General features: G+C 38.5%; 2 protein-coding genes across 3 annotated transcripts; one reads left to right on the top strand and one right to left on the bottom strand.

Moving 5' to 3' along the window:
• Positions 1 to 54,158: 54,158 nt before the first annotated feature.
• GALC (galactosylceramidase) lies at positions 54,159 to 85,146 on the bottom strand. Of its 2 annotated transcripts, none has more exons than XM_079308338.1 (17): positions 84,880 to 85,146; positions 83,960 to 84,028; positions 82,218 to 82,281; positions 80,248 to 80,361; positions 78,755 to 78,894; positions 76,600 to 76,638; positions 71,269 to 71,399; positions 68,916 to 69,071; positions 66,856 to 66,980; positions 65,567 to 65,694; positions 65,029 to 65,118; positions 63,695 to 63,784; positions 63,209 to 63,353; positions 62,636 to 62,816; positions 60,217 to 60,380; positions 58,531 to 58,607; positions 54,159 to 56,786 (listed from the first exon to the last, which is right to left on the bottom strand). In XM_079308338.1, exons 1-17 carry the CDS (start codon positions 85,045 to 85,047, stop codon positions 56,643 to 56,645), a joined length of 2,025 nt encoding a protein of 674 aa, XP_079164464.1. In that variant the 5' UTR covers positions 85,048 to 85,146; the 3' UTR covers positions 54,159 to 56,642. The 2 variants fall into 2 exon arrangements, with proteins under 2 accessions (XP_079164464.1, XP_079164465.1); XM_079308339.1 differs by lacking the exon at positions 71,269 to 71,399 and adding an exon at positions 73,350 to 73,477 and having other exon boundaries at positions 84,880 to 85,145.
• Positions 85,147 to 89,014: 3,868 nt separating this feature from the next.
• On the top strand, positions 89,015 to 96,017 carry GPR65 (G protein-coupled receptor 65). The gene is made up of 3 exons (XM_079307893.1): positions 89,015 to 89,113; positions 90,757 to 90,852; positions 93,672 to 96,017. Exon 3 carries the CDS (start codon positions 93,775 to 93,777, stop codon positions 94,828 to 94,830), a length of 1,056 nt encoding a protein of 351 aa, XP_079164019.1. The 5' UTR covers positions 89,015 to 89,113; positions 90,757 to 90,852; positions 93,672 to 93,774; the 3' UTR covers positions 94,831 to 96,017.
• The last annotated feature ends 46,135 nt before the right edge of the window (positions 96,018 to 142,152 follow it).

The following is a 142,152-nucleotide window of genomic DNA, read 5'->3' on the forward strand; positions in this document are numbered from 1 at the left end:
GTGATAGATTTCTGAATATCACTGAATTATTCATAACTATTAAACACTAACTGCAGCAGAAATACACAGGAAAAAAATACAACCATGTCTGCCACCAAAAATTTTTAGTTTGAGAAATAGTTGATTATTGTAAAGTTAATCATGGAGGAAAAAAAGGGTGTATCAAGAAAATTTCCTTTTATCTTTTTCTTTTTTGATTTCTATTGACAGGCATGACAGGATCATCAGGTGCTCAGATAAGCAAAAAGCACATCAGAAAGAGCCAAGTTTAAAAATAAAAACATATTATTTTCACTGCAGCCATCAGCCTACAGCTATTACAAATGAGTAATTTATAAGTGTGCAATTTACAGAATGTGTATGGAAGCGCATTTAATGCTGATACAAAGACAGCTTGGATGTGTAATGAGGTTTTTATAGCATATTGTGCTAGGTTTAATGCAGGCATGTAGGTACAGCTTCCTCAGCAATCACTAAGGGTTGGTTGAGGGTGCTTTCTTTCTTTCTTTAAAGCCTGAAAAATGTGCTTTTAAATAGATATCTAGAAAAAATTTACATAATTATTTCAAATCTGTCAATGTCTGTTCTTTGGACACGATCACTCTGTAATGTGTGGAGGCTACATTAGTTATGAGAGGTTTTTTTCAAACTGTCACAACACCACCAAGATGAGAAAACTAATCCTGTGCTTAATGCATGACTGGATCCTTCTGGAAAATAATGAGAGGCATCCTAGGGAGAAAGGACTACTTACCATAAAATACATTCTCAGTATATTTCTCCTCCTTTTTTTTTTTTTTTAAGCACATTTGCATGAAAAGATCTCTGGCTAGGGACACACTTTGGATTCCCCCCTCCCCTTTGGTATTTTAACATCCTCTTGTGGTGACAAGTGTCCAAATTCTGTCAACACCTACAACTTTAACCTTTCAAATACACCCCCTGGTTTCCTTGAAGCAATCTCCTGAATGCAGCCCAGCACATGGGCACTGTTTGCAGGAGCAGGGCCCAGATAATCATTTCCAGATGAAGTGTGCTGCATAGATAGTGGCAGAACTAGCCCAGCTAGAAGAATGGAATTTCAATGAATGCAGCCCAAGGTTATGCCCCTCAACTATTTCTGTGCCTTAAGCACAGGACAATTTTCACCAGTAAATCCCAGGAGAAGCTGATGCTACACAGTCTCAAAGGGAACCTGTGAGAGACAAGAGCAGTGGTCTCAAAGGGGTGCAGACCCTGAAGGATTGCTTCCTTAGGATGCTGCTGACCAAGATGGCAAAGCAGAGATTATTTGTGTTCTGTGGTATGAGCTGTGACTCCAGTCTTTATTGAAGAGTTCATTTTCAGCTGAATCCACAGGCTAAATTTGGTTATCATGTTCTTGCCCCCAAAGATGGCTGCAGTTACTGGATCAAATCAGCTTTTCTAGTACTCTTTTGCCTGATGACAATACTGGAGAATTGATGAGGCACATTAAAGATTTAGAGTATATTTTATCTTTATTCAGAACTGACTTCTGTGGGAAATCATATCTGTTTACAGAGAGTTGTTTTCACCTATGTCTGAGCAAAAATTCTATACACAGACTGAATTTTCCCATGTGCTGGTGCATTTTATCATCATTTTATCATATTTATAGTTGAAAGTCCCAGAGTATTGTCAGAAGACATCCCTATCTGAGGTGTTCACAACCAGTAAGGAAGCCTACCCCAGGTTACCAAGCCCCACAGAAATCTAGGGGAAAAACATAAGGAAAAAGAGTCAGGTCTACCTTACTGGCAGGAAGAGACGAAATTTGAGGAGACTGTTGTGTGCTTCTGAGGGATAGTTCTGATTTGGAATTTCATCACCAGAAAAAGTAGCCATTTTTGGCCCTAAAACCTACACATCTGAAGTCCAGATTATGCTCCAGGTCAGTCCAGGCTTGGAGCAAGTAACATGAAACTTAGCAGTTTAATTGCAGTGCAGTGCATGCAGAACTCCAGTGTGCCTTCTGATTCCCAGTCTACCATTCAGTGTTAACAGAATTCAAAAGCATAAACTAAAATTCATCATAAGGCACTGAGTTTCTTCCATTTCTGGGTTTAATTGGGATTTTTATATACAGTTTCCAGATAAAGTCATAAGTCGGGCCAATATTTCCCAACTAAGCTTTACCCAAAGGTCCCAGAACCTGAAACTTTAAATAGACCCAAACCTGTTGTTCAAGTTTCCTATGCAATATGGAACAAGGTGAATTTCCACTCTGTGTCTTGGGGCTTTGCTGAGGATCCTTCTCAACCTGTTTCTTTCATGCACATGCCTTCCTTATTTTGCTGTAGCTTGCACCAATCTAAATAAATGGCAATAAATACCGAGATTATTTTATGAACAATTAGAAATCATCACCTTCCTCCATGTTCTGTGTTCATGAGTGACAGGTGACATTCAGCTGGGTTTCACTCATAGTTGCTGCCCATTGCACTCACCGCTTGCCAGAGAAACCTGAGAAATAAAGAGAAGCAAAAGTATGAAAGAGAATAAATTTTGATACTAAAACTAAGTAAACATGACGTGTAATTTATCAAAAGCATAAATACAAGCAATGCCAACATGTCTTTTGCCTCTAAAATAATATATTTTACCGGAGGGATATTTCAGATTTTTCACTTAGTGCCAAGGTAAGTTTAATACCTTTCTAATCTACAACATATGGGTCATATGATATTGCACATTATTTGCATCACCAATAAAACAGCCCATTAATCAAGCATGCCACTACTACCGCCAACAGTATAAAATGGAAAATGTGCTTAATATTTCAAATGGAATTATTTGCTTGAAATTCTCTTTTTGGTGTAACAAACATCTGCTAATTTTAACACTGGTTAAGCATACCAAAAATTATTCTAAATTTCTATTCATTTGAAGTCTTCATTGGAAATAAAAAACAGTCTGTGAATACATTTTTCCCCAAATTATCTGATGTGGTTTTATTTATTATTTTCATCAGCATAACTGTGCAAGTTTATAATAGAGTCATTGGGAAATAACTAATCTGTATTATTTGTATAATTATGATATTTCACCCAAGCTTGGTCTTTCTGTAGTAAAGATGCAAATTCTGCCAGAAATACAAATCAAATTTATGTACAAACAGATAATTTTCTTTATAAAATCTCACACATTATAATGGAAGATTTGTGTGAGGCAGGAAATTATGAGTACTGTTCAGAATTCTCAGTTCAGCCTTTGGCTTGTAGCAGTTTCAGATTTTGAAAAAAGGCATAAAAAATAGATACAGAATTTACCAGTATTTTAAAATAAAAGACATTAAGTTAGGAATACAGAAATGCCTTTTCTCCTAAACAGAAAAAGACAGGAGATCTGAATTCTGTTGTTATTGTTACTGTGCTGGAGAATAATTATTTAATAATTATTTTCCATACATTTACATTAATCTCTCTGGCCAACATCAGGACATAGATAAATATGAGTCTTGTTAGTCTCCATCCAGAAAATAAAGCCTGTCCCTTTTTCTACCAGATTTCATCTCCAGCACTCAAATAGGGTCTGAATAATAATCCCCTGAAGTGTAGGGCTGGCTTTGAGCATAGCTATTAAGCTCTCTTTAAAACAATGAGAAATTGAGGCCATGAGTAAGAATTCTCCAACCAAGAATAGTTTGCCAAATTAAAGCTATAGTTATCTTCATCACAGGTATTGGTTGTCAGTCATGAAAGTATATCCAAAGAAACTTGGTTTCTAAGCATGGAAGAAGGGCTGTGTTTGTGAATAACCATATTCAGCATTTTCATTTGCACAACTCACTTTTAGCCTCCTGAAAAACAAATACAAAAGTACCTTTCTACTTAGGGTTCTGTGAGACAAAAGCATTCACAACAAACTATCAGGACCTACAACGAAAGGTGCTGTAAAATCAGAGAGTGTTACTGCTTTTTATTAGAAAGCACATTCCATTTAAATTCCCCAGAACTTTCCCATTAAAATTATTATTCAAAACAAAACAAAACAAAACAAAACAAAAAACCACTCAACACTATTCCCATTAAGGAAGGTCAATCTGCTTCCAGCTAAAATGAGAACTGACCTTGACTTTTATTCAGCACTCACAGGCATTTTTAAATTTTAGAAAAATTTAATAAAAGTTTTTGGTTTTATTTCAGTCAGATATAACCAAAATGAGGGCCTCTTCTACAAATGCTTACATGTGTGCTCAGGTTTAGGAGGGTTTCCAGTGAAACAAGTTGATTGTACAAATTTAGGCAAGTGCATTCCCGTTTGTGAACTCAGAGTCTATGAAACTATTTGTTACCATTTCTCTGAATCTTTGATCCAAACCTGCTAATAGTAACAAGCTCCAGCTGACTTTAAAGTAAACTAATTCTCAGTAGTGTTATTAATTGTCTTCCTGCTGAAAAATACTCCTAATCTCCCCAGATATTTTAATTTCATAAGAATTCATGAAAAATAATATTTTCCAAAATATCACAACAGGTAAATTAAGCCAGCTAAGAGAAGATGTAAGACTAAAAGGGGGTGAAATTTACACTAGGTGTCTGCCCAATGCAAATTTTCATTAGGTGTCATGCTGTCCAGTTATTGTGAAATAATAAAATACATCCAAAGGGTGCTATATATTTTTACCTCTGGGTTCTGATGACATGCACAAGCTGTTAGAGTAATATTGTCACTAGCAGCTCCTGATAAAATATAGCTTTATTTAATACAGCTGGGTGCAGTTCACTCTCTCTATACTGTAAATATAAACCAGAATATCACATGAGAGCAACTAAATTGTATAACTGCTCATGCAAACCTGTACAATACCCTTAACAGCCCCTCATAAATCTGGAATGTTTTGCTGTTCCTTTCTCTTCTCTAGCATCCAAACCTCAGTGTATTTCTTTTCAAATATTTTATTTAGTTGTACAGTTCTTTTTCTCCACTGCTGTCAGTCAAGGTAGTGATGGGGTGAAGGTGAAGTATCAGTCACTGTGCACAGCAGGAAATCAAAACCTGCAGAAAATACTTGCCATCAGCAAGAGGTAGAGTTCAGCTGCCTACTTGACAAATGCTTTTTAGCCCTAAATAAGGCAAAAAGAACAAGCACAATGTTTCAGAAAAGCAGTCTGTGGTAGACTGGATTTAAAAAGAAAGTGTGGGAGGCCAGCACTCTCGAGTAAAAACATTTAAAGTTTTGCTATTGTTTCTAAATAGCAGTAAAACACATAATAAAATCCCCACTCTGTAGAAAAAAATTAAAATTTCCCCACTGGTTGATGGCACTTCTGATAAAATTAATTGGGTTTTTCTTCACATTAGAAAATGGCAGTCTATCAAATCATTCCAGAAAAATATCAATTTCCTTGAACTTTGACCAAACCATGTAGAACAGTATAATGAGACAAGGCAAGGTAAAGGCTGCTAACAACAGCATTTTCTCCCTGCATAAGTAAATTATGCCATCTCTGTTTTCTCCAGAGCAATGTCTTTTGTGGCATTTTTGCTTTTCTGTCCACTCAGGTACCCCACATCCAGCAGAGGACACTAAGACCTTGCTTCCCCTGGCACTGGAATGGCTGTGGGGTGGTGAGGACTCCAGGAGAGCTGAGAGAGGGGCAGGGTTTAATTCCTCCCAGCTGTACAGTTCAGCCACCAGACATTTGCAGTGCTCTGCTTTCCTGAGGGATTTGTGCTCTCTGGCTCCCACAGGTGCCAGGGATGCTGGTGCTTTGCTGGAAGGACCCAGTAACTGCAGTTTCCTCAGTGGTAGATGAGTTAGCTGGTGGTTCACACCTGGGCTGGAAAATTGTGTCCCAAAAATTGTCTCCAGGACTCTGAATGTAGCCTTTTGTTCTATCTTTAGTTCTGTTTAATCATTCCAGCACTATTCATATGGATCATCCATGGTCTACTCCAGGGAGTGTTCCCTGTGGAAAAAAATCAATAAGAATGAAACTTTATCACTTTTCTTTTTTTTTTTCAGTTTTCTGGCTCATCCTTTTGTCCATTTGTCTCTTGCTTTGATCCTGATATTACCCAACTGTACTTAGACATATTTTTAATAATCCCTCCAGGTGCTGCTCCTCTCTTGACAGAGAATACTCAAATTTTCTTGTGAGATACAGTCAGAAAAATATCTTAAATACAGAAATTATAACAGTAGTGGAGGAAAAAACATCTATAGGTAGGTCTGTCTCTAATTACTTCACTATAACCTACTGCTTTCTCCACATCCTTCCAGAATCTTCAGGTTCAAGAAAGATACTATTTTCCTCTTCTCTATCTGTTATATTTTCAGAGGTATTAAAAACTTATCCTACAGTATCATAAAACACTTCTGAAACTATTGCATCTAACTTCACCTGTTTACAATTGGTAATTACTAACAGATAATAAACAAGCAAACAAAAATAAACAAACTAAACAACACCTCAAAAAAAACAACCTAAAAAATAAAAAAAATAAAAAAAAAAAAAAAACACCACCAAACCAACAACCAAAATAATTCCTCCTGTCAGCTGTGTCATCACTTTGTCAGAGTTTCCAGCACGAGGATCTATATTTCACCACAATTTTGTAGAACTGTAGAAAATAGACCTAGAAGATCATAAGACCCTGTAATATACCCTCATGTCAAGATCAACCATACTGAAATCTTCCATCACCTTTTCTTTGACTTCCTTAAATTGCAGTTGTACAGATTTCCTGTCACCTGAAATAAGACAATCCCAGTTCACCTTCTTTATTTTTTCCTTTTTTCTCTCTAGAAGAAAATTCACAGGTTTCTGCCTTGAGTGAAGGGATACAATACCAGTTTTGGTACTCCTATTCATCTGAAGAGTTGAAATGGCTCTTAAGAAATTGCTTTTCTTGTAACATTGGAAAGGCTTTTGCTTAACCGAAAAACTTGTTTATCCAGAGCAATTCTCCTTTTACTACCACCCAGAAGAAAGAAGCCTGAATTTAAGCTATGTTGTTTTGAGAAGTATTTCAGTATTTTGATTGTACTCGAAACCTACTCATAAAATCTCTTGATCTCATAACCCTGATCACCATATGATCTGCACTTATGCATCCTATCAAGACACCATGAGCCTGTCTCTCATCTCTCTCTGTGCAAAAGATATTTACACAGCACCCTTTTCAACTGTACCATTTCCTTATTCATTTTGGGCTCTATTCCAAAAATGTCCCTTAGTATTGCTGTTTTTGGGGAAGGAAAGAGGAGAAGTTGAATAATGCTGTTCATGGATTCCTTCCAGTCTGAGACATTGCTAGCCTTTGCTTACTGCCCCTTGCCCTCCATTCTGTTGTGATAAATTCTCCCAAAAACATTCTGTATGTGTTTTCCTAAATCTAGATTCCTTTCTATTCTCAGCATGGCTCTGTGAAACATTACTCCTTTATTTTCAGCCGTTATCATTTGTCTTCATCTCTTATATTTCATTTGTTAAATATGTTTATTCTGTTAAGAGGGATGGATCTCCTCAACTGCATACAAGATAAATCTGCCTGTTCTCCTACAGATGTGTCACATTCTGCCACCCTCATCATCCTCCTACTCAGTAACAGTAGTTGTCTGGGACCTTGGAGAGAAGCTCCCCAATGGAGGAGAAAATAATTACATGAAGTCTAAAGACTCTTAAACTTAGTCATAAACTGAGCTTGTTTATGCACAGTTGTTAAATGAATGAGTCAGGGCATAAAGCTGCTTGTGAATCTCAGCCTAGACTACTGTCTGGCACCAAGGGAGCATTTCTTTCTCTGTGCTTGGCCTTTCAGGGGTTTGTCTGTCTGTCTGTTTGTTTGTCTGATTTCTGACACACCCTCTGTCTGAACCTGCTCAGCCCCAAACCTTGCCTCATTAAATATCTTCATAGCTAATGGTGGGAAAGAGGTAACAATGGCAGACTTTGCAGAAACAAGAGGGAGACAGCAAGGGAGTTAATTACAACAAAGAAACACAAAAAACAAAATCACAAGAAAACAATAACAACAAAAACCAAGCAAACAAAGTAAAGTATCATTTCAGTCGCTGGACAATGTAAGTTTGGTGAGCTGCTGACAGCAGCTCTGCTCTGTGCCAGAATACTTACAGCTCTCTCCTTGTTTGTTAGCTCTGTCTTTGGCTTTCCTGTGCCAGTTCAGATCCATTAAGGCCATATATTTTAACAATGATGATTTTATGATCAAATATACAATGCATGAATTCATGGTGGTCAAACCCAAATGTACTCTCAAAATGCTAACGCTTAGGGAAATAGTCCAGAGGGGAGTTTTGTCATAATATTTATTATAGTAATACCACAGATTCTGTTAGCAAAACCACTGCTGTGTCAGCAAGTTCTGGAAAAAATAATAAAAGGAACTATAAATAAAATACATAAATTTAATTAAAGATTAAATCTTTGGGAGAAACCCCCCTTAAAAGAGACTAAAAGTTTTGTGATTTTATCTTTGTGATATATCTTGTTTTTGTCAGTTGACTTGGTTTTTTCAGCTGCCTTAAAAAGTCACTGGATATGAAGTTATTAATCTAATAAGTAACCTAACACCACTACAGTAATTGTCCAAAAACACACACAGAGGCAACCAAGTGAAAAATTGAATCTCCTGTACTTTTGGTTGTTTCTTTAAAGTGGACTTTTTTTTCTCTTTCAAAAGAAAGATTACCTGTTATTCTTGATATACTTGAAAAAGTATAACATTTAATAAACAAACCAGAAACATTTGAATATATATATTATTGTTTTAACATAAGCGCTTATAATTTTGAGATGTTCCCCACCTTCCTGGGCTGCCTTGTTTCAGTATCAGCTTATGTTTTGAGGTAATTCCATTATTTCCTGCAAGTTCCTGTGAAAGGAACCCTGCTTGCTACAGAGACAAGTTACTATAAATTATCAAAGCTGTCCTTACACATATCCTTAAATAACATTGTAGAACTTGCAGGTCCATGACATAAAACTTTAGGATACTGAGACCCAATTTGAGCTGCTTGCTTTTCAGAAGACAGCCTGCACCTCAGGCAGGTGAATATATGGAATATCTGGTGTTTCAGAGCAGCATGTTCTAGGAATCCAAGGTGGCTACAGATTAGATTTCTCATCTCAGGCAGGTGACATATAGTGTCCTTCAGAGATGCCACTCTATGCACTGTAGAAGACACAGGAGAGCAAAAGTAGCCCAAATTTTCAGTTAAAAATGAAGGAAAAAAGACCTTTTTAGAGGAGCTTCCTTTCAGCACCTTTGTTCCTAATTTGTCTCAAATGGAGAGAGTCATCTAGCATGGTGACTGGGACAAGGGCTAAAGCTTAGACACACAGGTGGAACCATGAGGTGTGTGAAAAATCTCACAGGTGTGAAAAAAGGCCATCAACTTCAGGGGCATTAGAAAACCTGATAGATACAGACAACAAATATATTATAGAAATGCAGAATCTCTGATGGGCATCCAATTGTGTAGAATAGTTTAAAATGTCTGGGAGATTAATCCCAGCTATGAAGCTTGGGCAAGTGAATCTCAATTTTATAATTCTAAATAAAAGACCAATGAGCTCCTGAAAGGTTTAACTTGTTAAGTTTTGTGGGTTTATATACCAGAAATAAATAGAAGACTTTAACATGGGAGGGCTTATAGTTTTATTAATGGGATAATAAAACAGCAAAATGAGTAATGTAATAATGTTAGTTTGAAGTATGCACAGACAAAGTAATAAAATTGTTTAAGTAGCCAATGCCCTTAAAAGATATTAGTGCAATCAGATTTTTGAGATCATAGACTTTGAGGCAGAAGGTCAAGATTTTATGCTAATGCATAATTTTAATTTAAAAGTTAAATCTACCAACTGAGAGATAAAATAATGTGTCTTCAGTATATTATCAAAAGCATAATCTTATATTGCTAAGAAAAAGTATTGGTCTTATGTGTCTTTAGGAGCCAACTGCAGGTCTGCAGGGCAACGAAGGAGCTGAGCAGTTTTCCCAAAATAAATCTTCTGATTCCTATATTTCATTTCCCTAGGTCCTGTTGAATCAATTTTAATATTATAAGGAACCAGAAAGTTCAAATAATTTTCTCAACAGAATGGGAAATTCCATCTTCTCTCTCCTCATGAAGTACTCATTACTTCCTCTAAATATGTAATAATGCAAATTGTAATGCTTAAAGATGTATGCAAGTGTTTAATAGATGTGTTTCTCATTGTTTTCTGTTTTCAGCATTGATCCTGTTGTCATTTGACAAGAGAGCCTTGCAGTTTGTGTCCAGATGCTGATCACTGCACTATGGCCAAGAGCAGCAGTGTCTGAGCTTGCCTTAAATTAGTCAGTGCAGGAGCTAGCAGCAGTTTACCAGTGAAAATGTGGAATTCAGCACTAGCAAACAGCCCAGTCACTTGCTCTGCATGAATGTTTCCCATGTAAGATTTAGGCTGTCACAGTTTTTGGTGTTGGAGCTAGTTAGCTGAAAACGAATCACTGCAGCTGTGCTGTACCAGCATTACTAGACACCTGTCCTGTTAAGAGGAAGTCCCTCTCATCCTTTAACAAGTACAGAAATTGCATTAGTTCTGTGAAGAACTTCCACTTAGGGAAAAAAGATCCTCTGAAGTCCTACTGTGGTAATTTAGGGAGGTATGAGAAAAATATCCCCTGTCAAAATCTGCAGCAGGGGATGGTGGTTTCTCTCTCTTCCAATTCATCCCCTTCCTTGGCACTCCCACAGACTGCACTCCCACCTACACAGACCTGGCAATGACAGTCACTGCCCATGCCTGCTGTGCATAACCTGCCCCCTGCCCTGCTCTCCCACCGGCCTCTCCACACCTGCCACTGCCTCCAGCCACCTCTCAGGGAGCACTAAGGATCAGGCAAACATGGATCCTTCTGGCCAGGGAAAGTGGCATTAGTTTTACAACTATCAAGTCACATATCTTTGCTATCACTCTGATGTATAAACATGTCATCCTTCCTGAGAAGAATATGTCGAGCACTGACCCTTTCACACTTTCCCTGACAATGGCTTGACCTTCCACTGTCTTTGCTATGATATTCAATCCAGAAATATCCTCAACAGAGAAAACACTCATCTTTGTGTCTAGCAAGGCTTTGCACAGCACCAGCATGTGTCCCTGTACGTTTTGCTGAGCCTGGGCATGACAGTACCACTCACACCTGGGAAGAGGCAGCACCAGCAGCCAGGCTGACCACTGCAGAAAAGCAACTGAGCTCAGCCAAAGCTGAGGAGCTCTAGGGATTCTTAATATCATTAACACTTTGATTAGATGCTCTAAAGGCAGGCTGCAGCTGAAGCAGATATTTGAAAAACAATTTAGGCTTACAGACCTGAATTGCTTTCAACAACTCTATTATATGCCTAGACATAAACTTTAAAAGAAAAAACAACCTCAAAATCCTTTGATTTCTTAGTACCCACTTCTCTGGGTTTTGCTGTTTTCTGCTGACAGTCAGGAATACCAACACTTACCATAGACTATGGACAAAAATATTACTATATAGGCCATCATAAGACCATGTATTCCCCTACTCACTGAGGGATTCTGACAGATGCTTGTCCAGTCAAGGTCTCTAAGAATATGTGCACTACAACTTTAGGCAATCCATTCCAGTGCTTCATTACCTCTACTCTTTTGTTTTGGGTTTTTTTTTTAACCTGATTGCTAACCTGGATTGGCCTTGATGAAGTTTAGTACTTCTTCCAGGTGTACTGAAGCATATAGCCTTTTGGAACTGATTTGATTTGACTTCTTTATCAGCAAAAACAAAATACCTGATGAGCTTGTCAAAAGAAGCAAATGCTTTTACATTTCCAATTAATCGAATCTTTGGGGGGGAAAAAACCCTGTTTCAGTAGCATATAGGAGGCTTTAAATTATCTCTGAAAAAGCCATTGCACATTTTACAGTAACAAAGCAGAAAGGCTAGTTGCCCACAACTGATTTATCTTTCTGTTTCTAGTCAAATTAGCTGCTGAAAAAATGTAGATGTGGGTGGTTATGAAAAGGAGTTGAAATAAGCACAATAAGCACAATATTTTTAAAATGTTGAAACTCACACAGTGGATTGAATAGCAAATTTCTATTGTGTAGCAAGACAAGTTGAGGAAACTCAGCTAAGATCTGTTAAAGTTAGGAAATACCCCTCTACTGTGATTAAATGGCATCAGGGATGCATCATGCTATCAGACACAGGATTGATTCCACTCACTACAATTAAACATTTACCTTTCATTCCACCCTCATCATTAATATAGCTCTCTGCCATGCTGAAATGGCAAGGTTATAAACACACAGTGACAGAACATCGTGAGACACTTGTATCCATCAAAGAAATAGCACAGAAATCAATAGCATAGAGGAGGATGATCCTGGGAATTCTATGAGTGGATGTGAAAAATAGATATCTGCAGGTATGCCAACATCCTTGTGTCTGTTGTGTGACAGATTGCTTCAGCACAGCTGAAGTGTTCATTTTATTGCTTTTTCTCCTATAGCTATAATATAAACAACTCTCTGGAGACCTTGTATTGTTTCACTTAAATATTTGGCTTTGTATCTATTGGAAAATACATTTCCTACCTTCTCATACTCCTGAAGTCACATGGTTTTCATAACTGAGTAATGTGTTTGTTCTGCAGGAGATACAAACACTTTCATATCAAAATCATTGATACTAATCAAATATCCTAATTGCCCAGGGAGGAAAAAGCATAAGATAATTCATTTGAGAAAGCAAACTAAATACTTGTGACTTATGTAATTCCTAAAACAAAAATATAATTAAAGACTGAAGCAACAAGAAATTGCCATTGAACTTTTGTACAGTCAGAGCACAATAATCCTGTCATTAGCCAGAATTTAATTCTTGCTATTACTAAAATGTATAATAATAAAAATACCTTGTATATTATGAAATACCAGTTTGACCCAAAGCATTGAAGTTCTTCATTTAAAAGAAATATAAAAAAAATAAAGAGTCTGAGACCAAGAATCACACCCCCAGCCCTGAGCTCTGCCATGCACCACAAAAGAACCACTCAAAGGTAGATGGGCAAACAAAGCATGCTAAGCATGACTAACTGAATATGAGAGAAGAGATAAGGGCCAGCCTGGTGAGCAAGGACAAGAATTAGACTAGCTGCTAAATCCACAAAGCAGACACCATTTGGGGGTTTTATTTCCACACTGCTCTGTTGCAAAGCTTATTTATTTAAAACATTTGTGTAACTCCCCAGCCCCTTCATGTGAACAGTTTTGGAAAAGGATTCTTACTACTGAACTACGGTGAGAACAGGAAAACCTAAGCAAAATACTTTTTAAAATGTCAATCACAAGAGGGTAGTAAATATGCTTGTACCAATAAGACTGCCATTAATTTTAATGAGATCTTCTCATGTGGAACATTTACAGGTTTCAGCCTAATGGCTAAAGTGTAGCAGGTACCACTGTAGGTAATAATAATAAATTTTTTCTTTATTATTGTTGCACCATAAAGTAATTATTGGTGCATTTGCTGTGGAAGCAATAGCTCTGGAGTTTACTTTATCCAAAATATGTTTGAGTCAAGCTGGCTCCCTGGACAGGTGTAGCTACCCACATCAACTACAGGAGCTGAATCTTGCAATTCAGTTTCCAACATCCAGAATTTTGGACAGCTTTGACTCCTCTGCTCCAATGATCCTTTTTCAATCAGGTGAACTGGGAATAAGGCTAATAGTTTTACCATTGGATCATTCAGTCATACTATATGTCATCTGTAATTATTTTTTCTGTGAACTAATATAATTTCAGAATTGCTCAAGGGAGAGGAATGGTGAAAGAAGTTCTGTGTTCATTGAAGAGTTCAAGAGCTAAGAGAGTTGTATTGATGCTTTGAAACAGAGCAAACCCCTAAAAGCAAAAAATTGTCTGCCCTTGTCTTCTGACCCTTCAAACAAAATAACACATAACTGGTAATCAAACAGACTGACCCAGATCTCCTTTTGCGTGGAGACCAAAATGTATTTGAGGCTTTACTTCATCAAAAAGATACTGTATTTTCACCCAAGCCTGACTACAACCTTGCTTGGTAAATCTTGAGCTAAATCCTAATGCTAGACATATCTGAGAAGTTATGGATTTTCTGATAGGCAGAGAGGCATGAACTTGAATGCATCAAAGTTCTCTGGTAAGTAAAATTTCTTCTATGAACTTAACTTTTGTTTCTGTGTGATAAAAGGAGGGTCTTGTAAGCAGCTACAGCATCTTGTGAGAACAGCAGTGTCCAGAGAGGTCAGGAAACAGGTAGCTGTGGGCTGAGGAAGCAAGGGGAGCCTTGCAATGCTTGGAAGTCCAAGGTGACAGAGTCCCATTAACTCTTTTCTTCATTTTCTTCTTCCTGTTAGGAACAGAGCGAGCTGATGACATTGACCATCTCCACAATCACTGCTTTACAATCAAAGTTTTACAGAGAGTTATGCTGGATATTAGAGACAGAAATAGGATATTCCTGTATCTGTATTGAACTGTGTTTTTAATATTATTTCACCTGCAACGTCTGCTCATTGGCATGAAGGATTAAACAGAAAGCTGTTTTATTTCACCACAGTCTGTTTAAATGTTTGAACAAGCTTAATTCACCTCTGTGCTTGGTTGCACTTTCATAGCCTTTTCCCATCCTCTTGTCAGCTCTCTGAAAGGTCCCTCTCAGACTGGCCAACCTGAATGCAGTCAAATCATATGGGGAAAAAATCAAAAACCAAAAGCTTAAAAAATAAAAGACTTTTCCATCATGCAATTGTGATTTAAATTTGCATGTATCCAAATATTTCCTTTGGTAAAGCTTTCACAGTCCCCTGTGCAAGGAAGCAATCAGCTGTTAAAAGCAGATAAATGAAAGAATGGAAAATTATAACGCATTCCACCTGCATATTGGCTTTAACACAAACATCAATCATTTTCCAAGGTAATTAGTATTGTGCTGGCCTGCAGGGACCAGGCAAATGAAAAGGGTAAGATTCAATGCTCTATGCAACATGCATAATAAACACATGCACATCCACACATATGCATGCATCCATAGCAAAGGGGTTTTCACAGATAAAGACCTTGCCATAAAAGCTCCATGTGAATGTGATAAATCTCTTAAGACAAATTTAAGAACTAAAGAGCCACATACTGATCACATTTATACAGAAGCAAGAACAGAAAAACACCACTGATGTCCACACCACTTCTCAAAGTTCACAGAAGTAAATGAAATATGAATCTGGCTTAAAGTCCTTGCCAAGTTCTCAGGCAACAATACTTTCTTGATTAAGCAAGGCTATGAAGTACAAGAAGCCATTGTCCAAGCAACTGGCAGCAGATTGATTAATAATAGCACTAGTAGACAACTGAGACAAGCTAAAAGTTATTAAATTCATTAAGCTAAATTCTGTTGCAGCTTGAAATCACTAAGAGTCTTGCCACTGATTACTGTTTAGGCAAGCTTGTCATTATTTCCCATAAAAAAGGCAATAAAGCAGTGGCTCCAAAAAAAACATTGTAAACCAAAATTGGACAGAACCCTAGGAAACACACAAGTTATGAAACCATTTCATTTTAGAAGCTGAGGATGGATAACAACTCTAATGGCAATCAGAGTAAAAAGGCTTTTGCTACAATTCATCACATAACTTTAATCCAAACACACTATTAGGTAATATAGTAATACACTCATAACTGATGGGTTTTGTCTTTGAAATATTTTTGTTTGTTTTCAGCACACACTCATGCACACAAAAGCCAAACGAGCAAGACATTGATCTCACAGTCACATTAGGAAGTTCTAGTGTACTTTCTGAGTCTGTGCACAAAGGAAAAATAAAACAACTTTCCTATGGTAATTGATATTAAAAAGCTGAAAAAGGGTGTGCAAGCCATCATGTAACCAATTAAGAGGATGTCAGATAAATATTTTAAAGAGTCTCTACAATTTTAATTTCTTTTCTCCCTCCATTCTTTTCCTAATTGAAGTCACAAATGCTTCCTGACCTTAAAATCTGAAAGCATCTTGGTGACTCAATGCAGGGGATCACACACTTGTGATTATTATTGTCACAGCATTGTCAGTCAGCTTGTGTCCTATGGAATTCAGATGAGAGATGAACCTGGTCATTGAGAAACTTGCCTACAACCAGCACAAGCAGCATTTACAGCTGCAGAGCAAAACACACGTCATGCTTGTTGGAACCCAGAAGCCTGGGAGTTTTGAACTTTCTGTGCTTTCTGACACTGACCCCCAGGAAAACACTGCTTTTGACTTGAGGCCTTGGAGAAGGCTTCCAAATTTGAATGATGGAGTTAAAACCATGGGTGCGTAGTTAGAAGTGTGTGATTTCACATGGTGAAAGTCTTTAAATTTGAGGTTTTTAGAATATAATCATAGGTATGGAACATGATGGAGGTTCTTGGGTGTTGTCTCTTTCTGTCTTCTTCTTCCTTCTTCTTCTTACTTTCAGGTGGTAGTTTTAGGTTAGATAATACTGCACTGCAAATCACAAGTGTTTGGTTATTGGGTCAAAAGTATAAATAATATGTGTTAGGTCTTTATTGGACTGCTTAGCTTTAAAAAACCTTGTAACTAGCTGAATTCACCTCCATTTTGCTCACTTTTGCCTGATAGCTAAAAGTGTTGCATACCTTTCTGTACTATAAACAAAATTTAATAAACAACTGAGCCCAAACCCAAGACAATTTGTATCCTTCATGTTTTTAATCCTATGTCTAAGTAAAAACAAAAACAAAAACAAAAAAAAACAAAAAAAAAAAAAACAAAAAAAAAAAAAACAAAAAAAAAAAAAAAGAATGAAGACAAGCCACTAATTAAGTGGTACAGTTAACCCATTACAATGCTTAATATAATATGCTCTGGAGAAAAAAGCCAAAACAGAGGACAGATTTCTCACCTTCCTGCAATGCTGAAATGAGGAAAATTGGTCCTTCAGCTATTGTTCTGGGATAATACAGAGACTAAACTGGGGAGTCACTGCTATGCTGTAGATGCCCTTTTCAGATATAATGGACAGAAAACATATTGCCCAGACCAGGAGGCAGAGCTGGTGTTGTGATCTGAATAAATCCCCTGTGGGCATACCTTAGCCAGCTCTCAGCAGCCCAGCTCAGGTGTGGAAAGCAGTATTGCTCTATTCTGTGGCCTGGTAGTGTGTCTAGACTAACAAACAGGCTGACAAAACTGGGAAAAAAGCTTTTTGAAGTGATCAAACTGCATTTGATATTGAAGGGAGTTCCTCAGGAATAGCTCTAGATCTGCACATCTCTGTGACTGGAAGTAAGAAGTGGGGAAAGTGGCACAAAATCATCCTGTTCCCTTGCAGCACAGCAGTTCTGGAAGCAGCTCTCCATGACCAGGGCTACACCTCATGATCCACATGTGGTATTTTCAGCGTCCAGCACAGGAACCAGAGAGTGGGGCAGAGGAGAAGCTGACTGGGACTGGAATGTGCATGAGGGAGAAGATCCTAGAAAAGACTGGGTGAGGAGATCAGCATGAGTGAGGACGAGAGTGGAAGAGAAACTAGGTATTTAACCTGGATTTCTTGTATATATTAGGTGATTGACGATGTCAAGACAAGAAGCTTGTGGGAAGGGTGGAAGCTGCACAAGGAGTTTGCAGTCTGGGACTGAGAAATGTCACTGGGGAGAGTGCAACAGTAGGCCACAAGCAGAGAGACAGCAACTGGATGAGGAGGTAGGGAAAAAGATCAGAGGGAATGTCTAAAAAAGAGCCTGGTTATAGAAACAGAACAGGGAAAATGTGAGTTATGATCACACACATTGCTGTTCTTCCAGTATTTCCTCACATGGGAGCCAACAACTTTGTAATTTATGCATCCTCTTAACCCCCTTGGAGGTCTAGTGAAAAATAAATTTTGCAGAAATGAGGTCAGCTTTGCACTCCTTCCAGGCCTTAGGCTGTTTCTACTTTATTCTTTCCCCCATCTGTGGATGGCCCAGAAAAAAAGGACACCTATCCAAGAGTGGAGAATAGTGTCCAGCCTTTGCTGCTGAGCTTGGTCATCTTGCAAAGAAACTGATGACTAATTCAGTAATTCTAAGAGATGTCAAACAGAGAAGTATATCTGTTCAGAAGTAGCAGCAGTGTTTCTCACTTTAAATTCAGGCACTGGTAATAAAGAGACTGTGTGTGGAGGATTTTTGTTTGTATTCTTCTCTTTTGCTTTTATGTTTCTGTTCTTGAAGAAATCTTTGGAAAAAAGCATTTTATTCAGATGTCATACAGCTGACAGCCTGCTGCTGCTATCAGGAGATACATCTTATTTCAGCTGAGCTGATTTGACAGACACTTGTAAAGTTTCTCTGCTTTATGTCCCAGCTCCAGGAGACATGCTTACAGAAACAGAGCATTCTATCTATTCCACTTGTGACTAACATTATTATTATTTGTTTCTTATCCCAAACAATCAATACTTGGCAGTCTGTCCTGAGACACACTGCTTACAGTTCTTTCTCCTGTTTTCTAGATAAGCTTTTCCCTGTTATTAACTTCATTTTCCTGCACATAAAGCTGGCTGGGGAGGCTCTTTGGGGCATGGCTGTCAAAATGATTTTTCAATAGAACACTTTATTTCTGCAAAACTTTTTGCTGGGAAAATGGAGTGAGTGGCCAGCACTTAATTTGCTTCAAGGGACAGAGCAGATCATAGAATATGTCACATCATAGCTCAGGGTTCAGACATCATTATGTGGTGTCCTATGGTAGGAGATGGCAAGGAGGCAACAAGAAAAAAGCAAGAACAGAGGAGCCTGCAGATTATATTTCTGTGAGACTCTTCTGCATCCTATAAACATGTTTAAGATGTAAATTTAATTGAAGTGAGACTTCAGCACCTTAAGAGATTTTTGGGACAAACAAAAGGAATCTGTAGTCTGACTTCAAGCCATTTACCATATTTAAACAGCAGCAATATCATGCCAGTAAACCCTGATATATCCAAGGTGTGACAGCCCAAAATGCAGGCCTGGTCACATGATTTTAAGTGAAATCTGGGCTTTGTTCTGTTTAAATATTCTTTCTGAAGAAAAAACTTCCAGTTAAATTTTCAACCTGTTTTATGATTAAACTGGGTTCTGAACTTTTTCCTGCAGGGCAAATATGAATTTGCACATCTGAATTGAATCTAAAACCTGTTATGATCCTCATGGTCTCACCCTCCAAAACCCTGTAAGAACATGTCCTGTGTTGCAGGATTTCAAATGGAGCCAAGGCAGGCAAACCCTAAAACCCTTCACTGCAGGCTCACATCTGCTGATTGTTTTCTGACAGTAGTGAAAGTCATGAAAGAGAATTACTGACCATCTCCAGGACTTCAGAGCTATTTGGTTATCAAGCCTCTAATTTCCACCAGTTTAACAGAGCCAAAAGAGACTCAGTAAACATGCACAGAGACAAGCAGACAAAAGCCCCTCTACACAGCCAGCCAAGCTCCATGGGAATGGCACATTCTTTTGTCCATGGCAGAAAATCAAAGGAGATCATCCTGGTTGTTTCCAGTCTCCTTGTTACAACTACCAACTTTTCTTATGAGGGAGGCATTTTTGTACATGTTGCATAGGCACAGCGAGTATTCAAGTCCCTTTATGCTAGGTCACACCAATCCTTTCGTCCTCTGAGCTTTCATCCCTAAAGGAGATTCTGTCAAGCTCAGGCACAAAACACAATTTCAAGGAATTTTGAACAACTGTTTCTCTATTCTTTTCCTGAGCTGTTGCTCTATTTAACTCACAAGCACATTTTAAATAAATGATCAAAAAAGTTGCAGTTCTGTTTCCAAAGCACTAAAGAAAGCAATAAGTGGCTTTGGGACTTCTGGTCATCTGCTCTTGGTACATTATGGAAATCTAGATGAAGGTGTCCTGGAGGGTATTTTCTAAGGCTAAGACACTAGAGTATTCTCTTGACACAGAACTGAGGAAGGAAAAAGAGAACAAAGCAATGCTGGATCTGCAAGGCAGAACTGCAGATTGAAACAGCTCCCTCAGCATTACAGTGCCCACCTCTTGATCCTTCTCTTGGCATGCCCTTTTGTGCCATTTCCAAGCAGAGAGTCACATACACTTTCTAGTTTTAGGAAGTGTATGGCACTAGCAACAAAACCATAGTTCAGATGACTGGGCAATCACAGTGCAGCAAGACAATCACTGGCCAGATTTACCCAAGAGGTCAACTGCAGAGCAGCTGCCCTGCTCACACAGACACACAGACACAGGGACAGACACACACACATAAACATGCACACTCTGCATTCCCAATGGGACACAGGAGGTAGTGGCCTCATGCACTATTGCACCCAGCTTAGGCTAAATGTAAAGACAAACTTGACTGGCACAAAAAACAGGATTAGAACTGAGAAAGAAGGTGCCTGAAGCCACAATATACAGGGCATCTGAAGCCACAATATACAGATGGAAAAATGCTGCTGAATCTACAGTTTCCCAAAACATAGGTTTTGCTGCAGTAGAAAGAATGAGAAAAGATTTGTTACAGTATTGTCATCTACCCTTTGTTTCACAGCTACTCTGTCTGCCAACCAGAAGACTTTTATTTGCCTTTTGAATCTGAACTCAGCATTTCTGTTGGTATTACTATTAGCTTTAATGTAGAAGGGCTTTTTTCTACAGTACTGTATCTACCTAATTTGTTCCTCAAAAATAAATTCTATGCAAGAATAAGATCTCTGTGGGCATGGTGTGTAAGAGGTCTTGTCAAACTTGTGGCAGAAGCTGAAAGTGCTATCAGGCAAGGAATGCTGGAAGAGATGTTATCTGGTCTCATTACTAAGGCTGTTCAAATCAAGGCTGCTGTCAGAGCCCTTCTCTGCCTGCCATGGATTTGCCACTCCAGCCTATGAAAGGGAAAGAGACACACTGGCCAACAAGTCATCACTCACCATGACCTCTCCTCTTGTCCTTGAGAAAACAAACCTTGAGTTTTTTAAATCACACACACATATTAACATGTACTTTGACCAAAATTTCAGTGTGTCTCCACTGTGAACTGCTTCTTCTGTGAAAAGGGGATAATAATAAGACTTCATATTGCAGGATTATTTATAAATCATAGAACCATAGAGTGATTTGGGTTGGAAGGGCCCTTAAAGATTATCTAGTTCCAACCCTCCTGGCACCAAATCAGGTTGCTCAGACTCCAGTTAACTTGGCCTTGATCACTGCCAGGGGTGGGACATTCATATCTTCTCTGGGCAACCAGTTCTTGTGCCTCATCACCCTCACAGACAGAATTTCTTCCTGATAACATTCGCTTTTTAATCTAAACCCACACTCTTTCAGGTTGAAACCATTACCCTATGTCCTCTCATTACATGGACCTGTAAAAAATCTCTCTCCATCTTTCTTGTTAACTCCCTTCTGGAAGGCCACATTTAGGTCATGGATGAACAAACCCAATTCTCTCAGCCTTGGCTTACAGGAGAGGTGCTCCATCTCTCTGATCACCTCCAGACTCGCTCCAACAGGTCCATGTCCTTCCTGTGCTGAGGACCTTAGTGCTGGATGCAGGACTCCAGGTGGGGTCTCACCAGGGCAGAGTGGAGGAGCAGAATCACCTCCCTTGCCCTCCTGCCCACACTGCAGCCCAGGACACATTTGGCTTTCTGGGCTGGGAGTGCCCATGGCTGGGTCATGTCCAGCCTCCCACCCACCTGCACCCCCAAGTCACCCCCTTCTCAAAAGGGCTGCTCTGATCTGTGCATCCCCAGCCTGTGCTGATACCAGGGATTGCCCAAGGTCAGGCAGGACTATCTCTCAGTGAAACTGTGCTGATTGTCTTGAATCATGACCTCATCCTCCTTGTGCCTTAGCACAGCTACCAGGAGGATCTGTTCCATGATTTTCCCAGGCACAGAGATGAGACTAACCAGTTTTAGGTTCTCGGGAAAATAATTAATTAATTAATCCTCCTTTAGAAGTAAATTTAAGATTATCTATGAAAAGAATGGTTAATTCTAAAAGATGCTGCAATCAAAAAGAAAACAAAAAATAGTTATTCCACCAGTAGAACTGGTGGAGCAACATTTGGACAAAATTCAGGATTATGCAGAAAATGACACATAATGCTATAATAAAGACAGAAAAGTACACTTCCACACAATCAAAAAGCATATTGTACTCTTTATACATAAAAAAGGTGCCATCTGGAATGTCCTTTTTCTGACTCCAAAATTTTAAATCAGTACTTGTATACGAGAACCCTCTATAGCTTGCCAAAAGCCAAATTAAGGAGATTTTTTTTTAAAGTATAATAAGAGTTTAAACATGCAGAAAATAAAAACGTCCATGATAGTACTACACAGTGGAGAAAGACCTGGAGTTTGTGAAGAAGATGATCCAAATGGTAAGCTCACAAACAGCTCCACAGCTAAATCAATCCTACTACCTCTTGTAATGATAATCCATCTCCATATACCATACCCAAAACTTAACCTATTATTATCAATAGAATACTTTGCATTGACTTCAGAAGACCAGCTTTTAAAGCAGTGAAATAAGTTAAAAATTAGAAAAAGGTGTTTTAATTGAAGAAATCTTTTCTGCCAACAAGATCTACCAAGACAGAGATCTCTAAAACTGTAGTGCTGCTTCATGGATGCTCTTGAACAAGTCACAGGAATCTTATTCCACAGAGCCATCATTGCCCTGTAATTTAAAAGCAAGTGAATATCAGCACTTAATCAGATCAGAATGTGTTCCTCAGAAGACATGCACATTAAGACAACAATACATTATAAATCCATTTAGTAGAGCACCCTTCAGGATGATTTGCTCACTTTCAGAGAACACTGTCTTGACAAGAACCTTTAGAATAGCACTTATAGCTCTATTACATGACATGGATTTTCAACTAGAGTCAGCAGAAATATCATTTAAAAGTACTTTACACTACTTCATTATTGACGTGATGCCCTGGCTACATTATTCCCTCAGATAGCCATTGTCATTAGTGGAACTGCTCTGACATTCTTAGATATAACACTCAAGAACAGTTATCCTCTAATTCAGTAACTTATAGAGCAATACACCTCTTCTACAAGAGATGGGAAGGAAGAAATAGAAAATAATTTCCTCCTACTTCAATCATTTTGTTGCTTTGGTTAGCCATAGAGATGCCTTGCTTGGGAAGTTTCTGTAAAGTTAGAAAGTTGGATTTATCTCCACAGACTGTGGGTGGGTAGCACCCCCTGAATCTATTAACACAGATTCTTCACACAGCTACAAGACTCTCATTCCTTGTGTTTCACTCACTGAAAGTGTCCAATCAGTGTTTAAACAGCAAACATTTCTGACTAGATTTAGAAAACCTGTCTTCTTCTCACCTTCACTCATGCAAAATACACTGTTCATGAAGGCAAAGGGCTTTTCATCTACAACAAAATAGGCATTAAAATTGAAATTAGGTCCTTAATTTGGAATTCAGATAATTAAAACACATATCAGGTGTCTAGGAATATCTGAACAGATGGAAACAAAAAAATCTACATTTCAGAATTGTACCCTATTTTGTCAGGACCATACTAGTCAAATTTACTGAGGAAAAAAAAAGCAGTGAAGGGGGTAGAAGGCCCTTACACATATAATGCAGCCATCAAAACTGTACCTGGCATATGAACACAGGCACAGATGCTTTCTATACTAAATAGGGGAAAATTTAGGAGTTCTAATTTCTCTAAATTTCTAGCAGGCAGTCTCTTCTAGATTTGACAATCTGTTGCATTTTTGCAAATGGAAAGTGAGAATTGTACACCAAGTATCTCCAGGAGGTTTCAAACATCCTTACTGCCACATAATGGTAACAGTGAACTTCCTCAGTGCCTTCCAAATAAGTGCACTTATTTGTCAGCCTGGTCCTCAAAGCACAAGTTTATCCTGCCAGGAAATAAAGAAAAGAAAAAAGGAATAGTTGGTAGGCAAGCTGTGTCTTCACCATGCTTCAGAAGAAAAAAAGCAGGGAGAAAGAGCTCCTTCCCAAACAACACATATAATAAATAATATGATAAAATAAAGTGTTTTGATACAGCTTGGTATGTGCAGCTGTGTTCAATATTCTGAACCACTGCAGATCACAACTAAAATGGCTGGCAGGTGAAGATCCTAAATATCAGAGAGAAACCATCAGTTAGCCATAAAAAATGAATAAAAACTCATAGCCTGAGCTACATCTTAACCAGCAAGGCTTCGTATGAGCCACAAAGGAATATGGGATATTATGGGATCTTTTGAGAAAAAATTATCCCTCTTCCCAAAGCAATCTTTCAATCACTACCTAAGGTTGATTTGGATAAAATGATGGTATAAACACTGACACCTTCAGAATGGTGCCAACAGTAGGTCAACTGTCATAAGAAAACTATTATTACACACAGGGAGACAAAAGCATTAACTCTTAAAGGAAACAGCTTGTGAAGATAGATTACAGCACAAAGATAACACTGAATTCACTAATTTGCTGATAGAAATCTGTTCTAGAAAGAAAGTTTACCTTTTAGCAAGACCTTCAACATTTTTTGACCCACCATGCTTTGTGCACTCATACATGCATATTCATCAGCCCTGGAACTAAGTGTTTGTAGCACCTTTAGCTCCAGGAGTTCAGTAAATGGAGAATATGCTTGGCTGGCAGCAAAGTGGGGTCACAGAGAGTCCATACACACACATGTAAATGTAAGCCATGCATCAGTCAGGATGACCACTGCTAACCCAAGGCTTTGTCTTAGTGCCTGTATCAGTCATGACCCCATCAAACCACACTGCTGTTAACAGAACTGCTTCAACTGTGATGCTGAAATGCCTTCAGTATCAGCATCTCCATCATGTGTTTGCTTTAAATTAAGACTGCCTGTTGTTTAAATGTAGGTATTAGCCTTGAAATAGAAATTACTGACTAAAATTTGATGGTCAGCTATAAATCAGATTTGATGATCCTGGCCTTAAAAACTTACTAATTTTTAACAAAAATTAAGTTTAATCAAACTGACTTCTCTCTTATGGTGCTGCATTAAGACCAATTCTCAGATTCTGTTATGCAAAATACTTCAACACAATCTTACGGAGAGATTATGTTAATGGGCAGGAATAGAAATGTCCTTCATTTTAAAAATTTTGTTCACCTTATAAAATATATCTCTCTCCCAACTTAAGCCTCAGTATTCATAAATCATGTACTATATACATGAAAGTGTAAAGGAAAAACAATGTGCTACATTAAATTTCCCAGATGCTTACAGCTTACTGGACAATGTATAATGACTGTTCCTACCTGATGATATCACAGGCAGAGAAAGGGCACTTCTCAAGTCATGCAAATCTCTCATACTGTTCATGGATTTACTAAATAACACAAGGTTCCCAAAATCTCTTATCTGTGAAGTCAAAAATAGCATATTGCTTAAATTTACATCAGAATCACAGAATGAGAGAATCAGCTGAGCTGGAAGAGCCCCTCAAGGATCACAGAGTCCAACTCCTGGCCCTGCACAGGACCATCCCCCAGAGTTACACCATGTGTCCAAGAGCATTGTCCAAATGCTTCTGGAACTCTGTCAGGTTGGTGCTGTGACCACTTCCTTGGGGACCCTGTTCCAGTGCCCAACCAGCTCTGGGTGCAGAACCTTCTTCTAATATCCAGCCTAAATCTCCCCTGACACACTTCAGGCCATTCCTCTGGGTCCTGTCACAGCTCACCACAGAGAAGAGATCAGTGTCTGTCTGTCCTCTTTCCCTCATGAGGGCTGCATTCTGTGTTAGAGCAGAAATAAAAGGCCAAAAGTTTTTCAAGAACAGTTTATAGAAGACAGTGAAAATATCTCTCAACATATTGCCCTTTTCCCCACTCATCTTTCTCTCTGCATAGTTGCATCTTACTCAATTACATGCACTTGCTGTCTCATCACCAGTTTTCCATGTCAACTATAACTCAGCTTTTCTCTCTGCTCTGTCTCATGGTATACAACCTAGGTTGAAACAGGAAATCAATAAATTCTGTGCTTCTATCAGACTTTCAAATCCACAGTACTTAGGTGAATTTTAATTGGCTAACCACAGAATGCACAAAAATCCATTAACGTGTGCATAGGCCTTCTGGATACAATGCTTCATCTAATCAGTTTTTAGCAACCCCAATGACAGCTGTGGTGATAGCCACTGTGTAGTGAAAGAGCATTAACAGCATTTTACATTTATATTTTTACTGCACCAGAGAATTTTTTAATTTAATTTCTATTCTCATTATATGAGGTCTGATTGAAAATAACAAACCTAAAAGGAAAGTGATCTCATTTAACTGTAGTGCTTGGTTACACTTCATTTTTAGAGGTTGCTTTCACTTCATTTTATATAACTGATTGGGGGGGGGTTAATGACAAATAGTAAGAGGGTTGCATTTAAAATCCTAGTCAGTAACCTGATATGTCGCACTACCAGAAAGTGCAAACAGTGAATGAATTATGGGCTTCATTTATCTTTCTCTTTTTATCAGCTGTATGTTACATTAAGAAACTCACTTATTCTGAGTGCTGTTGGCTCAAGTCCTTTTGGAGCTGGCATATGTTACACTGCAGCCACTGATCGTTGTGTACTGCTGCAGCACTGTGACAGGGGCATGAACAGCAAATGAATAAATGCCTCTGGGAAAGGAAGGCCAGAATATCCACCAGTTTAAGACTAAAAGCAATAGTTTTTATCACTGAAGACTTATGAAAAAGAGTCCAAGAGCATAATGACAAGCAGCCTGGTCATTAGAGACCACACAGTACTGTCATTTGGAAAAAAAAAAAAAGACATAAATCTCAACATCCATGTAAAGCAGGTAAAATTGTCTTCATTTTGAAGACAATTTAAGATATAGAGGTTAAATAAATCAAGTAAGGTGATGTAGCAAGTCAGTGGCAGAGCCAAGAACAGAATGCCAGATTCCTTACTCTACACCTAGTGCCCTTAACACTGGGACAAGGGCCTAAGATAATAAGAGGCTCCAACCTGATAGGAATTAAAACATTCCATATGTTCTACTTGCAAGTAGGGTTTGCAGTGTGCAATTCAGTACAAGAAGAGGTGGTTCACGTTGATCCCTGCTCCTGCTCCACAGCTATTGCAGAGGTCATGACCACTTGTTTCCTCTTTTCATTTTTCAGCCTAATAATTATCTCTTTAGAGATTATTAAATATGGCTGTATTATACATTTCAAAATGTGGAAAACTCATGGTTTTTTCACTGGGACATTGTACAGTCAAACAACAAAGATGTTTTCTTCATGTAACCTGTACTACTATTATACAGCCAACCAATATCACTCAGTCTTCCTATCTCATAAGGCAGAAGAATCACATAAAAAGAATTAGTACTAACAATATATTAGTGGAAGGGGAGAAGAAGCAGCAGCAAATGGATTGAAAAGCCTACATCACTCACCCTTTGTGAGAAGTGAGATGAAAAAATATGAGCAATAAAGGATAACTGAACAGATGGGTTATTATCTTCATTGAAATACGACATTTCCTCAGGTGAATGGCTTTATTGGTTGATCAAGATTGGCACTTTGCCCTCAACAGTAGCCATTCCTGAGTGCTCAATTTATTAGCAAAAGAAAAGAAGATGTAATACACATAGTCACTGAGAATTCTCACTGACATGTGATGATAGTTCATCTCTCTGAGTCAAGGGAGGAACACACTCTTGAAATTTTTCCAGCACATTTCATTTTGAAAATATGCCCTCCAAACTAATTTTAAGTCCAAGTTCAAATTAAAGTCATCAACAGACTCAGAAGTTGATATAAACAGATTTTAATGTAAACAAAGCATCAAAATCTAAACAGGATAGATGCAGAGAAAATCATGAAAGGTCTTGATCAACCAGTAATCCAGAAGGAAGAAACGTACCATATATGTGTCACACATCCACAGCATGAGTTTCACAGGAGAATCCTCCAAAATAATTTTATTTTCAATATCAGCCTCAGTTCTCCTTGACAGGATAGATGAGAGGCAAAGACAACTTGTTGTTGGACAAAATAACCATGAGCCAGAAGTGTGCCCCTGTGGCCAGTGATATCCTGGGATGCTTTAGGAAAAGTGTGGCTGGGTAAGGGAAGTGATTCTGCCCCTGTGCTCTGCACTGGTGAGGACACATCATCTGAAGTGCTGTGTCCAGTTCTGGGCTCCTCAGTGCCAGAACAAGGATCCACAGGAGAAGGTCCAGCAGAAGGGCACAAACATGATTAAGGGACTGGAGTTTCTCCCTTATGAGAAGTGGCTGAGAGAGCTGGGCCTGCTCAGATTGAGAGATGACTGAGAGGGAGCCTTGGGAATGTTTACAAATATCTTAAAGGGAGATGTCAGCAGATGGGTCAGACTCCTTCCAGTGGTGCCCAGTGACAGGACAAGGGGCAAGGGGCACAAACAGGGGTACAGGAACTCCTGTCTAAATATGAGGAAAAACAACTTTAGTGTGTGGGTGATTGAGCACTGGGACAATGGAGGTGTAGAAGACATCACAGGTGACCTCACCCTTGGTAACTCAGTTGGTTAGTACAACTTAGTACAACTCAATCAGTTGTACTAATTACCAAAGAAGAGGAACAGGCTTGCCATTAATGGGTCAGAGCTGTGATTAATAAAGATCAGTGAGATAAAAGGGGTGGGCTGGCTGGTCAGGGGCATACTGGAGGAAGAGGACCTTGAGAAGGTGGATGAGCCCTGAGGAAGAAGGAGCAATCCAGAGAGACACAAAGAAGAATGAAACAAGGAAGAGAGAGTTGCTGCTATGTAAGCTCTGCTATGGGATCAGTCAGGGTGTGATGGAGTCAGAGCTGCTGCTGGTCCCTGCAGTCTCAGCTGAGCTGGTGAAAGCTGTGTTCAGAGCCTGCAAACCAACACCTGCAGTCACAGTCCAGCAGAAAACAGCCAGCAGCCAGTCTGCAGTTGGACCCTGCAGTAGGAGCTTGCTGTAGTCAGAGTCAGAATGGCTAATCTGTAAAGAATAATAAACTGGGATCCTTTTCCTGAGAAAAGGAGGTGAATGTTGAATGAAAGTCTGTGTCTCCCTAAGGAGAGGTCTGTTACAACAGGACAGGGAGCCCAGAGAGGCTGTGGAGTCTCCTGCCATGGACACATTCAAATCCTGTGGCTCCTGCTCTAGGTGAACCTGCTCTAGCACGTGGGTTGGAGTGGATGAGCTCCAGAGGTCGCTTCCAATCCTGACCATCCTGTGATTATGTGAAGGTCTGGAAATGAAAAACTGTTTCAATTTAAAAATGCAAAAACCAATACCAGATTGGGGAAACTATTCTTAAACATTACCTCATACCCAGAAAACAGACTGCTCCCAATGGATACTTTTGCCCTAATATTTTTCAAGAGTCTGGATGTGGATTGGAAGCCTAGGTGGTGAGCTTTTTGATTTTTTAACCTAACTAAGGAGTAATTTCAATCATTTCTTATTTCTCCACATTGCAGAAAACTTCAGTAGCAATGTCTGAAGCAATTTTACCTCCTTAATGATGTCTACACTATAACAGTATCCCAGGGACAAACCTATCTCTTCCCACTGACTTATTAAGGGTGTAGAGGAGTGTAGGTCATGTTTCATCAAGACATCTTGGGTAGCATAGCTTTTTTTCTTATTTGTGGTCACAGTAAGAGTAAGGTTTTGGAGCTGTTAAATTGGATTTTAAATGCTTTGACAGATATTACATTTTAAATGGGATTAACCTCTCTCTTCAACCTCCAAAGTCTGAACAAATTATTAAATATATCCTGCAATGATATCAACAACAAAGAGTTAGAATCCACTAGGTGAAAATTTCAGTGCTGTAGCCTTAGGAAATGCACAGGTAGACAGGGAGCAGAGAAGAAAAATAGCATGCATAATTATGAAATTAATTGATAGACTCAACCAGAAACAAAATTGCCATGCTACCCTAAGAAGATGCAGTGATACACAGCAAGCTCTGATGCGCCAGGTGCAGCATGGGAAAACCAGAAGAGTGATATTTCTTCAAGAGAAGAAGCCCCAGGGAAGAAATCAGCTTCTTCTCTTGTGTCAGAAACACAGACAGTCTGACAGAAAATTAATCTTTCCTATGCATCTAATTTTTCTCTCTTGCGACGGTAGAAGGAAACTCTTTGGAGGCAGCCAATATTTAAGATTGGTCAGAGATTTCTTCTATGGTCAAACAATCAGAGTTTTAAAAGGAATTTTCCTTGTACACCAAGAGAAGATGTGAGGTTTTAATTATTTTAGGAGGGATGAGGATTTGCATTCTACATTTTGTTGTTGTTTCTTTTTTTTGATGGAAAATCATGTACTTCCTCAGAACATCCAGTTGTTCCTAGGATAAGTCAGCTCCATGGATTTGTGCAAACTTCAGGGTTTAGTTCAATGTCCTGAGGATCAAGCTACTGGCTACTTTGTCAAAAATTGGTCATTCCCTGCTCTGTGGAGGTCTGACCCAAACTTCACATCAAAAATCTTCTTGAGATAAAGTTGTTCAAAGCACATATTTTTATGAACTTCAGTTTTTCACCAAGTTAATTTTAAGAAAAGATGTTTTGATGGAAACTTCTTGCTCAGTCTTTTCATGAACCAAAATTCTTAATTTTTAATAGCTGCAAGATAAATCTCTGCCCTCACCAATATCCATGTTTCTGCCAAATTATTTCCAGGCACATCAGAACAAAGCAGAGCAAAGGCTGTCACTGCCTTGAAAATCCGTATCCGTGACTTAAGTTCTTCTTGCTGTTGCTGTTAGAGACAAATGATCTCAAGAGCTGTATTTCTTTAAAGCAGGGTGAAATTATCTTCTTTAAAATAACAGAACAGAATAACTTTTAAGGAAAATAAATCCTGAACACAACCTCTGTGTCACCTCCTCTAGCATCTTCCAATTTTTGTTCCTTTGAGCTTCCCAAGTTTTGCCCTCTCTTTCCTATTCCTGCTTGAAAAATTGCTGTGTTTTTCACACCCTTATGCATTTAGCCTCACAAGAAAAATATGTTTATCTCTGTTTTAAAAATGGCTAGCAGGCTGGCCAAAAAAAAAAAAAGAAAAAAGAAGCAAAAAAAAAATCCCCAAACAAACCAAAAACCACAAACAAACAGTAACATAAAGCTAGAATTTCTGACATATCCAAGCAACACAACATCTTTCACAGCTAGGTTGGTTAGCAACCTCTCTCCTCAGCAAACCCATGGCCACAGGCACAAACTCACAGATGCTGCATGGCCTCTCCACTGGCTGTCTCTGAAGATCAAAAAGCATCCCAGCCCACAGACCTGACTGTCACCCCACCCTCCTTCAGGCAGGAAGCAGAAAAGGAGGGAGGGAAAACAGAGTGACCCTGATCCAACAGACTGCAGCAATGGCAGGACTCCTCTAAGCACAAGGACATTTGTCACACCTGCCTGCCCGTGCCAGGCTCCCTAGACCTGCCACTTCAAATCTATCCAGTGTATCCCAGATCTGTAAACAGGTTATTCTGCAGCACCTTTGGCTCTTGGCTTGAGGAACAGGCTTTGGGGTGGATCAGCTAGGTGTGAGGCATCAACACACATAACAGAGCACCTGGGAGTCTGCTTGCAAACTACTCTTCCAGCCAAGAATGTTTCACATTTTTTTCTAGCACTCAGAAAATAAAATAACTTGCAAGTAGTGAGATAATAGAGTTACTCCACTAGCTCAAAGTGGTAGGAATCAAGCCATGCATATGATTTTCAAAACAGTTACGTAGCTTTTAAAGAAATAAGACAAAATCAAACATTAACTAGTCAACAAAGGTAATAGAAAATGAATACAATTATTTCACACTGTTTCAGAAACCTTTTATCAGAAATTCATCTAATAGATTCCTGTCAGCAGACTACCACATGATAGGTGTTATATATTCAAATCAATGTCTGAGGGAAAAAAATCTTAATTTTCAAATCTTTTAAATTGCAAAATTGACTGTTTCATGTTCAGGCTTCACAGTATTGTCTTCTGTGAGGAGAGTAGCATTAGCTGCTAAAATGCTAGGCTTTGAAAATATCTGTAGTTGATATAAATAGGGATGAAAGAAAATTTTCTCATGAAAGAAAAAGGTCATCAAATTGAAAGAAAAACAAATGGTATCGCAGAGTCATGACTGACTGCACAATTTTAAAATTCAGTTCCAGTATGGGAATAAAAATTACCAGTAAAGAGTCCTAAGATATTCATATGTAGGTATTTGTTTTTACACATGATTTAACAAATTTTTAAAGCAGCAATCCTTAGGGGAAAAAAACTGCAAGTGGAAAAAGGTCCTCACTTGTAAAATAAATTGTTCATTGTGTATTGTTTCTTCAGATGAAATTTCCATTTTGAATAACTGATTTCATTCTTTCTCACTTTTCCACATTCTTTTTATTCCTTTCCTGAGGAAAAAAAAATTTCTTCCCTTCACACAAGAAAATATGTAAAGTCAAGATTGTTTACTACCTGATGTACCAATATGAAAATGAAACAAAGGAATGTATTTTTAAAACAATAAATTTCCAGTATGTTTACCCCTTGCATAAACAAACAGAACTGGATTTTGCAAGAAATATTAAAGTTAATTTAAATTGCAAATATGACCTTATTAAAGTGGCTTTGCAGAGAGCTATAAACAAACTGTATGTGAGCTGGTAATGTAGCCAAAATAACACATTCTCAACTAGCATTATAATTAAAGCAAAAAAAATATTGTTTTCACAGTTCTGAAAATTTCAGACGGGGAGGAGGAGTTGGGAAAATGTTATAAAGAAATCTTAAGTTTGGGGGGAAAAAGTGTTCCAGTTAGATTTCTCTTTAAGGAATTCTTGTGACATTTATTCTTTCAAACTCAAAACAAATTCTGATGAACAGCTTGAAAATGAAATGTTATTAAGTACTTATTAATTTAATGTGTTTTGAATACTTTTCTCCTACAACCACTACATTGATTCTTAATGTTTGAGGCACAGCCATTAAGATTTACTGCATCTTCTGTGAGAATAAAAATGGAGCAATTAAGACTGTGCTTGTATCTGAAATGGATGTGGAGAGCTAATAAATTTCAGAATTAATAGCCAACAGATAGGCCAGGTTGCTTTCTAGGTTTATGGGAAATCTATACCTGAAAGTCTATTTAAAACAGTGTAATGTTAGCAAGCAAATTGTTTCCTCTTACTTACAAAAATAATACAGCTTGCAGAAGACCAAAAAATCAGATGGAGCAGAGGTGAAACTCAGCAGGATATTTCTACCAAAAGACTAACATGATTGTGCCTCTTTGGTACAACTTGCATGGCTCTAGGTAAGGGTAAAGGAGCACCAGCTCTCTGTGTGCAGGTGGTTTTTGATCACAAAGGTGTCTGTACTCATGTTCATGTCAGAAGGGTTTGTTTGTGCATTTATTTCACTGAAGTTGGTCTGAGGTAAATAAATGAAATGCAATTAAGTTAGTTACTCATCTGTACTGCCAAGAGTACACCCTCATTTGGACTCAGTATATCCAAACACAAAATAGTCAGGGACATTTTTACTGATGAAAAAAGAGTAGACCAATACTAAAATGGACAGTGATCTTCTAAGGCTATTTTAGGCAGAGATACAAAGCAGAGGTTCTCTTCTTTCAGTGTCTGTGTGGGAATTGTCGGGGGTTTGTAAGAATGGGTTTGATTATCAGCTGCTTTCCAGTTTAAGTGGAGCATACAGGGAGGGAACAGCAGTGGACAGAGTCAAGGTGCTGTTTCTCATGCTTCACAACCACTAAACCTCCTAAAACCCTACAACAAGGAGAGGCACACATTTCTTCAGTATCTAGAGCTGTGCCTGAAAAGCACCACAAAATCTCTGTGGCAAAAGCATCACAGTAATTCTCTGCAGGGCTTTCCTTCATATCAGGGTGGTGCCTAGTGGAGTATGTGTGGCTACTCATGTCTGTTTCTGGGCTTTGAGGCATTTTCTGGATCTTCAGGGAAGAGTTACATGAGATTTTCCCCTTTCCCTGCCTCTGCTCAGAATAAAAATATCAGGATCCATTTGTTTTCTGCACCAGCACAGACTGATTCCAAATGCAAAACAGGAAAAGATGAATCAGAAAAAGATAAGCAAACTGTTGTAAATCTTGGAAAAAGCTAGCAAAGCTGTGCAGATTCTGGATTACGCTTGTGGCAGATCTGTCTGTTTGCAAAGGAATTCCCAAAATTAATTTTTTTACATGCTGCAGGACTCTGCATTACAGTAACCAAACTTGTTTGCATGGATCATTCTTTTTGCAGTATTGTTCCTTTTGCTAAAAACATCCTGGCTTCAGGCATCAGCTCTATTTTCCACCAAACTGAAAAATGAGCCATTTCCCTCCCAAAATAAAGAGGCAGAACAGAGGAGGGAAGCAGTTGTGCTAAAAGCTATAGGGTTGGAAAGATGTTACTGTATGTAAAGGGTTTTTTCCCCATGATCCTTCATGGTTTAAGCTTCAAATGCCCCATCAGCTATATGCAAATCCTGTAAAGCTGGGTTTTTAAGATTCTCTGGGTATGATGAATGCCCATCTGCTTTCCCCAGTCCCTGTGCACAGAACTCGGATCTGCTCCAGCCGAGCCTGGAGCCTGATCCCTCAGTGAGAGGCTCCAGTTGAATCACAAGCTGCAGAGCACTGCCCTGTAGTCAATCTCAGCCTCCAGCTCCACTGAGCTATTTTTCAGTACCCTTCAGGGATGCTCTCTTTTGCCTCACTGATGACTGTGCTATGACAAGTTGGCCTAAAGGTGTGGGCAACTGTGCTGCACCAAGCTTTTGGTTACTTGCAGCATAAAACCAATAGCAATCACAGTTTGTTGAGCTGCATAATCTACATAACAGCCTAGCAAGATCAAACACAGTTTCTGAGGGCTAACACTGAGTTCAAAAATTTGACTACCCACTGTGTGATAAAGGAGCTGAGACTCCTGCCTAGTTCCTGATACTTTAAATTCTTGCTGGATATTCTTCTTCATCTCAAAAAGAGTCTTCAGCTCCTGCTGGATTCTGAACAAATACAGCATCCTTTTTAGATCAAGAATAAAGCAAAAAGAATTATAATTTAGAACAGACACCCCTCTTCCCCCAATCCTTTGACTGAGAAAGGAGAGAGCAGCAGACATAGACCAGTGCCAGACATGCTGGAATGTGATCCATATGGGGATAGATCCAGGGACTGGAACAGAGAGGAAGTGAAATGTGAGCCAAATCCTGAGCTAAGGAAGTGCTACCTACATCTGTATCATTCTTGTGAGGGAAATGCAGCCTAAGAGATTATTTTCCAGACAGCAGATGGAATAATTGTTATGGAAGATACTGTGTTTTAGGGATGAAATTACTAAAAGGAGGCATCACACATCTTTAGTTCCCTTTCTTTCACAGCTTTTGTTGCTAAAGATTACCAATTGAATGTGAAGTAGCCCCAACCAGGACCACTAAATACACAACCAAAATTAATTCCAGCTTTTTGAATGAAAAACAAAAAGATTCAAAATCAGGATTGCAGATATGGCACATGTGACTACATGAATCAGCAGGTAGTCTGTCACAGAGAAGGTCCTCAAAGACTTAAACTGATATATCAGTGTTGTCCAGACAGCTCTGATCACAAGTCTTGTAAGCAGTATGAAGTAGACCACCATATCAGTGCAAATATCTGAATCCTAGTTCATTTTTCCAATCAAGTTCATCTCATTTGAGATTGGGGATCTTCACATGGGGAAAAGGGAAGATAGATGTTCCTGAGCTGGTAACTTCCATTGATTGTTTCCATTTATCAGTGTGAAACACAGTCAAACAGCAACAAAATATTTCCTTTTCATGGTTTTCCTACAGCTGAAAAATTACTCCTCCTTCCAAGTAGGATGTCCAACAGATTAAAAAACAGTATAAAGTTTCCTTCAGTAACAGATAAGGTTCATGTTGCTAACTGTTAGAGCAGAGAGCTCAACTGCTTTCTGACCTTTCACAGACCACCAGGGGTACAGGTGACATGATTAAGGTTGGGCCATATGATGGTTATCAGTGAGATCATGAAGAGGGAAGGAGAGAGATGCTAAAGGCAAGCACTCAGAGGTGAGAGAATCCTGAATGGTGATTTCATGTGCAGGCTAACATTTTGTCCCCTCCTGTATCAGTCTCATGATGGAGTCCCAGATCCAAAGTCCTCCCTCTGCTGTGCCCTTGAACACACAGATAGTTCATAGGTGGAATCACACTATGTAGTTGTGACTGGGGCACGTTTCATGAGAATACCAAGTAGGTGAGTAATCAGATACTTGAAAGAAATACAAGCCAATGGAGAATGCTCAGAGAGATTCAGAATTGCAGTTTAAAGCCATAATTACTTGTGCCCTGGGCATGGAAAATGAATTATTGCCTTCCTCTTGCAGCAATCTTTTATACATATTAGAAGATCAAACAGCCACACATTAATTTTTTTTCTCACAACCCATGTTTCTCTAGGCTTTTGATTATTCTAATTTCTTTTCAATTACATTCACATATTTCTTTGCAAACATACAATTTACACTAATAATAAGCAGCAGATCTCTTACCTCTTCAATTAGGACTGGGATGACCAAACACTCCAAAATGAAGAAAGAGAACAGCTCTCAAAAAAGACTGAATTTGCTACTTAGACTACAGATTTTAAGGGTAGGAACTGTTTCTACTGTCAATAGATATAATGATACATAAAAAACCTTTCTGGATTTTTATCTTGAACTATTACATTTTAAAAATCATCTGAAGGAGAGAGAACCACATGAGAACTCTCTGAGTAAGAAACAAGCTATGAGATATTTTACTTGGAGCCATAGAGGAATAGAATAGAATAGAATAGAATAGAATAGAATAGAATAGAATAGAATAGAATAGAATAGAATAGAATAGAATAGAATAGAATAGAATAGAATAGAATAGAATAGAATAGAATAGAATAGAATAGAATAGAATAGAATAGAATAGAATAGAATAGAATAGAATAGAATAGAATAGAATAGAATAGGTTTCAGTTGGAAGGGACCTCAGATTATAATAGAATGTTTCATTTGGAAGCTACCTACAATAATTATCTAGTCCAACTCTCTAACCAATTCAGGGCTGATAAAAAGTTAAGGTAAATTATTAAGGGTATTGTCAAAATGCCTCTTAAATATTGTCAGGCTTAAGGCTCCAAACTCCCGAATTATGGGACCAATGGTACCCACACTTCAGACAGATGATACAAGATCTGTCTGCAACAAGATGCAACCCCCTAAAGCACTTGATGTGTTCACAGCCCTGTGTGTGTGCTCGCCACTCTGGAAGTGAGTCCATTGCCTGAATCCAAAGTGGCACATGCCTGGCATACAGATGTCCCTGAAGATACATTTAAACCCTATCTTTAACTTATAAAAGCTGTTACCATCTCCACTGTTGTACAGCTTTCCAGACAAGGCACTGAACTGGCTCTCAGGCAAGATGAGTGAAACCAGATTCATGGTTTGCCCTGCTGCATACTAACACTACTTCTGAGACAAAAACACTGTGAGCACTATCAAAACAAACACCTCTGAGCACTTCTCATACTGTGTGCTGTCTGTCCTACAAGCTTCTTTGTACTTGCAGGGATCTGGAAACACTGTGTTACCTCTCTAGTGCTTCCCTTCTCTCTGTAGATCCAATAATAATAGTAATTCACTGTGGTCACGTACAAGAACACAGGCTAAAAAACCTCCGAACATTAATCTCTGCAGAGAAGTAATTTTTCTTTATATTATAAACTGAACTATATTTTTTATTCTTATTAAGTTACAAATCTTCTACATACTCCTTTCCTATTCTCTGACCTCCTTCATGCTGTCCCTATACCAGACTGAGACCAGAAGCAAAGGAGAAGGAAAAAATCAAATTTCTAAAATGAACTCAAAGTGCATTGTACTGCTGCAAAGCATATTTTGCAGAGAGCACTGAAAGCAATTTGAAGCACAGGCAAAAAAAAAAAACCCTCCTAAATCATGGCAATGAAATGCAAATATTCATCACTGGGAGATTATATACATGACATGCCAAAAATGAGCTGAAAAATTATGTTCAGAAGCAGCCTCACAATATCTCTGACCTTTTCTCTATTACTGCATTAGATAATTATCAGACCAGGAAAGCCATCAAGTTACACAGAAAGGAGGCAATGCAGTGCTCACAGCTCTTTGCTTGTTACTTCATTGGGTTGTCTGAATTCAGTCAGCTATTATTCAGCAAACAGAAGTCACTATTCACAGGCTAAAGGATAATATTCTGCTAGTCTATAGGCCACAACAAGTGAAAATATCAGCAGAAAGGACATATATCTTTACTGTAAAATTGATTACCTGTTCTTAATAGAGCTGGGAATACATTGAAGGCACAGTACACATATCCTGTATAGCAGGTAGCATGTCATGCAGATTGCTGTGGAAACACGTTGTTTGCATGGAAATTCTTACAAAGTCCAAGGGATCACTTGCAAAAATCAACAACAGTTAAATCCTCACATCTCAACAGCTGAATTAAGCATGAATCCCCCAATACAACCTTTTGATGTCACAGAAAGGATGCACACCTGTAAAAGGGAGAGAAACACAGGCCACTAAGGAGATTTACTTTTGTTTGAGGCCCCCAATTACCAGGAAAAAGTTCTGATATCTTGTGACTAGCCAAGCAAAATGTGGTATTTTGGGCTAAGAAAGGTGGTGGAAGGCTGATGGTTGTTGACTTAGACAAGTACTAAATATAAGGCAAATAGTTACTGTTTGATTAATAAAGCAAGAGCTCAGGCCCTGAAATAAAACCGAGCTGTCACATGCTCATTTTGTGGAGAAAAACTGAGTCAATTATAGCTTCAGGGGGCTGGGGGGCTCAGTGAGGAGTAAGACACCAGGACAGACAGACCCAGAGGGCTGTCTGGCAATGAACCCACAGAGGCAGCTCGGATTTGATGGTCAGCAGGAGGGTGAGTTGGCATGATGTTTCTTTTCACAAGCAGTATGTGAAAAAGGTTAGTACTGAGCACTGTTTTAATAGAGGGAGAGCTAGCAGGTGTGGATTTGACATTTCTAAGTATAAAGCTGGGAAGAGGAGCTTTCTTTGGGACAGCCAGTGGGAATTTCAGGCAGTGAGAGCTTAAACATTTCACAAGCCCATCGGGCAAATATTTGAAAGAAAAATGACACAATAAAAATGGCATTTTATAGCCTCAGCTAATGAGCAGGCTTCAGTACCTACTGCTCTAACATAATTGAAAAGCAGAACATTACTTAACCTATTTCTCATCAAAGTAGGTGTTTTATCCTCAAGTTTAATCTCTCTCCCTCACTTTTTCCACTTGTGATCAGACAAGAGTATTTCCCCCTTTGCAAGGCTGCTGAATTCTGTCTTCTGTAAAAAGCAGGACTATTGAATGGAATAACTCTGGGATTTACTTCTGTTCCTTGTTTTGATGGGTAAATAGCAAGTCCCAGTGACTTTACTGTCTCTTCTGTGTTAATATAAAACACACACACTGCTTTTATAAGAACTATCAAAAGTTTTTTTAAAAATATTTTTCCTACCAGTTTTGCAATAGTCCTATTTAGAATGTAAATAGATAAATAGCAGAATAGACAAGCTAAAGGAGACAAAATGCAAGGCATCAGTCTGATGAAATATGGTTGTTACAGCTTGACAAGGACTAAGGTGCTGTTCATCCCAAATCTCTCAAATCCATGAGTTGTGGATGCTCAATCTATGCATTTAATTAATCCTAAACATATCTCCTGAATCAAATTTGATCAAGTTTTTCAAAGCTCTCAAGATTTCTCTATCACTCTGATAATACAAAGTAGAATAGCAACTGCTGCTCACTTGCAATAAAGGGGAGGCAAAAAACACTATTGAGAAAAAGAACCTTGAGGCAGAAATCCTGAAAATTAAGAAAGCTTCATTAGAGAACCAGACCCTACCTCTTCAATTATGACTGTTCTAGAACCACTAGAACCCTGCTCATCCCTTCCTTAGCCTATTTCTTGAAGGAAATGTCCAACCAAACCAGAAAACCTACTCTTAATGTTCCAATCATTGACAGGGGTGGAAAAAAATTAGAGAAAATACTATTCTATTTCTTCTTGATAAAAACCCTTTCATTTCTTCCCTCAGATAGATATGAAAAAGGGGAGAAATCTGATTCTGCAGGGCACCCTTACAGTCCTGACTAAATAATAGACTCAAAGGTTCTATAGCAAAAGGACAAGAAGGATAAAGTTGGACATTATTTTTCTCCCTTTATGCTGACTCACCTGCTCTGCCATGGAGAGGAAGTGAGATTGTTTCACTCTAAAGTGGGTGAGTAGTTTCTGTACTTGGGAATGAAGCATCACAAAGAACTTGGTGCATATCAAACTTGTAATCCCAGTACTCTGTATGAGAGGCCCTGCTCACCACACCCATTGCTGGAGCACAGCCACACCACAGAGATAACAATGAAGAAGAGTGTGTCCCCAAGATCAAGAATCAGGGCAGGCAAACAGAGCACAGTGAACATTATTACAGGCTACAGGACTCAGAGCCTGAGTGCTGCAAAGCCTGACACTGACTAATCAAGTCCTACAGATCATGAGGACTTATCTAATATCAAATCTGACAGGCAGTTATTGAGGAGGTGCATCCTAACATCTCTGTCTGCCTTTGGCTGGCACATAGGCCAGTGAGAGAAATCTCCCACTCAGTGGCCTGCAGCATCCTGGGTTTCCTTCAGAGGCTTCCTGACCAAATCCTGGCCAGCTAATGAACACTGAAGACCTGAGGGTGCCCAAGTGATGGTGCTCTAGGCATGTTCTGAGAAAGCCAAACCTGTTTTCTCACTCAGAATGGCTCAACCAGCTGACACAGGAGAAACTGTACTTGTGCTGCACTTTACAAGGAAAGCCATTCCTTCAGTGTCTAAGGAAAAATGGCACTCCTGTAAATACACCTTGTTATTCTGGAGAGCTGGTTTTGGTGATTAGTGCTCAAAGAACCCAACCATTTCAGTGAGCTAGTGCATTCCAGAAAGCACAGTGCCCCAAAGAACCCATTCCTACAAAAAACAAGAGCAAGAGGAGGAAACACAGTCATATCTGCAGAAATTAAGCAAAAGGAATTTTCTTAAGTGTTGTGCAGAAAGTCTGTGGCCAAGACTTTGAAACCTGTCAGTCCAACAGCTAAGACACAAGATGCTGCTTCCTTTGCAAGCCCAGTCCTGACAAACCTTTGGCTTGATTTTGAGTCTTTCATTTCACTTCACTTTCACTGCTAAAAGTAGTATTGATCTCCCAGGAGGAAGAAAATATTTCTTTGCCTCTCTGAGGTGCCATGGCAATTAAGATGGGTATAACTTTTTAGGAAGCTACAGAAATGGAAGGCACTTAGAAGTTCAAAGCAATATTATTATATAGCTCAGAAAATGACACAATATGCTGACAGAAATTATGCAGTATACTGCTTAATAAACTTACAGCCAGCATAATAAAAATTCTGTCAGTAATAAACTCCTTTCCCAGTTGACTGCAGTCTTGTGCTGCTAGAAATTATCACCTCCTTGCAGGTCCTATAGCATTCCACCTTCATACTCACTAAAATGGCACCCCAATGGCATTGGCAGCCATATTATTTATTATCTACAGTAATGAAAAATACAAATAATTGACCTTGGAATTCTTTGGCTTACTGCTAAATTGACCCATTAAAAAAGTAATAATATTTTATGCACACTTAGGTGAATGTGTTTCCATCTAAGTGAGTATGCCATCAAGATGTGGATCTGCCTGTATTTAATATCTTGGAAGTAACCTTTATTCCCTTTTACGTTTCTCTTCCTTGCTGCCCCAGATGTAACTTACACTATGTCTTATTGCAGAATCACCTGGGCAATCTATTCTTGTGTCCCTGCCTGGCCTATAAAGTAACCAACACACAACAGAAGGCTTAAAAACATTATCAAAGAACAATAAAACATAAGCTGATATTTATTTTACTTTTAGCACAATGCAAGCTTTTCCTATTATTTTAAAAATAGTCATAAATTATGTATTTGTGTACATGGGTGATTTGGGAGAAAAAACATGTTGCCCCACATGCCAGTGGCCAGTAATATCCATGAGACAATTTTGAAAGGCCTCTGATTTACTTCCTGTTACTCACAAATGATCTGGACATTGATTATCTGATCAAAAGCATCATCTTGTCCACTCGACTGTCAGCACTTTCTAAATGGAGAACAACACAATCTGAGAGTAATTTGTAAACAACAGAGCGAAAGCTGTTCACGTAAACAGATCAATGGGCAAATGCATAAAGAGAATGGGGCCTCCTGACAGATTACTCATAAAAACAAGTTATTAGAATTCATTAAATAAGCATTACCAGTTTACCAGCTTTAACTATCACACCACAGCAGATGATGGATTTCAGAAGACACGGCCCAGTGGTCTGAGCAGAGTGTATTTGAAGTATTTGAATGCCCCTGAACCAGTGGTTTCAATCCAGGCATAAGGCATAACATTTTGTCCCTTTATGGATGATAAGCCACATATTGGGTGTTTACTGAATGTAGATAAGACTTAGAAAGCAGTCTCTCCTGCTGGGATAATAACAATCACATATTAGCTTTACATTAAAGGAAAAGAATTAATCAACAGTGTCCTTGGCCAATCTTCTCAAGTCCAGCACGAGCATGCTATGCGTGACTCACAGCTTTCTGCTCATTGCAAAGCTGCTTATTTTACACATACCACACACTTCTATTTCTATGTAGTCCCTTGCATTGTAACACTGCTCTGAAAGCTTAGTGCAGACCACAGAAGATACAGGTTCTGACTTTCCAGTAGTAACATCACTAATGGAGACAGTTTGCTATTGCCATCCAAATCAAAACATAAGCCATAAACCAAATTCCACTGAATTCTAAAATATATCCCACAGTCAAAACAAGGGACACCCAGAAATTATGGGCTGGGGTGCAGTGGATTTCTGCCACCACAGTTGGAGTCTCTGTAGTCTCTACAAATAACTTCTATTTCAAAGGCTGTTGGTGCTGTGTGATTTTCAGAGAGACTACAGCAGGGTATGATAGTAGAGTGCTTATCACATCCATGGGTGGGGCATCCAGATTTAGGAGAAAGCTGCTGTCTGCACCATTAGATTCATATTCAGTGGGGCAAGCAGTGCTGACCCTATCTGTAAGTACCAAAGCTGAGTGCCAGAGTATGCCTGGCCAAACTGTGTAAGTGGGGTCTGCAATTCATCACAGGTACCAACTGTGCAGCCAGAAAGATGCTATCACCAATGCTAGAGCCATAAATCTTTACCTGAATCCTACAAAAAGGTTTAAGCATCATCCTGATGAGATCCTTCATTTTTGCCTTTGCTATGAGAGAGCACTCATGACTTGAAACTGATTCAGAGAGAAATTATTGTGTGAAATGCACAGATTCTAAGACCAGCCTGGTTCCTTCTTGCACTAAAATTTGCTTATGAATCCTTTAAAAAAGCACGCGCACACACCCACCCACCACACACACACACAAAAAGAGAGAGAGAGAACTGAGCAAGTCATTTGGCAACAGATGTAATGAAGAGACAAGTGTTTTTCCAACCAGTAGGGTCTCAAGAACAATACTGATGCATTGTAGTGTGGGAAACATCTAAATTTTTTTGATATATGTACAGTGCTGTTACGTCATGTGTGATGACCAAATGCCACAAGGCCTTCTCAGAAATGTAGCATAGACCTAACAAACTCATAAATAATACAACATTTCTTTGACATTTATTGACTTCCCAGGGGCTCATGGAATATGAAAGACTATAGTTTTAAGCAGTGTTGCCCTGTGTAGTTGAAAGGCAAAAGATGGAAGGACTTTGTCTGCATGTAGTCTGAGATGCAGAGAGAATATGAGAAGCTGAAAGTGGAAGAGAAGAGCCTACTGAGCTTGTTCTGAAGCCAGAGATAACATGGCTTTAGATCTCTGACATAGAGAGCAGAGAGCCCATAAGTTAAACCTCATGTGTCAGTGTAAGCTAGGGTTGATATTTAATATTCATATCCCATAAAACAAGAATTTAAGGTTGACCACAATTCATGATGCCTTCTCATGTCAGAGTGACAGATTTCTCCTTTGTCCAGTCTATTAAGATATGGATACTGCCATAACCATTCAGTGCAGAACCAGGAAAAAGAACTGCTAGACATCCCTCCCCAGGCCCTCATCCACATCAGACAGGGGTAAATGGAAACATATTTTGCTATTATTCAGTTATTTAGTCTTTCTACAAGATGTTTCTTCCAACTGTGGCTTATAAGGTACTCAGTTAGGAAAAGAAGGAATGTACTGAGGAGGATTCTGTGAAGCAAAACTGTCTTTATTGGTGATAGCTGATCCAATATTGTGCTATTGGCTTTAAATGTATTGTTGCTGTAAGCAACACACTGAATTGCAAAACTATAACTGCAAATAGTTTATATGTCTGTTTATGTACACAAGAGCAACAAAGCAGAATGCAAAGATGTTGGAATAGCTCACTCTAATTCAGCTATCATGTTTGCAGAGCTTGATTTACTGTTTTTAATAGGATGTCTTCTCTATGCTGGAGCTGTCTTAAGCATCATTAAAATACTAAAATTTGTTGCCAGCTAAGAACATACATATGTTTTTACAACAGCTCATCTCAAATATCATAACTCATCTGACAACAATTGTAAACTAGCATAAGATGAGGCTGAGTCCTGAGTCAAGCCTCATGCATCCCCCTAAAATAGCAATCAGCCTCAACATTATGGAAAAACAGACTGTCAGTTTAATTTCCAGGACTAAAGCACGGAGAACAAGGGTCCAGATTCAGACCCATCAACTCGCCTGCCAGGCTGTGTGTTGCTCTGGTGTGAGTTCTTTTTTCCTCTATCCAAAAAATCCTGCTCTGCTCTGGAATGGTAATATGTACTTTTAAAAATGGTATTATGAAGGGCTGCCCATGTTTACCATGAAATACTCATGGTAAGTCATGCCTGAAGCCACTTGTTTTGGTGCTTTTGGTTGAACCTAAGACAGGGAGATGTGCCAGATGCACCCAATGGGTTCAACAAAGAACCACACTGAAAGAAGTTCCTCTTTTTGAGTTCTTATGCTCCTCAAGTATAAGAAAATCTGGGAAAGTTGTTAGACCTTTTATCTCACTTTTGCACATTTTTTTTATGGGCTAGTGAGGCTTCTCAGTCTGAATTCTTCACCAAGTGATTGTAAGGACAGATCACACAAATGAAGCCTAACCAGAAATCATGGAAGTGATCTGCAGAAGGGCTCACTACCCTCAGCTCCTGCTGAAGGTCACCCCTGTCTTTACTCCCCCGAGTTAGCTCCATTCCCTCACTTAAAACATCCTACACTAGCAGAGGGCTCTCCTCAGCCAGCTACACCCAGGAGCCCTGCCTCACTCCCTTGCTGCAGGGGCTGACACAAGCCCTGCTCTTGGCGTGTTGTTTTCCACATTAGAGCCCTCAGAAGCCCGTGCTCTGCTGAGTGTTGTGTACAGCTCTCTGAGGCACTGGCACCTGTTCTCTCACTAGAACTCCTCCTCACTGCTCTGTGCTCTGCCCTACAGCACAGGGCAGCCCGAGCACCCGCCAGCACTGTGCCCAAAGAGCTGGATTTGCATTCCCGGGGGGAACCCAGCAACAGCAGCTCGCACCAGCAACTGGCAACAACAGATTTACAGCAGCATCTTCCTTCTCTCTCAGGAGCTAAAGGCTCTGTCTTGAAAAATTCACCCACTAAATAATGCAGAAGGAGCTTTTGAAAATTACTCAAACCATTGCTAACAGGCTGCCAAGTTGCATGCCTGCACTGGTTATACAAAGCACAGTCATCCTGGTGCTAGCCTGCTGAGACAGGGCCCTTTTACTCACCTGCTCCAAGATACTTGCAAATAGCCACTGTCCTCAACAGGCCACACCATATCTTGGGATCTCTCTTTCAGTTTCTTTCACATCCTTCACTTACCCAAGCATGTTTTTGGTAAGGCAATTTGCCTTCATAGCACTGTGGGTGAAAGGGAAAAGCTGTCAAAGTTCAGTAACCACATTTCTTTCTCACTTTTGCACAAGAGACTAAAGTTATAGCAAAGAAAAGCAAAATGAAAAACTGAGATGTTCCTGAAGATCTCTTTTCTGTCAGAGCAAACAAGGGAAAGAGCCACAATCCAGAAGCACAGAGCACCTAAAGGCCTGTAAAAATCATCAGCACTCAGAGGAATTTCATAAAGAAAACAGACAAAAAATACACAGACAGTATTAAGACTATAAACCAATAATCAAAATTTATATAATTTTGAAAGAAAGACATTACCTCTCATTAGACAGAGGGGCATGATACTCCCACAGAAAACTCTTCTCCCACAGAAACCTGCATGAAATACTGGCCTTAGGAGCCACATAAGACAAACAAGCACAAGTTCCTTGCCTTGTCCATTCTCCCCACCCCACAAATGATAGATCTACCCTTTGAAGATGCAAACTTCATGGATGCCTTACAAAAAAGTAGGACTAAAGAACAGTCCTCACTTCAGTTTCACGCATCCTCTAGGTATTGCAATAATATCTGTCAAAATCAGAAACATTTCTCACTTTGTTTTAAAGAAGACAAGGCACAGCGATACTTTTTCCTGTCAGGATCTTGTATCTTTTTTTTAATTTACACAAAAAGCTTCTGCTTCCTAGTCCCTGCATGGATTCAGGTAGGCTCTTTTTAGGATAAAGCAAAAGAAAACCAGGGAGCCCATAATTAAGGATTTCCTAGAGTAAAGTGTTGTTGGCAAGGCTGAGCTGAGATAGCCCATACTGATGTGCAGAATTGTGCTGCCTGACCGTGGGGGTCTGTGAGGGACAGGGAAGGACATCACCTCAGAAAGCCTGGGGCTTAATCCAGAGTGAAAGCAAATAGCTGGCTATTAACTTACAGCACATAAAGCTTTTGAAAACCTGGCATGAGGGAGTGAATTGCTTTCCCGGTAATCACTGCTCATTTACCTCTCCCATATTTCAGATTATGATGTTCTGAGACACTTGGTAATGGACAAACACATCCTCCTTTTCTGCTTTCACACTGTTGACCTCTTTCTTTTCATAAGCTTCTTGATCACCCCAAAGTCAGCCAGTTCTAATTTCAGATGTGATCTTTGTGTCCCCCCCTTCACATATTCACAGGGCTGCTGCCTTTCCTCGTCTGCAGACCCCTTTGAGCAAAGATCTTCCTTGCCCAAGTCTAAGCTGGATGACAATTCCTCTCACTACAAATATGCTGCTTCATTCTCAGTGTCTCCATCCCTTGCAGCTGCCCAAACTATCAATTTCATATTTTAAAACTTCAGAAGAAAACATGAGCCCCACACCTCAGAAAACCTCAGACTGCTGGGAAATAACCCTTTTGCAGCTGTACGCTGTAAAAAGCTCCTGCACAGCATTCTCCTTTGCTCCAGTCTGGGGTTTCAGCCTGTGATCCCACCTGTGCAGGAGCACAGCTCTGCCAGCCAGTCTGAGCACACACAGCTGCACACAGCTCACAGAGACCTGCTGGCAGTGGGGCTGTGGCATGTTGGAAGCTTTTAGGATACAGGCTGCAGCAGTGAAGAGCAAACTCATTGTACTCTAAAAATAATCACTGCAGATCCTTTCTTAGCTTGAACACGAGTTAAAAATTACCAAGACTCACACAAAAGCTGTGCCACTGGCAGAAACTAGAAATTGGCCTTGTCTTCATTCAATGTTTTTGATCCAGACAAACCACTGTAGGTAGTAGATGCTTTACAAAGGGTTTGGGTGTTTATAGGTTAATCTGCCTTAAGGAGATGCAAAATTATTTAAGGAGGAATTAGTATTCCTTGTAAGGGAAGCCTTGAGTTTTGTGCACAGAAGGCTGCTCATAGTCTCAACCTTATCTTTCTTCTCAAGTAAAGCTGCCTTCATTCCTTGTTTTTCATGGCTCAGGGAAGCTGGCCCCGAAGCCAGCACGACAGCTATTTTCTTAGCCGTGCTTCCACTGCCATCTAGTGCCTAGCACGGACTGCAAGGGCCTCTTTTGCTGTACGAACTTGTCACAAAAGATAAAAAAGTCCTAAGGTTCATGTCAAGCCTCAATTTTTCACTCGGAAACCAATCTTTGTGATACCACTATAGATTTTTTTTTCTTCTGAGAACAGATCAGACTTGCTGTAATGAGGTTGGGTTTTTTTGCAGCCTGAAGTATGAGCTACCCCTCCTGACTGTCTGGGCTGAGTGGTTATTTCAAATACCGTGTCAGTCACACTCAGTGAACTGGAATAGCATTGCTGTTTATCTGGTTTTGGTTAGGACTGAGAGACTTTTCACTTTGGGTCTCCAGAGAAGTAGCTATAGTCACACAGTCATGTCAGCAGTGCTCATTAGCTCCAGGAAAACAACTGAGGAAAGGTGACTGCAGATAGAAAAGGGGACTTGGTCTTGTTTTTCTCTCATACCATTCTGCTCTTTTGCTGGGTACAACTTACATAAATTTTTTTTCAGTTAAAAAAAAAAAGAGAGAGCCTGGACATGAGAGCATATTATGGACTCAGGCTTTTACAAATGCAATAACACTCCTTCTACTTTTTTAAGTCATGTTACATACACAGGGACTGATCCAACTCTGAGAAGACACTATGTAAGCTTTACATCATTCCACTATGTGTTTCTACATTGAACAAAGCCATTTCCAGCCTATCCTACTCATCTCCATTTTACTGGCTCCACTAGAAAGGCAACTCTGTGAAGTTCCATTGCCTTTTCCAGATCTCCTTGCAGACAGTGGGCAGCTGAAAATGACGTTATGTTTCACCTCACTGACTCCAGCACTCTTTCCTGGATTTTTCTACTGTGAGGCTGTCGGACTGTGAACCCACAGGATTCCAATGTACACAGAATCAATGGAGTCTTTTCCAAAACGTTGTGAAAAGACCCCCACTCATAGTGTGTCTATCATTAGAGGCAGAGCATTATCCCTCTTCTATGCAACATAAAGAATAAAAAAAGGCAGCATGATCAGTGGCAGATTCAAATGAAAATAAAGTCATCCCTTCTAGCCCCCCACCACCTCTAAGGCAGAGCTGTGGTACACCCACAGTGACTTTTTCTCAGGACAGTCATTTCCTCACAATTTCAACAGGAGATGACACTGAGCTTTTAATCAATATTGTCCCATTAATCCATTAAGTCTTTGTAGGAAGGAAGATAAAGCAGCAGCCCTGTTTCAGGTCTACCAAGTAATGGTGCTCAGTGCCATGGTGTCCTTGTGTGTTTCCTCATGAGGAAACTGAGGCGTGTGAAGTGAATCCAGGAACAAAATTAGGATGTACTCCAGGCCTCCATCTGACACTCATTTAAAGCTCTGGTAACTGTAGTGAATTTAAAAGTTATTTAAAAATCCAGGAATATACACAGTGCTCCATAATCACTTAGAACCAGACGAGTACATTTTGAAAACTCAGTACGTGTTAATATGCAAATTCATTATATTCTGATTTCAGAGCACCATCCCAACAGAGAGAAACTTAAACAGAGTCTCTAGAGCATCAGAATAATGCAGCATGCAACACACATTTCTCTTATTTGCAGTAGAGGACACTGGTAATGTTTGCATGGTGCTGAGGTCCTTGCAGATTAAAGTAGGATGTGGCCCACCATCTTTTGAAGTGGTAGAAATGGGGAGAAAAAGACATTTCAGTTACAAAATGCAAGGCTAAAAGATCAAAGGACAGAAAACACAACCACACTTAGAATCAGCATATTATTGTAGAGGAAACTAACTACTTTTTCAAAGAAACTGCCTTCTGAAATGACTTAGAACAGATTACTAACCCCAGCAGAAGCCTTCAAAGGCATCTGAGAATGCAGTATATGCTCATCAGGGAGGTTGCTGAACACAGAATTACTGTAATCAGGTTTTGATGTAATAAAAGCAACCAAGCACCCTTTTTGCATCAGGCTTCTTGAATAAAAAAAATAAAAAAAAAAAAAATTAAAAACAACAAAGAAACATGGTTCAAAGGAAAAGAAAGAAAGAAAATCCTCCAGACTATTATATTTCAGTGGCTGATTGTACAATAAAAGTGATCAAAAGCCTGCCTGACTTCCAGGAGGTTGAGTTCCACACAGAAGGTTCAGGAGATTAGCATCTATCATTCCCAAGTCACCATGTCACACACAAGAAAAACACCTACCTTCAACCACTGAGGATGTTACCCAGGCAGCCACCCTATATGGCACTGGAGAGGGTGGAAGAAAGGAAAAATACAGGTAAGGTGGCTTGTATCTTGGTGGCTAAAACACCACAAGGAATTTTAGGTGCCTACATGGCCCTTCTGATGCCTCCTTGTAGAGCTTGTATAGATAACTTTATTTATAAAAATCAAGTGAAGTGATGATATTCAGATTCAGCACAAGAATAATATAATTAGCTGCAATGCAGAGGTAAAAAGATTCAATTGTTCAAGAGATGAAGATTGTTGCATTTTCATGTGGCTAAGTATTTGTTTGAGAAGGGTGACAGATATCTCTTAAGTACTCACAGTTTTAAATTGCAAACAGGAAAGGAGAATTAAATCAATGTATGTACTGAATATTTTTACATATGAGGAGGCTGGAATTTTTGTTGTGAAGATCTACTAGAACTAATTTTTAAAAAAAAAAATACTATTATATTTGAAATGAGTCTCCCACATGAAGTAACACCATAAGAGAAACTCCCATTGGCTTGGGAAAGTGAGTGTTCACATTTGATATATCTGATATATGAAAGCATTTATCTAATCAAAGTATTTTGCCCCTCAAGGTAGAATCACAGGTGTTTCATGAAGGACTCAATCCTTCCCACAAGTAAATACTAGAGCTCAATAAATACAAGATTCATTCTGCAGTATCAACCTTGCATTTATCATAAATTGGGAAGAAAAATTGAGTGATCTCCCTGCATCCTTTACACAGATCATAAACAAAAGCAATAATGCCATTTCTTTCAAAATCCATAGAATAGCAACCTACAAAAGAGAAGTGGAAGCTCTCTCACCTTTTGGAATAAGCACTCCACTAAGGCAGACCCTAAAAAATGTGTCGTCTATCTAGCAAGGAGATGAGCTGCATGATCAACAGGGTATTCTCAGCCTCCTCCTTCTGGTACAGGCTTGCCCTGCTGCACTGAGCATGTTTCATACAATTCAGGAAAACTATTTAGGAGAAAGTACCAGCTGAGCTACAAGAAAAAAAGAATTTAGCTGAACCATTAAACAGCAATCTTAGACTGAACAGGAAATAGGCAGCTTATGCCAGAGACGTTGTGCATCCCAGTGAAGCTTTATGGATCTCTGCACCGAGCCATTTGTGTGCACCTCTGTGCAGCACAAAACCTGCCTGATCTCTTGCCAGTAAACACTACTATTTATTGCTCCCACTACAAGAGCAATCACATCAGAAGGGAATATGGACATCCTTAACAGGATTTGCATTGCCAGCTGCTCTTTTCAATGACTCTGTTAAAACTATATAATCAAGCTAAGAGACTACAGTCACTCCTGTGTGATCTCAAATTGGCCAATGTACACAAAACCCCAAAAGCTTGGAAGGGGGATGGCAGTAACACAGTAATATTTGCCCCTTCCATAAAGTTCTACTGCTATGCTCACAGGGAAGGAATCTTCTGTAACCAGGAGCAGGACTGGTTCACACATCAGTCATGTGCCTTTCAGCTGCATGACCTGTTCTTATGTTTTCTAACCTTTTCTGATTCTACTGTTTTTGGGAAACAGCAATGCCTATAATTAGCTAAACAGCATTTTCTTTTTAGCAACAATGAAGTCTTGTATTCTCTACAGGTATTGTAACTGAATCATTGTCCATGGAAAACAGTAAGGAAGATGGCTGTATTTTCCAGCAGACACTGAACAAAGGAAGCCAAATCCAGATTGTTCCTTAGCTTTTCCCTGTACTATTTGGGAACACGTGCAGTTTAAGGGTTTTTTTGTTGGTGATGCTGTTTTGGGTTTTTAATAGTCATTTTGGCAATACCTCCTCTGTTACAGACCATGAAGGATTCCCAGACCATGGCTGCATAACATTAGAATAATATTACACACTAGGTTCAGTTTCCTCTTACATACCCTCAAGTTAACTTTGTACAGAGCCACCTTCTACTACAGTACTGTCTTTGAAATGCATCTGTGAACACAGTAAAACCAAAAATTACTCTTTTCCTGCACTAAGTGAAGTCAAACTCAGTCAGGTATACTTGATACCAACAGAAAAGGCATTTAAAAATTAAAAAGTCAACACTCCAACAAATGCTTTTAGGATACTTTAATCTCTGCTTTCCAGAGACATGTCTAGGTTTAGCCTGGAGTACACAAAAGTAAGAGTCAGGTTTAATGCAATCATTGCAAAGTTACCAGGAGCCCCTGACAAAACTGATGCTGGGTTGTGTGTCTGTTTCTAACCTTATTCAAACATAATTCCTTGAGGGGAAAAACACAGTTTCACAGTTGTTTGTCTTAGCCACTATGAAAACCTCAGAGAAGTATCTTGGCACACAGCAAAAGCTTGGCAACACTGCTGCAGCACACATTTTCCTCTACTCAATTACTAGTGGGTGTTTTGGGCTTTTTTTAGAACACAAGTTCTAGAAACACAACCCTTATTGTTTCAGCAACACTTGAGCATAAATGGAAGGAGCACAGCAAGAGGAATTTGCTCATGCTGACTTTTTAATGCACACTACTCTCAGAATTTTAAAAAAAGCTACCTGATGATTCCACTACCAACCTAGGAAGTCTTCAAAACTAGAGGGTTTTTACAACCTGCCTGTCTGCCACTCCTGTGGCAGGAATGTAGTATTTACAAAGGATTTTAAAACAAACAAAAACAAACAAACAAACTAAATCACAAAATGAACAAAAAGACCAAAACATCAAAGAGAGGGTAATAAAGTCTCCAAGCACTGTCCTTTGGCCATACTGCTGAAATCATCAGTTTTCATCCCAAAAAAAGACATAATTATGATGGTTAATTTCATAACACCCACTCCCCTCCAGAAAATGGACTCTGGATAGAAACTTCAAATAAACCAATGAAAATTTAATAAGTGAAAACAAACAACGTGCTGCTACAGTTTAGTAAAATTGATTCTGTAAGGCAAAAGCACGCCACTACCACTCCAAATCATATCTGGAAGTAGAAATTTATTTTTGCTACAGAGACACAAGGAGGCAGCTGCAAAAGGAGCCTAAAGTGTCTCCTGTAATTTTAAAGCAAAGGAGTCCTAGTGTTTTGCAGGAGCTTGAAAATCCCAAGAACTGCTCCTATCTAACCTCAAAGGTGGGGTGGCAGAGAAGGGACAGAACTGATTTTGATGCAGTGTTTGTGTAGGTGGTAGCACACACCTGGCTAGTGGAAGGCAATAACTCCAAGGTAAGCCATATCTCCTGGCAATATGGACTGGAAAACATAAATACCTTTATGCAATTTCTCCGTTCTTTGTAAAATCAAACCCTAAAGTTTAGCTCAAAAATATAAAAATAGTGTGTTTGAAGATAGATTTAGCAGGATATTCAAAATAAAGAAGCCTTTAAACCATAGAAGTGCCTCCTTATAACACTGTCAGTTTCCTAACTTAGAAACTGACTTTCAGCTAAATCTCACAAGACCTTAGTACCCAGCAGCTTTGCATCATTGGTTTGCAAACACAATTTAATTCCCTTCATTAAATTAAAAAATAAAAAAAATCCAAACCAAAAAACCAGAAAGAAGCAAAATATATATTGAGTGCTGTAAGAAAATCATTTTGTCAATAGCATAAGTCCTAATGCATATGGATTTTGAGATATTTTTAATGAGGACTGGTTTGCTATATTCTTCCCATCCAATTAAGTTAATGCCAAGCACATTTATCAGAAATTACAATGGAAAAATTATCAGCTTTCTTGCTGGAGAAAACCAAGACCATTTTACAGAAGCATTCTGTACAAATAAAGCATTTTTTAAGTGTTTTATTTGTCCATTTGGAATGATTAGCATTTATAATCAACAACATAAATCCACCCCTCAGTGAAAAACCTGACAGCTTGTTATTGCCAAACATATTACAGTCTAGTGAAGGGTGAAGAATTACAGACATATAAAGATGAATAACATTATGTCACTATTAAATCACTTACTCTGTTCATAACACTTTAATCCTCAAACATTGTAAATTAAGATTAGGAAAAAAAAAAAATCAACATTTCCAGTGATAAAATACATTGTGTCTAGTACACAATACAACAATATAGTTTATTACATTAGTGCATTAGAAGGTTAAAAAAATGGACAGCTCCTTTGGAATAACTGCATCATTACTGATCCTTCTCTGCTTGCAGCCACAGAAGCTACCAGGAAGTCTCCAAGAAGCATCCAACTAGGAAAATCCATCACAGCTGAAATAAATTTATTCTGAGATTATTATACTCATATTACTTGAATATGAGGATCTAAAATTAGATTCCTTCGCATGTGGAGTGACCAGTGACATTCCTTAGGAAATTAATGAACAGATCTGGATCCATACTTGAAAATGACATGTGCAAGGATTGACTGACATAGATTTGCCTTTCATTTTTCACCCACTTAAGTAAACAGTTACTTAACATTTGGAAGCCTTCTACTAGAGTTTTAAAGTTTAGTGGTTTAAACCCTTTTTCAAGGTTACTGGCATGTATGAAATTTCCAAGTATGAATAAACAGTATCAATTAACAGCTAAAAGACACAACATTTCTACTTACTAGAGACAGAATTTTAAGAAGTCTTCTCCAAAAATGAAAATGGAAGATCAACTTTATAAAATTTTTCCAGGAATGATCTGTATAACATTCACTTTACATTAGATGACAACTTCAGAGACTGAAGTTAACAACTACTGGAATCAGGGGATCAGAAGAAAATCTCTATAAATCAAAGTACACTGCAAATCTTTTTCTCCAGATGCTGCCTGCTACAAATGGCCTCATACAGCTACTAGAGCCCTATCAAGTATGTGGAATGACTTGCTTGTCAATTAAACAGGATGTGAATACAAAAAGTAGATGGACACAGGAGGCACATTTCATTATGGGAATAGACATCATTCAAACTGACCAGCAACAAACAAGAAAAACTCTGGAGCCAATTGAACTGCAAACGTATGTGAGGAAAAACCCATTCAGTACCTCATATTCTCAGTTAATTGCCTTTTTAATAACACAGTAACTTGGAGAAAAAAAAAAAAAAATGAAACAACGGCTAAACAGAATCCCTCCATTCCCAAGGATCTGAATTATCCTCTGAACTTCACTCCATGATAGGTAGGAAAAGTTCAAAACCAGACACTCTTGAGTCATTACCACTGCTTGGCACACTAAACAATTCCCTCTGTGTCCACCTATTGTCACTTACCTTATGATCAGATTGCAAACTCTTAAAGGCAAAGACTGGTTTTTTTGGGTTTTTTTTTAATTTCTTTTATACCAGGAAGTGATAGTATCCATATCTCCTCTGTGCCACAGTAATATAATAAACTAAGTATCATTGTTAGGCTTTAATTATTTTCTACTCAAAGCTCAAAATCCATCGAGAGAGAGAGGTTTGCCCAAGTTTCTAGGAACAAAAGGCCAGTTTCCACATGTGGAGTGACATGAAAATATCCACTATGCAATGTTTCTAGTCTTTGCACTATGAAAAAAAACCCAAAATATTATCAACAAACTGTAAGGTATTTTTTTCATGCATTTCAACCCTTTCAGTGGAAAGAGGTAGATTAGAAATAAGTCACATCCTGCACTCCCTGATCCTTAATAAGGCACATTTCCATTCCACTGAAAATAGGACATATTTTAGGGCTGGCAACAAAAGTTGAAAGAAGTAATCAAATGCACTTGGAGTACTGTAATGTCTAGTCACAGACTAGCAAAAAAACAGACAAAACATCTTTTTTTTTACTATAGGAAATCTAGGTACTTTATCCAAATGAAATTTGAGAACAACAGACCTACAAAAGTATGGGGGCCCACTGGCTCATAAGGCTTACTGGCATTTAATTCTTTCTTTCACAGTGAAAGCAATGGACATAATAGTGGAAGTGTTAAAAAATGCAGCTTAAGATGCATCTGTCTTCTGTTAACTTCAAAAGTTATCTTAGAAGTGAGCTGGTAAGTTAAGATGTTGTTATTGAAAGATATTTAAATCCAAGAATTTGTTTTCATGACTACCTTGAACTAATATTTATCCCCAAAAACTGAAGGGCAAAATCCCACAGCAATAGGGGACAAAGCTACAATCATGTTGATATCTACTCGAGTAAACCTTTTAACAAATAACACGGACTGCATCCAGACTCTTTGCCAAGAGATCAATCACAGTTTAGCACTCAGCTTTCCTCCAAGTTTGACTTGGCCCTTATTCAAAGTAACATGAGAACCAGGATCTCCAAATGCCAAAGCCACCTCAGTAAGCTTCAACATGGAAGTTGTCAAACTGTGCAAACTCGAACGAGCGAGTTCCGAGAGCAGCCCAGCCGTTGCCCGGTTTAGAAATGGTGACATTCTCCCAGAGTGGATAACCATTTAACAGTCCCGAGGCAGAGTTGCCCTGCCAAAAAAAAGGAAAATGTTAGCTTTGTAAAATCCAGGGTCTGTGTAGACACTGAGCCTGCTCACATGGGAGACAAGACAAAGCAGAAGGATGTCAAGTCGACTTTCAACTCCATTTCACTATTTGACATACTGAGATGCATCTAAACATTGCATAGAATCCTCTGGTGTCTCAGCTCTGTGTAATAGATCTAATCCCTTTACAGTGAATACATTAAAGGCTTCTCTTCCTCTACTCACAGCTTTGCTAACTCAGTGTAGAACCTGAAGGGTAAACTGGTTTTCCACTTCCTTGTATCAGACTCTTTCAAAACAGTCCAACTTTAAGGTGATATGATATACTTGGCACTGATTCTGCAGAATTAGGCAGAAGTCAAAAGTAAAGAAATATGTAATTTAGTCATTAGACCAAAAGAAAGAGGAGACAGCAGAGCTTTCAAGTATCACTCAAGCCACTTCAACACATAGAAATTAAAAGCAGCTTCAAGAAAAAATACTATTTATCTTTTGTGTGTTCCACTAAACAGTATTTATAAAAAAGTACTTCAGTCTGCTTGTATTTCTTAATCTGAAAGGCAATTACAGACACAGGTTAAAGCAAAGAATGTCTTTTAAAGAGTCAGTGTGAGAATTATTTGAAGATGGCTCTGTACTTCGATCATTACATCATTACTTCAAAGGCATACTAGGTACAAAATAACACTGCAGATGAAGTTTGAAGCAGTAATTTTAAAATTACCAACTGCTTTGAGTTTTAAGTGATTACTTTTCATCCTCAGTAACGCAGTATCTTGGTCCATTTTACAGGTGGCAAGCACTGTCATAAATGCAGGTGTACTAAACCCAAAACTAAATGACATCTATTTCAGTGAATGTCTTAGGTGCAAGTGTCCCTTGTCTCCAAATGCGACAGTATAAGATACAAAACCCTGCTTCTAATAGTCAGTGGCATTTTAGCATGAGTGACTGAGTGCATAATTTAAGAGTTACCTTCAGTAGTAAATTTCCTCAGCTAGGATTGAAGCTTCCCCACATTTCAAGCCAGTTGCAGTTGCAAATGTTATGTTAGACAAAGGGACTAGACATTCAGAAGAGGAGCTTAAAGCCTTTTAGGTACTTGCACCAACATCACACCCATCAAAGCACACAGGGATATTTAAAGCACAGTTTGGTGCTACTTTCCTCCCCAAGTCACTATGATCAAAAAGCATGGAGCAGAAAGGAAGGAAAAAAATGTGGACAGGCTTCTCATTAACTGCAGCCCATTTATACAGCAGCACAATGTCTGTGCTCTTCCACCACAGCAGAGAAGGAACTGAGCTTATCTGAGTTTCCCAGTCCTTTACTAGCTCCACATACAAGGCCTTAGCCTGCAAGAGGAACAGGTGTGAGACAGATTTGTAACACAGGATACCTTAGTATTTTACTGATTGTATTAAGAACAAGAACCCAGGCCATTATCTTTCTGTCAGATTAAATAAGGGACTTGCCTCTCTATCTCCAACTTTCAATTCAGCTTTCCAGTTATTATCTTCTACACATTCTCAAGATCTCTTTTAAAATATATGCAGCAGAACTCAATATGGTATTTTAATATTGGTTTAATGTAACAGATATTGCTTATGTTTTTGATTGGGTAAAGTAATGCAAGTACACCATCAATAGAATAGCACAATTTTGTCTACACCATTTAAGACTGTAAGTTTCATAACTGGTTTTCTGCTTTTTGCCTCTGTCCTTACCTGAATGTTGAGAGTAAGTGTGTGCCATGCATTATCCCGGACACCAGCAAGTCCTTTCATTAATATTTCTTGTCCAGCTGAAAAACATGCTTAAGTTAGCAAAGTGTTACTTCAGCCCTTTGCTGAAACTGATAAATACCAAGCCAGCAAAAGGATTATAATATCTATTTTTCGGAAGTGTTCAGGACTGACATTGTACCAATTTCAGTTTCAGCACAGAAGGTTTAATATGCAAACCTGGACTCTGCATTATCAGTACATTCTCCTGTTTTGCCAAAATTGTTTTCTCACTGAAATCCTCAATGCTCTTGGCAATTTGGCATGAGATGACGATTCCCTCTATGGAGAGTACAGGTACACAGACAGTAGCTATCACTCTTCTGTATCTTCTGTAGATCTTCTTGTTTATGTATTGTTTGCAAATATTTTAAATCACAGGGTTTGAGTTGCCACACTATCATGTTGCTTAGTTTTACCCAAAATTTAAGCTAAGCAAAAATGGGGTGTGAATGACACCTGGAGGGAAGACAAAGACTTGAAAAAAATCAAGTGCTACAAGTCTTCATTTATTCAGTAGACAGTTTTTGCTGCAAGATAATTTAACATTCAGGCTCCCTTCTAGAAAAATTAAAAGATGACTGAAAATAACTATACAGAAAAAATTATCATATTGTATAACAAGAGTCTCAGTCTGAAATAATGGTGTGGTTGATCAAAATCCACTCATTTAATCTAGGAAAAATTATTTCTGACAGCCTAAGTAACTAATCAGGTAATGTTGCTAGGTCTTATTACAAATAAAAAATTAAGTCAATCCTAAACATAAATATGTATTTCCATATAGCTGAAACTTAAGTTTTTATGTAATTACACATTGAAGAATTTCCCTAGGCAGCACTAGTATGTTAGGAGAAGCTATGGAAAACCTTCCTTATTCTACCTGTCCATGGTAAAAGTGGAAAGGAACACAAAGACACAAAAAATACATCTTACCAGATATACTGTAGATTTAGAAGCTGCATTTGACTCATCAAAAACTATTGAAAATTTTAATTTATACTCATGAAGTGATAGGAAATGCATTTAAACAACAAAATATGCCACTGTTTCAAAGCAAATTGAAAAGTACTTTTATCTACTGATGAAGTATTATTGTACACTCTTCCATGTGCCTGTCAAGTGTTCTACAGATGAACACACGACTGTTAGCATCACAAATAGAACATGTGCTCACTCTACTGAGCTACACCAACAGAAGGATGCATAATTTGAAGAAACAGGAGGCCACTTATGATCATCACTTAAGCCAGATGTAAGTACAGTGACTTGAACTGCTCTCTAAGAAAAGCCATTTCATGTCAATCAGGACTTTTTTTATGTGCAGTTTAAGAATACAGATCAATTTTTTCTGTAATTAATACAGTATCAGAGTATTTATGAAAAGCAAAATAGTTCATATTTGCTAGTGTAAAACAGACTTTGTCAATGGAAAAACAAAAACTCCAGAAAGCTGGGCCTGAGAAATGAGGCAACCAGTAGCTTTCAGATGCTTTACTCACATATAAGAAGTGGCTATCACTAGTAATGACAAATGAACTATAAAATCTGAATGCTACCCATTTTTATCAAAGTTATCAAAATGACATTTCCATATTCAATCATCCACTTTTGCAAAGAGCTGCTTACCTAGGTCACCAGTGACTCTGTAGCTGCCATCTGCAAAAACCCAGAAGAAAACCCCTTTGGTACGTCGCACATATATCCCACCATTGTCAACTCTTCCTGCAATGAACACGCCTCCATCTCGAGGCTTTTCTATGTAGATGTCACAAGTGACTGTCATGTTTACCCTGTAAGAGAAGTTTAGTGTTTTAACAAGGAAGGAATCCATCTTTTTGAGTAGGCAGTATTAGAAATCATTTGATTTCCTGAGATTATACTGCAGCTCAACAGTAAAGCATTGTGTTATGCATGCAATGAGAGCTATAAAGAAGAATAAAGCAAAGTAATAACACAACCATCAAATAGCACCTAGAAAATTTACACAATTTTCTCCTCCCTAGAGTTGCACTACAAGGCTTTTAAACACAAAAATTCCTTCTCTCTATTAATGGATCTACATCCTACATCTGAAAGCACTTGTAATACAGATACACTCACAAGGTCACTTAATAAATAAGTTATTTATTTATAAAATAATTATTTACAGTATGTGAAAAGGCTCTCTGTGACAGCAGTTCAGCTGACAAATGAATTAGATAATATCTATTCTATCAACTTTTCTTCTCACCTATAACATATTATATTAGTAAGAACCTGAGTTTTCATTCTAATGTAATGCTCTTGATTTTTGAATATACAGTCCTTACACAAACAAGATTACTTTCCTGCCTCCCCATTTATCAAAAAAGAGACTTCCCCACATTTTCCATAAGCCATTATAAAGAGGCTCAAAGCAATGCAGAAATATTTACATGGGAATGCTTTCAGAATATTCCTAGGTTCAATAAAACCATGAGAGAAAAACACTAACATCCAGGATAAGAGAGCAAAAAGCTTTCACATGCACCAGTTTAAAATCCAAACTAAAACCAACTAAACAATCCTGAAATTGAATCATGATAAACTGCCATTGACAACTGAAATAAAGTATCATCCCACAGCAAAGTTTAATTCAAGATTGGCTCAGAATTTCAATAGCAGGTGCTCACTGTTGAAAATATCTGCCAGGGAAAAGTTGAGTCTTAAACTGAGGATGAAGCAAACAAACTTCAGGCCTGAAATGAAGGACTAGCATTATGAAGAGTTACAGACCAGTAAAACCTGAATAATCAACTGAATATTCAGGAAGCAGCCTTGGTTTTGAAAGCAAGACAAAGACTCAGAAAGAAATGGAACCAAAATAAAATAATATAAAGTTTTTAGGAATCTCAGTACAGTAATTTAAGAATTTGTCCTATGTAGCTGTTATAGGAATCACTGAATATGATTTACTCAATGAGGGAAAATTGATTATAGGGGGAATATGAGATTTTTGCTAACAGAGGGTTAGCAAAAGGAAACATCAGACAACTGAAGAACAACTTCCAAGTACAACAGGGTGTTATTCTTCCAGGCTTTGGATCAAAGTGATTCAATCACACCTCCAGGCCTGAAATTAGAAGTGTGAAGTATGTTCCAAAAAAGCATTTGCCAGATCAATGATCTAATTAAAGAGAAAAAACAGCATGGCTATTTTAAAGAATGTATCAAAAGATTTTAGGTTAGGCTTCTAAGCAGAAGAGAGTTTTAAGCATAAAGTGTATTATTACTATTAAAAGTATAATTAGTTAACAGGCTCTTTCCCAAATGCTTATTGATTTTAAATAAACATTATTCTAAAATATGCTGCTTGATTCTGAATTACCATCATTGTAGCTCCTAGCAATTTTTTAGCCCCTAGAAAGAACTGCAATTGTAACCATACTTTTATCAAAACAGTAAACCTCAGTTACTTTCACCCAAAAATAAAAATGGTTGTAGCATTGTAGCAAGTAACATTGGCATTAAATCCACACAATTCTACAAATGGTCAGAAGATGGCAGTCTGTAACAAATACAACTGAATTATAAATGAAATAGTCTGAGACTTATGAGACTGATCAAACTGCTAACAAATAATTCAAAATTACATAATGCAAAATTAATCCTTTACTTGGTCCAATTTAAGAAATAAGACTCAGAGCACACATTGGTGCTTCTAGTATGCCAACTCAGATCCATTAGTGTAAAAAATTAGCTTAAACAAATATGCCCAGCAGGACATAAGTGAAAAAAGACACATTTTAAGACAGTGCAGCATTAGGCTAAACAACCAAGAAATGTGGTGGACTCCCCATCCTTTAAGAGTCATTTAGACAGACACAGTTGACCTTCGGCCCTGAGAAGGGCTCAATGACTTTTAGAAGTGCCTGAATCATCATTCCTACATGTCTACAGAGAATCTGAAGGCAAAATCAAAAGCCCTCTGTCCAAGAGAAATGAGGCTTGAGACAGATTAACTGATCAGTACTCGCACTGGTGAGGACATTTCCCCAAATGCCACTACAAAATAGTATTTACATACCACTTAAAATTTCCTATGACACTGATGGTCTGGTCTGCATCAGAAACCCAAGTGATGGGCCGCTGAACCACCACCTGGCGGAGTGTGAACACATGATCTCCTGGGTCAGAAGCATTTACAAAGTATTCAAATACACCTGTCTGATCTGCAAAATTTGGGGCTTCACTGAAAGGTGGATTACCTGTTCAGAAAATAAAATACACATCAACTCTAAAACATTATTTTTTTTCTTCGGTGTATTTGTTTTCAGAAATTTCCCCTGAAAATTTTCTCCAGATTTTTGACTTACTATATCAATGTAGTCCCCAAAATGGAAGTTTTGAAGCAGACACCGGTTTTGCAAACACACGAACATCAGGTAAGACATTAAATTAAATACATCTCATTGCAAATGTAAGGTGTACAATCATACAGGTGTAAGTTGTTGGAAAAACAGGTATAAATAAACAAAAACAAAACAGATTTTCAGGCCACCTCATGTAGAGGATACAAATAACATAACTTACTGCCTTCCTACCTTACAATTATATCTGTGTGTGAATTAAGTTTTTAGATAAAAGAATTCAGGCTTACGTATATTGAAATCGTCTCTGTAATTTGAAGGAAAGGGTTGCGGAGGAGGCGGCTCTGGGAATTCACATTTCCATCCTGTCTTGAGTGTGGTTAAAGTGTAGACTTCATCCACATTTAGATCTAAAGAAAATCTTCCTCTCCATACCTGGAATTGAAGAAAGTTCAAGCTGCAAAAGTTAACAACTAAATGACAAAATACCCAAGTTCCTGAAGCAAAGAAGATCCTCTGAAGTCCTGATTTAAAGCAAAAATCCAATCTTCTTGCCTCAGCATTTAAATATCTCTGGGCTACTTTTAAAACTCCTTTTCCTCCAACTCTTTATCACCTCCAGGTAAGCTTGCATATAACCAGTAAAACTGCAGTCAAACAGCCTTAAAACATGCCCTAAGTAAGCATCTTAAGCATGAAAGTTGAGGAGTTTCACCAAAGAGGGAAGACACACCTGAAACTGTAGAAGGACTGTAATTAAAACTGATAAACCTTACCTTTACAGGATGGAGTTGCTGGAAAAGAATGGATTTTCCAGATTCAAAATCAAGTCTAGAATACCACACTTGGAGGGTTTCCACCATACGCTACAACAGAACACACCACACAATTTAAAACACAACAATAGCAAAATAATCAACCTTGAATATTTATTTTGAGAAATACTAGTCCTCTATGTTTGTCTAATTTTGGTTATTTTAAAGCTGTTGATCACATTAGAGGCCACAACTCTACTCCTGTAATTATTACATATGCCTTACATTTTTATAGATCATACATCAATAAGATATTGTCCTAACATGCCCTAATGTTGCTTACAAATACAGAAAGCACTGCAAACACAGACAGAATCTTTAGATTCTCTATCACCAATAATACATCTTAGATACAAGCTCTCTTCTGAGAAGTAACCAGACTGAAATATTATCCTGCTAATTTCACTTTTATGAGGCCTTCAGTCTAGTTGCTAGTTCTTTGATTTTAATTTTTGAGCAAAGTATTTTGCTTACATATCTCCAGCCTTGTGCAATACTACAGTATATCAACTATATTAGTTATCAGATTTTAATCACACCTAACCCCTATAATTTCTTTCAGTTACTGGCATCAACAAAGCAAGTGACCTAGAATTTGGTTTCAATAATCCACCTGATACTTCCTCAAAAGGGAGCTGACAAGCAACTGCTTTTCCTAAGTGAACCATTTTATTGCCAAAAGTATCATCCAAATTATCTCCTCCTAAAGGGAATTACTGCTGCCAAAAAAAATCAAAATAAAATTTCAAGTAAGTAACTGTCAACTTCTGAGAAGGAATCATCCCAATCACCTAACAATGACTCCCTCCTACACTGTGAAAGTTTTGTTCATGTTTCAGAGGGAAATTTACTTTAGCAAGATTAAAAAGAGAATAAACTAATCAACAACTGGGAGATAATCAGAATATCTCTTCACAGGATGCAACACAAAATGTACACTATAAATCAACTACAGCTATTCCCCTGAAAATGAACTGATAGCTAGAAAGGCTATGGCTGTGCTGGCCCAACAAACTATATCAGCGTATCAGAGCACCCAGACTTGGAAAAAAATCTAAAGAAAAATTTAGTTGAAATTTCTTCTTCAATATACAGAAAATTAGACTGGGAGGCAGCAAATCTACAATTTTACTTATGAGATTGCCATGACAGTCATGGTAAAACAGAACCAGAATGCTTAAAACTTTGCCAGGTGTGGAATGTCTTGCTAACCTGTGATACTGACTTCCATGTATTTGATTATGAATGGCAATTCAGTTCACAAGGCTGATCAAATGTATTCAAGATCTACTTACAAATGACCCTGTGAGGTAGAAAGTTGCTCTCTGAGGTTCGACACTGAAATTTGGCAATGGAGGCCTGATACATTGAGAGTGATTATGACTCTGAAGAAAAAAAAATAAATGTATCAGAAGAGACACGTTACTGGAATGCAACACATGGCAACATTAATGAAAAACCTACAGCATAGAATTGAAAGAATAATAATTTATTTCATTGTTATCTTAATAGCTGCAATTACAGTAGTTTAATGATTTTATTTTGAATGCAGATTTTAAGAAAGCACACAATATAACTTCCTCTGAGTGTGTTATCCAATTAAAGCTATTGTGCAATAAAAAGATATAGATGGCATATGTATTGGCCTCCAGGAAGTCTCAACTAGGTATTTAAAGCTTAGATAGAAAAAACGATCTCCAGTGAACTCACTAATAAAGCTACAAGTATCAAAGAACAGTCACAGATATAGAACTACAGAAATCAAGACAAGTTCTTTATAACAAAACATTTCCTGCAACTTTTCTAGTCCACTGGAATTGCTGATGCACATACCATAGTTTCAATGATGATGGTAAGGTTCCCTAGGCCATCTGTCAGAGCTACAAAACTGCCACCTCCTTCCAAGTGTCCATCCACTTGCAAGTATGACCAGCCTGGCTGAGTAAATTGTGTGGTGTGTGCTGAGACAAAAATCAGAATACAATAATTAAGACTTATTAAAAATTGTACCATTTGTAGGCTTAATTAAATTTTTCTCTCATGCATGCTGACAAAACTGAAATCTGATTTGGGGAAGAAAGTAATAGAACTTCCAAAACAAAATTTACCTACATAAGAGGAAAGCAAAATTAAAAATCAACACTGTGGCAGTTAAAATGACAGCAATTATTTAGACATTAAGTACAAACTACATAAGGTAACTATGTCCATTCAGTTTGAATATTCATCACAGTTCAGATTTTCCCAAATCTTTTTTTTTTCTTCAAAAAAGAAGAACTTTACTTCAAATAAAGTAAACATCTGAGGCAGAGAAAGCACAAATGGGCAACTCCATGAGGAATAACTAAATAAGTAGAGTTTTCAGAAAGTAAGTGAAACTATCAAAGAAGAGTATGATCCAGATCATGAAAATACTGAGCAACATGGAAACAGGAATAACTGCTCAGCTGTTCTGTTCATGGGAGACTGTGGCCATTTTTCTTTAAATGCTTTTGCATATATAGGTAACCAGCAGAAGCACAAAAATTAAAGCATTTGTTTTATTCCTCCATCATGGCACTGCATAGTTGCTCTATAGAATTGCAGCAAAGACAGTAAAATATTACAAGACTAGAGTAGCCAGTGAATCCAAGCCATGGACACTAGATGAACATGCTTCACTTTCCCCAAGCTCGAGGAAATGCTGATTTACACAAGCCAAGAATGTCAAGCAGGAAAAGAATAGAGGTTCTTTGTTCCATTTTTGTAAATTGAGAAGTACCAAATGGAATCGATTGATACCCAAAGATAAAAAATAGAAAAGGGAAAGGAAACAGGAAAGCACATTAACCTTTTATGGGCACTTGAGATCAAAATATTTTAGTAGTAACAACTATAAAGGCTTATTCATTTCTGATACAGCTAAAGGTCAAGTATAAACATTTCCCTTACTATTATATCTTTCTGCTTTCTATTGAAATGAGATTATTTTCTTCTTTCTTAATGTATTCACAAAACTTTCCACAAATCTACCTCAATTCACTACAAAAGATAACACACATAAAACCACTAAATAAATAAAGGTCTCAAAAAATACAGTGATATTGTGTCAGAGCACCAACTTGCAACTGCAAAATTTTCACCTGTAATCCAAATGGGAGATTCAACTTTATAGTGGCCACTCCACGGCTCCTTTGCTGTCATTAATCCACATCGACCAAATGGCAACTCCTCATAATAACTAGCCACCAGGTTCCATGCAATTGTTCTGGAAGAAAAACAGGTGTTTTCTCCATTCATGTGGATAGTATTAGATTAACTTAGTACAAGAATCCATTCCTCTTTTTTCTCCAGCATACAAGGAAAACAGTTTTGGGGATGGAAGGATTATGCTTCTAGCTAAAGGAAAAATAAAACCTACAGGAGAGGAAAATCAAGAAAATCAGCTTCCAGTGTTGAGAACTTTTTCCAAAACTGGTGGTAAATTCTCTGGCTATAGCACCACAAAAAGTTTTACATTAAAAGAAACGTGTTGAGGGTAAAGACTCAATTTTTTGGGGGCTTTTCCCTGTTCTGAAGAGAAAAAAATGTTGTTAGCAAAGTCTACAGCTTTTCACTGGGTGTTGTTTGGTTGAGGTTTTTGTGATTGCTTGGTTATTTCTGTGCATGTGGTAGTTGTTTTGAGTGGATTTTTTTAGTGAAGCAGTTAAGTACCACCCAAAAAAAGAAAAGGATCTTATCTTTATCCATATAAGTAACAAACCAGCCATACTCCAGGAGTTGTTGCTCTATCCTGACAAAGATAAACACTTCATACACTTTGATTTGGGCTTCACTGAAACTGCTTTGCATGGACTTTAAACCTCTGGGCCTTAAGTATGGAAATACAGCTTAACAGAGTAGTTAAGCAGAAGGCAAAAGCTGTCAATCTCTTTTGCTATTGCATACAGGTGAGTACAAAGACCTCATTCTAAAGTCACTTCCACAGACTTATCACACTATACATACATACAGAAGATATCCCGCAATTCTACAGAATTGTGACCATAAAATACACAACTCTTGAATTGTAAACTCAACTTGCTCACATCAAACTTATTCTGTTGATTTCAAACTTAGAAAGAAAAGTAGGAAACTCAACTTCAGGAAGTTGAAAGGAAAACAAACAGTAGAAAGATAAGCTGCCTTTCGTCAGAAACATATTGTTTTCAGTATAGAAGCCAAGATAATTTCACTGTTGGACATGTGGACTTGTAAAAATAGAAAAACAATTAGAAAAGAAAGACCTCAAATTAAGATATTAAAGTATATGAGGATTAAGAAGTAATCAGAATGACCAGGAATTCATATAGGAAATATTAATCTGTTTGAAAATTTCAGCTTGCAGAGAAGACAAAAGAAACCAGGTGACTGAAGAAATTTTCCTTTACAAGTATCAGTGATTTTTCCTGCACTCCACTTGAAGCAACAGACAAGAAGATTTCTCTTTATTTTTCCAGAATGAAGTTCCAAAAAATCTGTAAGCTTTGAAGAATTTTGCTTACATTTTGATGCCTACATTTTCTTTAATCAAACTTTTTCTTTCAGATTACCAGCTGCTGCACCAGAAACATCAAACTATATTTTCTATTATTTTCTAAAACTGAGTTATGTAATATTTCCCAGTAAAGAGAACATTTTTTTTTTACAGTTTTCAGTTTGGAAAGAAAATGTGCAGAAAACAATTTATCAAAAGACTACAGCATGTTCAAGAATGGATTCTGAGGAAGAAGTTGTATGGAAAAACTAGATAATTATGTCCATAATAATCTGTTTAATTGAAGACAATCTAATAAAGACTTTATAAAAAATATGATAAATTAGTTTTGTTATTTTTCTCCAATGTTTTTCACTGTTAGCTCTTCTTAAGAACATTCTCTTTTTAATAATTATCATTAGTCTCAAAGGCTCTAAAATGAACTGAATACATCACTGAGTGCTGAATAAATCACTGAGAAACAAGAATACATTGAAATTTGTGGGACTTCTACTCCAGAAAGAGGTCAGAACAGTAGACTTCCTATCTCACCACATTAGAATTCAGACCACATTGGGGTGACTTTCAGTTTACCTGTTTTCTCACCAGAGCAAAGGTGTTACACAGTACTTTAAATAATTCTTACACCCCAAGTTGTGAAAGCCAGCAACAGTGCTCAGCACTTACGAGGTCATGTTTCCATTCACGTAGTTTTGGTTCAGGATCCGAGCCCAGCAGCCTGCACCAACATCATTATTGAAAGTACTGTAATCTTCTGATGACCACAGTTTCTTCCCAGTTAATATGGCATTTTGCACTGTTTTTGTCCCAGGGTAATGAGCCCTACACAGTATTTTGAGAAAGAAAGAGAAAATCAAAGTTTGGAAGTACATATAGCAGGAATGATTGACTTCCTTCAAACTGAAAATGAAGAATAAAATTTCTTTGGAATACCATAAGTGGAATACAAGAAAATTGAACAAGAGGGAGCTGTAACATTCCAGAGCTTATTGTATTTACATCAGTTTATTACTTTTGCTACATGATAGCATATAGATAAACTTAGTTTTACATATACCATACAATTTTCACAGCTTGCTAAAGCAAATCTCTGTCCTGAAATTGAGCTTGAAGATGGACATATTACCATAATATGATGAATAGAAAAAATACATGCTAACTCATACTATCTTAAACAAAACCATAAATAATATAAAAACAACCATAAGATATGGAACTAGGCATTATGCTAAGAATTTAGCAGCATGAATGCAGGTGTCTTAGGATTGTCATGTCTTAGAATTAAACATAAACTTGACTGATTTTGTACATCTTTTTTAATAAACTCGGGTTTCAAAAAGCATTGGACTACTGAAGTTACAGAGGTATAAAGTGATAATAGTTGAAACATATGTTTGCTAATTTTCTTTTCAAGATCTTCTTTAGTGTGAGGAGAGATCCTTTCTCCCAATGGAGAATTTGATTATACTCAATCACAACACTGACCCGCTGTGCAAGGTTTGCTGACTGAAATAAAACCTTGCAGACCACTTGCAGAAAACAGGGTTGTGATTTCCCTCACTTAGCAAATTATTGAACACACTTAATACCTACATTAAAATGAAACTATTTCCTTTACTATTAGCCTGCAACTTGAAAAATTGATACATTTGAGGTAACAATACGAGAAACACCAGTTTTTCTGGGCTAAGAGTTGGGGGGTTTTTTCATTACTTTCCCTGTAGTGGACAGTTTTGTAGTCCTTCATACGTACCTTCACTAATGGTAATGTAACAGATACTAGGAATTTTAGCTAGATTCTAGTCTGCTGTACAGATTACTGTATATTTCCCCTTTGGCTTGGAAACCTAAGTGTTGCCTAAGTACCAAGCAAAAGGTTTTTGTAATGGCATAAAGTGCATAGCTTGCAAAAACAAAGCAGAGAAGAAATAATTTGTCTTTCTACACTCCTGAAAAGGTGTTCCTTGGGTGTTAATATCCCTGCCCAATAAAAGCTGAAATACACAAGACAGTATTTAATTTTCCAGTTAAGATTGAATCAGAGTAGGGATGTAAAACTTACACTTACAAAAAGTTAAGCAAATACAGCTTACTTAAACAGCATATAAACTGCTGAGCTTCATCCAGACATTATCCAAGACTCCACCTATGAAAAACTGCCAAGATACTGTTCATGTTCAATATGGGGGGTGGGATTGATTGCAAGGGTAGATGCCACTGACTGCTTATCTGTATTTACAGAAAAATCCTTTATTTCTGCACCTCCTATGGTTCAGATAAGTAAAGATGAATGGAAAAGACTCAAATTTAAATGAAGCAAAGAACTGACTGAAGCATGTGATTGGGTCAGGCAAGTTTATGGTATTTAGTAAGTAAAATTTAGAGCTACTGTAAAAAGAAAAGTTAACGAACATTTCATACACACATTTCATTCAGCCATCGAATGAGTAATCAATCTCAAATTTAGTCTACTAGTAAAATATTACTATGAGAAAACCCAGAACTAGTAAAACAAGTCAACTGGTTGCATGTTTTCCAAACACAAATTCGTCACCAAAACAAAATGGGAACTAAGAATCAAGCCATTGTAACTCAAAGAAAAATCACAGCCCAAATTCATTTCTGGATCACGAACATTTCAGTAACAAACCAGTGGAAACTACAAGGCTGTGCACTTAGTTGTAAAGCTAAAGCTCTTCTTGCACACCAGTTAGAGTAACCAAAACCCTCAGAATCAATAGTGTTGTCCAAAAAACTTCCAATCCATCAAAAGTGCAACCACACCCAACAAGAATCTTCGACATGATACAAGAATCCTGATTCAATTAAAGGTTGAGGCTGTTCCTGGGACAAGAGTTCTGTGATTTGATGTGGGTTAGTAAGAAAATTTTATAGTATCAATCCTTTTCTTGCAGGTAAGAGTACAGAGAGTTAAAGCTTTGGCTGTGTTAGTTATAAATAAGATGAAGACAAAATATAAACAAACCACCAAGAAAGAAGAACAGAGAGAACCCCCTACCCAATCACATCGACCACTCCATGGAGCTCAGAGTCAATCATCATGACAAAGGAAATGGGCTCCCACAGTCTATCGCTGGCTATGATCCTCACCTGCTCCAGACCATGCTTATCCAATGTGTACCTCAACAGCTTGGGAGAAAAAAGGAGAGCAAAGAACAAAGACAAGGAACAAATAAAAAAAATGTTTTTCAAATTGTCAAAACTTTATACTGGGAAAGGCAGCATCTTCTTCAGCACTAGCTTCAATTCATGTTTTTGCAACTTGGATAACTGTTACACCAAACAAAACGTACAAGATTGTCAAGCACAAAGTGACCTCAAAAGACACCTTCTTCTATCATACTGAATTCCATAATACATGATAAAAAGAAAACTTTAAAATGTTTTGTTCTTTTACAGACAAGATAAAGCATATCACATTACATGCAAGATACTCTATTTGCAGATTAGCCACTTAGATGTTACAGTGCAGATGGTTAAACGACAAGACACGTACGTACTTTCTGAACCTGAGCATCTGAAGGACAGACATCTAAATACTATTATCTTCCACCAGGTCAGCAGAACTCACTGGGATAGTTACTAACTTAAAGTCAGCATCAGTTGAGAAACATGGTGCTCTCATTTTGTACTAACCGTAATTTCATGATAGATAACAAAACCACTACTCAAGAAAACCTAACTCTTCATTTTTTATGATCAGTGGGGGGTGGGGGATTTGGGGAAAACTCTGACATTCAAGAATAAGCTCTGATGAAAACAACTTCCATTTTAGAGAATAACTAAAACATCTCTGTGGTTCTAAAGACACAAACAAAAACAAGTACCCCCATCCTTGATTCTGTCAAGCTCTTAAAGAAACAATATCCGTACACAGTCAGTTAATTCATTCTTCACGCTGTATTGTTAGGGAAATCATTACTAAAACATTTCCTAATGCATCTGCTAAGCTGCAAGTCTTGCCTAATCTAAGAAAGCTTTTTAAAGTTTGTTTTAAACCAAATGAGTTACTCAATGCTGACATTATAATTGGTATTTCTCAGGTAGCCACTTCCAGGTCACTGGTGTTTGCAAGTTCAACACATACAAAAGCAGTTTCTTTATAAAAATCCTTCTTAACTGACTTGCTATAACCCTTGAACCATGCATTCATTTAAACTATGATGAACATACCATACTTCCATACATACAGAGGATAAATGGCATATGATTGATGACAAGAATATTCTAATCACGGAAAGGTTAACAACAGAGATAAACAAGTTAACAAATGCAACACAAGTGAGCAATTTGTATCTGTACGGCAATTTCCACTGGAAACATGCAGGTTTTTTAAAACTATGCATAATTTTGAGAAACCAGAGGTTACAAAAAGAGCAAGAGGAGCAGAATGTTGCCAGAAGCAAGGCAGTAAAAATGTGCATTACGGAACAAGAGTGAAGGCAAACAATTGAGTTGACATTTGCTGAGACACCAACAGAAGCTGCTGCAGCCAACAGCTGCCAAAACTGAGATAGGCTGTATTAGTTCATAAACACTGGGTGCTTGTTTTTACTTCTATGTTACTGTCAGTGCGTGCATTTCTAGTGTTATCTGTTATGAGATACAAGCAAGTAACAGAAACTTTTAGCTCTAGGATATGACTAGAAAAATCTCAGCTGCAGCCACAAAAAGTCCCAGGGTGATAAGTTCCATTCTGAAAGTTCAAGTTCACCCGAAATGAAAACCAGTTGCAGACCAAGAATTCAATCCTAAGGTTTTCTGACTTGGAACATGCACATGCAGATTAGTTAGATGTTTCCTATCTTTAGCTAGTGCTATGAAGCCTAAAACACAGTTCCTAAATGGACACTTGAAAGAAATGATGGAAGAGTGATAAGGTCAGCTTACACATGTACTAAACTGAAAGAAGAGAAAGACGAGAAAGAATAATCCACCACCACTGTACACAATGACGGAAAAAATGGAAACAGCTAGCAAGTATGAAATAAGAATAAATTACTCTTGAAAATGGAGATGAAGACTTACAGATAGGAAGCAACAGCAGTGTTTAAAATGCCTCCCTTCTCCCACACTTACCCGACTACCTCAATAGCATCATTAAGATAGGGATCAACTATCATCTCTTTGGAGATGTTCCAATCTCCATCCGCAGCGATGATGCCAACGTTCCACAGACCCAGTCTATCCAAAAAATGTCGAAGTACCTTAGTAACAGATAACACCACTTAAAGTACAGCCTTCATCAATAAGGCAACATGAAATTTAAGACTGAAAACAAGAACTTTGGAAGGAGTCAATGGAAGCCTCTATTTACAGACAAGAATGAATAAGAAAAGTTCTCACTTCTCAAACAAGAGATATGGTGGCAACTAAGACAAAGTTAATAGTAAGTATTTTTAAAATTGAAGGGTTATCATTGACATTGTAGGCATTACACAAAAAATGGGCTTATCACTTGGATAACTTTTGACACCACATGTGCATACATATACTCCACTGGACACTTTCAACACACTGACTCCTGGCATGTATGTAATTCATTACACAAAAGTAATGGATTTATCACAAAGTCAGTCATGTTAAGCTAATCTAAAAACAACAGCTGGCTGAAATGTGGAAGTGGATATAGCTCCTCAAGTGACCAGATGCAAAAGTTTACCTGATCCTCCAAAAAAGTACACTGAAAAAACAGGCATTGAAGTATTAAAACAGAAAAGACCTATCCATGCAGCTCCCTGCAAGAATAGAAATCTCTGCCAAACACCTGTTCTGTTCAAGTGAAGACAAACATTTTTTCCACTGTCGACTTCACTGAAAAAAAATCCTTGATGTTTTAAGTGTTTGATATTTAAATTTATCCACTACTTGGTTCTCATGTTTCACTTTCACGGAAAGCAATGAATAAACCTAGAATTGCATATTTACAATAAAACTGAGGGCAACCAGTTTTGAATTCAAACATACCAGCAGAAAAGACAGAGTTCCTATTCTGTCTTTCCATCTTCTCTTTGCTATTGCACTGTTAAAGATGATAAACAGCTCATGTTTGTCTGTGGAACTCCTTAGGTAAAATCTATCCACGCAAAATATACTCAGCCTTAATAATTAAGAATGAACCACACTTAGAGAGGGCTGGTACTACCTGAAAACTCAAATTAGAAATTAAAAAAAAAAAGGAAAAAATTTTAAAATACATTTTCAGCAGCTTGCACATACATCTGAATCTGGTAAAGTCAATAGTCCAGAGTCTAAAATGCTTTGTTCAATTTTTGATACAAAAGAATGATGCACTGCGTGCATGCATAAAAAAGATTTTGCAACTTGATTCAAAGATCAGTAGGCATGAACCCTTAAATAATTTCTTCTAATAGCCCTCTGGCAATGTGAAGAAGAACAGGGAGCATCTCTACTTTTCATGTAGTCAAATAAGGACAGAAATCAAAGTCTAAGTGTTTATGACAATCAAAGCCTAGATCTAAAACTAATTAAGACATAAAACGTATGAAGAAGAAAAATAGCAATGAAGTTCTGTTCACCTTTGAAACACAAAGTCTACCAAAAGAAAAATTCATAATACTAGAAGGTCCTTGCAATTTAAAGCATTCTAGCTACCTAGATACTCAGAAAAATTGCCTAACCACAGAGCTCAGAAGAACAAAATGAATAGTTGCAGAATTTCCATGCTGAAAGAGAAGTATCAAGGGCATAGAACTGTATGCACCCAAAATGCACTCCACAATAACATATGCTGAACAGCTCCCTCACATTCAGCATTTATATAACTGAAAGAACAGGTTCTTTGAAAGAACAAGAATTTAGAAGATCTCAACTTTTTCTTCTTTCTTTTTTCTGCTTAAGAAAAATAACTAGTGCCTTAGTGGATGAAGTATCTAGAATAACATCTTACAAGTAAAAATTTAGCCAGATAACTAAGAGCTTATCTGTGATGTATTTAACAGGAATTACAGAAAATGTTTGGTGTGCAGAGGTACATTTCAGTACATTGACTTCTTGTGAAATGGCAGACTGCAAATACAATTATCATGCTGATGAGAGAAGTGGTGCCAACTGACACTGTAAGAGAAAGAATGGTAAAATATGTGCTTAATTAAATCCTCTTATCAGTTAAAATACAGTAGAAGGAAGGCCAAAACTTCTCAGTAAATATTTGGGTGATTTTAGGATCAAATTTTAAACTAAATATTCAGCTCTAAAAGCCAAATGCTCAGTCCTAATTCAACAGTATTCAAAAAGCTATCAAGTGAAATGTTGCCCCTAGACTCAACAGTTTGCTCTCCATATTCTTTCTCTCCACATGAGGAAGCCAAGACAAGCAGACAAAAAAGCCTCAAGGTAACTTGAGCACAGATTTGGGATTGTTCAGCCTGAAGAGAAGGTTTTGGAGTTACCTAACTGCTGCCTCCCAGTACCTGAAGGGACCCTACAAGAAAAGATGGAGAGGGACTTTTTACAAAAGTGTGCAGTGATAGAACAAGGGGGAATGGACAGGAATGCCCTGTCCCTGGAAGTGTTCAAGGCTAGGCTGGATGAGATTTTAAGCAGCATAGTCTAACAGAAGGTGTCTCTGACATTGCAGAAAAATTGGAATTTGATGATCTTTAAGACCCTTCCAACCCAAGCCTTCTTTGATTCTCTGAGTTGTTAGCTTTTAAGAAGAGGTAATGCCATTGTGTCTCAGCCTCAAAGCAACAACAAGGAAAGGAAAAAAGCAGGAGCTTGTGCTTAAGATTTCACTGCAAGACAATATAAAAAACAGAAGTGAGTTTTCAAAGCAGGGCAGCGAAGGCTGCAGAAACATTCAGTAGTGAGAAGTATTAGAGCTATCTCAAGGTTGGTTATGTGAAATGCTGTGTTCCTCCAGCTTTTCAGAACAAAAGCTACTGAATTTTGCAAAGTTAAAAACACAGAGCCTTTACTGTGGTTTAATAGCAATATTTAAGCGTAGTGTAATCACAGAATGTAGCTACAGAATTTTAAGCAACTCTGGATCTTGGATTTCCAGCTATATCCAAGTTAATACAAAGATGATTTAAGTTTGTATGATAACAGCATCAACTGAAGCTTCCATTAAAATTTAGAAGTCCTAACATTTGGCATACACTGAAATGCCCAAAGTTCAAAATAATAGTTTCAGACACACAAAATAAACAATTTAGATATTCTAGATACATGTTATTTTTTCATGCATGCAACTACAAGAAACGGAGTTCAGTAAGTGTTCTACACAAATTCCTACACAAATTCAGAAAAGCTAATTGTGAACAGCATGACAAACACTTCACAGAAATAAGAAAAGAACACATACCTTAATGTATTTGCTACTAAATGCCCTTTCATTCCATATCTAAAAAGAGAAAGTAAAATCAATTTAGAAAAATCAGGATATGTCAATGGAGAATTAAAGATTTCATTTATATACATGTAAGATTTAGAATCTATTAATCAACTCCACAGTTTCCGTGTGCCAGATGGAAGTGCTGGTAGGTTTTGTTATCGGCTCTTCTGGGGAAAATTCTCCATGAAAGTTCATAGTAGCCGCTTGTTTATCTTTCTCTGAGGTCCCTGATTGCATTCTCGCTGACAAGAGTGCTAGAGCTGCTTGAGCTCTACAATGGCAGCAGTGTTACCTTACCAGTGGCCCTACAGTTTGCTAGGAATCATTGAGAAACACGTGGCTTCAAGGTGTGGCCTAATGAATGGGCCCCTGTTGCAATACACGGACATAGGAGAGCAAGAATAACTCACATATTGAACTAATCGATGCAGCTCACTGCTCTTTCTAATTTACACAGCACTACATCCAAGCTCGAACACAAAAGAGATCCAGCATACTTTAAGTAAACAGATACAAAATGAGCTAATTTCTAAATTTTCCATCTTTTATGGAAAGAGTTTAAGCTAAACATAGCTCAAAATTCAAAAGCAGGAACACTGGTCTTCCTTTCTACCAAATCCCTTGGCCTACAACACACATATAAAACTTGTTTCTTTCTTTTCTTTTCTAATCACAACATGAACACTATGACTCACCAATAAAGGTGAGATTTAGATTATCCAGTGATGTACAAGACGTTTCCTGCAGATAGGGTAAGTACAATTGATTTTGAGATTTCTACATCTTTCTATAAATGCTAACATGAAACTTCAGAAATGAGCCAATCAAAACATTACTTACAGAAAGGCTCATCTCATCATAATGCAAATAGTGATATACAGAACATGTACTTGCAGCAAAAAGTGTGGTAAAGGCTAACCATGTGCAACCATAATAGCATTGAAATTGTTTTGACACGTTCTGAGCCTTCACAGACCTCTCACTGATTCCCTGTATTTCAGATTATACCCACAAAGAAATGAGACAATATGCAATATCACCATATAGCCTGGATAAGCAGAAATTTGCTTTTCTTAGAAGCAGAGAATTTAGAAAGCTAACCAATATGAAGCAACAACACTGAAGTCAACACTACTTGAATACATGAAGTGCAGAACTTACTTTCTACTCCAAGAAAACACGGCAGAGAAAAACAGTACTCCCTGTCCCCACAACTGAATTGCTGAAGTATCACTATGTTACCCACAGTGCAAAATAGACCCAACTGAAACAAGCCAGCAACATCAAAGGGGATGCATTCCCGAGGAGATATATGTGAGATACACCTCCCCACATTGCAGTAAAAAGGCCAAACTTCTGAGGGATGGGAACCACAGTTTTAGAAGCTTTGTTCTGGACTGCTGAAGTGATTTTTAGCTTTTCCGCAGTTAAACTTCTCATATTAAAACATTTAAGAGTCCAAAGTAAGTGTCCAGTTAGTATAGGATTAATTTTAGAGGAATCCGAGACACACTTTCTTGCCCAAATAGTGAACTTGAAGGTCTTTTAAGATTCATTGCTTCTCTCTCTCTCATCTCCAATTTGACATTTTTTCTCAGACATTCAGTCACTACTTCCATATATTGCTCTATTGGACAACATAGTAGTTGTACAGTGAAACTTTTAACTACTATAAATAATGCAGTAAAAATGGAAAAAGTTGTAAAGGATTGCTCCTCTGCAAAACAACAACCATATTTTATGCTAAGTCATGTTAGCTGACCTTCAAACTGTGTTAACTGATGCTTGTTATTATCTGGTAACTGCTGAAATGCAAGCAGAACAAACAAAGCAGAAAAGGAAAAAGACCTCTCAAATTCTTTGGTAACTTTGTTTTAGAACTGGGAAGGTAGGAACCATTTGACACTTGTTCTGCTTTAACAGACATCATTTCAGGAAGACTGTAAACTAACACAACTACTGCCTCTCCCCTGCAACAGTACAAGCCAATACTGCAATTACAAAAAAAAAAAAATTGTCTTGCCATCCTCCTCTAGTTGTCAACAAAGAGAGGCAAGAACAAGATTTTAGGAATGAAGACAGATAAAATATACATAAAATGAGCAGGAGATTTTGCTTTACTGACCCCAATATAATCAATGTCCAAATCATGATACTGTTTTGCTCCTAATATCCAAGAAACAATATAGTAAGCAGTGATATCTGGGTAGTCATAGGGCCAATTTTCACCATTCCCTATCCATCCTGGAAATGCCCAAGGTAATCCTGGAAAGAGATAAGAAAAACAAATGAATAAGGTAAATGGTTGGTCTACATTACTCAATAAGCTCCTAGAGTAAGATGTAATTTGCTCTACCTACAATGAAGGAACAGATATGCACTTGAAATCTGCTCGATTCCAGTGAAGACAATGAAACACAATGTATCAAACTGCAGAGTATGGTCCAACACAAATTATGATCCAGCTACTAATAGCTGGGCTTTTTTTTAATGAGCTAGGAAGCATTCATTACTAAAGAGCAACTGACTACATACAATATGTTTTATGGTACTAGCTCTAACAGGTTTGAAAATGCAAAGACTTTAGGATAAAAATTTACAAAGCTGAAGGGTCAATACAGAACATGAAAAGCTGTTTAACTCCTGAATATGAATTTCAGAAGACATGATGATCTGATCATAACAGAGGAAGGAATATTAGGATAATGAAAAAGCATTTCCAAGTCTCAGTTGCTCACTGGATCTTGTAGTAAGTAAGAAAAACAAATTAATCTGACCAGATGCTACTAAGTGTCCAGCCAACTTGTATACCATACCATAGGCTAATTTAGAGGTAAACCCTCCTTCCTTTCTGGAGAGCTTGTTGTGAGGGAAGAGGGATATTATTAACAATTACAATTAGTCATAAATAGTAGGCTTAACAGAACCTGACTGGCAAATCCTGTACCAAGCCTTGCTTCATGGCTGGATATGGTAAAGCCCCCTGGAAGTGGGGGAATTAGAAAGCTTTTAACTGACAGATTTCTTACCTTGTTTTGAGTAAAATACATTTTGCATTTTCAAAATACAAAAACATAACCTAGGATTCCACATTTATATTGTCACAGCATACACACAACTCACAATCAAAACAGGAAGAAACAACTACACATGTAGGACAAATCAGAAGAGCAGAATCACTATAGTGGAGAAAGGGTGTGTGATTGGTTTGTAACAAGAACATTTAATCAAATACACTGTGTGTATAAGATTTATGTATTTATACTTGCTGCAACTTTACTTTATCCCTCTCAACTTTTTTTATACAATTATTCCAAAATTCATCTCTTGTGATAAATCAACCATGTTCATTGCTGTAATACACTAAAACCATCAGTTACTCAATACAAGCAAATTATTAGAGATTTGTTATTTTATGCTTCCTGTCAGTATGTTGTGTTACTGCAACAAGGTAAAATAAAGCAAGCATCAAGACAAGCTTAACAAATATTAGAGATTCTACTTTGTCTACTGCAACATCAAAATATGTCCCCATCAAAATGTTAATTAAGGGCCAGATAGGTAATTTGGTCAGGGGAATAAAAAGACATTTAAACCTAAAAGCTCAAAGCAATTTACCAATCAGTTTAATTTTGGGGTTCCTCTTTTTAGCTTCTTTCATCAGCCACCATTCATAGCCCCGGAAGTAGTTCTCATCATTTTCATAGTGCATATGGGAGGGTTCAGTACCATCTAGGAAGGAAAGAAACAGGTAGCTCACAATTATCTTCTGTGTCATAAGCTGTTACACATCATAAAGTTTGCTGCATTGCTCATTAACATAGTATGCAAGCACATATCTCCAAAATGGTTCACAAGTTCCTTGGTATTTATTTCAAAGCTAAAGGAACAGTGGAAGGTAAATGCATGATTTGCTACCCTTCATTCTTAGTGCATTAACTTAGCATAATTTTAATATTTTTATATTGAAGGGGTTTTGCCTATTTTTAATATCAGCTGTGGTTAATTATTAGGCACTTTCTATCCCTAGCTATGATAACACTAAATCTATATTTGCTATTGTCTCATATCTAGGAATGTTACAGCATTAAGATTAAGAGGAAAAAAAATCATTACACAAGCAAATTATCTCTAAACCAAAAAACAAACAAAAGGTTATAGTTTGTTCTTTCTGCACAAAGCAAGTCCAGGGAGAGGAAAGAAAGGAACTACCATAAATTTTTACAATTACAGCAAAGATGCTGCGGGGTTTTTTTACTTTTACAGTAAAATATCTAGTTTATAACTTTTACAGTGTTCTGTGACTGCTGCAAAAGTTTTTGGAAATGAATGCTATGGACTGAATTTCCTCAGGCAAAGATAAATAAAGTAGAAAGGTGAAAAAGAATCAGTGCTCCATGGGAAGTCCTTGCATGTAAAAGTCAAGTAATAACTTGTGTACATGACTGCAACAATTATGCAACTAATGTTAAATTGTATGCAGAGACTTCTTATAATGAGACTTTGTTTTAAATGAAGCCTGCTGAAACAGCACATTTCATCACAGAAAATAGGATTGGTTTTTTTATCTTACTAATACTTGGTTATATGTAAGTTTGTCAGGGACATAGAACAATTACATTCCAAATTTAGGCCTCATATCACATTTCCAGTGAACTTCTGATCACACCTCTGAAGTCAGAGGAAGAGCTGCAATCTAGTGCATTGAGATATATGCATCTTATTGTTCTCCTTTCCAAAATTGGAAACCATCACACAAGTAAGTGACATTCTCCTTAGCCAGCAGTAAGAGTGTTTGAAGAGAAAGTCTCTGCATGCCTGGAGACAATTCCATTCCCCCCACCTAGCAATTCATTACCAAGCTCTTAAACCAAGCATAGCACATTTCAGCATGTTAATTTTGGTGAAGTAAACACAAGAATGAGAAACGGTATCTAATTATACAAAACACAGACATTATGGGAAAAATATATACAAGTATATATACACAAACGTATATATACTAATTTATATACATATATAACACCAGATTTATATACATATATAAAACCAGATTCTATGCATTCTATTTATTAACTGTGCCTGGTTTTAAGACTATTTCTGATGTGGTCAGATTTACTTTGAGAAAAATGTAGCAGGTAGGCTAAGCAAATTACATCAAGACGTTTTCATTTGCAACTCTTTCAGGAAGAAAAAAAAATACTGCCTACTGCCAGCCAATGCCACTCCAGTGAAACGTTGCAGCTAATTAAACCAAAGAAATATAACTGCTTCTGATCAGATGTCTTTGCATTTCATGCTTTTAAGAGATAAACTAGCTGGTATTGCAAAACTCATGTGTGAGAAATGCTCTGCAACTCAGAAACCTGTGATGGTGGAAAAACTCATTTGCTCTAGAAAGCAACCTATTAACCATATGATAGTGAGAACTGCTTCCAGAATATTGGTGTAAATCTCTGTTGTACAAGTCATTATGGTTTATTGCAACTCAGTTCAGCTACCTCCATGCCTCAGTTCCATGTGCAGCACATGTTACTTACAGCACCACTGAAACAAGAAGGTAAATGCTGCCCAGGCAAAATCCATACCTGTTGACTGTGCATCACCTCCAATCTCTACCTTGAGAATATGTAAAGAAGCACCAAAATTTGGCTGTGGAAAAAGAGACAGAAAAACAGAATCCTGCTGTTAACAAGAAGAATGAGATAAATGTGTGCAATTTTGAGCACGCTGAAAATGCAATTTTTTTTACTTTTTTAAACACCCATTATAAATATAATGAGAGATTATATAAATTTCTGCTTTTCAAAAGAAAATCCACCAGAATAAATAGTACACTGATTTTTGAACAGTTTCAGTGACTGGCACTATCAACAACACTTCTCCACAGCTGAGCAGATTTTAAATAGGCTATGCTCAAGAAAATACTAAAACACTATTAAAGCACAACACACAATATATGAGGAACACAGAAAGAAGAAGTCAAACTTGTTTTCTTTTAAAATCAAAATATTGAAGTCAGTATTTAATATTCTTTTCTGCAAACTGTTACACTGTTTATGTGAAAAAGCACACATGCAGGCCAGGAATAACCTGGAAACTACAGAAACTACAGAATATTGGCAAGAGAGGAAAAAACTCACCACACTGGAAAACAATTGACTAGCCCACTATCCCCCTTCCCTGGCATCTGACTGGTGGAGCCAAATATAAAATTCAAGCTCATACAGGTAATTCTACTGCCAATATATTGTTCCAGCCATTAGTGACTTAAAAATTGCTCGAGACAGAAGTTATAACTGATGATTATTTTAATAACCACTAATAAGCTGGCCTCCTCCATGAAGTATAATTTTGGTGTCTTGAAAAATGTTTTAAGACATAAGAACACAATTTGATTTTTTAAAAATGCTGCATAGATGGCATCTCTTTTGGCTTACAGGTTTGGGATTTTTGTTTGCTTCTAGCAGCAAAGAAAGTATTTCCAATTTTTACCATTTCTCTTTTTGATGTTTTTTGTTTTAAACTTGTTATACATTTGTTCTCCCATTCCCATCATGCAAGTTAAGTGACACTAAACGACAAGGAGAATGAGGCAAGGTGCACCCCAGACATGACAGTTGAAAAGGTTTTGGTAAGAGTATACCAAAAATTCTTTGAAAATCATGATCTCTCTAGATTTTCTTTTACCACATGTCTAATCAGAAAATTCACACTAGTAACACACAGCTTTAGTCTCAAAAAACCCATCAGTTTTGACTCCCCAGGCACATATTACGCCTTAATCTACTCTTGAAAATTAATTCTTAAACTGCATGGTAAATTATTCCCCTCCAGCCATCTGGATTGCATTACTTGAAAGCGACATGACATCCTCTTCCAGCAGAGTAATTTACAGTGCCAAAAGCAAAACAAGCTATTAATGTCCAGTGCAATAATCTTGCCATACATCAAGTTGGGTAACTCCACGGGTTACACTTGCTCACTAACAAATCTTACAAACCAATGAACTTCCTACACCTTCTAGAGCCACTGCAGTTGTGCTTTAGAGTTGTTTGGAATAGATATGCTGTTACAAACCTGCAGTATGCACAGTCATTTTCATGCTACATTAATCTGTCTGTACTCAAAAAAAATCCAAACTTTAAGACCCCCTTGCTTCAATCACTATGAATACCTAAACCTCCCATTTTAGCTACAGAAACAACTTTACAAGATGGGATTTTGTCTAACTTCAAGCAGCATGAATATACTATAGGAGTTCCAATATTACACAATAGGAAATTCTGCATGAAATTAAACGTTATTGTAGCAGTGAAACCAACTTTACCTTGAACAGGTAATCTAAAATCTGGGACCTATAAGGTTCTGGGTAGTTCACCAGGAGTCTAGATGTGGCCTAAAATGGAAAGAAAATGTGAAAATGTCAAAACACACTTTCAAACATTTAACTACATCCCAGCTTTTCAGTCTATGCCTTTCACAGAGCTAATAAACCTACAAAAATAATTATAGAACCCAGAACTTAGCGAAGTCCCCACATAACTTGTTTCTAAACCTTCAGCTGCGCTTTTCTAGTTTCACAGGTTGCAAAACTGCCTTGTACTCCAGTTACCTGGAATTTACTGCAAACAGACTGCCTTGTACTCCAGTTACCTGGAATTTACTGCAAACAGAGTCCAGAGAACAGAGAAACAAAGAGATCACACGGCTTTATGACCAGCAAAGGCAGCTCCCTCCCAGCAGCATTTCCCACTCTACTCAACTCTCCCCGCTTTGGCTCACCAAAGGCCAAAGCAAGGGGAGCTCGCAGGGCACACAGGCAGGAGCCCAAACAAAGAGTCTCCGCAGGTGGAAGAGGGGGAAAAGCTCCAGGAATCTCACGGCTCTGCTGCCTGGACCACACGAAAGACGAGGAGCGGCTGCGGCTTGTCCAACATTTTAAAACGTAGAGACTACTAAAACCTTTTACATAAAAGCCCACCCAGGCTTAGCTCTCCCCGCCAGCACCCAGGGCACGGCTCGCCCCGGGCACCCCGAACCGCCGCGGCGCAGGTGGCCGGAGGGCTGGCCCGGCTCCATGGCCCCGCAGCGCTCCCCCAGCCGCCCCCGAGCCCCGCTCCCGCCGGGACGGTGTCCCCACACCCCGCAGCCCTCGGGGTCCCCCCGGCCCAGGCCCCGCCGAAGGTGCTCCCACTGACGGGATGCCAGCCCAGGTGTCCCTCGCCGCGCCGAGGATGAGATGCTCACCCCGCCGCCGCTGACAGCCCCGATCCCGTCGAACTCCCTGCCCAGCCCGTTGGAATCGTCCAGCACGTAGGTGGCCGCCGAGAGCGGAGCGGCGCCGACCCTGGGGGGCCCCGGGCCGCAGCTGCAGGCAAGCAGGATCGTGCCCCAGAGCAGAGCCGCGCAGCCCATCCCGATCCTCGTCCCGCTCCCGGTCCCCGTCCAGCGCCGCTCCCGCCGAGCCCCGCAGCGCCTCGGCAGCGCCCGGCAACGCGCCGCACGTGACCGCGCCAGCCCCGCCCGGTGCCGCCATCCCGCTCCGGGAGAGGAGCGCGGCCAGGCGGCCCAGCCTTCAGGGCCAGCCCCGCCCGGCTGAAGGCACGGCTGCCATTTTGAGAAAGGGCAGGGCCGGCTGCGAGCCCGTGCCGCCATGCTGGAGATGGGCACTGAGCGGCGGGTGAAGCTAGTGCGGGGCCATGCTGAGTGTGGGAAAGCCGCCTGGCCGTGAGGCGAGGCGGGGTTTGTGTGGAAGCGCGGCGGGAGGGGCGTTCAGTGCAGTGTGAGCAGCCGCCCGTAGGGGTCGAGTCAAGCTGACCGTCTGTTTCGGGGTCTCTGACTCTCTTTTTTGGGGCCTCTGCCAAGGCACGATACTTGTCCCGGGCGAAGAGCGGCGTTTGCTAGTGCGTCCTTCATTTCCAGGCCCTCGCAGCCAGTTTCCTGGCTGTGCGCCGCTCTCAGGGTGCCGCCCAATCCCCGAAGGGTCGGCACGAAGCGGCGCTTTGAAGGAGCGCATTCCAGCGCCTTGAGGAGGATCCTGGGGGGCCGCAGGGGCAGGTGCAGGGAGCGGCCCCGGCCCGCAGAGCCCGCTGGCAGCCCCGGCCCTGCCCTGGGAATCCCGCCTGGATCCGCAGCTGCCTCAGAGAGGGATGCTGAAAGGGGGGTTTAAACTATGACAGGCTGAACAGGCCGGTTTGCGCCGTCAGGGGCGCGCTGTAGGGCAGCCGCATCGAAATGAGAGCAGCCGAGGTGGTGCTGAGCCGCACACCAAGAATCTCCGTGGGGATTGCCGGGGTGTTCCCTCCGACTCCAGCTCATGCAAGCATTCGGCTCGGAGGAAAAGCAACCCGGAGATCGGCGATCAGCTTGATTATCCTATAAAGATTCGTAATAGGGAGACGGCTTGTCTGTTGTCCTCAGTTTTTCATAGAGATGCTTCACGTGCCTAAAGGAGGAATGAGCCATGAGGAGATGCAGTGGTTAAAGTCCTGCGTTGTGTAAGAGCTGTGGAAAAGCCCCGGTTTTGCACGTTTCTAACCATAAAGAATGCTGTTATTCGAGCCTCGGTCACTCTCATTGTCATTGTTTCTCTACCACTGTCATTGAGGGATGTAATGTCTCAGTGATGACATTACCTGACTGACGTTTCCTGTTTAGTTCTTTTTAAATAACAATACCAAGCACTCACAAAACATTTTGCACTTTACAGCAATATCAAGTATTAACTAATGAACCTGCTCACACCCAAAGGAGCTATATGGTACCATTATTACATGCAGACAGTCAGAGTGACTTCCTCAGGGCTACTGTGAGTCAGTGCCAGAGGTAGCTTCATGCCCCTCTGGTAGCTTTATGCCCCTGTTTCATATTAATTGCAGGAGACTGTACAGCTTTGCACATCTGGAAGGTTTGCAAAACCATTATGAATTATTAATTGGTTCATTTTGGTAATTTCATTGATTATTGCATGAATTTATTTCCTGTAGAAGGCTTCAGCTGTGAAATTCAGTCTCTTATTCACTCATGAGATCCTAAAATTGTCAAAATTTTTATTTTTAATCCTGTGATGTGCTGAGTGCCTGCCCTTTTCAGTTGGTAAAGAAAAACATTCTCAAAATCTGTTTTGGTGGAAGGAAAAGGGTATTTTGGTGTGACTGTCAACTTTCGTTCTGCATCCTGACCTTGTGTTGAACCATTTTTTTCTTTACACTAAAAGGAATGAGTAGGAGGAGGTGTTTTTGCAAACAAACTGTGGGTCTGATGGTAGATAAGGCCCAATATGGAGAGGTGAAAGAAGCAGTGAAAGGGAAACCAAAACTTCCAGAGGAATTCCACTAATTGACATAGACTGTTACTCACTCAGGACTGTACTACCTGTCTGGATTTAGAGAAAAAGAGACACAAGGAACAAGGAAAAAGAAAAACTGGGCGGGGAGTGCTGCTGTGTGCATTAGAAGGGGGTGTTGGGCATTTCAGGAACTCTGTACCTCTCAAGTACCTCAGCCAATGGGGAAAGAGAGAGGGAAACGTGGCCAGGAAATTTGGATGAAAAGGAGAATGTGTGTCCTAAAAATTTTGAGAGACCCCACGGAGAATGCCCCATGACCTCTCCCTTCATTCGAGTAATGTTACAGAACTCGTCTGTCTCCTTTTTGGGCATAAACCTCTGGTGTTTGTGCATTAATTTCTCTGACAACACCTTTGTTCATGGATCCTTTGTAAACCCAAATTTAACCAATAAATTTATTGAGGATTTACTCATTGCTTCTTTTCTAGATAAGATAATTTTCCACTGCTAATGCTTTTCTGTTCCAGGCTTGGGGTTTTTTCTCTTAGGAAACACTAATAGTAACACCTATTGTTCTTGGATGTCTGATCTGAGATATTGTATGTCCAGATCTCACAAAAATCCTGGAAAATTGTGCTGCTTACATCAGAAATTAAATTTTTGCATATGGTTACAATTAAGAATTTGTTTTAACATACAGCTTTACTTCCAGAATGCATAAAAGGCATCATCTCCTCTCTTGCTTCCATTGATCTTTCAATTCTCTGTCACCACCGCAAAGAGCTGTAGAAATGTTTCAACTATGTTTCTCTGTTTCTAATAATGATACAAACTTGCTTTTCTTCAGCAAAGTATAGGAATGCTCAGCAAAACTCCAAAACCAACATACTGGACACCCAGTAGGTACCATGTTAGGAAAAGGCACATGGAAAGTGATGAAACAGGTCTTTGTCTAATGACTTTTCTCTCAGTGAAAATGAATGTGTGACTGAAATTTATTTTAGAAATTTATCTAAGCGAGTGGTCTTCCATCCACCAAGCAGGAAGGGGCACAGCTTGAAAATGGCTCCAAGTATTTGATAGCTCAGGCTTCATGTAACAATCAGATCAGTAAAAAACTCTGGATGAAAAAGTCACACTGACTGGAAAAAAAAAAGGAACCAAATCTCTGCATACCGTGGATAAATATTGTAGAGCTGCCTGGTATTCTCAAGGAAGTTAGTATGCCCCTATTTTAGAACTTTTCAATTTGTTCTCTTTCATTTCTTCTTAGCATCTGAATCATCAAACTGGACAGTTTTGGTATTACCCAAGAGATGGGTATTTCAAGTTATATTGTACCCACTCTTCTTAAAGCAGAATTGTTCCAAACAGAATTTAAGGAAAAATACATGCAATAAATTACCCTGATCACAGAGAGGGAAGAGAACTATGCTCATGTAACAATTTTCCACCAGTCTAATTGAATAGAATTATCTGTTAGAAGAATCACTCCTCTGAAAACTGCATCCAACCTCTGATTTATTTTATGTAAAAATATATAAATATGTAACCTGTCACAGTGCATAAAATGGTGTTATCCTTTGTTAACTAGAACTATTCATTAACTTCTCATAAATTCTGAAAATACTTAATTATTTTTCCACAGACATTTAAAGTCATTGTAAAGCATTTTTGAGCTCTTCTCAGGTGGATTCTTATTTGATTCTGTGATCAATTTGTAGGGAAAAGTGGGTGAGGTCCTTCAGTCAACAAAAAACATACACACTTTGAACTTATACAAGTAAATACAAATAAAACACAGCATTTTATTTCTGTGGATTGGTTTTTCTGCAGAATGTGATGTCTCCTAGATAAGTGGTGTATGATATACTAAGCTCATATAATTAGGCAATATTTTAAACTAAACTTTTATAAAGTCTCTAAAAGTACTCATATATCTACTGAGGTTGCTTCCATCCTTTGTTCATCATCTTTTTTCTCATGGACAAGCTTAGATAAACAAGGAATTGGGGACAGAGAAAAAAAAAAGGAACCAAAACCAAGAGATGTGTGAACTGCTGCCTGTTTCAGAGCAGTTTCCTGTCTCTGTATCTGATCAAGCAGAAGCAGATGCTTTTCTTAGAAGCAGATACGGGTTACACTGCCCATGGCATAACGGCAGCCACTGCACGGGGACACGTGGCTGCCAAGGTAAGTGCTCAGGATTCCAGGATCCAGGGACACAGCTCCATTCTGGGACAGGCTTCAACCAGCTCTCCCTAATGGGATGCTGACATCATACATCTAAAAGAAGGGACACTAAAGGGGCTGGAAAAATTGCTTTGGGGGAGGGATTATTTCAATCCCCGCACAACCAAAACTAAGACTTAGACTAAGGCAAAAGTCATCAAAAGATTGAATTGGGAAAGATGTGGCTGGGATTATGAAAGAAAGTTTGGTTCATTGCTGTAATGGCATTGCCATGATCAAAATACAAATTACAAAAGCGGGGAAGAGTGGAGAAGAACTGTATTTGGGGGTGAATTTTCAACATTCTGAGCTTCCCATCACTGCAATATGTGCCTCAGGCCTCACAGAGGATTCCAGTAACTCTTCTATTAGTGTTCTTCAGTACTTTCAGACACTGTCAAGATATCCAGTGCTATTTATATGAATCTGCAAAATGCTTAAAAATAAGCTCTGGTAAAAGTAGCTTCTTAGACTGCCAAGTATCATGTCTGTGAAAATGTATTGTACATCTTTCTGTATGCATAGAGAAAAACATGAGGCACTTAATGATATAGGAAAATAATACTTGCCTGCATGGCCTAGATTCTAAAAATCATGAGGTTTTTTTCCTGTTTGCTCACATTAAGTGAATGCTTATGCTCAATGAAACAGTCTGTATAGTGTATCTTCAAGCTTAAAAGGCTAAGCCCTTTTAGAACTATTTGAGTCTCTGCAGAATCTCATGAAGACCTTAGAGTGAAATTTAATGTTGCATGAGGAAAAATGCTGTTAATTTTAAGCAAAAAAGGCCATGTTTCTGAAAGGCATATTTCAACTCTCCTAAACTGTGAAGTTTTTCAGAATTGAGTATTGAGATCTGCTTGTTAGGTAAAAAGAATTAGCTACCTGAAGAATTCAACTTGGCAATAGAACTTACTATGAGACCACTAAGTGATCTACCTTGTTGAAATTGCTTAAAGAGAAAAAGCAAAACAATCTGTCATTCCGTCTTATGATTGGTATCACCAGTACAGCAATTACTGCACTAGCTCACAGACCATTGTTTCTTTCTTCCCTTATAGAGTTTTTTACAGAGTATGAAATATTCTTTTGTATTTATGCTTATCAAAATTTGACATTGTACTTTGGGACTTTCAAAATGTCATAAATGGAGATACCACATAAAGCTCTCTATGAACCTAATGAAGATGCTGTAGAAATATATTGATACAAATACAGTATATAATGTCTACTTTTCTCTAGGAAATCTCACGAGAGATTGTTTGCATACAGTACTTGAAGCATAACATTTGCTCATCCATTTCTCTAAATTTTATGTCTGACTCTTCAGAATTCTTTACAGTGGGTTTTCTGTAGCAAAATGACAGAGGAAGGAACTGTGATAATAATTGAATAATGTGTCTAAAAGAAAAAATTACTGTTAAGATTCTTTATTTAATTTGAAACATCTGATACCAAAACAAGACTAGAAAATAAGTCACAATTGTATGGAATTAGTCACGGTAGGTTTGGACCATGAAAGTCAAACCATATCATTAAACCAAAATTCCTTGATGGTTAAAAAAATATATCATTGGGGAAAATTATCAAATATTTTTTTTTAGGATAGCTGTAAGCCAACACCATCCTCCTAGGCAAAACCAGCAGGTGTGCTCAGTAGCAGAGAGAAAACCTGGAAATTTTTCAGATCATGCATTCAGGTAAGAAAAATCATCTTGCATTACAAAGTCCTAATTATCAGAAAAACAGCTCAGCAAGAAAGTGTGATATGAACTAGTTCCTCTGAAATAAGGCCCCAAGCAATTTGAGTGAAATGTGTTGTAATCAGGGCAAAGTGGTGCTTTCTGCTTTTATATTTCCGTGCAAGAAACTGCAGTGTGCATTGTGGCAACCTTCATTCACTGTCTGTTTGACACACTTAAGTATGAGTCATCAGTATGTGCCAGAATTACACACCTCTCATTATTACCATCACTGAAAGCATGTCCTCATGTAAGTACCATGAATGTGTCACCAATGGATTACCTGGGCAATGCTGCACAGCCTCCAGAGCTGCATCCATAGGAACTAATGAGCATACTAGTTAAGAAGAAAAGGTAGCAATGAGGTACAGTGACTTGTGAATATGAAGAACAGAAAAACTTTCTGAGGTGACAATTTTCAACTCACTAGCCAATTATGCCTTCAGATACTCGTTCCTTAACAATGGACAAAGAGCAAAGCAACATCCTGTCCCAAAGAACGTGTGATTTATTCAGATAAGAGCAATATAAGGACAAGTGTTTTATCTTCTGATCAGTAAGATCAACAGAACAAAACTCTTAGAAACTAGAAGCAATGAGCTAAAATGAAAAAGCTGAAAAAATCCCAGATGGTATGAGAAAGTTGGCATGTTGGTCTAAAAGTAGATACAAAAGAAGCTGTTGAGAGTAATGAGAGAAGCTGGGAGCTTGTAAGGATGGTGAGTCTGTAATACAACAAGTTAACTGACAAAAGAGTTTATGGGGGAGGGAGAAGGAATTCCATTTTCTCAGTCACAAGATGAGGAAACACTGCCTCATACACTTGCTGCATTACACACATGCTTCTGAAAGGGCACGTTTCCATTTTAGGCATGAAGAGACCTGTCATAGGAAAAGAGATGCTAAAGTGTGATTAGGAGAACAGGTAGGTATTTTATCTTTGATTCATCTGGTCTATCTGCATACATTTGATTTCTTTTTGGTGAGAAGTGGGTCACAAAACCCTGGGATCCAATTTCTAGAGCTAGATTTTTATTTTGTGATACTTATCTATACTGATAAGCTTACAATGCCCTATTTACTGTGTGGTTTTATGAAACCAAGCTGAAATGCAGACATCTTACGTTTGTCTTCAATACAGACACTGCATTTTTTTAAATTAGTCATTATGTTGATAAAGTTCCTCAATTGGCCAAATTGGCAAGTCCTTCTCAAGAATTTTCCTTGCTTTCAAGCTTGTGAATGAGTTTAGCTCTAGCTGATAAGTTAGGCAACTTGATCAAATAAGGCACTGGCAGGTAGAATTGAATATGTGCTTTCTGGGTAGTTTTGTCATTGCTCCTTTTTTAATTAATAATAATGAAAGAGACTTTTTTTTTTTCTTTTTTGTGGACAAGAGATCTATATAATGGCCTTTCAGGACAGGAAATGAACCTGTTTGGGTTTTTTCTGATAAAGCCACAAACATCAAACCTATAAAAGGCTGAACTTTTCTTACCACGTGGGAAGGTTTCTGGACACAAGATGTATTCCAATGGAGTTTTTTCCCATGTGGGAACAGTTGCAGATGTGCTATCTTGTAAGCACTCATTCTTCAGCCTCTTCACCTCCTCTGCTGCAGTCCAGGCTCAAAGCACAGATGAGCTATCACAGCACTCTCTCAAGCAGTGTATTTGGCAATATAACTGAACTGCAATGTATTTTCCGTTCTCGTATTTCCTGAACGTAACCATTAGTTCTCTAGAGAAGGGAACTGCTGAGTGTCAGAGCTGTGACACAATCAGTGAGTTCCAGGTGTCTCACAATTACACTTATGCACCCTTTCTTACTGAAAGGTCAGCTCTTCTACGTGTGTCTAAGGCTCACGCACGCAACTCCTCCAGTCCCACTGCTTTACTCAGGGCTGCCCTTTTGCTGATATTTTCATGTTGAAGCTGTTGATAACCACAGTCCTGGAAGTGACTAAGAAAAGTATAATTGCTAATGGCTTTATAAGCTCATGTATCACAGCTGCAGTTTTTAGAGGGAAGAAGTCTAAATGAAAAACTGTACTCAGTCTCCACCTCACATGTTTAAAGGGACACCTAGCAGATTGTCATGTGCAATGCAGAAACCCAATAGCCTAGTAGGTTTCACACGAGGGTTTCTGGTACATGCAGTAAACCTTGCTGGAACAGCACAGTTAATGGCAAGTTTGTGTGGGATCACATACAAAGGAGGAGAGAAGAAGCAAGGATATATGAGGATGCAAACAAGACAAGAGTGATTTGCAATAGGGAAATATCCCAGCCACGTTTTCCTCTTCTGAGCAGATCCCAACATACAGCAGTACCTGAATCCTTCAGTTTCTATCCTTGTCTCTCCATTGCTTTAGAGGGGAGGAGGTTATTTGGGATAAGAAATCTGCCACATTCATATTCCCGAAACAGTGCTTACCAGAATAGAAAGTGCACATCTATTATTTTATTTGTGGTCCACTTTCCAATCTCCTTTAACTCTCCCACAAGAGAGACCCAGGATTGCAGGACACCACCCCACTCCTAGAAGAGGTGTGCAACTACTCATCCTGCTTCTGCTATAGAAGCTTCTAACTAACATTGAGAACCTTAGATTGTGGGTTCCTCCTCCTATGCATTCCTGAAATCCAGGAGCATTAATATCCTCTGATCTCCTACAAACATATTTTTTTTGTTCTAAAAAGAGGAAAATACACACATCAAGAATCCCATAAAAACAACAGAAATGTTATAGCTGGCATTTTTCCTTTTTGGTGACAGGAGGCTGGAATCTTGTCGATCAGGTCATGAAGAACTAACAGATGACAACCCATCAGACTACAGCAGGGGGTTTTATTGCACCCAAACTGGAATTATCTCAAGGATGCCACTGGGCTGGACAATGAACAACAGCACTGAGTGCCATGATGATCACACCCTGGATAAGTATTTGTTTCCATTTGTGTACAGCATTGTGATGATGATCAGTGTTCCCATCAATTGCATATCCCTCTGTGCATCTTGCATTCAGGTGAGGAAAAAGAATGAGTTAGCAGTCTACATCTTTAGCCTGTCCCTGGCTGACCTTTTGTACTCTTTGATTCTGCCTCTGTGGATTGATTATGCCTGGCATGGAGATGACTGGAGGCTCTCTGCATTACTTTGTAAGATTTTTGCCTTCCTTACGTATATGAATTTCTACACCAGCACCGCGTTCCTCGCTTGCATCTCTCTCGACAGGTACCTGGCATTAGTTCATCCCTTGAAGCTCCAGTACTTGCGCACAAGAAGGTTTTCATTGATTGTCAGCATAATTGTTTGGCTTCTGGAAAGCATCTTTAATTCAGTCATACTGATGAATAAAGAAGTATTCAGTGATCCATGCAATTTCACCAATCATACACTATGCTATGATAATTACCCCCTGGAAAGGTGGCAGGCAAACGTAAATTTATTCCGAATATGCTCAGGATACTTGGTCCCTTTGATAATCATTGTGTTTTGCTACCATAAAATCTACCAAGTAGTGAGGAATAACCAAGCCACAGTGGATGAAGAAAAGAAAAGAGTGAGGAAACTTATTCTGAACATCACAATTAGTTTCATTGTTTGCTTCACTCCTTATCATGTTGTTTTGCTTATCCGCAGCATCAGAGAACCTTCTGTCTCTGATCCACATCTTTTGTTGTCGATGTATAAGGTTTACAGAATCACACAGGCCTTAACGAGTTTGAACTGCATTGCAGATCCCATTCTGTACTGCTTTGTGAGTGAAACTGCACGAACAGAAATAGTGAATTTGCTCAGGTGCTGCTTGTGCCTACGAAAGCGTGAGGAAGACCAAGTGAAAGAACGTGCTCTGTGCAGTTCTGCTACAAAAAACACTGCACTGATCACCTACAGAACTTCCTGTGAAACACAGAGTGTCAAAATTTCCTGAATGAGCACATGCAAAGGAAAACTGGAGAACCTAACAGGAAAAGAAAGAAAAATTCTTCTGCAGTCTATACCTAGGAAATGCCCCGAAAGTCAGAGATACCAGTCTGAGCAAAACCAGTAGCTGGAGCTAATAAGAACTTACCATTGGGTCAAGGAAATCAATGGAGTATCAACACATATCTTTGTCACATATGGTGTGTAAATCAGTGATGACAAACAAACACACAGTCAAGAAGGATGGCTGTGACATGCTGACAGAATTACTGAGGATCCCCCACAGAACTGTCTCCTGTTGCAGCTTGCTAGCCAGCCTGCTGCAATGTACTAAGTGGTAAATTTCTCTGTAATTTCATGGTGGTTTTTATGCTGCTATGATGGTTCTTGTATTTCATTAAAGACTCAAATTCTTCTTTAGCATGCCACTGAGATCAGACATTTCTTAAAATTGTTTGTCTCCTCTGTACGAGCACTTACCTGCCCTTAAGCTTTTTATTTTCCCTTGAAAAATATATGTTCTAATGTCTAATTGTATGTTGCAGTTTCATTACAATACCAGTATTGGTATTCAGATAGTTGAAGAGTCATTAATTCAAGTACCTCTAAAGAAATAAATTCTAGCCACCATTGTTTTAACTTGGAAACTTTTCCTGATACATGTGGGGGAGGAAGAGAAGAATAGAAAGGTGAGATTTCACATCTCAGCAATATAAAGGGCCAGCCTTCAGACTTGCTTATTATGACTGAAATCTGGAGTGTGGTTCCATTTTCAGACTCAATAGAGTAAGGTTTGCATCCATTTACTTAACTGCACATGAAGGCCTCAGCAAGTGATTCCAGGGTTCTCAGTCTGCCAGTTTTAAAAGAAATTTAACAAGCCAGCCAGCAATACTGACAAACCAGCAAAGAACATGAATGTACCAATAAACAGTAAGAATGGAAGCAAAAGAACCCACATTTTGAAAGAGTTGATGTTAGCACAAATCAGAAGTGCAGCTGTTAATTCAGGGACCATGTGCAGGCCCCACAAACAGCTGTCTGATCCCTGTCCCATCCAGACACCAACCCTCTGATAAGAGTTAAAACATTATGATAAGAGTTAAAACATTACATGTTTTTCTCCTCTCACAAGCTTTTTACTTTTGCTCAATTCCCAGGAAAAATATTTGGCTGTGGTGTTTTTTTACTTCACAGGGAAAGAATTTTTATGAAGAATGTGCATGAAGTGGTCACAAGCAATAAGATATTTCTTATGAGAATATCCCTCTATGTGAAAATTAAAAATTACTCCATTGCAAGGAGCATTTCCATTGTTTTCATGAGTAGCTGTGTGTTTCTATACTTTCTGTTAATTTCATGATCTTGCCAGGCTGTACAAGCTGGGTTTGTTCAGCCTGAAGAAGAGAAGACTTTGGGACACCTAAAGACAACTTTGCAATCCTGCAAAGAGGGTATTGAGAAGATGGGGCCAAGCTCTTCACAAGTGCTCCTAGTGGTGTGTTTTAAGCCTGGCTGGAAATTAGGGACCATGCAGCCACTTGCTTAACCTCCTTCTGTCCCCCAACAGACAGGGGTATGGAAAGGAGAATCAAAGTAAACTTGCAGGTTGAGATAAGAACAGTTTTATGATAAAAAATAAATTTAAAGTGTAGTAATAATGGTCAGTTATAATGATATTGATAATAATAATGGAAAAAACAAGTGACAGACAACACAATTGCTCACCGACGCTGACCAATGCCAGACCCCACTTCCTGAACCCAGACCAGCCACCCTTCTGGGGAACTTCCCCAGGTTATATACTGGGCAGGACATTCTACTGTGTGGGGTGTCCCTTTGGCCAGTTTGGGTCACCTATTCCTGTTATGCCCCCTCCCAGTTTCTTCTTCAAACCTCCTCACTGGCAGAGCATGAGACAAGAAAAAAGTCCTTTACTTAAGATAAACCCTTAACAAAAACCTAAACACATCAGTGTGTTATCAACACCATTCTCAATCTGAATTCAAAACACAGCACTGTAACAGCTGTTGAAAGGAACTTTACCTGAGCTAAAACCAGGACAAGGAGGGACAAGAAATCATGTGCATAACTTGAAGCAAGAAGGGTCAGAGTTGATATAAGGAAGTATTTCTGGGCTATGAAGAACAGATAAGCAGTGGAGCAGGTTGCACCAAGATGTTCTGTGTGCTGCATCCTCAGTGGTTTCCAATGCCCAACCTGACAAAGTTTGGGCAATATCTAACCTTGGAGCTGACCTCTCACACTTTAGCAGAAGGTTGAGATTCCCTGAGGTCCCTTCCAGCTACAATTGTCCTGTGATCCTGTGGGTAGTCACTGTTCTGGCTGTTGCCTTCCTCTCTAGAAAATTACATTCCCTTCTCTTTTTTGTTTCCATTTACTGGACTTTGTTTTGATGTGGGTTTGTGTTTCTGATTTGTTGGTTTGTTGGGTTGTTTTTTTCTGTAGTTCCTTCTTATATATTATGAAGGAAGAATTATGCAAGCAGCAGTGCAAGTTACTTCATCATGATTTTTTTCCACTGCTGACCTATGCATTTTGCAACAGAAATTTCCCAGTAGCATTGGAATAGAAGCAGAATTTTCACTGTAAATTTATGGAAAAAAGAAATCTGTGATTCATTTTTAAATCTTTTACATCCCATAAGGGGTGGAAAGTTAATTCTATTTGCGCTTTTAATTTAAAGAATTTAAGAATTAATTTAAAGATAAATGAAAACTGAAGCTAAGCAACAAAACTGTGTCAGGGAGTAGGGAGAGCTTGCAGCTTTTAACAACAGGGGAATAAGGTAATGGCTGTTTTTCTGACCCCACATGAAGAACTACACCCAGGAATAATCTTATTTCAAATTTCTAGCATTTTAGCATGAAGGTTTTTGCATCTCAATCATAGTCATATCTCAGGCATATATTGAATGAATGGAGAAATTGTCACCACGGTTTCCTTCATCTCAAAACTGGTACCTTGCCAGATGTCCCAACAAGTACTAAATCCAGAAAGCTACAGTGTAAAGGAGGGATCCATACATTGTGTTCTGTTTCACATACTTAATCACATGTGTGAGGAAACACTGTGATGAAAATGCAGTTGATCCTGTAAATCAGGAATTCCTTAGACTCACATCCTTAGGCTCACATCCTTAAATGAAATGAACTGATTAGACTGAGGTGCATATCCTGACTGAGGTACCAGGTCTCCTATGTCTGAGCAGGTGGTCTGGTTTGTGGCAATTCACCTTCTTAGTTATCATCTCACCACAGGAGATCCAAGGACGCTTAAACAAAAAAAAAAGTTCTTATTGGACAAAAGGAACTCTTAACTCTGCCAAACACCTCCCAAGCAATTCCTGAGATCCATTTTATTCTCAGGAGAGCATAAATACATTATTTCACTGTCTTTGCTTATCCTCACGCAGTGCAACCCAATAATTAATCCACAGTGAACCAAAGTTTCTGCTTCTTCTCAGAATGTATTGCAGCAGGAAAAAAAAAAATATCAGAGAAAAGGTCAAACGTTTGTGGGCTGGTGCTGTATTCGTGGTAACCCCATGCAAACATGTGAGCTCTCCTTCCTGGCACGCAGAGACAAGCACATGTCACTGTCTGGCAGCTCAGTGTATGTGAACCTAATCTGCGTTTTGTGGAGCACAACCAGCCTAGGAAAAAGCTTCATCCTGAGACCTTATACAGGGAAACAATGCTGCAGTCACATTTGTTGCAGAGTTTGTGCCAGAAATGTGTGAAATACAGGATGGAATTTCGTGGGCACCTGTTCTGATGCGATCAGTGCCAGTCTTCCTTCCCCATCTGATGGCTGTTGGCTCACAATGCAGGGTCTCAACCCCCTTCACGTGTGACTCAGACCTCATAACACAACAGGAGGAGTAAGATACTACAGTGAAGAGTGCTGTGTACTGCCTGGGACTCCACGTGCAACTTTGCATTGAGTTTTGCAGCTGTGAGAATTCCCCTCTGTTGCTCTGTTTGAGAAGACCATTTCATCCTGAAGTCTAGTGTTCAAATTTAGAGGGTGATTTACTTCTGTGGAAAGCAGGATATAAATTTAGGCAGTAGCATTTAGCTGTTTAAAATTAGGCTTGTTTGGAGAAGAAAAAAATAAATTCTGAAGGCTTTTTTGATCCCTAGTACACTGGTAGTAAATTCAAATTTTGATTTTATATAAGCCTGACATATGCAGTTTCAAAAACATCTAGAAATAGTCATCAGCAGTCAGTACCCTAATTCTATCTCTACCAAGGCAAGTTGAAGAAAATAACTTTATCTGAGGGAAAAAACCACTGATCCTTCCTGTCTCACTGCTGTTTATACTCATGGTTTCTTCAGAATTCTTTCATGTGGTTGTCTGAAAGTCACAGCTCTTGTATTTGGTGGTTCATTTTTCTCTTACTTTTTCTTGTGTTTTATGTTCATAACTGTACAGTCTTTACATTCTTGATTTTAAAAGACTAAATGTAGGGCAGGAAAAAATAATCTGGAATATATTATAGTTAGCTGTAATTGATTTTCAAATTAAATCTTAAAAGTGATTTGCTATGCATTTTTTTTAAACCTTAATAGTTAATTTATTTCTTCAATGTAAAAAGAAACAATTCATATCTGGTGTGTCAATAATATCTGGTGTGGAAATAATAGAAAAGTGTCTTGATCATTCAGATCAAGCAAAAGGAAAGTGTAAAATGGATTTAGCTGGAAGCTTTTCAAAAACTTGCTAACTTGCTTGGTACATATAGGTTTATCTTTTCTTTGTTAGGCAATCACTTCAATTCATTACAAACATACTAAAAGTGAAACCCCTTCTGGATACTTCTTTGGGTTTTAGCCAATTATGCAGTTTGTTTATTTTTAGCAATTCATTCAGAGAAACCAAGATCAAGAACTTGGAGACCTTTTGAAGCACTGCCTGTGCAGAAGGCATAGGACACCCAACAGAGACATTAAATCTGTCTCTTCACTCAAGATTCCTGGAAATGCATTCTGAAGACAATAAAGTAAGCACCTTAATGATTGCAGTGAGAGGTGGTAGGAACACCTGTGCTTGAATATATATTATTTTATGGAAAATACCTGTGTTCTTGTCACTTCAGCAAATACATTGAGGTTTTTTATCTTGCAAAATATTGTTTAGCATTATCACTTAAAAGCAGTGGAATATTATGGTTATCTCAGTTGTATTTGCAAAAGCCTTGTGTAAAATGAGTGAGCTGAGAGACTGTCCTCACTAGGTGGCGATTTTGGACTGTTTAGGCAGGTTTTATGGAAAAGCTAAAAACATCCCTAGTGTAAAGCTGTGTTTCTTGAACAGAAGAAATGGAAGTTTGGGGACAGAGCTGGCCACTGTGCCCCGAGTTCCTGTGAGGCTGCAGTGAGCCACCATGGTCCTTCCACCCTCAGCCTTGAGCTCCAGCAGGCTGTCAGGCTGTCATCAGACCCAGGAGCAAAAGGCAAAGGGCCCAGCCTAACACTGAGCCTTGAGAGCTCCCTCCTGTAGGACAACATCAGCTCTCATTTTTCTGGTTCAAACGTGTATCTAAACATTTTATTTAACAAAGAAAAATGTTCAGTGTTATGATGCAAAATCCATCCCATATGCAGCCTTAGGTCTCTGTTCTTGCTTTTTCTTCTCCCTCCATTTCATTAGTCCTTTTGTTCATTTGTTTCTTTTTTATTTTTCCAGAGTTCATTCTTCCATATTTCTCCACCAATACTGGTCCATTATATGTCCTGAAGAATATTTATTAAAAAAATCTCATCTCAACTCCTCACATCTTTATTACTAACTCCAGCAACCCTGAGCCATGGCACAGTACAGGGAACTGTCATGTTGCTGGGGAAAGAAAAGAAAAGCTCACTAGGTACCAGTATTTTGGCTAGGTCAATGGCAGCCACAAGCAAGATTCAGGGGAATTTTTGCAGACTTAAATGAACTATGGGGCCGACCATCATGAGGTTTCATATCAGTGTGATGGCAAAATAAACATGTCATGCAACCCAGGTTCCTTGTTACTGTAATCTTCTGTACTTTTTCCCCCTTTTTTTCCTTTTATTTGGGATGTTTTTGTCCCTGTTAGTTACTTCTCTGAACGTGCAATTGAAGTAAGTTAAAAAGTACAGTTTTAAAATTAAAAGTTGTTTACTAGAATAAACATAATGTTTTTACCTTATCTTAGAATACTATGAGCATATTCTAAATTTATATTGAATTTCAAGAAATTACTACAGACAGATAAATCAGCTTGATCAGAAAAGAGAAGAAGACTCTTTCGGCGGTCTTACATCATATTAATAATTATAGGTGAATAAATACAGAATAACTGTTGAGTGCTATGTTGGGCAGGTATAACAACTACTTATTTAAACAAGATAAGTTTTCCTCTTACAATGAAAAGCAGGGAAAAAAGAAATTTTCTCAATATTCTGAGATATGAGTAGCAATGAGAAAAATATTAAATGTCTTTATTTGCTTTGAAATGTTTTATAGATATGTGAGCATTGCAATAATGTGCTCAAATAATTATATGAGCTATACCCATTTAAATGGTCTCCTAGCTATTGACCATGGAGCTGCATACAAGACACACAAAAAGCATTTCCATTCTTCCCTTTGGAAGAAAACCTTGGAATAGTTCTGATGTGCAAAGCTGAATGCAGGGAGGATTCCTGCTCTCACCTCAATCAGTATTGACTCTGTTGTGGTGTGCAGTTGTCAATAATGCCAACAATGCTTATCAACAACAAAAGTAGAACTAGTCAGTAATGTGTCAGGAGGACCAGTGGTGTGTTCAGATGCTAGGAATATGAATCCTTGTCAAGAAAACAAGATTTCAGCTTCATGCTTTGTACCTTCAAGAATTGTTGAAGTGTTGGAAACAGACTTAGTTTTTAATCTCAGAATATATTTTAGTAGTGTTCTCAGTAGCTCCCACCAACATTATAATTACTATTACTATTATTATTGTTAATAATAGTAATAATAATAATTATTATTATTATTTCCCACTTACACAATCTTTTTTCAAGAGTAAATAGTTGTGTAATTTACCAAAAGAATAACACATCCCAATAACTCTCACTCTACGCCATTCCAGAGAGAGCAAGAAAATATGTGCCCAAAATCTTTGTCAATAAGGAAGATATCTGAAGCATTTGGTTCTGTGGGAACATGATCTTTGACACAGGTACTAAAGGAGCAGAGAGCCCTGATGCTGTGCTGAGTGTCTGCTGGGCCAGAGTCACTGTGCCCATGCTCGCCCCTCTCCTGCCATCCTGGGATGTGGTTTTGCTCTTTTCTTGTGTTGGGTTCTCCTTGAGGGCACCCTGCCTGCAGTCAGCAGGGGAGAAGCATGTGTGCAGCTATACACATGCACTCACAGACATCTAAGACTGCTGGAAAATGGCTTTGCAAGGAGTCACTGTAGCCAATACCCTTCCCTGAATTTTGGGAAGCTGTGATCCTGTATTGCATGGCCACTCCTTCCTAACCAGTATGTTGTCATTTTAAACATACATCACCAGCACATTCCCTATTTTCTAATTAATTTAAAAGCAGAGATTAATTGGCTGTTATTTTCCAAATACACATTTTTTATATTTTTTTTACTACCAATAACATTTGCCTTACCAGTGACTGTGCCAGACTGAAAAAAGGCTATGGCTGAGCTGGTCAGCCACCACACCTGGATATAAATCTCCCACAGGAAAGATATAAATGAGATCAGAGTTTGAATACAGTGCAGCACAGAGTCTGAATATGAGTGCACTGAGTAGTGCAATGATATATGTGATATATATGTCATGCACATATCAAGTGTTAAAAAAACTGATGCCAGGCAGACAGTACAGAGCTCTAAAAATAGCTTCTTTGTCCTGAGATAATTGTATTTCTTCCTTGCTGTCAGTTATTTGTGGAAAGGTATTAAATTTCATATGAGGTGCTAAACCACAAAGATTTCTATGAAGAGGATATTAAAGAAGTCATCAACTCAGCCCACAATGGAGAACTCCCTCATCTCCAATGTGGCTCATTTCTATCTCTATGGCACTTGAGAATTCACATAAAATATGCAGTTATAATAAATTACATGTACATCCTGACTTTTAATCATAGCATGCATCAATTCAATAAATTAATTCAGCTAAGTGTAAAAAAAAAAAAAAACAAAACATTGTTTCCCTTGGGTATGGCAACAGTGAAGGGAATCACCTGTGGCAAGGTATATTACTTATTTCTCTTTCTCATCATCTTGTCTCATCTTGTTAATTTTTTTTTTCATGCAGCAACTTTCTTTCCAAAATCAATATGAAGGTACAAAGGTGTAAGCTAGCTCCTGTCAGATTGTGAGGAAAGATTCCTGGGGGGTTTGGTGAGCTCTGGGCTATTTCATCAAATGAGCAGCAAGTGTGATATTAGTAATGGTAAGTTCAAATTTTAAATAGAAAGTAGTATTTAATCAGTGGGATTCATTTTTCCATTACAGTGTCATTGCTTAACATTTCATTTGGCTAGGCTGCTTTTATGGAGCATCACAAGTATTAATGTATTGTTTGAAAACACTATATTGCAAGTGAAACTATGATCTCTAACATTACCAAGAGCTCCTTCTTCAGTCAAACCCTGGCATTCCTGTACTTATCACCATCTCAGGAGGTGACATGGCTCAGTACATTCTGCTGTCAGTGTGCTTGTCACCTCGTGTCACTGGCTGGCAGCTGTGGGCACAGGGAGCCCTGTCAGTCAGTCCAGGCACACTCAGACACTCCCAGCAGTCATACCTGCACACCTTACGTGCTTTCTCACTCTGGCATCCTGTTCTGGAAGTGGAACACTGCCCTTGGCTATTCCTGTGCAGCAGCTGTGCCGTGCTCACTCTGTGAGCAGCTCTGTGAGCACGCCTGCCTCCTCAGCAGAATTATTTTGGTATCTGCTGGTGGCTGCTACAAGTGCACGCTGCAGGCTGTTTCTGCAGGCAAGAAATTAGCCCCAGCACTCTGTCCCAGTGCAAACCTGCACGTGAGACATGAACCACACCCAGATCCATCTGCTCAGATCCATCTCTTCCCATCTGCCACCATGCTCTGTGCTTTCCATAGGACATTGCCTCAGAACTGTGACTCATCCTCTCTAGGCTCTCAATATCCCACTGTAACAGATGGGCACCACATATATTCCATAATAACCATTCTGGATATAGCTGCCCTTTGTTATACTAATGAGTTAAAAAGAAAAGAGACAACTAGCTGGCATTACTAAATTGCTGACCTTTCAGGTAAAACAGGGCAAAGTCCACGTCTGCAATTGTGACCCTGTGGTTAGGCACACCTGTGAAATAAAGCATTTCTTCTTTATTTGACTGGTAATCAATACATGAGGTATAATCCAAGTCTTTGTTAGTACCACTAACTATGGCAGAGTAATTCCTAGAAAGAGTTAGTGCTGTCTTATGAGCAGCACTAAGGCTAAATTAATGTGATGACTTCAACACTTATGACATTTTGGCAATATATCAGTGAAGAGAAATAAATATTTATTAGGAGTGAAGCACAGATGAGTCCACAATAGGAGAGAAGCATCTCTCTGCATGCATTTTATCATGTTTTGCATGATAAAATCTTATGTGCATGCCAATTTTTAAAAGATGTTAATTGTTTTCTTGCATGCCAATTTTTAAAAGATATGAATTGTTTTCTGCTGCACAGTCTGAATTTCACGAAAGAGGATCCAGGGACTAGAAAAGCATATTGCATGTTTCAAGGATTCAAGATATTTGGTCACCCAAGAAGAAAGCTGAGGAATAATTTGGTCACTTCCTTACATGTTTAGACATTGAAAAGGTGTGTGTGACAGGAGGAGCTTATCTGCCTGGCTACCCAGAAAGGATCACAAGTGAAAGGTCCAATTGGCTTAAAAGGTGCAGTTTGACATATGGAAAAGGCCATTTCTTCCAATGGTGGTATTTAGACATTGGTAAGATCCAAGGCAGCAGAACTGTCACTTGGAGTCACTAAAATGAGGCAAGATAGTTTCAAAAAAACCTAGGATCCATTTTCCCCCATAAATATTCTGCATTCAAAGATGCAGGCTAGATAAGCTAGATAAGATAATCTAGATAAACTAAATAGACTGTGGTGACCCATGAGTGACTGAATCCCTGCCACTTATCCTGAATGCAAGCAGAGATTTTCTCCAGTGGCTGAAGGAGCTACAGCTGTCCCTCCTGCACAGCTAGCACAGGAATGTGCTTTATCTGCTCTGTGCAGCATGAAGGGGGGACAGACTGTGCCTTGAAGAATCATTCCTGCTGCTCCCTCAATATTGCAGCTACAGTCACTAGCGTTGAAACCAGTAACTCAATACCAAGGATACGGACACAAAGAGACAAGAGCATCAGGCTCAGTGTGTGCAGTGTGGGATTTAAAACAGTATATATGATAGGAGATAGTTGGAGTAATGTTATTTTAAGATCTGTGGGGTTATTTGGGTATTTTGGGGTTTGTTTTTTTTGGTTTTTTGGTTGTTTTTTTTTTTTTTTTTTTTTTTTGGTAACATGTTATGGGCTAAGATACAGAATTGCTGAGGCATTTCAGAATCAAAGAGCACAGAGGGATCTTCAGTTCTCTCACTATAATCTCACTATAAAGATCTCTGAGTTTCCACTTGTCCAGCTACAGTGGCAGGGACTGGTTCTCACTGGGCTGTCAGATCTTCTCTTAGACTTATTGGTTCCCCTGTGTGTGAGGGATGGGGAGTGTGGGGTGTGGAGATATTGAGCTAGGTCTCCAGAATACAGCAAGTGGTTTCTAGTTCTGTTGAGGATAAACATTTCTGAGTCTACTTGGTTCATGTCTTCATTGGTGATGGAATTTTTTTCACCAACACCTCAAAACTTCCAAAGGGAACAGTGTATATGTAGTTGGTAGTGCATGTGACTCTTTAGTGGTGAAGGTGACAAAGCCAGGCTGCATTTTACATAAGCACATAATTTTTGAAGGCAGTTGCCCTTCTAACCCCAGAGGATGGAGGGCACTGCCAAGTGAGTATTTTCCTTGACTTACATACAGATGACATCTCCATAAGAATCTACTGTCCTAGCCCTTGCTTCCAGGCAAAGGCAAAGTCAACTTGCTCTTAATACTGAAAACCAGGAATAAAATGTGCTTTTGTTCTATGGCTGTGCTAAAACCTAAAGTCAATTAATTTCTTATTCTTAATAAGTGACAGAAATCATCCTCATAATTTAACAGGTTTTATCTAAACATTTTATTTTGTTTTCAGTAATCTTTTACTTACATTCAATTCCACAGTGGCTAATTAAGATTTATAAGCAAATCCAAAAGTTAGACAAATTCAGCAGAATTAACTGATATAACAACCATAATGCATATTATTATAATGCAGCTTTCTGCTTATGAATATCCCTTAGACTGTGTAATTCCAGGCTATAAAAAAGTGCTTTCCCTGCATTTATTTAAGCTTTTTACTAATGGCTCTAAGCATGGTATCATCATTAATAACAATAATAATTAGATTCATGAATCATTAAAGGAGTTATTTCTGCAGCGTTTCATGCTGTTCTTTCACCTGTAGAAATCTATTTTTCTCTTAGATTGCTGAAGGAAGGGCTCTGAATCCCCCTGTGCTTGCTATAGATGGGATTAGCAGCATTTGCAGAGAAAGCAAACTCAGTACACAACTTTTGGCTGCCTCATCAGAGGAAATCTGCCCTGTGGTAGGAACTGGCTGGTAAGGGACCTCTTTTGCTGTGAGATCGCTCTTGATGTCACACTGGCACCTTTTTTAAAGATACTTCAACACCATATAGGAAAAGGGCATATACTGCAAGAAAATGTCTCTCCTTATGTTAATAGCATTTTCTCCTCATAATTCACCTATTAGGACAAAGAAAGAAGCAGCTGATGACTATGACTGATATACTAAAGGGAAAAACAACCTGTCTTTGCCACTATTGCCATTGCCACTCTGGAAGTGTATTGCACTTTTGCAGGAGATAATTATCTTCACTTTGTTTCTATGGAATAACTTTCAAAGTTTCTCTGGAAACAGCACTATTATGATGGATTAATTTATTGAATAACCACGAGACACCTAACATTTCAATTAAAAATAATTGCTCCCTCTACCTGCATTTCCCCATTCTTCTTGAAAAATGCAATTGAATACCTTTTGATAGAAATTATGTTGTTTCACACACATATGCACACATCCATCCAACATTTGGTTCAAGATCACCATCAGTTAAACCATGTCAGACATCAAAGAAATATAAGAGCCAGTTTCAGACTTGCTGTAATGAGATGTAAATTCAGATCCTGTATATTCATGATCTGGATTATTCTTGAATAGGGCAAGGTTTAGTACTGGCTTTTTTCAGGATTAATTTGTACATATCCCACTAAAGGAAAAGTGGGTAAAGATAGGGAAAAGTTGGTTTAAATTTGTGATTTGGAGTTGTGGAATTGTGATTTGGAGTCCAGAAAAGTGTGTATTCTAAGAGAGCTGGTGGTAAAGGCACCCTGAGAGCATGTGTGAAATTTAGCTGTGGTTTGAAGACAAATCTCATATCAATCAGCATTGCAAGACACTGTTAGGAGTTTCAAAAGGAACTTCATTCTAACAAAAAAAGGTCATCACTACTTCTGTGCATCCACATTGATATGCATGAGCCAAGTTCAGCCTTATTTTTTCTATAGACTTCAACATGAACAAAATCCTTTATGAAAAACAATCAAACTATCACTTACCACACAAATCTTATGTGCTGTTGGCAGACGTGAGACTCTTGGGGATGGAGCTATGCAGGGCCAGGAGCTGGACTCCATGATCCTTGTGGGTCCCTTCCAGCTCAGCTTGTTCCATGATTCTGTGGTTCTCTGACATACTAGGAGTTCAGAACTGGAAAGACTGAGGACCAGAGTCATTTGGGGTCCCTCATTCATGATCCACATTCAGAAATTTGATCCACAAGCTCAGAGACTTGCCCCAGTGCTCTCCAGCAATGGCAGAGTGGAGACCACTGCACCCCTCCCTGGCTCAATCCTGCTGTCACCTCTGCAGCTGCACAGCTGACTCCCTAGATCTTCATAAATCAATGAATTGGTGACAAGGTTATGGGTCTGTTGCAAAGTTTGTATAAAATCTGTAAACAAAATCAAAGCTGGCTGTTCCGTAAGGGAAATAATTGCCAGATTGAATTGGGAAACAGATTGTTATAATTGATTCACTTGGATAGCACTTCAATCTCTGTAAGCATGTCACAAAGACTTTTCATTCATGAACACAGATGTGATTGTGTCTTTCAATTCTTTATCTATTCTACCATAATTGAGCATGAATAATGTGCACTAAAAGCCAAATGTCACCCAAATTAATGCCATTAAGAAGGAGCAAACATCTATCTGTTAGCTGAACTGTTGCTGAACCTGCAGGTTTATGTGATTCTTGTCACTAAACATACCATCAGCATTGTATAATGACATGTAAATGAATAAGAATTGTTCTGAATGAAAATGAAATGGTTTGAGAAATAGGAGGCAAAAAAAATTCCACTACATATCAAAATATACGTACAGTTCTTCTATTTCTGGTGGGGGTTGTCAGTCAGATATTTTTGGAATTCACTTCAGGTACATGTGCCTCTCTCCTTATTCCCTTCTTTTTCTGCTTAGGCAAGTAGTCCCACCTGTAACTTAACAAATTATATATACTTAAGCTATGTTTTGATAATTATTAGATAATAATGCTTACTTAGAGGAAGACTACCTTAAATACTATAGACTTGGCCAAAACAAATCTTTTCATTTATATGTAAACGGAATAAAATAATAAAAACTAGCAAGACTGTTCTGCCTGTGCTTCTTGCCTGAAACATGTATTTAAAGGCTCCAAAGTGCTCCACAGAATGAATTCATAATTTCCACTTTGAAGAAGGAGAAACTTAGAAGAACACACTGTTCACTTCATGTAAAGTTCATGTGGTCAATCATACCTTTCAATCCTTTTGTTCAAGCATCATAAGGTTTAATGTCCCACTCTGTGCCTTTAAATCCACAGTGAATCTTGTACATCTGCCCTTTTGTCTTCACACATAAATGCATATTTATACTTCATTATCTTCCTCTGCCATGTGTACATGGCATGGCATGTAATGGCATGCACATGTAATCCTTAGGATTGGCCAGAAAACTACAATTTCAACATCAGTAGTATTTTGAATTTTTGATTAAATATTGAGATGTAAAGTTACCATAAAGTGCCTATATAACCTAGACAATGAAAGTAGCTATGAAAAAATACTTCCAAACCCCTTTAGGCCTTTACTACTTACCCTCCTTAACAATAGGTATTAATTTTAAAGCAGTCAAAGTGCAGAGCCAAGACAGGCTCTTTACACTAATGGCTTAGAAGACACTGTTAGGATGCTTATAGTCCTTTGCTGAAAATCAAATTATTTCAGCTTCAAACAGCATTCAAGTAAATTACTGGAGGTGCCCTTTGCCACTTAGTGCATTGCCAATTACCAAATGCCATTAATTTCAAATACAATGAATTATTTTGCTACCAGAAGGTTAAAGAGAAAACCTATTTGGAATGAATGAAAGGGCATAAAATGTCACACACAGACACAGAAAGACAGATTGAAGAGTTACAGCAGGAGTCAGAGGTCCAAAGCATGGATGAGCTGGTTTCCCCAGCATGATTGCTGGCTGTGAATGAAATGGGATATTCACTTGAGGTTCAGGAGGCTCTGCACAGTAAAGGATATTGAAGTAGGTGCTAAATGCTTTGTGCAGCCTCCTATGAAGAAGACAAAAGGTTTTTGCTTTTATATAACATTGTGTTTAAAACATGCAATAGAAAAAACTTTTAGTTGAAAGAGCTGTGCTATGTCAGGTTAATCTTTCTGTATTTCAATAATACCCTTTAAATGTGTGAATATTGTTAGATTCGTTTGTTGATTTGTCTTTTTTTTTTTTTTTTTTTTTTTTTTTTTGGTGAAACATCTATGACAGATTTATAAATTTACAGATTTACATTCTGTAATGTCAGTACAGCAATCTGTAGGTAAGAATTACCTTTAAGAGAAGTTTGCCTTCTGTTGTTTCACATTCCCCTTTAATGAAAGGCATTTTGCAATCTAAACTGAAATAATTTCAGATCAAAAACAGTTAAAAACTCTGGAGTCATTTCCATGAGAAAGAGTGTCAGCTTGAAGAATAGATAGAAGTTTGGAGCACACAGCAATTGAATCTACTAGAAAACAGCCACCATCTTCAAGACAATGAAATTATTACAAATATGGGAAATGCTGGTGGTTATGTGGTTATAAACATTGCCCATCAAATCGAAGGAACTTTCCAAATATATCATTTTCCATGATCTGCCCACAACTGTGAGTGGTCACTAGCAAAATAAAGTACCAAACATGTAGGCAGAAATTAACCATCTAAATTAATAAAATACATAATCCAGGATATTTAGTTTCTCTCTACCCACGAACTGGCTCTGTAGAACAGCTATAGATTTTTTTCTTTTGTTATTGTTGTCATTTTAGCTGTACCAGTGCCTATTCCCCAGCACTGACTCCATTTGTCATTTAATTTTCCTCCAGCTAGTGATTTATGCTTCCCCTTCTGGCTAATAATAGTGTCTCGTTTCAATTACTTCACTTCCTAAGTCCAGTTCCTACAATTACTTGAGAAATGGCTGTTTTCTTTATTGCCCTAGGCAGTTCTTTTTACCACAGCACTCCCCACACCCTGGCATCTCAGAAGGGTTTGTGTCTGCTATCTAAAATTGTCTCAGCTTATATTTCACCATCCACATTCTCTTTTCAGTTTGTATTCTCCCTTTCAAACCCCTGAAACCTTTGTAAAGACTCCACTTTCAAAACGAGCTTTCTGTGATACATAAAGATGTGAAAACCTTTCAGATCAATTAAAAAGTACTGGGACAGTAGAAATGTAAGACTGAAAGTGAACATTTGTACTTCAAAAACGTGACTGCACAATGGTAGGCACAACCAGATCCATGGAATATTGATTCCCCCTTACTCCCACATGACATAAAACATTTCTCCAAACCTCCCTAACAGCCTTAAACCTTTAATAAATACATACAGGCACAAATAAAAATTTAAAAATGGAAAGAACAGCTGAACTCAAAGACATTGTTAAAGCTCCAGGTTCTTTCCCAGCAGGGAATCTGTATGACAAAAAGATCCAAGGCTGCAATCCCATCCTACACAGCCACAGAGAAAAACATGAAGACATGAAGAGTTACTGCCACTGTGAAATGGAGAAACTTCCTACCATGCTCTGATCATGAGAAGAATTTTTTAATCACTTTTTTTTTAGATTCACATTATACTTTTAATTTTGTGTGTGAAATATAATAATTAGAAAGCTTCATCAGCTTATGTGATGTATCATATAAAGTCTAATTACCCTGCAGACAGTGTAAAGTCCACTGTATCATATAAAGTCTAATTATCTTCTAGCATCCCTGTCATTGAAGGTTTATTCTATTGATCTACAGTTTAAAAGAGTCTGCTTTGGGAAGAAAACCTTAATCCCTTGGTATATATTTGGAAAACAAGTGATCCAGGCTTCATTCCCCTCAAACCTAAGTCAGTGCTCATTGTTGTTAATCACCTGCACACTCAAGACAGCTCCAGGTGATCAGGATGAAGTCCAGAATCAAGCACTGAGTGATGGCAGAGCTGCTGTTAAGGGCTCCTGAGCTGCCAGACATCAATCTAACCCATCTCCAGCCACTCCTCCTTCCAGGCTGAGGTACCTTGGGAATACTGGCCTGGAATCAGGCAAGCAGCAGGAAAGTCAATGCAAGAATAATCAGACCTGCCTTCCAAAGAGCTCCTCTGGAAATAAAGCAACCCTGAACTGCAGCATGGAAGGTGAAAAAGAACAAAACCTTCAACAATAGTAGTGAACCACAGAAAAGTACATTTCTCTCCCTGTAAAACAACCAATTTTTCAAACTTGCTCTAATGTGAAAAAGATATTTTGAAACTTAAATTACAAAAGAAAAAGAAAAAAAAAAAACTTTTACCAAAGCCAGTTATTTGCTCCAACTTGATTTTAATTTGTTTCAAAGTGTCCTCTACAAAACAATCCAAAAGGACAGGGAAAGCACCTGTAAGTGATAGAGCTTTGAACCAAAAATCAAAAACAGAAGATACAACACTTTCCTTATACATGCAACAATCATTAAAGGATAAGGGATTTTGATCACAGGAAGACAGCTAATTTTGGTTTTATTCAGAATTCTTTTTTTCAAAGAATAAGAACCTTTCCTGTCTGGTAGAGCAAAAAGATTTGTATATCCTATAATGCATTTTCTCTGTAACTATTCCAAACCTAAAATACATTGGAGCCAGTGCAAATTCAAGAAAAAAAGAATTCACTATGAATCTCTGAATCTTTTCTTTCCATAATCCTTTTTTATATTGCTGGTTATTGCATATAATAATTTTCTCTAAGCTTTGCATCATTTTTAAACAATTTTAGAGTGGTATAATTGCCTCTATTTTTAATGGGATAAGAGAGACCATTGTACATGGGGAAACATCACTTTAAGTAACCAGGAAAACAATTGAACCTTGCTACCTTCAGTGAATCAATAGGAATATAATCTGTAATTGTTGAATAGAAATTCTGATAATTTCCCTTGTTTCTTTATGAAGAGGGCAGCTGAACAGCCTGACAATCCCTGAGCATCTTTACTGATAGCCCTTGGAAACTGAAGTACCCAGTGGCTGTGGTGTGGACAACATGAGGCCTTATTTTTATATCACATAAACCTGCAGTAGGCTTAGTGCCACATCACCTCTTGTCCCTGTGCATTTATTCATACATTAATTATGAGAGCAAAATGGGAATAAAATATCTCATAGGGGGGAATTGAAACTTAATTCATCAGTGTCTGTAATACAATTTGAGACCTGCAGATGAGAGCTGATACATTACATTACACATTATAGTTATTATTTTTGTAAGCACTGTCAAGGACTGATTTCCCACTTTCTCTTCTATTGCATTTGCATTTCAGTGGCTGTGCTTATGGTCCTCAGCAGTTTCAGTCTCAGCCTGGTTGCCAGGTTCTCATGTGGCCATGAAAGACACCCAAACATTTCACATTTTTCATTTTCCCATGGTTCTTCTCTTGGTGCATCATATTCCTGCCATGGAGTTAGGTGTTCAATGTTACTGTAGTATAGATCCTCAGCCTGAGGTTCTCCTACACTTTCTCAGGAAGTGCCACAGCTGTCAAAATAATATGACTGAGCTTATCCTATAAGGTACCCCAAAATTATTTGGGCTTGATTTCTGGTCTATTATGGCTCAAACTGTATTTGAAGCAGTGAACTGGAAGACAAAGACTTGTTTTCTAGGTTTTACCAGTCTTTTGATTCATCTGCCTCCTGGTTTATCATGGAAAATAATTATTCATTTTCATTATAATTTTTCTGATCCATAATCAAGGAAAAACAATCCTGGCAGATGGTCTGGGACTGTCTAGGTAGAGATAAACACCCCACACAAGACTGTGAAACTCCCTGTGCTGTAACCTTTAGTATTATGAAAGGATTATTCAAAACTGTCTAATACTTCAATAAACAAAACAATAGGACTTGCTACATGTTACCTGCTACCTAAAGAATACATTAAATATACTGAGGAGCTCAAGCATTCTGAAATTACTGATAGAAGCCATGCCTTTCTAGACCAGTATTCTTCAGAATAAAAAGGCTAAGGAATCATTTATTAACAAACCAAAAGCTCATTGCAATAAAAAAAAAATAGTGTTTGAACAAAGAGTATCTGTCCTTTTTTATAATTTTGTTTTGTACGTGTGTTACCATTTTTTAGGCATCTTACTTGTCTTTCTAAAGAGTAAACAGAAGACATCTAGTTAAGTTTAAATACAGTCTTCCTTACTTTAGGTCTGAGGCAGAAAGCCACTAAGAAAAATTGCTGAAGACCAAGATTCCATGAAAGCAAAAAATTCATTAATGTGTGAAATTGAAAATTTTGTTGAATTTCCAGCCTATTTTTCATTTCTTTACAAAGTGTCATTTTTGCTTAATATTCCTGGGCTTGGTTTGTGATTGATTTTTCAGCATAAAAATCCTGGTTTCTGGGAGTGCCCAGGACTCTATTTGGGCTCCAAAGAGATGCAGTATTCACCCTTCTTAGTATTCATCATTTCAATGAGTTGTGTGTCACTGCTTTTGTCATTTCTGAATAACCTAACCTTTGTGGTTAAGCTCTGACACTCTGAAGGCTGTGCCCATATTTTATTGGAAAGTTAATTTACCCTGGATTAGGGAGAAAAGGTCTCCTGCTTGTCCTGTTCCCAGCAGAGCATCAGTGCTGGCTGTGCAGGGTGGGGCTGGGGGCTGAGCTGGTCACTCACAGCTGCTCCACACCCCAGCCCAATGGGCAGGAACGTGCCTGATCTCACACTAGCAAAGAAACCTTGGCACATAACAGTTTCTCTGTTCTTATCTATTTCTGTGGAAAAATTATGAAGCAGGCAGGGGGAACAGAAGAGAAATCAGATATCCTTTTAGCCCACTCCAGTGGAAACTCTCAGGCTAGTGTTTCAGTTCTGAATTGAATAATGAAATTAAAATAGCAGCCTCAAATGCAGCAAACACAGAGAAAATTATATTTATTTGATCATTTCTTTTCTCCACTGGCGCCTGACTGGGATGTGGATAATGATCAGATATTACAGTGATGAACATGAGGGGAAATCTGTAAGGGATGAGGGAAAAGAAGTGGATTACAGTGCTCAAAAACGATTTGCAGGCAGCTCCTGCTTAGTGCAATAGAAGGTGTAATGGATGATGAGAGGAGTGTCCACCTTCCAGCAGACATCCTCATGACAAAGCCCATGGCATCATTCAGTACCATTAAGACCAAGACAAAAGGACAAACTTTGTATTATTGTAAACATTTCTTCTGCTTCCAAGGTAAGGCCAGTGGAAGAAAGCAGATGTCTGTGCTGTTTGCCATGTCTAAGGGTCCAGCCTGGACTGTGAGTAGCCAGCAGAACCAGAATTAGCTGTCAGGTCTGTTGACTTTGTATCACCTCCCAAGAAAGCCAGTTTAACATTTGCCAGATTAAAATGGTCACACAAGTCTCCTGACTCACTTCCCAGGTTCTTACCAAAACCAAACTTTCACCAGTCAAGTATTTCTATTTGGATGAATTTTAGCCTTAATCTGATTCCATAATACCTTCTAGCTTTGCATCTCAAAGACATGGCACTCTGTAAAATGGAGACCTTGGGGGAGTTTCAGCTCTTTTAAAAGGCACACACTTTGGCTTGCAAGAAATATAGAGCTATGGAAATAATTTGAGCTACACTGATTTAATACATCCGCTTAGGCCAAATGATAAATTTTACCTTCACTTTCATCCATGCCTAAGGACTGTTTTTCAATAAATGTGAAATAGATACTGCTTTGATGAAGCATTAAGAGATGGAAATTTCATCCAAAAGCTATTTTCATTATGATAATAATAATGCTGTGGTTACTAATGATGCCATGAAAATGATTCCTATGATCTATAGAGGTATCTGCAAATCTAATTAGCTAACAAATGAAATTATTATTTTCGACTTAAAACCACATCTTTTCCTCTTTGACAGGATGGGAACTTTAAACATTTAAGATGTCACTCTGAAGTGACATCTTCATAAGGTACCTAGCTTGTATCATGTACCATTAAAGTCTTGATCTGAAGCCTGCTAAAATTGATATGCCTTACTACTAAGTTCAATGAGATTTATCCCTGGCCATTAACCTGTAATGGTTGTTGCTAGCTTATTTTTTACCAGTTCATTTTAAATGATAGCATTTATGATAGAATAATGCTAAAGCATAGAGTCATGTTGCAAAAATATCATTAAATGCAAAAGAAACTCTATTTCACTACTGTTACCACCACAGCCTCCCCTGTGAGCCAGCAATCCTCACACACAATTCATTCAGATCCTCATCTCTGTCACATTAATTGCCTTTAATCAGAGAGAGGTGGAGAGGAGACAAGGTGATATCTGTGATGTTCCTTAGGCTCTCTGCAAAATCCCTGCTTCCTGCACTTCAATAACTGAGCTCTGTGTAGCAGGACTCATCAAGATCTCCTATTACAGTGCATTAGATATTGTGACATGGGCATGGAATGTCATCTGGAATTACACAGCTGTAGTTGAGGATGCTGTTTTTCAGTTGTCTTTAGCTCAAGTTTCTGGGAAATTTGCCTTCAAATTCAAGTAGGCAGCTTTGCCTCAATGTTTTCATAAAGCTCCTTGCAGAACTAGGGCCTATTGCAGCTTAACAAGAGTAATTTACAAACAATAATTTGTAATCATGTGGCAAACTATCTTCTAGTCTGTCAGACACTTCCTCCCTTAGCAGGATTTCCCCCTCATTTTAGAAGCAAAATAGAAGCAAATTGAATATTTAATTATCTTCTTTTTTTTTTTTTTTTTTTCCGATGTAGTGACTGCTATTTTTAGGCAGAGAAAACTGAATTTTAGTCTCTGGAGCTCAGACAATTGAATCATCTGACAATTTCAGGAGAAAGAAATGCTGAACTAATGCAATGCTGCAGATTATTCAGCTGAGTGATTATGTATTTGCAGGTGCCAGGACCACAGAAGATACAGTGCAGCATTCAGATTTAAGAATTGTTCTTGTCTGAAACATTACTATAAGTGGGCTTATTGTCTGTTTACTACCAGCAGTGTGCCTGTGAGTAGTGTCTAATTCCATTTTCCTTGAAACCTGTCCTGCTGGCTCGTTGCACTGTTGTAAGACAGACATATTCAGAACTTGGATGAAGATAAGAAAGTGACACAAATTTTCAGAGGAAAAATAATTAATTGCATGTACCTAGCAAAGTATATTTCTGCTCTTGCTTACATTACTCAGTTTCCCATCATCTGATCTTTAAATTAAAAACATTTTAGCTTTGCCTGATATATCTTAACATAAACAAGCACTTGATCACCATGACAACCATGTTACTTATTGCAATGATTTTCACTTCTAGGCATGGGCAGGAAAAGCTTCATTTGCATCCTACAATTTATTTAATCCTTTTGCTATTCAGTTTTGTAGAGAGTGAATCAAATATTTGGGGCCATTTCCATTTTAGTCCATCTCCACTCTGGTTCTGCCGGAAATTATATTTCATCCTTTGTTTTCAAAGTGCAAAACCAATGCAAAGATATTACAGAGATAGACATACAGAGGATGCATTTAGCTACTATAAACTGCTTTAGTTAGTCTATATCAGTAGCCTGGAAGCTCCAGCTTCAGCAGTACTGTGATGCTGTGGCTGTGATTCAGAGCCAGCTCTCATGGTGAGCAACGTCGGGATGGGCTCCTGTTTGATGGAGCTCCAAGAAACACCTACCTGCTGCAGGAAATGGTGAGTCAGATGGCAGCAGCTTCCCCTAAAACACCACAAAACAAATGCTTTAGTATGGTGCAAGAGTGATGGAATAAAATTAAGATAAAGCTTGAGGTAGGTAATCTCAGATGTCAGAGCTGCTGCAGCCACTGCAGCCAGAGGTGACAAACTGTGGTGCTGCAGGCTCTTGCACAGCTCCTGGGTCACTAAGAAGTCACTTCTAGCTAATGATGTCTCCAAAGTCTTTTGTCCAACAGGGATATTGTGGAGGGCATGGTGTGCTTGGATGTCTTGGCATGACATGGTTAGGTACTAGCCTGTGTGTCATCACCCCATTGCTCAGGATTTCAAACCTGAGGTTTATAAAGATCTGTCAGTGGTGGGTGTAAGGTGATACTGAGGGTGAGGGCCTTGGGTTTGACCAGAGTTTTTACCTCATATCTCTTCCATTTTTCACAGACATGTGGGTGTACCTGTGGACATACCTGATATTGCATAAGACAGGAAAACAAGCTCAATGCCTGGAGCAAGCTCCCACTCTAATGACCATGTCACTCCTCAGATTCACCCTTGCAGTCAAAAAACAGCTGTCAGCCTGTCTGGTGTTAGATCTTGTGGCTCTTCATCATAACTCCAAAAATATCCTGAACATGGGTCCAGAACAAAACTCAGTTGCAGTTTTTGAGAGGCATTTCACAGCATCACCTGCCATTACAGACATGAAAGGACCATCAAGCTTGATTTCTGTCATGACCTTCACAGACTCCAAAAGTGAGGATGGCAAAAATAATATTCATCCGTCTGAGAGACAGAGGACCTGATTTCAGGGGTCTTTGACACTGGGAGTCTAAGAGGATCTGGGCCCCATCCTTTACATATTTCTGCTCATATAGCCTGCCAATGCAGCTGTGTTCACTGTAATGATTTTCTTGCATTCACTGAGGCAGAACATTTCCCCACTCTACTGTAGTTAGGATGGGAGAAAGGAAGACAAAAGATCATGCTGAAGGGTTTGCATCAAGTAATCCAACTGTTATATTTTGCTGGTTCAATATACCTACTATTCCCAAAGAATTTTTTATGGCAAACCCTCTTTTGGGAGGCTGTGGTCTTGACCTCTAGTAGCACTTGTTACATGTTAAAAGATCAGTGCTAGCCCAAGTATTTTCAAAGGAAATATTTCTTATATTGCAGTTTTTGCTTGCAGTCAGTGGCAAGATATACTATAAACATTGTGTGTTATGCATGGACAGAACATGACTCCCATAACTGAACTCACACAGCTGCTTATTTGTTGCATTACATAGAAGTTGCATCTTGAGAATTATTCAGTAAATAATCACAAATCTGATAATTAACAGATCCAAAGCTTTGCAATATGTTAGTCAACAATTTAGGAAAAGTATCCTCAAATTATTATTGAATGAAAGTCCTGTTTCCTCCATTGCATACAGGAATTTTTTAGTGTCACACAGCTTTTATGGAGCAGGAGCCATTTTTATTCCTTGCACAGATTCTTCTCCTGTATCCATTCACAAGGTACCTCTGCAAGCCATTCTCCAATTGTCTGCAGGGGAAATGTTTCTTCTGTGCCAATGTTTTGCTCTAAGACTGTGCAAAAATAGCCTGGAGGTGACAGTGGGAGGGGTAGATGAGAGTCAAAACTGAGAAAACCAGAACAAATAAACTATGTAGGTTCCCAATCTTTGTACATAGGAATTATCCTAAGTTATCCTTTTTCCAAAGCATTCTTATCCATAGGTTATGCTTTTTTTTGCTTTCTCTGGTAAGAACACACATGAACAATTTAATGTGTCTGCCACAGGATATCTGTGTTCAATGTAGTGTGGAAACACACTGCAAGATTCTTTCATAAAGTCAACACATACGTGTGGACTGTGTTTTGAGTCTTTCATTACCTGAATCCAGTACATCTTTCCTAAACACAGATGTGTGGCACTTCCTTTTAGAACAGCAGGTGAACTCCTGCTTGCTGCAACAAATTCAACTTGAAATAAACACAGCATTAAAATTAATGTAAATAAACAGGTTTCATTTCACTGCCTTCTGACTTCAGGCATGTTTGCCTCATGGTTTCAAGATATTGGAGTCTTGGTTTTGGTCTCCCTGAGATGCCTGTCTATATCCACTTGTGCCCTAGAAGCCAGTAAAGTGATTTCCTGCATGCTTGCTGTTCTGTAACTAGATTAATTTTCATCAGAATTCTGCTCTGTCTCATGGACCATGACATTAGGATTTTTCATCTGAACCATTCTGTTTACAGTTCAGTCTCTGGACACCAAGAGAGCACCCAATCTGCTGAGTACTATACAAAAAGGGAGAAAAACAAAAGCATCTTAAAATCTCATTGAGGAAAAAATAAAATTGTGGAAGCCAGAACTAAGGTTTGGTGAAATAAGCAAGAGAAAAATTACTTTTTCAACATGCCCATTTGTAGATCAAAGACATCCTAAGTTTCCCTTGGATCAATTTTCCCATCTCTTTTTGCCCAGCACCCAGGAGACTCTCAAGTGACTACCTTGAATCTGGAAGAAGCAGGCACATATGATTTCCACAGCCATCTTCTATAAAATGCATCCTCACAATAATCTTCCTATTAATCGAAATTTTGTTATCTCAGAAGTCATGCAGAACTGTCAGTGTTCTAGACACCAGACGGGTTACTGATTGCAGAGGGTGTGAGTGGGCAGGATGGGGACAAAACAACCAGAATAAAACAGAATGAACTTTGCAAGCCAGCCAAATTTGGTAACTGCACATTTGTGGGTTCAGTGTTTGTTAGGAACACAGTTCAGCCTTCCACTAATTGTTGGCAGTTTGGTATGTGGAGTCTCACAACAGCCTTAGTCATGACCCAACTGCTTTAATCATACAAGTTTGGATTCATGACTTCTGTTGTTCATTTCATTGCCCTTTGACAGAAATGTAAAGAAGATATACAGCTGCAAAGATATCTTTCTCCTCTCACTGCCTGGCTGGCCTTCCATCATTTTCAGGCTGAACCCAGCTGTGGAAAGTGTGCTCTAACCAAGTGTAAGGCAAGTGTATTTTTTGGAAATCCAAGAGTACCTAATCCAAATGACTTTTATTCTACATAAATTTTGCAATGCCATGACAGTTTTTCAAAGCTAAAATTTTATGGATCATCTAAATCGACTGTTATAATAGCAAATCTTTTAAATTAGTACAGTATCTTTGCACTAAAGAAGTGGGAAAAGTTGTGTGAAGCTACTTCACACATTATGGGATTTTCCCTATATTCATGCCAATTCAAACAGATGTATCAGTCCTGTGTTACCCATTAACATTTTAAGTGACAGAAGATATCACTTGCTGACATACAGAAAATATATAAATAAACAGCTGGCTAGTAAAGAAAAGCTCACTGAAGAACATATTGAAATAAATTGCTAAAAAATGCATTTGGAAGCATAAAGTAGTATATTAACTCATTTACATGATCCACAGGGACCTATGATTTGCCTTACTGAGATACCTTTGGGAGTTTTCCATTTATTTTAATTTACCTGGCATACTACTGCAATCAAATGGCTTTGAGGAGGACTTCAGAATGCAAATTTCTGACCAACTGAATGATGTTTAAATCATGAAATTAACCATTTGACATTTATTAGAGTTTTGTACCAGCACTCCAAGCTGGCAAGATAAAACCATATTGACTTTCACATAGTTTCTGCTGGGAGACTGGAATATGATTTTTACAGATTTCAAGGAGGCATGGGAATTGATACCATGATGAAATCCACCAGTTCATTATGAGCAGAGAAGTGAAGATCATCACATTTTTACACTGAGGAATAACTTCATGAAATAGCTATTCCATTTGCAGTGTTTTCCATCAGAAGGTCAGGATTTCCCCTTAAATATTTCCCTACACATATAAGAGATGCTTCTAGATACTGTAGGTGCAGAATAGCATACAATATAGGTAAGCATGATTTTATATTCTGCATAGCCAGAAATGGTTGATGTGGTATTTAACTCTGCAAAATATTAAGAATGTATATTTTAAAATTAGTAAATATGTGAAAACCTCTCTGTTCAGAAATGTACTTGTCCTTCAGTACTGTTGAAAGTTGTTTTTCTAGCAGTAAGCCACACCCTCCTTACTGAGAAAGCAAATACACACTGCCAATATAAATCAGTTTATAAACTGAAAAGGAAAGTCTTCAACAGACAACCAAAAATTAACATTATTTTCTGCTAAAAATGCAGAATTCTCATTTTAAAATGTCTGAGTATTGCTGTAATGCACAGCCAGCCAGAGAAGAACAGCATGAACAGCATCATGTACCTGAGGTAGCCACTGACACCTGAAACACTGATCATTTCTCAATGATCTTTCATCCCAAAACTGTAAAAGTGACTTTGGGGCACTTCCCATTTCCCTGCTTTACGTATCATGGAAACACCTGCAATATTGAATTTTAATTCAAACATTACTAATATATTTTTCCTGTGTTCGTTCCATGTCAGCTGGTATTTCTACATCTTAGTGACACTTTCTAACAAGCAATGCATTGGATTTCATAAGCTATTTAAATATGAAACTTCACTGAAATCTCCTTGATCTTTTATCTTTTTCTGCTAACTACAGATATTTTAAAATATTTTCCCATCTTTCCTTCTTTTCCTTTCTTCATGTCACAGAATTAAATCCTTCAAACAAGAACAGCATGACTTGTGCAACAATGATTATTATTCACAAGAAAAGGGCCCATCACACAGTATGCATTCATTTTTGACATGTAAATGGGGAGCTTTTGAGGTTTGAACATCACTGTAGAAAACCAGAAACCCAAGCATCTCTAAACATGCTGTCTCTGTACCCAAATCTTCTGCAGCTTGGCCCTTGTAGGAGGACTTGCATTCACTCAAACCAAGAGCAGACCTTTCAAACCTGGCTCCTGGTGCTGCCAGGCAGAGCTCTGAAGGGTGAGGTAGAGAATAACCACTCTTAACACATCAGCCATGCCAGTACTGTGCCTGCTGGAACAACCCTCTTTGGACAGGGCTGGAACAAGTGAGAAAAGGTGAAATGTAGGGGAAAATGTCAGAAGCCTTCACTGAAAAGCTAAGCACAAAGAAGATTGCATGCAAAAATGGCACTAATAAAAGCAAGATTCAAATATCACTGGCATCAGAGAATATTTTCAATCACTGCTGTGCTACAAAATACACAGCTCAGGTTCATCTCACTCAGCTTCTTCTGAGTTTCTGCTTCCACTCCAGATGAAAGATGCTGCTCAATAAGACTCTTTAAAATTTCACCAACTGAATTCTATGGCAGAAAACCTGAACTTTGGCAACGTTTACCCTGAATTTGCCTTTTATTTTAATGGGATTTTAAAATATTTACCATAAGATAGTATCATTCCTGATTGATCTTTAGGGAGATTTTTTTGGTTCTTTCAATGTTGACTTAGAACACATGTGAAATAGTGTCTAAAGGATAAAACTTTGCAGGGCTTGTTGAAGAGCTTCACTCAAATCTGTCTGGACAACCTTGCCTGCTACACATTTGGAGCCTTGCTGAGAGAAAGCCAGCAGCTGATGGTGAGTGGACAAAGAGCACAAGCAACCTGATCCTTTACCCAGTGGAGTGACTGAGCTGGACAGCCTATCTTTCCTGCAGATAGATGCAAAATTTCTTAGGGAACAAAGCAACAGACCCTGTTCTCAGAAACAGAGCCATTTGTCAATACAAATACAAGCAAGTCAATACAAGCAGGATTTTCACCACCCTCTGTAGTTTTTCAATTGCATCCTTTTCTCTTCCTGTGTACACAGAAATATCTGTAGTTCTTGCAGTGCCCTTCTGAATCAACCTTGTGTCAGCACACTGGTGGCCCAGAACTGAAAAGGCATTAACCTTTTCTCCATTCTGCAATAATATCACTCTGTTCTGCTGGAGTGGAGGCACAAATTATTTTTTTGTCTGAGTTTTGAACAACTTAACATCATATCATGAGTAGAGGAGGGAAAAAAAAGATCATGTAAAGAAAAATGGGGTAAGAACTATGCTTCTAATTTGGAAGGGGAAAGAAGAAACTGTACAAGCAACAAAGAACAAACTTTTTGAAGAAGGTAGAAAGAATAAGCATCTGACTTCTAGAAATTTTCTTTTAAAGATGAGAAAAACAGGCTTCTTGGGGGGGAAAAGGATATCCAGAAAAACTACATGCATTTCAGAGGCAGTTTACAAGAACTTTTATATAACTTAAGTCAAAGATCCCTTTACATATCACTTTAAAATATAAATCTGATTTGGTGCTTTTGATGCAGCTAAAAAGCCATGCATGACACAGAGGAGCATTAGCAAGGTCATCACAGAAGTGTCTGCACAACACAGTTCCTGTTGCTTCACTCAGAGCAGCACAACCTGTATTTGAGCTCTTGCATCATCCCAGAACTGGCTGGGCCTGTTTTCCCCAAGTTCATAAATTTGTGAAAATGTCAGCCACAACAAATCTGTGGCTTTGCAGGTATGCCAGGAGCACGTGTCCAAAACAGGGCTTTCCAAATGAACCCTTGGAATGCAGTTCAGCTGGACTTGAGCTAAGGGTAGCATATTCCCACAGTCACTCATGCTGAAGTAGGTTTCCCAAAGTAATTTTAATTTAAATTTGTATGACTACTGCTTAAATACTATGGATACACTTCCTGTGAATTAATTACAAGCTTAGATGCATGGACATATTATCTCCACAAAATAATTAATTCCCCCAAAATCTCCCTTTCCTGGTTATTACTGAAAGCAAAGCACATCTGCAGAATTCATCAAAGTAAATATTGCAATTCATCACCATCACCATTCTCACTTGGGGAGGGAGAGTTGGGTTTTATTTATTTTGACTGTGGCCTTTCAAACACAAATTATAATTTAGTCAAAACTTTTGTTAGTTTTTAAATAGTTGTCTTTTTTTTCCAGCAGTTGATGAAATTAAGGAGGAAATTATTCCAAGGCCTGATTTTGGACATTCCTATATACATAATAATAAAAAAATAATAAATTGTTTGAAAGTACATTATTACATATATATGAAATATTAGTTCTGCATATATATCTAATACTGTAGTATTATAATACAGTCTAACAGGTGTCAATCCTTCCTCTTCCTATGCTTTGGCTAAAATATGTTAGTCACCTGATTATTGCAAATCTAGTGCTTTTTCTTGTGCTTTGGTTTCAGTAGGCTGGCAGTTTGCATGCAGTATGAAATAGTATTTAATGCTGCATAGTTGAGACTGGAGCTGGATGAACTTCATCTATACAGATACTCCATTAGTTCTCAAAAACAAACAAACAAAAATATATTTTATAGATCTCAGTTAAATTTTTAGTTTATTTCCAAATCTCTAAATCTCAATTTCATAATTTTTAGGTGATTGGCAAAAAGAATATATCCTTACATTGGGAGGACTCATTATACAAGCATGAAGGAAAAAACCCAAATTGTCCAGTCTGCCTTGAGTAATTGCAGAAGATTTCAAGTCTATTATTAAAAAAATTGTTGCTGAAGGCTTCTTGTGGTCTGATTTTCCTGCATCATTACATAGATTTAAATTCCCTCAACTTCTGAAATTTATCTTTCCCAGTATAGACCCAGCTTGTTATAGATCAGGTAGCAGTAGCTAGCACTGGCAGACTTCTTAAAGTCTCTTTTTTGGGGGGCTGCTTTATCAACTGAAATCTTAATATGACTCTTAAGCTTAAGCTCCATGACCTCCTTTTGACCCAAGACAAAGGGAAATGTTCTCAAGCCAGAGGAAGCACTAGCTGCAAGGTTTTCACCTATACATTAGAGAGGATCCCAGAACGAGATCTGACTTGCTTAGGCAACCATAGGCTCAAAAGCAAGCCTGAAGATTAGCATCATTTGCTTATCAGCACTTTGACAGCTCAGTTGCACCCTCTGATATCAGTAATGATGAAAGTCCCCATCAGTGGTCAGGCAGCAACCATGGGCTGTGCCCAGGACTCGTGGCAGACTGCCAATTGGAATTGCTTGTGGCATATATTTTTTAATCCTAAAAGGTTCCCTGTCACTGTGTTATATTCCAAAGTTCCAGCCCCTGCTACTTGGAGTATCAGAGTAAAAATTAAAATTCTTTTCCATTGTTTTTTCACTCTACTGCCTTGAGCCATCTGGATGATAAGCATTAATATAAATGATTGCTTCAATTATTAACACTCATGACCTTTGCTAAAATGCAGCACGGAGGAGAAAAGTTAAATCAGGGTGTTTTCTAATAGTAATAATCAGCAGGAGGTCTCAGTGGGAAAGGAAAAACATGGAGTTGTATTATCTGGCAGCTCAAACATGGAGGCAGAGGAGAAGCAGAAAGCAGGAGGAGAAGGATTTGATGCATGTTCCACTTCTACCTCTGTATCCCATAGTACTGTAATTTAAAATATTAAAGAGAATTTAGTGAGACATGAAGCCAAGAGACGCACTTGCTCTGGCCCAGAACAACAATATTCTTACTTGGTTTAGAGAGCTGAAGCACATTTCTAAAATGCTCTCAATGCTGTGATTCCCAAATAGACAACTAGCTTCTCAGGTAGTGTTCTTCAGTATTTATATTCCCTGGTACTCTGAGGACCACACACAGTTACAAACCACTTGGGTTTTGCCAAGCTTCTTTCAAGTTTGGATTTATGATAATGCTCAGGCAAGGGACTGAAGAGGTAAGCAGCCTTCCCCCCATGGGGATGATGGTCTGTGAATGTGCACAGTTCTGTTTTCTTCTGGTTGCAATCCCTGTGCTGAGTGGCAGGTGGGGGACACAGCACAGAGAACAGGTCTCCCTCCCACATCCAGCTACATCCACTCCACTCTGGGGTGCATGCTGTAGCTCTGTCTTAATCTCAGTCAGGGAAAAAATACCAGAGAGTGAAGATTAGCAAAATAGGAGCCCAATATGGCAGGATGCTCAGGCAGAGAATCTGCTCCTCTCCCCGGAGAACTTAGTAATGTTACCATCTGGTTATTCTGCAGTTCTCAGTCAGTTTCAGCCACATGGTTTCCCCAGGGAATATGACAGCAATTAATGGTGATTTTCTCAAGTGGAGAAATTGTAATGTTGTCACTCATGGATGAAGTCCTGTGTGCTGGCTGGAGCAGCAGTGGCTTGGATGATTTCCATGCACTCACCCAGAGCAGCAGGGTAAAGACACAGCTTTGCCTCCTGGTGCATGGAGCCCTGTAGCTCAAACACAGAATAATGTGACACCTCCAGGATTCTCTACCTGTGTTCCAAAACTTCTGGTACAGAATTTTGGTGCTAGACTAGTAGTGTACTGGGTGAAATAAAGTAAAGAGGTTAATTAGGGTTTATTTATTGAGTTGTGAAAAAATCTCTGCTCTCTTGTTGAGATGCATTGGTTTTGTTGCTACCAGTAACATCACTGCTATAAATAGCTCTGCTTAAAATAGTGCCTAGGGCACTTGAGTCTTTTACCACCCACAGCTAGAGTCATCTCTCATCCTAGTTTCTTCCCCTGGCTTGGTCAATTCCCTAGCACACAGCTTCCTAACACAGAGCATGGGTAGACTCTCCTCGTGGCCATTCCCCCCTTCCTCTCCAGACTGAAGGAGGAGCACCTTGACTATCAGATGGACCACCCAAGCTGACCCAGCTTTGCAGAGAGCAAGTACAGCAGCACACCACAGCTGGCATGGATGCTCTGTGCTGCTGCAGTGGGTCTGAGACACCTGGTAATTGTTAAATCTCCTCAGCTGAACACTGAGGGCTGGATTTCCCAGACAAGGTTTTTTATTAATTCAGTCTTCATAGCTTTTGGCAGACAAAGCATGCTCCCCAGCATTAGTTATCTTTGATGGGACAGCTTAAACTGAACTAGGCCCTTTGAGGCTGGGGCTAATAATTAATAGATGCTCATCACTTGCAAATCTGTCTGCTCTCTGAAAGACTCCACTAAATGCCTGAGAAAGGCACTTCTCACTTATTTCCTCTCCTGGAACAGAAAACCTTGGCAATACTGCCTTGTGATACTAAGGCTCTCCCTGAATTAAACAGGTGGTGCCTGTCAGCAGCACAATGGGTTTTACCAGGAGGATGCCCACAAGCACTTCCTGGCAATGCTCCTTCTCCTTCTAACTCCAGCAGGTTAATGGTCTCTGCCCAGACACCAACTGGGTGATCAGTGACCTTCCCCAGGATCAGGGGCAGCTCTCTCCAGCTGCACTTTATGCAGCACCAGGCACTGCAATCAGCTGTGACATAATTAGGAGCAAGGAGCAGAACATATTCTGCAGAGCTGGTTTGGTAGCCTGAGGCAAAAGGCTTTTGTTCCATCAGCTGGTGGGCTGAGTAACTTAGAAATTCTTAAATAAGTGGTGCTGGGCTCAAGAAAGTATTCAGAGTATAAGAGAAGGAATTTTTTTCTCTGTTTCATCTGAGGAAAAAAACAATAAAGGGAGACAATAGGAAATTCCGAGGGGCTTCTTTTAAAATAAGTTGATCATAACATGAAATAATATCAAAAACTTGTGTATAAAAATTGACACAATCTGTGTTGACTAGAGACTTTGATAACAAAATAATTGAAAAGCTATGTTAAAAGGAGGTAAATACTCTAAAAAGTATAGTCCAAGGAAAAATTACTTCATTGTTGTGCTTCTGTTGAGTTCAGACAATGGCTGTGGTTTTCCCCACACTGAAGGAAGAAGCATTTTTCAAGTGACTGGAGGAGCATCTGTTATCTTCTCTGTCCTTATCATGGGAGCCATGAGAGCAGAGCATGGGAAGGTCAGGTGGGAGAGCCTGTGGTGGGCAGCAGCTCCCACCCCAAGGAGGGCCAGGGGAGGAGCACCCAGCAACCAAATCACCTCAGCACATGGCAAAGCATATTCATGCAAAATTATCATCTTACCTCAGGGAGTAGATTCTGTTTTCCTACCATCTGCTTGTTCTATATTTACTGTACAGTGAAGACTGAAATGCATTAGAATAAGTAAGTAAAAGACCAAGCCATATGGGTTCCAGAGTCCTTTGAGTTATCTGCAGGCTCATCAGGAATCACTCAGCTGTCTATGTGAACACTCAGACCTCAGAGCCAGTGACACTTGCATGGAGATAATTCCTTCTCTCTCTTTTTCCTATGAATCACCTGAGCTTAGAAGGAAGCCCAATATTTGTCAGTACTGGGCAATCTCACACTTCAGAGCCACAGTTTATCAGCACTAAAGACAGAAAGGGGCACCAGAAGCCACAGACTGCACTAAGTAATGGAGAGCAGAATAGGTTTGTCATCTCCTTTTGCCTCAAACCACTTTACCATTGTGGAATGCACAATAACATTGCCACAAAGGACAGCAGGTCCCAGCTCCTGTGCCAGGTCCACATTCAACTGGAGAGCTCATCCCCTCTCCTGGCTTGTTACTGACTTGAGACCTCATGTTCTGGATGCTTTGGTCCCTATGACAGAAAATCAGCACCTGCCAGGCACAGTGACAGCACAACCCTCTGGGTGAAACAGAAAAAGCCCTTTTTGAAGTTAATGTTCAGTAAAAAATGTATGAAGTCCTAAGAGGCGGAGGGAGACAGGAATCCTCTTGGGTCTGTTTGAAAGAGGCAGATGTGAATACCTCTAAATGACATATGTGAATTTGATTCATTAAGCAAAGGTCTTTGTTGCCTTTGTACCTGCTTAGGAGACAGCAGGAAGGAGGCATTGCTGTCAAGCCATTATGCACAGGCAGGAATCCACATTAATCACTCCACACTGGCTGCCGACCATCTCAGACAAAAGGGGCACACCCCACTTTGAACTGGCATCATGGTTAGAAGCCACTTGTAAATTAGTGCAGATAACCTCAGAAGATTATGGCTGGCTAGCACAAATGTGGTGACTCAAAAAATGAAAAAATGAAAGGAAAACGTAATCAATAATTCAGAAGATTTCCTGAATGAGATATGATTCAGTGTGCTCCAAGCCCTCAGCTCTCATCTATTCTCTTTCTGCTTACAGCTCACTGAAGCAAGTTAAACATTTTTTGCTCCCTTTGATGCATATATAAACAGATAAGCTCATTGAAGTGGCATGGCATGATAACATGTATTTATGATACTGGACATGCACAGCCTTATTTATCTATCACCATTAACAAGGGTCTTCTGAGACATATTGCCATATTACAATGAAATCCCCATTGTACCCAAGACCAGTCCCCCTTCCTGACAAGTGTCACACTGGCTCTGCCATGCTCAGTTATCTGCTAAATATGAAAATGCAGTGCATAAAGAGGTCTTTGAAAATCCTGCTTCAATGTCTTTGCAATTTATGGCTGTAAATATTTCCTCATGGGATTGAAGGGTGAATGGTGTCTCCATTCCTCTTTGCTCACAGAGACACACAAACATTTACATTAAATTTAAATTACTTATATAAGAAGTAAAATTTCAAATTTACTCCCCTGCTTCCTCCACATTTTTCATAAAGGGTTGAAGTGTCCTTTGATAATACTATGACAAAGCCACTTCCTCAATTTGAAATTGAAATAAACATTTACTGTATAGAAATCTATGGAACAGTAACTGGGACTCTTTGAAAAGCTTTATGCTCCATGATTAACAGCCTACTGAATTCAGAAATAAAGGTGTTCAAAATATTTTATTTTGGAACCGGGCAAAAAGGCAATTATTTTTTCATTCCAAATCCTTTCAGTTACAATATGTATAATAGACTTGAAAAATTACAGGGTGTTAATGTTCTTAAGTGTTCTGCCCTCTTCATTTTAGGGAATGATATTTTTGCCCTAGAAAGGACTAAGTAGATGCAAAAGTGACTCAATCTCTAAAGCAGTTGGTAAACATTAGGCTGATAGTGTGGTTCTACTCTGACAAGCTGCTATATAAAACTGATAATTGAACCTACCCATTTTGTGGTGTGTATTCCAAGCCAAAGCAAAGCAGTGCCAAAACAAAATACCTTCTACTTCTCACTCCTGTTAGCCCAGCACAATTAATGCAACCAAGGAAGAAGGAACTGCAATAAGGCTTCTCTGCATTTCACTTGGGCATCACTGAGATAATGGAGTGGCTGAGCCATGACAGGAAGTTCAGCTGCAAACAGCCTATTAAGGCTGATAGACCTCTAATAAGCAGATCTTCAGTAAGATATTGAAATTAAAAAATGACTGCGTGATGTTCCAGATCAAAGACTTCATGACCTCAGTCTGCCAGAGCCATTAAAAAAGCAGCCTTTTTATAGAGTTGCCAGAGGATGAACTGGGCCATTATTTTGGCCATTTTAAACAAACAAGAATCAAATAATCATATAACAAAAGAATAACTAATCACAGGCTATAGAAGAATAAATGCACTAAAGAAAAAGCACAGATTGCCACTCTATTTAGAAATAATTATGTACAACTTGAAGGAAACAGAGTGAAGTATAAACAAGTGAGGTCAAGCAACAGATTCCCAGTTTCAGAGCAAAATGTGCTGCACTATTTTAAGTTTTTAATGCAGATTACAAAACTGCAAACCAAATTCAGTTCCCACTAAAATCTGTGATGGAAATTGATTTGGGAAAAAAAATACCTGGAACTTCAACACTATTTTTTTCTTCTTTTGCAGAATGAAAAAGAAGAAAATATATAGGGCTGTTATGTACTTATATAGATTACAACTAACTACAACAGAAGGAGAAAAAGTAAAGGAGATTGCTTCTCAGAGTAAAGCTGTTTCCATCTCCCTCACTAACTACTCTCTTGTTTCTCATTAACTGATGGAAGTGGGAACAGAATGTTTAGAAATATGAGGTCTCAGTGCATTGCTCATGTGTAAGGCAGTTCAACAGGCAGTTCCAAAGCTGAGCCATTGTTTCCATCTTTGATCAAAGAGTTATTCAAAATCCATGAGCAACTTATGAAATATTGAAGGTGAAAAAAACCCCAAAATACAGTGTATTCTAGCTGCAAAGCAAAAATAAAAATTCTGCCTGAAGCAAGAGGAGTGCAAACTGTGCTATTTCTGAATCTGATTGTCACAGATGCATGTGGGTGCTCCCTTTAATGCCCTTTTAGAAACCTGGAACCCCATCACTTTCTGGAATACTTCAACTGGAAAATTGCCCTTTTCTTTTATTGAGCTTTTGATTAACTGCAAAATACAATAGGATTGTGGAGATTTTTGTATTTCATGTACTATCTGCCACAAATTTAAGATCTTATACAAGGACGTAAATTGAACGACACACATGAAATATTTTCTGAAACATCCATGGTCTTATCTATTTTTCTCAGCTTGAAAACAAAGCAGCAGTATGCAATACACCCAGGGCCCAGAAAGGCTGGCTATTCATAATGCATCACCAGAAGTTCACTCTTTTACCAGGGAAATATTTGCATTATGCAACTGTTTTTCTTCAGCTCTCTATTCTGTATTTCCTTTTTACAGGTGGATAAGTACCTCCATGCACTGATATTCCTCTTTTGCCATTGCTCCAACATTGGTCAAGACATACAAGGCTTTTTATCTGATAATCTTTTCAGAACTTGGGAAGAACTTCAGGACAAATCCAGTAATCTCTTTAGCATTTAACATGTTGCTGTAATAGCAAACATTCTTGATGTCTTACCTAATACTAGCTTCTGTGTTGAATGAAGGAAAAAGTCTCAAGTGTAATTCAAGCATTTTGCTTAGACTTTAATAAAAACACTTGTATCCTTCCAGGATGTGCTATGTCTTCAAAAACTCTGATACAGTAATTAGAAGAGGTTTCTTGGTTTAGGAAATTAAATGACACAATAGAAAAAGGCATTATTTCTCCTATTTCTCCTTGGAAATGCTGAACAAGCCATATAACCAAGATTTTCTAAGGTGATCAGAATCCGTTTCATCTTCATTTTCTGGACATTTACCCCTGGAGCTGTTATATCACAAAGTGCTATATAGCACTACAGTAAAATCTCAGGTTCCAAAGTGCTCAGGCTGAACCCATGGTGTTAATGGAAAGACAGTTTTTGTCCTTCATTCTGCCCTCTGAGTGGAGGAATAACACTGCCTTACCTTCCTGCAGGGTAGTCAGGGCTTGTGAATCATTCCTGATGCACTCATGATTAATGCTACTGAAAAGCACATGAAAAAGAACAATCTACAGAGTGTGGGTGGAAAAGCTTTCAGTAAATAAGGCCAGGGTTTATGTGGTGAACATGAAGGAACAGTTAAAGCACTCAATAACTGATCAGAACACATGGCATGAGACAGAAACCCCATGACTTGTATGAGGTGATGTAAATCAAAGATGGTTCCATAAAGCAGAGATAAGACAAATTAAGGTGCACAGACAATCTTAGTTCTGGCATCTACCAGTCTTGTGAAAGCCTGACTACAATTCAACAATTAATTAAGAAAAAGAAAGTACATGGAATACTCTCAACACTTAATCCAGCAGTTTATTTATAAGAAAAGCTGTACCTGAGCCATAGTATAGTCAAGAAAGTGTGGCTGGTCAGCTACTGGAGCACATAGTAACAAGTTAGAGTTAAAATCCTTGTTTGGGCAGAGGTTTCTGTGTAACCTGAATTATCTAATTCATTTCCAATGCTATAAAGTAAGAATAAGGATATTTCCTAGATTTTTTTACAATAATTAATTTTTATTTCCTAGCCCATGAGATCTGGAAAGGAAATAAAAGTAAGTAAATATTAATCATCACATCACTAACACCACTACAATTTTTTCTGTACTTCACATTCTCCTTTCTTCCTAGTGCTTCATATAAATTCTATTAATTTAAAAATACAACACAGTACATTAAATATGAAACTGAAAAACGAGCCTCAAGGAAGAAAACATCCTCTGTCTAGGATTTAAATTAATACACAGGTAGCATTTACTATGCTACCAAAATAATCTAAATTATCAAGAGTTCCTACATGCCCTAACCTTAGCATTGGTTGCTCAATTGAAAATTGGTTCCTTATATTAAAAATGGAAAAATGGGAAAAATCTATGTTTCCAAAACATGAGTTTGTTTTTTCTAGTGATTGTATTCAATGCACACAGCATTGAATGTGACAGCAGGCTCCAGAGATTTAGCTTACAACAGGAAAGAGCCAGCCTGCTCCTACTTGAGCCATATATGCCTCCTGCTGGCTAAACCATCTGACTTCTTATTTGGGTTGATAAACCAAATTCAGTTGAACTATATGTTGGTTATTCATCTGGAAGAAAAAAAAGAAAAAGAAAAGAAAGGAAGGAAGGAAAAAAGATTAAAAGGCAAAGCAATTTTTTTCCTTTATAAGCCTTTTTTTTCATTCAAAGTAGTAGATGGCTCCTCTAACTTTCAGGAAAATGTTCATTTTAAATGGAAATGTAATACTTGCTTTCAGATTGAAATGATAATTAATTCCAATTGAATTTGACTGGAGTTTTTTTTTTACTGCTTTTGTATTTCACAGAGAAGATATTACTTCAATTTGGTTTTGGCCCATAAATGGTGCCTTTTTTTTTTTTTTTTTTTTGTCTTCCAGAGGTTATGTTTCAAACATAACTGAAAGATCAGTCCTTCTGAGCTCCAGTGCCACCAAGATTTCATCTTTTCCAGTCTGTCTTTAGCCCAGGTTTGTCATAGTATTTTGCTAGCCTTGTTCAATTTTACCTCTAATGTTTGATCAAATCACTGTTTCAAGTCTGATCCAAATATAGCATCCCTTAATCTAATCCACTCCTATTTTGCTTTCTTAAAATAAATTAAAAAAAAAAAAATCTTATTATTTAGCAGAGTTTGCTTCTCTGGAAAACTACTCCTAGTACCCATCCAGATACAACGAAAAGGTAAGACTTTTACTGTTATGGTTGTTAAAATACTCAGAAACAAAGTGGGTACTTGTGTCTCCAAATGGACCAGAGGTGGCAGAGAAGGGCCCTGATCACAGTAGAACCCCCACATCTGCCTGCTCTGCAGTACTCCTGATTTCAACTGGCCCTGCAGTGTCCCCACACTCAGTGTCACATTGGGAACACGATCTCTCAGCTTGGCTGAGGGATCCCAACACACCCAGATCTGTGACCTGACAGGCTGACATTTCAACCAACACCTTCTGCCTTTCTGCACTCCAGATACACACTGATTGCAATATAATTTATTGATGATCATTAATGGACATGAAAAACTCCTCCACAGCCTCCTCACTTTTTCCCCATAAGACAACTTTCCTTTCCAAACCACACAGCACTGTAAAACAAAGTTCCTTTTCTGGGTCCCATAAGTACCTGTAGGTCTTCTTTTAATTCTTTGTACAGACTGGCCAACGAACTACTGAGTAACTAAGCAATACCACAGTGACAGACAGAAAAAGACTTAACTATTTCCTCTTATTAAGCTACAAGGTTTGACAAATAACACTTCATTTCTTTGGAACTTCTCTCAGCACCTAAAAGCATTCTCAGTGTGCTAACTTCCCCATCATCTGGATGCTTAATGGAAGTGTACTGTACATGTTAATAGCACATAAGTGTGCCTTGACCAATGGACAGAGATCCACACACCAGAGATGGTCGTTGCTTAAGACAAAGAGCCTGAGGACTACAAATACACTGGTCACTATCATATTTATAGAAAGTACCTCCATTTTCTTGGCCTTCACAGCTTGACCTTACACATGACAGAAACATACATCAGCACCCCCTTACAGAGAACTCAGATTAAATTTACTGTAGGCAAGCCCCCTGCCATGGGTGAGGAGCAGACAAGCAGCAGTTAGAAACCCAGGGAAGGATGTGTGACTAATGATGGGCAGGAGGAACTGCAAGCACAGCCTGAACCACTTTTGCTGTTGCATTAAATTGCTTTAAATTAAATGCCAATAAATTTGGGAACTGCCAAATAAAAGCTAACAAGCTCAGATTGCTTCATACAGGATTGCAAGTGGGCAGGGCTAATTTATTAGTGCTCAGCCTGAGGAAGGGAGGTCCATTCTACAGAGAGGAAGCCACCTGTTTTCATAGATTAGTGAAGGCTTAGCAAGGCAGGAAACTTAAGCAATCAAAAGCAGGAATGAAATCATTCATTTAAAGCTCTTGTTAAGCTGTGAAATATAAAATAATTTCCTGCTAAAAAGGAATTCATAGTTGCAGTGAGATAGTAAAAATTTTATTTTCCAGTTTAAAACAAGCCTAGATTTCAGAGATTCCTCCTCTTCTTCTCGTGAGAAATGCAGTCATATACCTTTCTTTCTTTCAAACAGCAAGACTTGCTGTTTCTAAACAACATTATAAATGCTGTTATAAATCATTCTCAGCAGGCAGCTGCGCTGAAGGAATCCAAGGGGAAAAAAGTGAAAATTGCAGCCTTTAAGGGGATATTTGTGGCTGTTTTGTATTTAGTTGTTTTTGTTTTTTTTTTTTTTTTTTTTTCTTAGCTTGACAAAGTATGTTTAGTTTGTCAAATTGAGCTACAAGAGACTGAGAAATGGAAATGAAAGAATATAACTGTCTTCACAGCACATGAATTCCCTACAAGGTGGACCTGCTCTAGGATAGAGTCTGAGCTGAACATTTGAGTAGGCTGTTGTCTTACAGACACCTATGTTTGGAGGGTTAGCACTTTGGTGTAAATCTGACAGCACAACTTGTATCTCCTGGCACCAAAGGCACACCTGAAATTTTGTTGTGACTCAGACAGTGCCTGTTATTTTCCTTGTTACAAAACACACAGTCACCATTCGTTTGTGCTTAATCCCTCAAGCAGCTGCTGCTCTATTCACTGTGGAGGAGTTATTGATTAGCCCTGCTCCAGCCTCTCCACACTTCAACAGATTGACAATGATTGCCAGGGCTCTTGGTTTTCCTGCTGTGACATTTTAAATGTCACTCCCGGGTCTGTAAGTTGGCATCATAAAAATGATCTCATGAGGTTCCTGTCTGTATTTAATGACTCTTTGCGAAACAGCCTCAATTTATGTGCTGTTTTGCTGCTTTTTTCAATCATAGTGTTCCTAGCTTGTGCCCTGGAATGCACTGGGTGTTTCTTTCCCACAAACCCTTGTGGGAAGAAGAGATGTGCAGGCCCAGCTTCTGCCCTTTGTGGATTTTTTTTGTGTCTCTTTTTCTGCCCACATATTCATACAAGGGGAAAGCAATCTCTTCATATGCACAATCAAGATTCATAGTCACCACATGCTTTGGAATGTAATACAATCTTAATTTACTGCTTTATTCTTCCCAGTCAGATAATTGTACTTAGAAGGAAATAGTGGCATAGGTCCATCTAGCTAATTGCTTCAAGTCAAACCTGTAGTGTCCATCCATCCTGTTTAAATTGGGTTCAGTAATGACATTTACATTGCTCTGCTTCAGAAATGGCACTGTCAGAAGGGTTCTCCATCAAGAAAAACATCAGCTCCTTATGCCAAAATGAAAGGAATGGATGACCCAGAGGCACTCTCCTGCAGTGGGGAAAGTCTCCAGGGTGCCCCATGGAAATGATCTAAAGCTTTGCTAGAAACCAGTGACAACTGCCAGGGCAAAAAATGTGCCATGAAATCTCTATGGGGTACTCCTTCCTGAACTATTCACTTTTAGGATGCTACTTTATTATTATACATTAATTTATTGTTTTAAAAGCAACTTTAATTGGTTTTCTAGCATGCATGATTGTTTTCAAAAATAGTTGGTACTATGCGAAACCGCAGACTGTACTGAGAAAAGAATTTTTCAGCAAGAATCTTAGTGCAACCCTCAGCATCATGCGTAGAGATTATGGAGGAAAAAAAAAGGTATTTCATAATTTGTTACACATCCACCCTTTAGGTTTTTGGTGGCTTGTTGGGGTTTCTTCTTCTTTTCTTTGTCTTTCTCAATCACCTCTAGGAACAGTGACTTGGGTCACTGAAGGAAAAACAAGACAGTGAGGAAATCTGAGGTCCAACATAGAAAGCAGTCAAAAGAAAAACATCAAAATAATAGCAAAAAGACAAAAGAATTCACAGTAAAAGACAAACCCAACCTTGTCTGTGCTTCCCAAGGTCAAAAAGCTTCACCTCATCTCTCCATCCATAACTTCTTCCAATCATCCCGGCAAATTATTTCAATACAGAGAAATTAGGAAAGAGAGAGATAACCTCCTCGAAGTTCTGATTCTTGCTTCCTTATTGACTGGTCACTAAATGCAGGAATGGCTAAGTATGAGTAGAAGTATGGCTGGAAATTTGTGTCTCTTTTGAAACCAGCCCAGCACCATGGCTTCCCAAATTAGACACCCAGGAAATATGGGAATGTGGATCATCAGCCAGGGATGAAGGTAGAAGGGGCAAAAACAAGATCAAAGGTCCAGCAATGCGGAGTTTTCTAGAGATACACAAAATAGGAGGTTAATTACAGTTCCTGTCCTCTTGCTGGATGATAACACAACTGAAAGAGGGGGAAAAAAAAAAAAACCAAGAAGAGTGTTCTCATCTGGATGGTCATCATTGCAATTTTTTTAATCTTTTAAAACATTACATCATAAAGACAATAGCAGCAAAACTTATCAAGTTGGTACAAGCACATTCTGCTCTGCACCCTGGTAATGACATTTCTGAAATGTTCATTTTTCTGAGAATGCCTTTCTGAAGCACCATTGAATCTTACAGAAAGAGTGAAAGAGGGACAGAGACAAGAAAGTAGATAGAATATCCTTGCAAGTGGTTTTACTGATTGTTTATAGTATAATTTGAAGTTGATCAGGAAAAAATAGAACAGCATCCCAAAAAAACATTTCCCCAAATTTTAAGAAACTTCATTTTAAACACAAAGCTGAAAATGACTAATAGTGGTTTGTTAGTACTGTCCAAGGTCCAGTTCAGGTTCTATTAGAACTTGGAAAAAAATCACTCAAACTACATTGAACACTGCCCTGAATACATTTAAATTGTTGGGAGGATATGATCGAGACACAAAGTCTTTTTTTTTTTTCTAATTAAAGCTACTGTATGAATCCAGGATCTGAGAACTTGCTAAATGGTAGGCTGAAAGCTGTTATGTTTGGCTTACATCTCACAACAGGCACCATAAGCTTTCCTCTTGAGAGCATCCAGCTCTCACAAAAAAAAAAAAAAAAAAAAAAAAAAAAAAAAAAAAAAAAAAAAAAAAAAAAAGACTTTGGGGATAGAATGTATTTGGGAGACAAAAGTATTCTCTCTCACATGCCAAATATCACCTGCCTTTGCTTTGCTTTCAAGATCAAGGGAAAGCAGATCCTCTTTGCCTCAAAAGGCTAAATGATGTAGAAATGTCCACTTTCCGCCCAAAGCAGCAGCCCTGTTATTTCCTGGTGATAACTTAGGTATGTAACCAGACAGGAGGGAGCACAAGAAGTTCTGCATGGAGCGAGGAGGTCTCACCAGTGAATCTGTGTGCAAGAACCAGTTCTGTGTGCCATGTCAGGAGTGTTAGCATGGGGCCATTCTTCATCTGGGTCCTGAGAACTCTACAGTGTGGTGCACAAGGCTTGCTTTTAGAGTGACTTTCACATCCCAGCATGATCCAGCTCACAGACTGCACTGGCTACATCAGGACAACTCCAAATTAGCTTTTGCAGCTGCTTCCTCAGTGATTTCAACAGCACAAGTCAACAGACTAACAATGCTGTGAACTGCAGCTGCAGTCCAGTTTAGCAATGATGTTAAGGAGAGTAACTGTTACTGATAGTAAAAGAGATGGGGACCTTGGGAAAATTTCAGCAATCCAAAGGAGTTTTTTGATCTACATTTTTTTGGTGATACATTTCAGCCAACTAGTTTCATACATTAATCTCCAAGCCTTAATTTGAGTTCCACAGATTTCTGTTGATTTGCCTTGTGTTTTCATTGATACTTAAATGCCTAGGGAACTGTTTCTGAAGCTGAGCTTATTTGTGTATATAATGCCATTCCAGTAAGTATAAATTGCACAGTAGAGATGAGTTATAACAGCAGGCCTTTGCTATAAAAAGTTTAAAAATAACAAGAGAGCTTCACTTTACTGCACAGACTTACAGGGACAGATTTTGGCCTAGATTAGACAAAACATAGCTCAGAAGAAGTAAATGTACAGAGAGGACTGAAACAATCCCCAGTCACCTTCAAATTCATGTCTGTTTAGTAGGAGACTTCCTAGTCTAGGTTAGTACACAACATAACCTGATGCTTGGTCTTTACCTGTAATTTATTTCTAGTGGACAGTGGGAAAAGTGAGAGTAGCAGACATCATGCAACCTGACAACACAAATAAACCCCTGAGAAAACCAAAGCTGGCAAACAAGCAGCCCATGTACAGCATAAATACACATACTTCAGAAAAATGAAGGGCTTTTAAGGACAAGGTTTTAATAACCTGAACTCAGACATAATTTAATTTATTATGGGTTAGAGATTTCAGAAAGTCTCTGGTGTAGTCCATTAATGGGTTTGGAGGAAGCAGACTGGTACTAGAGACATCCTAAAGCCAGGCAGCAGAAGCTCAAGTGATTTATAGTTTCATGGCCACAATCAAAATCAGGTTTCATGAATATAAATCACTGGGGGGAGATTATTGTATTTTATTTACTATTATAATAATATTCCTTATTCAGTGGTAATGAAATTACAAATCTTTTGAAAACCAGTATCTGCACAAGTTCAGCAATGCTTATGATGGCTAATGGTTTAGAAGGATTCCTGAAGTGGCATAGCAGAATCCTTCGGCACAAGGCAGTGGAAAGTGGGACTGCAGAGCTGACAGTTGTAGGGATACAGCAGCTGAGTCATCCTCTATGTGTGAGGGCTGCAGCTACAGAAAATCCATGTTTCCTTTGTTCTTTCAGGTCCCAATTCCCATGTTATGCTCAGGGCAGGATCAGAGAGTAAAAGGCAGTGACCCACCCTTTTGTTGGACTTCTTGTTTTCAGGCTACTTGGAAAGGGCCTAATTTAGAGAAAGAAGCTTTGAATATGGTTCAGACTACTTCTGCTAAAACTTTTCTACAATGCTGGAATGGCCTCACTGGAAATAACATGACAAGTTTTTGTAGGTGTTACTAAATGCCAGAGGATGGGAATTTTAGTCATAAAAACACTTGATGTTTGAACTGAGATTCTCTCAAGCTGCTGCAGACAAATAAAACCAAAAGATGACCTTTAAAAGGAGAAAAGCAATTTAGCTCATTAAAATGTCATTTTAGGTGTCAAGATGTTTCTGTCTGGCCCCCTAGGAAATATACCATTTGCACTTCCCATATTACAATAAATATTATGTGTATTGAGGTATTTAATAGGCAGTCATCTAGCAGAAAATATTTACTCTTCTCATAGCCTGGCAACTTTCTCAGCAAGTTTCACAGACACAGACAGGTAGAGGAGTGAAAGAGAGCATTTTGCTTTCATATAAAAGGTCATCAAATGGTCTGCTCAGTATCTCAGAGAGTTTATTGAGCATCACCTTTTGTCCCTGAACTATTATATCCCAAACCAGGGGATGCTGAAGAAACAGCTGATAAAATGTCAGCCAGGGACTCCTGTATGGCATGGCTGCACAGAAACTAGAATGAGACATACACACCATCACTTAGAAATCTGGAGAGGGGGCAGACTGAGAACTCAGAAAGTTAGGATTAAAACTATGCCAAGATGTCATTGTCCTTCTCTTGCATCAGAGCAAAGAGTTCTGAATTTGCCCAACAAATTTTGCCTCTTCACTTCTCCATGTTGACTTTTCTGTAATTTGCCTCTTGTCCAACTCCCTGCTCACACAGACAATTCCTACAAGACAGACTTTACTTTCCCTGACCCTAATCAGAACAAATGCCCTGGCTATGGCTAAACTTTATTACACATACAGAAAATTTCACATACAGAAAATGTATCTCCCATATCCTTACATATGTCTGTGTGATTATGCAGAACTTTTCTATTGCAGGCAAGCATTTCTTGTGGGAATAACTAATCTTAAGAATGAACAGATAACACTGCATGCATGATGTTGATCTTGGCATTTGGTAACCAAAGAGAATTATTTGCACAACTGAATGTATTGCTAGCTTTCAGAGTCAGATGAGATGCTTTTGGGTGCCAGATCTATCATAGATGCAAAGCTCAGGATGATGGAACAAGGAATTACTTCAATACTCAGAACCTGAATTGTATGTCTCAGCACTCCTGAACCTTTTCTGGAATTATCTGAATTTTAGCTTTCACTCCTAACCTCCTACCAATAAAACACCAGATCTGAACATCCTTGGTGCATCCAGACATGCTTTATCCATGCTGGCACTACAGAATTAGTGATGCTCATGGATGAGACTTCAGAACATTTGCTTATATGTGGCATTCAAGGTGCACCCAAAACCAGCAGTAACAGGCAGACTAAAGAGCTGCAGTGCTTGAGGAGACCTGCACCTTGCTGCTGTTTGCTTGGGGCTTGAGGAGGATGGTCACAAGCTGCCATCTGCATGTTTGTGAAGCCAAGCACAGAGCTGTCAGACAGAAGTCTCCAGAAGCCAGGGCAGTTCTTGACTTAAGTCTCCAGAGACTGGGCTTACTGCCCTGCCTCTGGTAAGGTTAAGCCAGAGTGCAGCCATGCACCTCAAGAGATTCACTGGTGAAGTAAGCAGAATTCAATTTCTCTTGGATCTTATTGAGTTAGAGCAATCCCAAATGACCTGAAATTTTTCAGACATTACTTTTTCATCTTTGATTTTCAGACAGATAATGAAATTAGAAAGATGGTAAGACATTTCAAGAGAAGTGAACCAGGAGACAGAACAAACTAAAAACTTTTTTTTCTCCTCTGCACTAGTGGAATTTGGCTCA

This window comes from Erithacus rubecula (genome assembly GCF_903797595.1).
Source record: "Erithacus rubecula genome assembly, chromosome: 6".
NCBI lineage: Eukaryota > Metazoa > Chordata > Aves > Passeriformes > Muscicapidae > Erithacus > Erithacus rubecula.

Coding starts and splice junctions, on each gene's coding strand:
- GALC (XM_079308338.1), bottom strand. CDS start 85,047: ATGGGCTGCGCGGCTCTGCTCTGGGGCACGATCCTGCTTGCCTGCAGC. Junction 69,072..71,268: donor GGAGTGGTCGATGTGATTGG/GTAGGGGGTTCT, acceptor AATACTGTGTAG/GGCTCATTACCCTGGGACAA. Junction 63,785..65,028: donor TCTACCTCACAGGGTCATTT/GTAAGTAGATCT, acceptor GTTCTGTTGTAG/CGTATGGTGGAAACCCTCCA.
- GPR65 (XM_079307893.1), top strand. CDS start 93,775: ATGCCACTGGGCTGGACAATGAACAACAGCACTGAGTGCCATGATGAT.